Source organism: Uloborus diversus, chromosome 5 (assembly GCF_026930045.1).
Source record: "Uloborus diversus isolate 005 chromosome 5, Udiv.v.3.1, whole genome shotgun sequence".
NCBI lineage: Eukaryota > Metazoa > Arthropoda > Arachnida > Araneae > Uloboridae > Uloborus > Uloborus diversus.
Window position 1 is genome coordinate 136,953,451 of NC_072735.1, and position 116,937 is coordinate 137,070,387.

At 31.8% G+C, this 116,937-nt stretch overlaps 3 protein-coding genes across 4 annotated transcripts in view; 1 reads left to right on the plus strand and 2 right to left on the minus strand.

Annotated features, from left to right (window-relative positions):
• Window positions 1–462: 462 nt before the first annotated feature.
• Window positions 463–60,915, minus strand: LOC129221933 (SWI/SNF complex subunit SMARCC2-like). Its single transcript, XM_054856317.1, is given in 26 exon segments — window positions 463–935; window positions 5,896–5,997; window positions 11,349–12,123; window positions 13,194–13,328; window positions 15,817–16,098; window positions 18,329–18,429; window positions 22,020–22,172; window positions 29,259–29,381; window positions 29,848–30,055; window positions 33,050–33,190; window positions 35,714–35,870; window positions 36,968–37,081; window positions 37,819–37,832; window positions 37,834–37,891; window positions 43,598–43,752; window positions 44,630–44,721; window positions 45,887–46,020; window positions 47,044–47,141; window positions 50,490–50,531; window positions 50,639–50,722; window positions 50,823–50,895; window positions 51,336–51,405; window positions 52,960–53,207; window positions 55,478–55,563; window positions 56,286–56,405; window positions 60,700–60,915. Coding segments are annotated over 26 exon segments (3,762 nt in total). The 5' UTR covers window positions 60,814–60,915; the 3' UTR covers window positions 463–852.
• Window positions 60,916–60,997: 82 nt separating this feature from the next.
• LOC129221885 (coatomer subunit zeta-1-like) lies at window positions 60,998–82,953 on the plus strand. Of its 2 annotated transcripts, XM_054856255.1 has the most exons (8): window positions 60,998–61,269; window positions 66,940–67,026; window positions 70,238–70,306; window positions 71,856–71,937; window positions 72,760–72,851; window positions 77,432–77,565; window positions 80,173–80,263; window positions 82,807–82,953. In XM_054856255.1, the coding sequence occupies exons 1-8, from the start codon at window positions 61,252–61,254 to the stop codon at window positions 82,852–82,854; spliced, it is 621 nt and encodes a 206-aa protein (XP_054712230.1). In that variant the 5' UTR covers window positions 60,998–61,251; the 3' UTR covers window positions 82,855–82,953. The 2 variants fall into 2 exon arrangements, with proteins under 2 accessions (XP_054712230.1, XP_054712231.1); XM_054856256.1 differs by lacking the exon at window positions 66,940–67,026 and having other exon boundaries at window positions 61,002–61,269.
• Window positions 82,954–90,912: 7,959 nt separating this feature from the next.
• Window positions 90,913–116,937, minus strand: part of LOC129222360 (uncharacterized protein C1orf198 homolog) — a 34,219-nt gene continuing 8,194 nt past the window's right edge. The window contains exon 4 of the mRNA XM_054856856.1: window positions 90,913–92,145. Within this exon, the coding sequence (XP_054712831.1) occupies window positions 92,104–92,145 (42 nt within the window). The 3' untranslated portion in view covers window positions 90,913–92,103. The remainder of the gene's footprint in view (window positions 92,146–116,937) is intronic.

Here is a 116,937-nt window from a genome sequence, read left to right on the forward strand (position 1 = left end):
GTGGACCTAAAAGCAGGGTAAATATTTCACCATGCCCTACTATTTCACCTTGTCCCATGTTCCCCTAACTCCAGCATATGCATCAAAATAATCACACACTAAATTTATATTGCATATTTATCTAACACTACAGTGAAATCTATTTTCTTTCCCAAGTTAAAATGTATGAATTTTGATTTATGTAGCATTTTTCTGAAACGCAAAAGGTCAACAGTATGTAGCAAATTTTCTTTTTTTTTTCTTAAATAAAACAAATTTTCTATGAGATCATAACAAAAACTGTTTTAATATTCTAGAACATTTAAAATTTACTCATATATCAGATTAGATAATTTTCTTATTCAACACATTACTCTTTAAAACTAAACGAAACAAAATTAATAATTTCCAATGTTCATTATGTTCAATATGATATTCTATTACATAATTGAATTAGCAGATAGTAGGGCTTGAAATGTTGGCTTTGGTAGAACTTCAAATTTATTCTAATTGATCCATTACAAATTAGAATGATAGAAGAACATTTTCAATTTCTTACACCAAAATGATTACAAAAATGAAAAAGCATATTTTAAGAGATATTTAAAATACGTTTTATTACTAAAAAGATGAAATGAACTAATGAATGAGCCAGAATTCACTGCAGGTGTAGATTACATGTAATTGACCATAATGTCAGCACAAAAAAACTATTTCAGTAAATTTACATAATATATAATCCACCAAATGAGGCAAAGTGTAGCAGAAAGAAAATGAGACATCCAAAACTGAAAAGTGTATGCAATGCTCTTCGTCGTTGCCAGTCCTCAAAATGTTATATGAAGTTTTAAAGTCATTTCCCTGATGATCTTCTCAAGGTTGACTGGCAGCAGGAGGCATGTTCAGTGCTTCACTGCTATTGCTGTTACTTGAGTCGCTTACATCCGGTCCAGCAACTATTGAAAAATATTTCACAAAATTAAAAATGCAAAGCAATGTAAAAGTGATAAACTTAAATGCCTTTTCAAACCAGTGAAATGTTAAATTATTTCTAATTTAGGCAACAAGAAACAAAGGGGCAAAAGAAGATGATTTAAAGTTTTGAGTAAATGCGTTTAAAGTTCAGATCCTAGGAAGGTTTTTATTGATTTTTTTTTCTAAATCATGCTGTATAGCAGCACCTACCAGGGCTACAAGTACTATCTCTTGCCCCATCACAGAGAAGAGGTCCCCTTATCATTTGTACTGGTTATGTCCAAAATTGAAAATTTGCCCCTTACATCCCTTTGCTTCTTACTACTTCAATTGTTGTAGGATAAATAAAACAATTGGCGCATGAAATTTTGCTATAGAGTTGAGTCTCGAAAATCCAAGGTAATTAATTGGGGCTGACCTCACCTTGGATTACTGAAAACTCGGAATATCCGGAAAATTCCTCCAGATTTAAAATTTACACTATTCGGAAGACATAAGGAGGAGCACATTTTACTTTGTTGTTTTAAGACAAGGAACTGTTGTCTTTAGAAAAATTTATCACTCAAACTTTTGTATAAAATTCCTTTGAATTGCATCTAAACAAATGTTAACTTGATGTTTTCTCGATATTCGTACGCATTTATGTGTGCAAGGCAACCAAAACATAACCAACCTATCAGTGTGTTTTTATTATTAACTGTATGTAGTCAACAAAATTTACAGCAGAAAAAGATTTCTTTTTTCAGATTTTAGTGAAAATCAAATTTTGAGCTACTACAATGTATAACTTAAAATATAAATGAAGCACCTCAGATTAAGCGGAACCTCGAACTTCCAAGACTGATTTTCGAGACTTTGTACTTATAAAGTTAAAATTTTCTATACATAACCCAATATTGATTGTGCCTGTTTTTTTATTGTTGGGGTACACAAAGTACCACACACAAGTGATCTTGAGTTAATTCCATTCAATGATATTTCAGGGATTACAATATTGTTTCCTCCCAATACAGCCCCATAAACAACATAACTAGTAAACATTCAGTCTTAAATATATCAACTGAACAAATGCAAAAAAACATTAAAGGCTCTTTTTCAACACACAAAATGTTATGAGATAAGCTAAAAGTGGTGCATATATTGTGATAAATGACTGTAAGATATTAATGGTATTAATTGCAGAATAAGCTGTTTCTGAGGGTCTAAAATATGAACGAAAGCAAACATTTTTGCTATCTACTGTTACATAAAACAGTCAGCCTCATCGAAAAAGAAATGCAAATTCAGAATAGTAGATATCTAATAAGTTGAATTGAAAGCACTTGTAATAAAAACTCTATACTATTTTCAGCAAATACTGATATTAGGAAATTGCAAAATAACTTGAAATACAGGATTTTGGTATACCAGTATATTAGTATTGCAATCACTCAACATGGGTTTCAGTTGAGACCCTTTAAAAGGTTCGCTACAACTGAGGGATTGTTACATCCCAGGTTCGCTACAGTGGGGTTCAACTGAAAATTCCAAAAGCAGTTATGTATAGTAATAATAAAGTTAGCATAATATAAAATTATCTAGGTTTTTCTAAATAAATAACCAGCTTTAGCTATCCTGACCAATTTTTCGGTTGTACTACTTGTATTAACCACATCTTTCACATCAGTATTCAAAGGATGCATGGAACCAAAAAGCCTGAGAACCCTTGATTTAGATTTTGTTCAATTAAGTAAATCAACAAATTTATAAGGGTGATATTATTTCAAATACGTTTTCATTTCACAATTCAGTGCACTTAATTTTTTTTTTAACTTGATTTCCTCATTCATTTTACATTTCACATACATTCTGTAATGAGAAACTTCACTTAATCAGAGTTGACCATGATCCGAGCTAGTGCCAGTTTTGTTTCGCTAGTGCCAGTTTTGTTTCATTCGGATTATCAGGACTTAACTGTATTTATTCTTTAATAACAAAATACAAAAATGTAAAGCTAATCAGTTATCCTTTTTTTTTTCTTTAATTCAAATGTAACAAATTCTCTAAACAAGTTTTTTTTTTTTTTTTTTTTAAAGAAAATGTGAGAATATATTTGGAGCTATACTTAATGACATAAAAAATCACATCACCAGCAATAAAAACATTTCAAACTCTTTACTACATAACAGAAATTGCAAATAACTAGTACATACACAAGTTAATTTGCTTTGAGGTCAAAGGTCTTAATGAGTTACAATAGCAAAAAACCTACTTTGATTAAATTCAGATTTTAAAAAAAGAAGACATTTTTGAGACAAAAATATTACATTCAAATGAGTAGAATGGTTATGTTCAAGCTAGACATATATACATAACTATTAGAATTTACACAAAAATACTTAATAGGTGAGAAATATCCTTCTATAAAGAAGTCAACAAAAATCATAGAAAATAAATCTACCTTATAGGGCTGTCACTAATAATCTGTTCTACTATTTATTATTTTTTCTTTTTTTATGCTTCTCTTACGCGATTTTTTTTCTGCAAAGACAAATCAATTGTTTTTAGCACATTCACATAAAGAAAAGGAAAATAACAAAAATTACCTTGGCTCTCTGCAGTAGTGTGTAATAATACATACAGAGCCATTCTCAAGGTTCACCTATAAGTATTTTGAGGAAAAGAAACGAAAACTCATACTTACTGAGAAGATTGAATTAAAGAACAGTTTTACAGAAACATGCAGAACAATTGATAGATACAAAGCAGTGCATAAATATACTACAAATAAATATCAGGAAAGCACATCAGCAAAATTATATCTATTACTAAGCATAAAAGTATCACTGAAAGATTTTAACAAGTGCAAATTGTAAAGAAGTTCATGAAAAGAAAAAAAGCAATACACCTGGACTGTAGTGCAAAAAGCGTCTTTAAAAAGTTTTGTTTGATAAATTACTTGGAAATTTCCTCTACAAAGAAGGATAAAAATTCTTTTGCTAAAATGAGGCAAAAAAGAAAGTGTTTATGTAACTAACTAAAGGTTATTAAATGGAGAATAATTTTTATTTGCATCTCTGAAATAGATTTTTAAATTTTTTTTATTAAATTGGGAAAAAATCATTTTTTCTCTCAAACCATAAATCATTATAAAAAGTGAACTACTCAAAATAAATTATAGCTTAAAATGAACTTTCCTATTACTCTAGAATTAGAACTTTCAGCAAATAAGGTTGTTTAAATAACGAGTACTTGGAGAAGAACGCAGCTGATCGATTCAAATTTAATGCAGTTTCATAAGGGATAACTTAACGTATAAAGACATAATGGGAAATGTATTCGCACATTAATGCAGGGTGTGTGCTTGTTAAATCTGTGGGCCCAAAAAGTTTTGTGACCAGTCATTAAGCAGTTTAACAAGAGGATGGAGAAATTTCACCTCATATCTAAAGTGTGGAATTGGTGATGACTGGTAAAGGTATCTCTTGATTAAGCCTGTAATATGATTTATCTCAGAAAAAAATAAAGGGCTAACTATTTGGTGTCCCTTATAAATGACCACCTACCTTGTGATATTGAAAGGGCAAATGCCGAAACGGCTAAGCGCTTCCACATTTGGATTTAAAAAAAAATTGTCTTTATTTTTCAAGTACGTAATTCGTCATGACAGGACAGGGGGGCTTTAACAATTATGATATACATAAAGAGAAAAAATGACTTGATACAATGCTCATATAGTTGGAGAGGTTCTTCAAAATCTCATATGATGCTTTTATTCTGGATCATGTTTGTTAACTTCGATGATTTTTCAAAATTTTAACACCAAATGGTGTTAAATGGAAGAAGCAAAAGTTTTTCAGTCTGCTGCTAAAAAATAAAACTTAGTTGCATGTTGTGCATTAGGAGATACGAACAATCATCAATATCACCCAATATTAGTTATTGCTTGAATTCATTTCTACAGAATTTCTTATAACATATATAGATGTATTTAAAAAAAAAGAACAGAAAGTAAATCATGTAAAAAATTTAAAAAAATAAAGTAAAAGATAAATAGATCTTGCAAAACACTGAATTTTTGTTTAAGTCTGCATTGCTAAAAAATTAAAGTAAAATCAAGTTACTCCGCTAAGCAAGCAAGTCTGCAATTATCTTTAAATTGAAAGAGCAGGGCCATAGCTAGTCATGCTGCTATATTCAAATATAGCAATTAGCAGCTAAATCTAAAACTGCAAAACTTGCGATGAATCAAGTACCTTGTTGTTCCACTTAAATGTTGAGCTCTTTAATGGGTTAAAAAAAAAGCACTTGCTTAAATAGCAAAACTGAGTAATCGTTTATTGAAATAACTGCCATGACTTTAAAGGGAAAAAACTACTTTACCTGCCACCTGAAAGATAGCAAGACCTTCTCTGTAACATTGCTGGAAGGGAAGAAAATATGTCTCCTGAAATTGACATGCTAAGTGGAAAAGCATTTTCTGTGATATAGTATAGTTCCAAACTCAGAGGAAGAATAATTCAGTCTGGGAGGTAAGGTTCAATGATGAGTTTGGATGTAAATAGCAGAAAGCTTGGGTTACTGTTGGTTGACTTTTTGGATTTGTGTTCTATCTACCTCAAATCGAAACTTCCATTACTGTTAGAAACACTATTCTTTGTTTCTCAGAAGTCATCAATCAGCTCATAAAAAGTTAAAATTTCTGAAATATAATGGCTACGAGAAGCAAACATTCCTGTGAGTTAAAAGATTTGACTGCAATTCTTTTATGGTAATTAACTTTTAAAATAATTTTTTTAACTCATTATTTGTAACTTTATTACTATTTCTGCACTACCAGTCCAAAGAACATTAAAATTACAAGCTAGAAAGCATTTCATGCATTTTGTGTAAGAGTTTAACTCAAAGAAAAACATACTAAAAGAAAATCTACGGGAATGGTCAGTAGTAGTTAAAATGTACCTTGAGGCTGAGGAGGACCAACCATTTGACCTCCCATTGGAGGTTCATTTCCCATACTTTGAGGATGAGCTTGAGAAGGTTGTGAAGGCATAGGAGGCATGCCTATACAAGAAAGAAAAGTGAATTTTCAATGGACAACATCTTGTTATACCCAAAATTATAGAGCTGAATTATGAATACTCAATCTTTAATAATAATAACCATATAATTTTCCTTTTTTCTAACATTGATAGTACTGGCATCCTTCATATAACAAGATTAATTCGTTCTGTGTAGTATTGAAACCGTTCTATACGAACCATTTTTAAAAATAACTTTTCAACTTATTTTTACACTAATTAATCATGCACACAGGGTTGCAAACCTTGGAGAAACTATTTGAGGAGCATATGCCGCGATTTTGAGGAGCGATTGAAAATTTTTTGGAGCAATTTGGTATTTTGTATAAAAATCAATAAAAATAACTAAAACCACTTATCTAAAATTATTTTATAGCTTTAATAAATCATTTTAGGCATGAGTATAAAAATAATTACTTTAAAAATAATAGAACACTTTAAACACTATTTCAATCTTTGAGAAGAAGCATCTTTAGTTTCCCATGCTTACATGTTTGTTATGATAAAATAGAAAATTTAAGCTTGAAAACTTCCGGCTGGGAAACGCGGAGCAAAAGAACTTTTTTGCGGAGCCGCGGAGTTTTGCCTCTTTTGCGGGGTAACTCTGCAAAATACGGAGCAGTTGGCAACCCTGTGTACAGAGTAAAAATCATGTCAATATGTATCGTGTTGTATCGAAACAGCGTAATATGAGACTTAGAAATAATGTGAATCAAGGAATGTGTACTGTGTTGTATCGAAGTCAAGTTTCATAAAAACTAAGTAAAAACTTATTAGAGTTATTATCAAATATTAACAGAATGTATTAAACAAAAATGAAGTTCCATCTTTTTTAAACATAGCTTTCGAGTTATATCAAAACCATGGAGTATTAATATTAGATTAAAATTTTGTACCATGTAATATCGAAACTATATTGTACAAGTCCCGTGTTATATGAGGGACGCCTGTATACACTTTAACTTTTTAAAGAAATATTTGTAGTTCAAGGTGTTTTTTTAGTCCATATTTTTCCTTCTTATTTTTATTTATTCTCTTTTTTCTGAAAAAATTTATTCAATTATGTCTTGCATTTCAATGTGCATGGTATGCCAAAATATAATAACATTATGTGCGACAATTGTAAAATAACTGTGATAACTCTATTTTGTGCGCAAAAATTTCGAAATTATGACTGATAATCAGTTTAATTTATTTCATTTTTAAAAATATTTAAATAAAAATCCTCAGGCACTCACTTGCTCAGATTTATTTGGGCATTAAAAGCCAATAAACCAAGCAATTGGTAGGTGCGGGGGTCTCCGATGCTGTCAAATGTCAAATCGTACGCATAAAACTCACTAAACAACTCAATTTTCCTTAATCAATATTTATAACTTATTGAACCACAATCTCTACTATCTTTTAACACTAGAACGACGGAGTGGCCTATGTGGCCCCGCTCGCTTTTTGTTTCTCAATAACTCGAACAATAATTAACTTAACATACTGTCCCTTTCGGACTTTTCATAATTTGAGCCTTTCTTTGTGTATATGTAAGCATTTAAGTATCAGCCTCATAGGAGAGTAGATATTGAACCGCATACGTAGAACGACGAAAGGGGCCACAGTGGCCCCTATGGTATTTTGGAACAAAACGGAGAAATTCTAGCTTCTACTTACTTGCTACACGCATGAAAAGTGTCATTTATTGACCTTGACCTTCCTTTATTCAGAGGTGGTTGGAATTTTCCCACCCCTCACTCCCTATTGGGAGCAACTGGACGACTAACAATTGAGGTTGCTCTTCTATAGAGAAAAGAAATACACTTTACAATTTACCTTGCAGAGATAACGTCGTGGTATACTAGGTTTTGTTCCGTTTTTATTTAGCTATTAGAGAAAATGCGTCGCGCACGTGGACTCGCACAGGAGGAAATTTTGAGAGAATTGCAGCGCTTAGATGAGCTTGATTCCGGCGATAGTGAAAATAGTGATTTGGAAGGTCATGATGAGCTGGCCCCCACCAAAAGGAAAAACTCTGATGTTGAATCGAGCGATTCTGAAAGTAGTTTACAGTATGATAATGAATGCATTGAAACTTCAGATAATGAATTTCCAGAAGCTAATTTCCAAGAGTTTACGAATTCTGTGCAAAAACGTGGGCGTACCAGGGGTGAGCCTAGTGGTATTAGAGCAGTTAGTAATCTAACGTTGTAAAGCACAAAAATTGCAAAATTATTGCAGACACGTGTTTCGGTGTTACAAGGACTGAAACCGAACTACTACCGACACCGAAACACGTGTCTGCAATAATTTTGCAATTTTTGTGCTTCACAACGTTGGATTACTAACTGTTCTAATTTTCAGCACAAAGGTATTTATTCATTATCTAGTGGTATTAGTCGAAAACGTCGCTGAAAAAGTCCTGCTAGAAATATTTTACCCTCAGTTTGAATGGAAGACATTTCTAAAGATGGAACTGTATGGAAAATAATTCCACCTTCTGGTATCATAGGTCGAAGTGCAGCCCAAAATGTTGTAAAAGAAGCAAGAGGTCCTACATCATATGCTAAGAGAAATATTTCTGAAGAAAGTGTGCTTAGTCAGGGGTCAATCTAGACAGAAATTCGGTCCGTTTACGGACCCTTCACAAAATTCGGACCCCTATTCACAAAAATCCGTAACTAAAACCGGACCTTTCACAAAATCTATTTCGCAAAGCAGTCACTGAAAGTTGTTTCTACCTCAGATCAACTAGGCACTCCGAGCGGAATAAGTCGCGCGCACGTACGCTGATCGGATCGGATTGTATCGGAGGGAGGATGACGTGTGACGTGCGCCTCTCCGTGATTGAAGGAATTTCAAGTGTGCAGCGTGCTTATTGGTGGTTTTCGTTTTGAACTGCGAGCAGTGTGGCAACGAAATGGAAGTTGTTGGCGGATGCCTTGTTGCATGGTGTGTTTTATTTGGCTCGCCACGTTGGAACGTGGAGCTAGGAATGCAATCTTAATTTTGTTTAAAGCTTTTATTTTTGCTCTCAAATTTACTAAAAAATAAAAAATATGACTTTAAGTTGATTTTCGACATTTTTTTTTTTTACTTCACTAGTCGGAATGATCATGTTCTTGGCGGTTTTGAAACCTCCAGTTTGGTAACACTATGCAAACAACAAGTTCAAGTAGTAGAAAAAACGCACGGCGTGCAATTGAATTCTTAAACTTAAACTGTTCAAATAAATGAACTAAAAATGATTTTTAATTGAATTCTCATCTTTTTAAAACTATAACTAAGAGTTATTTAGGTTATAGTGATCTTATGATCTTTTTTTTTTTCACAAAATTCCATTTTAGTTTTCACAAAATTCCAAATTATTTTTCACAAAATTCTTAAAACAGGACCCTGACAAAAAAATCCTAGATTGACCCCTGTTAGTGCTTGGAGATTGATTTTTAGTAATCAAATGATTCAACACATAAAAGAATGTACTGAAGAAGAAGCTCGTCATCGTCTCAGCAAAAACACTTGAACTGTTTCTGCCAGTGAACTCGAAGCTGTTTTTTCAATTATGTACGCACGAGGAGTGTAAGGAGCGAAAAACTCTCCTTTGAGCACATTATGGTCCAGCGTCTGGGGTCCCCCCTATTTTTCACACCAGAGATCGTTTCAAGGAAATCATACGTTTCCTTCGTTTTGATCATAAAACTGAAAGATCAGAGCGTTTGAAGTCTGATAAATTTGCTCTGGCTTCCGATTTATGGTACCCTTTAATTGAAAACAGCGCATCATGCTACAAAACAGGAGTGAACCTTACTGTAGATGAGCAACTTCTTCCATCTAAAGCTAGATGTCCTTTTACCCAATATATTCGGAATAAACCGGATGAATTTGGAATAAAGTTTTGGCTTCTTTGGCTTTTGCGTGGATTCCAAATATGTTCTAAATGGATTTCCTTTTACTGGAGCAGATAGTGAGAGATCAAAAGACCAAGCTGTTTACGAGCATGTTGTTTTAAAACTGTCTAAACCATACTTGGGGAAAGGTAGAAACATAACTACCGACAATTATTTTACAAGCCTAAAACTAGGCGAAAATTTGAAGTCTCATTCAACAAGTCTGGTTGGAACACTTAGAAGAGATCGTAGAAAGGTGCCACCAATAGTCAAATTAGGGAAGCAAAATCTTCATTCCACTATGTTATTCAAAATGGATAAGGACATAACGTTAACTGCATACCAAGGCAAAAAAGCTAAAAATGTATTGATACTGAGCTCTCTTCATAGTACAGTAAGTATTGATGACAATGAGAAAAAGAAACCAGAAACTGTTACGTATTACAATGAAACGAAGTACGGTGTAGATATCGTAGATCAAATGATACGTCTATATAGTACAAAATCGGGAACTCGTCATTGGCCTATGCACATGTTTCACAATGTTTTGGATATATCTGCGATAAATGCTTGGATTCTTTATAAAGAGGTGACCGGAAAAAAACTTAGTCATAGAAATTTTATTTGGCAGCTATGTGAAGAGCTTTGTGCTCCATACGTAGAATTAAAAGTTCTACAAGCTACTGATTTAAAAAAACCGATTGATAAATGTAATAATCGAAAAAACAAAATTTTAGAAACAAGAGTCAAATGTAGGGTTAAAACATCCTGCAATGGAAATCATACATGGAACACATGTCCAGAATGCAAGAAGGCAGTCTGTGGGAAATGTGCTTCGAGAAAAGTGATTTGCATTAATTGTACAAAATGAAAATAAATAAGGTTAGTACATAAGTATTTTTAGTTTTATTAACTTTTGAAAGTAAATTAACTTTGTTATTACTGTTTATTACTATTATTAAGCGTATAAACATGAGTATCTAAAAAAGGAAAAAAAGAATACGATTGAAAATTTTTACATGTACATTTTCGTCTAAGATTTTAATTTTGTAAATATGCTAAAAGTTCCGCTAAATGTTACTAAATTAAATCTAGAATACACCTCTCAAATATATTTTATCTGATTTCTTGAATTTAAATGTATAAGCGCACTACACTCCAAAAATCTGAGAAGGGCCACACTGGCCCCTTCCGTCGTTCTAGGTATACGGGGGTTTTCTGTCTTTCTAGTGTTAAGATCAATAGTATTTTAATCCATTTTTTATGGCATGGTTTTTACATGAGAAAACACGGCATACATTTTTTTAAGCATAAAGAAATAGGCACTTTTTCTTAAATATATAATTAAGTTGTTACCTCTTCATTTTTAATGACAACATAAGATAATCAATTCAACATTATTCTTTAAAAATGGTCCTTATGATTAACTTACACAAGAATTATTACAAAAGTAAGGCCATACCATGTTGAGGACGAGGTACTCCACTTGGCATACCACCCGAAGCCATCATTCCAGGACCGGCAGGGCGAATTCCACCATGAGACATCATAGAACCGTTGGGGGGATAAGCTGCAGCAGGAGGATAATGGCCAGGACCTGGCATTGGAGGTGGTCTGCTATGGTGACTCATCATTTGTGGAGCCATATTCATATTCTGAGATGGTGGAGGTGGACCTGAAGGTGGATGCCCTGGCATGTAAGTGTGCTGTACAGGAGGAGGATGTTGCTGTTGCGTTGGTGGAGGATGTTGCTGCTGTCCAACGTAAGAATGCATTGGCATCGGCTGATTCGATGGAGGAATTTGAGGAGGTCCCGGAGAAGGAATAGGTGCTGGAGATGGATGAGGAGATGGCTGGGAAGGAGGATGTAAAGTAGGCGCAGCAGGGGATGGTGATGGTGGTACAGGACTAGGACTTGGCTGTGGAGTAGTCGACGCTACTGGAACCGGTACAGCATGGGGAGAAGTAACTGAAGGAGATGCGATGGATTGATGATTCAATGCTGTGGCACTTGCACCAGGTGATTTAGAATTGGGATAACTAGGTCGAGCTTGCTGAGGAGCACACTGACCTGGGAGAGAAACTGGGGAGTCACGACCCTGTTCACCGGAGCCTCCACTTGGTTGTGTCATCAGCATTGCATGAGCTTGTTGCCTGGCTCGAAATTCTGCTGCTCTCAGCTGTTCCATATGAAACTGCTGACGTTCCTGAATTAACTGTTGCCTTTGGTATTCAAGCTAAAATACATGAAAAAAAATTAGAAGAACATCAATAGAGGTTGGCTGGAACTTGAAATAATGGTTCATTGTTTGCATTCCATTTCAGTATACTATTGAGGAAAAATTGAAGGAGGAATATAAGAATCTCATAAAGCAAATGAATTGCACATTAACATGTCACTAATTATTTTTGTTACTATTCAATATAATATACCAAAGATTCTCAATCACTGGTACAGTAGCCAGTATCGAAAAAAGGAACAATTTAGCCTGTTTGCGAAGCTCTTCTCCTGTTTGAAGTGAAAAATTTTAAGTATTGAAAATAAATAATGATAACACTTATTTTTTAATGTTAACTTCATCGTTATTTTTTTATGTGAATTTTCTCAAAGATAATACTTTCAAATAATATTTACAATTATATATATTTATATATAAAAATATTACAAGTAAAATGATTTTAAAAACCTTACAATGAACTTGCATGAAAGTTATTAAATATTGATAAAAAGTATTTTTTATTAAAAAAAAAAAAAATAGCATCTGCAAAGTTTTTTAAATAAATTTTTGTCAATCTGCAGGTTAAAAGAAGTAGAGAAAAGGTGCTATACACAAGCTGCAAGTAACGTCAACTGATATTATATTCAAGCAAAGCATTACTTTATACATGGAATATAAGGAAACTCTGGTATTTCAATAAATAAATTCAAAAGAGCAGTTTAGTTTTTAAAAAAAATTTGAGTAATTGTAAATCATATCACACAAAGTGTTAAATTGCATTTTCATGCAAAATTTTACGAAGAAAATTGTCCATTACTAATGTAGCAGTTTAAATTCTTCCAAGGTTTTAATTAATAACATTTTTTAAATATTCTTAGTATCACAAGACAGCTATAAGCAAAATTAAGTTTACTGCATGTGCTTGAAACAACAAAATATTGTTCGGTTGGGTTTTATAAAACATTAAAATGTATTACTTTAAGATGTGTCATGCTAAAATTATACATATTTTTGTAAACAATAGTATACAAGCCAATAGTGAGGGGGTGGGATTCAGTAATAAATAAAAATATAACAGCATTACATACCGTTTCCCGCTCTCTGTCCATTATGGCTTCAAGTTCTTCAAAGTGGCGTAGTTTTATTTCTAGTTTTTTCATTTGTGTTTCAACTAATAATGCTACCAAAGATTTTATTTTTCGCTCCTCTACAGCAGCAAGATGCTAGTTAAAAAGACATTTTAAAAATGTATAAATTTGGAAACAATAATACATAAAAAGGTTTAATTTCATAAAATTTCAATGTCTAAAGAAATACATAATATGCTTTTATAATGCTAAGCCACAGATGAATCTTTATGAGACAGTGAGCCGCAGACTAAGATTAATCATGTTGAGGATCTCAGTTCAAAAGGGGCTGTACTTGGTGATTGGTATGCACAATGAGCTAACTTCTATTTCTAATTTTTCTAAACACTTCTGTTTATTTTTTTGGTCAAAAATACCTTTTGATGTTTTTTTTTTTTTTTTGATCAAAACAGTCCTCTTATATGTTTTAACTATTGTATTAGAATTCATATTTATGGTAAAACCAATGCCTCTGGTTAGGTGTTATCACCCCCCCCCCCCTCTCGCTGCACCACTGACACTGGGTGTAAGATTAGTCATTGCAAGATGAAAAACAGAATTAAAAATATATATATTATTCTGTTTCTAGTTTGGAATTTATTCAAAACTATGAAGGGCAAAGTTGTTCGCAGATGTAAGTACTGCCAAACATATTGCACAAGCAGTAGCATTCATTTTCAAAGTGAAATTATTCTGGCAAAGAATAAATACAGAAGCCAAACCAAGATTTTTACCTTGTTGTTACCTTTTAGGAAAATTTAATATCATACAGTAGAGAACCAATTATCCGGGAAGTTCGGGACCATAGCTATCCCGGATATCTGAATTTCCCGGTATTCTGGATTGCTAAAAAGAGCTTTTGGCCGATTGTTTATAATACTTAAATTACTATAATAAATAGTAACACGTATTAAAATAAGAAGAAAACAGTTCAGATACGCTTATCAATATCGAAACATTAAAAACTACTTCTTTGAGATTAATTTAAACACCAAAAACCTTAAGTTATTTAATAAGACCTGTGACCCTCACACTCATTTTGAAAAGGAAAGAAAAACACCAATTTTCGATGTTTTTAAATAAAAGAGAATGAAGGGAAGGGCACGAAACAAGTTTTTGAACGTAAATGAGCGATTCTTCTACTAAAGTGTATGAGGAGACTTTGTTTTCATGAACGCGTTTTTTTTTTTTTTTTGCCCTTTTTTGTAAAGGTTTGGCGTTAGCGATTATTGATAACTATTGCTTTTACATTAAGTTAATACCAATTGAAATTTAATTTATGAGTTCCTGCAGCCTTATTACAGTCTTGTGTTTAACGATTTATAGTTTCCACCATCAACTATCCGGAAAATTCGAGAATCGCGGCGTTTCACGCTGTTTTGCGACGTCACTTCTGCTCTAAACGGTTTTAATTAAAGGCCTTTCAATAAAATATTGCATTATAATGTGACAATATTCATTTCTTTAGTTTTTCAGTTGGAATAAAACACAAAAATTTCAGACTTACGTGTGTACTTTTTAGTTCAAGAAAATATTCCGGAAATTTCCCCCCTGCGTTAATGACAACCCTTTGAAGCTCATTTTTGTAAACATTTTCCCGAGTTATAGATGAGTAATATGGTATTTATTAAGAAACCGCTCATTTTCTTTTAGGTGGTATTTCAAAAAAATGCTTAGTTTTTCAAAAATTGCCAAAAATGCGTATTTTTAAAAAATGGCGGGAAAATCGGCAAAAGGTTGCCGGTATTCTGGTTTCCCGGTTTTTTGGTTCCCGGATAAAAGGTTCTGCACTGTATCAGCAAAAGAAAAGTTTAAACTGATATCCTAATTTTGTGAAAAGTTTTTTTTAATCAACATCTAGCATGTGAAGGAGAAAAAAAAACAATGCAATCAAATCTTAATTCTTAAAGTACAATGTTATCCAAAGTATGTTTTTAACCATGTTGTTTCAAAAAAAAAAAAAAATCTGTAATGCAAATTAAATTCTAAATAAATGGTCTAAAACATAGAGCAATAAAACAAATAATTAGCAAAAAAGAATAAAGGAATATTCAACAGAATTCAAGTTCACTGGCAAATTTTAAATAAAAATATAGGTTCCTTTTTGAAATGGGATTTATGTAGAAGGGATGAGAGGGGAGATACAAAACCAGCAGGACAAAAAAAAAACCTTGAAGCTCAATAGATTTACTTGACTGTGTACAATATATGAAAAATCCGAAAAATGGTAAACCAGCAATAAATGCTATAAGATTGTTTCACCTTCATCCCCCCAATTTCATGACAAACATTTTCTAGTTCAGAAAAGATTGAGAAATGAATTTGCAAAATATTTAGCACAGATTTTTGGCAGCATGCAGCATCCTGCTGCTATTTTAGTGCCCTAACTTCCAATTTGATTTGTTTCAGTGCCCTTCGAAACTGAAGTCGCTCTCTTTGGGATACAAGAGCTTTGCCCTTTCTCTTTCTAGGGAGATCTATGTTTCTCTCAATCTATTCATACAAATTTTCATGGATAAAAAATATATCTATAACAATGTAATAATTTTAGATTTAATTAAATATGCAGAAAAGTCAATAAAACCTTAGCTTTCACAGCGGCTGCACCTAGAGCTGCTGCTGCAGCCGTAGACAACTGAGCATCCTTCAAAACCCTATCTTGATCTGTTTCTGGAGGCTTTGCAGGAGCAGAATCAGCTGATTCTTGTTGACTATCACTTGTTGCTTTTTCTCCATCGACTTCACTGTTTTCAGCTTGTTGCTCAGTTGCTACTTCATTAGATTCTGCATTGGCATTTACAGGTTTGGCATCAGCAGGTACTTCGGGCTTCTCTGGAGCGGGCTGATCAACATCCATAGACTCAGGCTAAATAAAATAATACAGAGGATAATAATAAAATTTTTTTGAAAACATAGTTGCTTGAATGAAACACATTTAATATTTTTCTGAACATTTCAAGGGAAAGCGAATATACAATTGAAGCAGTGAAAAGCAAAGGGATGCAAGTGCCATTTTTTACGTCTTGAGAAAAACCCATCCAAAAATTCACACTTCAAGGTTCCCAATCACTTTGAGAAGTTGAATTCCCTGACTTTTCAATGACTTCTAAATCATGTGGTATAGTAGCACCTACTAGGGCTACTAGTACTATCTCTTGCCTCAAGACAGAGGAGAGGTTCACCTACCATTTGCAATGGTTATCCCAAAATTTTTAATTTTGCCACTTACATCCCTTTACTTCTCACTGCCTCATATGTTGCTGAGCATTGAACAATTGGTTGAAATTCTAATTGAATATACAGCCGAATACCAATATCCAGTTAAATGTTTCTAACTGCAATACGTTAACTTTATTTTACAACAGTTTAAAATAATTTATGGTTTTTGTGTCTTCTGTGAAATGTAAATGTATTTCCATTTAAATCCTAAATTTATCAACATTAAAAGTATAATTTATTATTAATTTGATATAAATAAAGAATAAATCATTCCAAAAAGAAAAGCAAATTAACACAGTGAGTGACTAATTTCATTCATGCAAATCTGAAATTCTGCATAAATGAATAATTGGTTTCTTTCCTAAAATGCAATGATTTGATAGCTGATAATCATGGTAACATGTTATATGATAAATAATCTTAGAAAACCCCTAATGTTCCTGCACTAAATTTTACGGCTATTGAAGTTGTAATATTAATTTAATTAAAAAGTATTACAACAATATTTAATTCTCATATGGTATGAAACTTCAGAAATTAAAATCCAAGTGTTTACTTTAAATATTATTATTAATTACCGTTTTAATAATTTGTGAAATGATGATCATTTTATTTTTTTCATTTCCATACATTTAAAAAAATTAGCATTTAACTATTTACAAACATATTTTAACATATTTACAAACACTTAATATTATAAAGTTTTTTTTTTTTGGTAACTGCTTTGTTTTTGAAAGTTAGTTACAGAGAGGTTGATGTTATGTCTAAAGATTCAAGAAGAATAGAAAAATAACCAAGTTTAAACTTATATTTTCTTACATTAAAATTAATTTGAATGTTGTATATTAGTTGTACTGTAGTACTATACTGCGACCTCATTTATTGCACAAAAAAAAAGTTTGTTTATGAATTGTCAAACTTCTGAATTTGTTTACCATTCGGTTTGTCTGCCGAATAAGCGGTGTACGGAATAACAACTGAATATTTGGTGCATCTCTAAATATAATCTCTAATCATAACAAACTTACTGCAGTTGTTTGTGACTTTCAAATTTTTTTTCTTCAGGTTTTTGAGAAAATTAATGATTTCCCTGACCTTTTTTGATCAAAATAAAATTCTCTGGTGATCCTAGGTTCTCCCTCGATGGTGGAAACATTGACCCTGAGGTAGAGCTTTTATTGAAATGTTTCTTTAAAATCAGCATCTACCAGGGCTAATAATTATATCTCTTGTCCCAAATCAGATAAAAATTTCTTCTACCATTTGCACTAGTTATCTCAAAAATTGTAATTTTAGGACTTTGTTTCTAGGTGCATCAACTATCAAATTTAACAGAAAACCGGAAAGTGGTGTATATTTCAAATACTAATTTTGTATTATTCTAAGTCCTCCTTACATGTCAGCATATTCAGATAACTCAATGACTTCTCCTTGGGTAGGGATGGGATAAAAGCACATCATTTATAAGACACACTCAAAGCATTAAAGCGATAGGGGAAAAAAAGAATTATATCCATAAGATACAAATAATGGTAAAAGAAAATGATAAATAAGATGAGCTTGATTTTTCCATAACCTAATAAAGTATTTTTAAGAATATAATTTAGTCCTTGAAATTATACAGTATTGAATTATTACAGCTACAATAACTCACAGAATACATTCCTTTGATGAAAAAATACCAAACTGTGCAGCATAAACACCATTCTTACAATAGAGAACAAAAAGAAGCATCTAGACTCCTTCACCATTTTTTCAACAGGTTTAAATAAAGAAAAATTTAGCAGGAAATTAAACTTAATCTGCATGCAATTTGTTTAAAACAAAAACTTCATCAACTGAAGTTAAATTTACAAAAGATAGATGTAAAAACTCACTTTTTCAATTCCATTTTCTACTTTGATTTCAACTGCTGGGGCAGCTGGCGTTGTTTGACTTGGTGGAGTACTTTCCTTCTTTTCCTTATCAGCTGATTCTTCTGCAAATATTTTTTTTAATGAAAAAAAAAAGTTCAAATTAGATCATTACAACATGTGTAGATTTTATTTTTAATTTCTACTTGAGAACTGCCACTATATAACTTGGTTTGTGATTCAGTTCAACCTCTCTGTGCACAGTCTTGCATAATATAGACATATGTGCGAACAGCATTCGCAGAAAATTTTTGGCTCTCCAGAAATTTTTTTCCAACTGCTAACGTTAATCTCCAAAAGCCTTTCAAAGCACATGTGTGAAAAAAATAATGGTTTAGGCAGTTTTCTTCAGTTGGTGAAAAATAAAAAAAACTATATGTTATTGGGGGAAAAAAAATTTAAATGATTTAAAGCACTTTTTTTTTTGTCTCTTTCATATTTAAATATAAATTTAATTCTTTATTCAAGGGTGAGTTAGGCAAAATTATTCGCAGAAAATTTTTCAGATAGGAATTGTGTTTGCAGAAAGCTTTTCTCTGTGCATTAAGTATAGATGACTAAATAGCCAAAAAAGGAAACGTTTATAATTACCCTTAATTTTACTGTACTTCTTATTAGAAGTCTAATAAAGTTCAATTATCAGCACTTCAGGATCAGACAGCTCTCAACTTTATGCCATTTTCAATTTAAAAAAATAAAAAGAAAGATGTAGCAAACACAATCAAAACTTGCATTCATGCTTCTCAAGTACTGCTGGGTAATGCTTTTGTGAAGTGATAATGCAAAATGTTTGACAATGTTTTTAAAGCGATATCTCAGCACCCTAAGTTTCTAAAACAATCCTATAATTCTTTAACTGAAAGTTAAGTCTGATAAAAAGTAAATTAATTTTCAAGTTACAAATAGCACAGAAAATACAACAAGCTTGATTTTTAAACTATGAACTAAAATCTGTGTATTACATCTGCAATAGAAGAAGTAGGCAAATATCATTCATCATTTTTTTTCTGAATTGGTGCTTTGGCAACATTCTTGGGTTTTTTTGGGGGGGGGGGCGGGGGGGGGATCGTATTGGAAAACAAGAGCAAATTGATTTCTTTTCAAATCAACCGATGTGATTAACAAAAAAATAAGTAGCCATCAGCAATTGACTAATGAAGCATTAGGGAAAGTTGCATTAGAAGACTGGGGGAAAGCTAAGGGAGGAGGACAAATGGAAAAGTAGGAAGAGAAAAAAAAGTTGAACCCCCACTACCCAAAGATTGTTTCGAACTCTACCGAGTCGGAAGTGGTAATTTTTCCGATAATGATCTTTCGATTATTCTAATTTCATTCTAAATAGAACTAAACTCGCAATTACTCGACTATTATACATATTACGGAGGAACGAAAAGTGTCTTTAAATGAAAAGTTGACAAAAAATAGATTTTTAGAAGAAATTAAGAACACAGATAAGTCACAGGTCCAATGGACAAACAACTTTAAAATTTGACTGATCTGTACACACTTTTAGTGGTCCATTATAAAGTCCCAGTTTTAAATGAAGGGAAATTAAAAAAAAAAAATAGACAAAACAAAATTAAATAATATGACAAATGGAGTCAATTAGAAGTTTTTAATAGACATGTCGGGGCAAATAAGAAAGAGGAGGATACAACAGGCATCTTTCTGCTCACCAATGCTGGTAAAGGAAATAAGGATTATTTATTCTTTAATTATATATAAACTAGCAAAAATACCCGGCGTTGCCTGGGTCAGTAATAATTGTGAGAAACAATAGCTTCTTTCATTCGTTTTCTGTTTTAACTGAAAGAACTCAAAACACCCTGCTTTGCTGTGATTCACCCATAAAAGTAAACTAGCAATAAGTATAAAGATCAAAATAGTATTCAGTTAGAAACGAAAGCATGTCATTTATGCAAAAAAATTTGAAGAATTCCAAAACATGAAATTTTACTTGTTTAAACAATTTATCAGTATTTTTTTTTTTTTCTTTTTTGAACATAGTCTAAAGCCTTTTCTATATGGCTATTGAAACACAAACAATTTTTAAAAATGTAGCCGCGTGTAATCCCACTATACTTGCTTTAGTTGTTTTACGAAATTTCAATTATTGTGGGTTCTTGGTGCGATTTAAAATGTTACCAAATTTGCGTTTTGGGATACCTTAGATAATGCTTTCCCTCCCTACTTTGTAAAACTGTCTGTTACTAATTTTCGTCAAAGAAATATTGTTGCCAAATACTGAGATATTTTTGGTGATCATAAAATGATGCTAAAACTTTTCTTTCAAAATAAGTAGCAGAACTTGGCCAGTGTTTGAAATTGTGAACAAAGACAAACTAATGGAAGTTTTTGTACTGTTTATAGATTTGCTTAATTTAGTTAGCGGAATATTTTACATTTTAACAAAAGTTTTAAAGATAATTTTAATTGTGATATTTTGGTTACATGGTGAAATGAAAGCCGAGAAACATTATTACGTAGTCTTTGGCTGCAAAAAACAGCGCCAGTTGAAAAGATTGCCTTCCGATATAATTGAATCGTTATGATTAATTATTACTATGTTCTTATTTCTATGAAATTAATATATATATGTAGCTATTGATTTCCAATTGTATTTTTTTTTGCATAAACTCGTTTGTAAGTGTAAGTAATAAACTTACTTATATTTTTAAAAGATTCTTTCTCTCAGAAAAGGAAAAAATAGGTTTTTCTGCCTATATGTTTAAAGCCCAATTGGTGAAAATATCTTCATTGATTGAGAAAAATGGATGTCATACTTGAAATCAGCGCATCCAGTAGAATAAAAGTCACTCAATACCATACAATCACTTTTTCCTGACCCAAATTTTGCAGGCCTGTGTAATTTTCGACAATAAACACTATTTTCCAACTGTTGCCAAAATCAATTGTCTTTTTACTTCGTTCCGTTATCGATTATTGGGATAGATGAGGATAAAAATCCTAAGAAAGCAATAAATTTTATGCTTGCACCAGAGAAGCCTTGATTCAAAATTTTTATTATGATAACTATTAATATTGCTGTTGCAAGACAACGAACTTTTGTAACAATGGGTTTTACATTTCTTCATTTAATAGGGAAATTAAATGAAATTTACTGCTTTCCATCATAACTTTTATAAACTAAGTTTTTTAGAAATAAATTCTAGCCTATGTTGCTTCCTGATAATGTAGCTATCTATGGTGAAAAAAAATGGTTAATATTGGGCCAGTAGTTTTGACGCTTACCCCGGACATACATACAGAAATAGCCATTTATGTATAAAGATGAGGATACAATTCCTAAGAAAGCAATAAACGTCATGATTGCTCCAGAAAAGCCTTGATTCAAAATTTTCATTATAATTACTATTCACATTGCTGTTGTAAGGCAAAGAATTTTTCTAACAATGGGTTTTATATTTATTTATTTAATAGGAAAATTACATGAAATTTACTGTTTTCCATCATAACGTTTTTTAAACTGAGTTTAAAAATAAATTATAGTCTATGTTGCTTCCTGATAATGTAGCTATCTATGATGAAAAGATTGTCAATATCGGTCCAGTAGTTTTGAAGCTTACCCCAGACATACATACAAAAATAGCCATTTATGTATAAAGATTCATTCTAGTAATGTTTAGGATTTTACCTGCTTCATCACGTTCTAATGTACCAGCAATACCAGTCATATCTAAACCAGATTTTGGATCAGTATTTCCATTAACTGCAGCTGCTTCAACATTCTTAATGTGAGCATCCAGTAAAGCAGATGGTACTTCATCTTTAATTTTGGCAAACTCCTCTGCAGAAATAGAGTAAGTAAATAAATAAACATAGACTTTGATTCTTCAAGTTCTTGAGAAATTATGAAAGAATTCGGATACATAATTATAAATTACAATATCAGATAAATGATCATGAAAACATTGAAGGAAAAATACTATGATAAAACTGCTCCCACTCTCTCCCCTCTTAAAGTGGAATACAGTTCTGTTCATTCACAAAACAAATAAAAAACTTCTCGCATTCACATAGTATCTGGTATTTTAGTACCTCCCATTTCAAATCTTTTATTTATCACTGTTTATAACATATGTTTTAATTCCATATAAAACCATTTAACATTTAGCACTTTTTCATTAATAAATGATATTTTAAAATGCTGACAGTTATGAATAACGTACGAAGTTGAGTAGGAAAATAAGTTCCCCCTGGCGACTGGGTGTGTGAAAGTCAAACAATATAATGAACCATGAAAAATAAGACAACTTTGTCTAAATAAGTACCAAGCATGTTGAAACATTTGTCATACCACTTAACAAGCTTCAAAAAGTTCCCTAGGAAAACATCAGAGCTTTGCATACGGATGATACCACACAGTACTGAGATACCCTGTTGAAATTGAAAGAGGCAGTTCAAAAAAAGCAACCTGGCTTTCTCAAATCTAGCTTTCTGATGTTGGTTGACAATGTAAGACCAGACTTTGATATGGCAACTTAAAACCATATTATAGCTCTTGGTTGTTAGCGCCTACACCATCCGCTTTACAGTCCTCCCTGTGGCAGAATTTTATTTTACTTTCCGAGACAAATTTTCTGGACCAAATTTCTTTCTGCAAGAATGCTCCATGAAGTGAAAAATGAACTCATGGACAAACTTGAGCGCAATTTATCACAAAAGTGAAAAATTTATTTATTTACTAAAAGAGTTTGCACAACTTTTTGGTTAAGTAAATTCATTTATACAAAAACAAAAAGCATTAAAGCTCAGTATCGGGGCTTCCAACAGATTTTCAGTTTCTGCAAGAGGAAAAAAAAGGGACCTTGAGCTAAATCTGTAGGGTTAAAAATATTAACATTATGGTAACAGCAATTGATACGTAGAGAAAAAAATCAAATCTACCCAAAAGCAATGTAAATTATTATGCTAATTTATGCAATGCTAATGTAAATTATTTTATTATAGCAGGGGGTAATTGCTTAAACAGAGATGCCACTCTCATATTAAGTTTTCATTCTTCATCTCTTAGCACTTATCTGTAGTTCTTGACCCATTCCTTGCACCGGCCGATACAGGATCGGCCGCGCAGTTTGTGTTAATATTGCCCCGGCCGATTCAGGCTCGTCGCAAGAAAATTGTTCTTAACTGCCTTCAACGAACCTGTGTCGTCACGGCGTTTCTAGCAGTTTTTGCTTCGGCCGAATATGTGTCGGCGATCCTTCCAGGGGCAGAACCCTGTTATTGCGCTTCTCTGTTGGGTTCTGGTGCTTTTAGGGGAGCGGTAATCAAGCTCTTTTTCTTAGACAAAAGGGATGTAATTTATAGTATTTCACGAAATTTGTTGTAATTTATTTTATTTTACTAAGATATTAACCTTTCAATTACTCTTAGATGGGACACGTATAATGCTTCAAATAATCAGGCATTATATTTTTATCTTTTCGTGGAAGCTTTGTTTCTTAGCATTCTGGCATTCAAACTCCTGATGAACAAGGGTGAAAATATTTCCTTACACATTTACCAATATTTCTATGCCTGAATAAAGCAAATAAACAGAGATATTTTTTTCTTGTTATCAAAAATCCACCTTCTGACACAAGCATCCTTCACTAAATTTTTCATTAACCTCAAATTTTATAATTTATTTTACACAACATTATTTTTTTAATTATCTTACACATCTTAATTTTTTACCAGTATGTTTTTTAAAAATTATAATGTGTTTACTACACTTTTTATTTATTTGTATACTCTTATTATTTTTTATTATTTATTTATTTTTAAATCATGATATTTTCAAACTTATAACTTTTTACATTCGCAGCACCCTTTGATGGATTTTAGTGATACAGTTTTGAATATTTTTAATTTCACAAACAAAAATTATGACGACCGCATTGACTATACTAATAGTTGACCATGCAAAACATAAAATATATACTGCAGTACAAATAAAATGATAATATCTTGAGTTCTTTTCGCTTTACTCAAACAAAACGAAACATTTCTTTTCTCCCTTTTTTTTTCAGACTTTATTTATTGTAAAATAGCTCCTATGTTTTAATTGCACCTTTTTTATGAGATTTTAAGAACAGAAATAAAATGTTTGGTTTCTTTTCAATAATCAAATTGCCTTAATTAGTAAATAATCCTATTAAACTAACTAAAATTTATCCAAGAATGTTTTAAAAAAAGAAAAACAATCCGACTTGATTTCAAGCAAGATTTTCTTTTTTTTTTCTTCTGAAGACATGTTTCCAAACACAAGCAGTAAAGCTTGCTTTGAAATTCCTTTCTGATTCAAACTGTTTTGTTGTACGAAAATAATGTGGAAGGGTTGACCACAAGACACCAAGGCAGACACCTCCTTAGGGAATCCACCCAGGCAGTCTGTTATTCTCCCTCAGCTGGGGGCTTTTAGTTGCATGCACAAAAGTATCCTTTAAGCCGCAAGTTTTGATCTTTTGTAATCATTTATCTTTAAAATACTTCCCACGCTTGAGCAACTGATGTCTGGACACTCAGAAAGGATTTAAAAGTCATTGAAATTACGATAAAAGAACCGACCAGTAAAGAGATATGTCTCTGTTTATTGGTCGTTTTGAAGGGTCACAATGTATCAAAAGGCACTGAAAAATACTTTTTGTCCTCTTAGAAAATCATTCCCACAGTTAAAGCATTTTTGTCCATTCAATTCCCTTGCTCACAGGTTAGATCGATCAGTCAATTGTTTAAATAATGTTTTGTTGAGCCCTTTTGCAAGATAGATCATCTTACATTTAACAGTTCTTAAGATTTCTTAAGTGTATAAAAAGAAAAAAAATGATATACTGAGATAAAAGCAAAAAGAAAAATAAATGAATAAAATAATTAGTGTTATAAAAATAATTGCTTTTCATCCTATCCTCTATTGTTTATTATTTTCGCGTTATGTTCTGTGTAAATTTAATGAATATTTCAGCAACCTTGTATTTTATTGCACTATTTAACTCAGTGCCAAAAAAACTAATAAAGCGAAGCGATTTTCGAATGCAAGCTGAACAGCAAAAACAACATTAAAATCCCGATAGCAAAATGGGGAGAAAAGTGATATTACAACGTAGTAAAAAGCAACTCCATTCGTTATCTGCGGCATGCGCATTAAGGGGTTTCAGGCTGGGCATGGAATGGGTTAATACCAGAAAAATACTGACAGGTCATTCTTCTAAAAGTGTAACTTTTCTGTCACATGCCTTTTACAGTAAAAACTTTAAGGAACAATTCATTTAGCAATGATTTTTAATTTCGTCAAAAATATCTCTCTTTAAAAAAGCCAACAATTTTTTAATACTAATTTTTTTTTTTAGTATATTTCTGGTTCACAACATGCGAATTCTCACCTCCGTGGCATGTCACACACCTTGTGTGATTGTTTATGTTGCTTAATAACTTGTTTAATTAGAAGTATATACTTATTTATTATTCCTTTCACAAGTGTCTGAAATACTAATTGTTTAAATATATTTAATTTTTTAACATTGTGTTTTAGTTCGTTTTAGAAGGACAAGGAGTCATGTCACAATATAAATTCTCACCTCTGTTACCTAAACACAAAATGCCATTCCTCATTAACACATGGCAGTAATGACATCAAATTTTATTTTCCACTAGCTGTACCCGACGCGCATTGCTGCGCCAACAAAAAAATACATCATTATACTGATTTTCATGACAATCGGTTGAACGGGGCAGAAGTTGCCAAACCGCAGTGCCACCTGGTGGCGAGTGGCTTCAATGAGCATATTATGCACCTTCTCCGTGGAAAAATACATATATATATAGCAATTTTCATAATAATCGGTCCAGGTATCAAGTGAAGCCGGGACTATACTCAAATTTTGTACTCACGCAGTTTGCAAGATCAATCAATCGCTAAAAATATCAAATAGAAAAAGTCCCCCGTTGCATGAAAAGCCATAAAACAATAAAGAAAGAATTTATTTGTTCAAACTCAAGAAAAATGGCAACAGCTAACTTCTTATCAATGAGATCTTTCACGCGAATTAATTTCTGCAGCCGATAATTTTATTCGTATTTATCCAATGGATTGTGACTTAAATTGGAATAAAAAAGGAACTATTGATCGTATTTTTTTTGAACTGGTCTATAAACATTCCCAGTACCAAAAATAACAAACGGTGAAAGTTTCAGCCAAATCTGCCGGGTAGTTTTTGAGTTCATGGATGACATACAGACAAACATTCATTTTTATATATATAGATGATACAAGGGAGCCCTTTTGTTTATTTTCAGCAATAGTTGAAGTTGCGAGATTTTTGTCGAAGAACAAGAAAATAGATATTGCTTTAAAAACTTAGTGTCGTTATTCTGACTTCTCACCTACCTGAACTTGAATTTCAGGGATATAAATTAAAGCAAAAAAAAGAAGTGAACATGTTTTCATATGCTTAACATGTGCAGATTGTAGCAACGAAGAAAAAAAATTTTCCATAAAAAATGTATCTATTAGGTCTATATTAATGGAGAGATTCCTCACCTCCGTGACAGATCTTATAAATGTCATTATTTCTGAGGTGAAAATAACTGATGGAGGGGAAATACATCAATAACAGGCATTCTACCAAAATTCTAAATTGCCGGTATATCCTCGAATTTGCTAAATACTTTTTTTAACATACATAATAATTAAGCAGCACTTTAACAAAGCTTAATATTATATTCCCACTAATCATTAAAATAGCTACTTGTTTGCACAATTAACAAAATTACTACTTTGATATTAAGTTGGCCTCAATTTTTAAATATCAAAAGTTTTTTATTATTATTATTATTTCTGTGAACAAGGCATTTTTTTATTATTTTAGTTATGAGTAAAATAATTGGAAATTAGCTGGAAATTGGTTTAGGGTTACTTCTAGTAGGTAACACTTTCGTGTAAGAATGAAAAAAGAAAGAAACAAAAAGTTTCGAAATTGAAAAGTATTTACATTCAAAAGTTATGTTTTCTGGAGAACGACCCTGATGCAACATCTATTCAATATTCAAAGAAATAAGATCCAAAGAAAAATAATTTTAAATTAAAATATGCATTACAGTTTAAAAAAAAAAAACTAAAACATGCATGTGACTTGGGGGGGGGGATGAATAAATAAAGGTCACCTTCCCATTAAAAAAAATAAAAATAATGTATGCAATACACAATATTATACACAAAGTATTCCCCTTCCCCCTAAAAGGAAAATAAATTTAATTAAAAAACACATTTTAGTCAGAACGAATCAAAAATTCAATCACCCCCCCCCCCCCAGAAGAAATAAGATTTTATTAAAATACTAAAGCAAAATTTATTGCAAAGTTTAAAGCATAATTAATGCATTTAAAGGAAAAAAGAAATCTCAACTCTGCCTTCTCCCTCATGTGAAAAAATATTTTAAATCAAGTACTGGAGCAAACAAAAGTTCCCTTTCCATACTAAGAAAAAATAATTTAATTAGAATAATCATTTTGGAAAAAATCCATTACTCCTCCAAAAAGAAAAGATTTTCATTCATATAAGCACCTCTATCTAAATAACTATTGGTCAGCCCAAAATACCACACAATTTATCATGTATTCCATCTGTTTCCTGTTGCTGCAACCTACGACACTGCAAATAAGCCATTTTTTAAGGGCTTAAATTAATTTTTCAACAGAGGTGAGAAAAAGCTCGAAAAGAAAATAAGTTGGCACAAGTCTTTCACACAAACAAACATGTGTGTTGGGAAGCAAATGCAAAACCACTCTTCTTTGATCAACACAAGGTTGCTTTAAAATCACTTTGGGAGAGGAGAAGTTCTGGTTGGAACTGGTTTTTATCCATGCCATACCTGCTGATCTCCGATGTTGCAGACTACCACAGTCAATGATCGCTCGATTTGGCGCTTATCAAAGTTTTTTTTTTTTTTGTAAAACGTAAATTCTTTTATTTTTCACAGGAAATCAGACCCTTTCCTTAATTCGTAGTCAAGTTGCATTTTTACCGTGAAACAGCTATCCTTTGGTATTGTTCTGCAGAATGGTTTTATTGCTGACTTTTTCCCCCCTTTCAATCCCCCCCCCCTAGTGAAATATCTTTCTGCACTCTCTCTTATTCTGCGACAATGTCGCCGTTTCGGCAGCTCTCTGCCACAGGGGCAGTCCTTACCTCCCACTAAGTGACTTCCATATGTTTCCGGTTTGGCAGAAGAATCTTGACAGAAGGTGCTTTGGAAGCAATACTGAAGTCAAAAAAGCCATTGAACACTTCTGTATGCAAAGCTTTGAATTTTATTTGGAGAGCTTTTGAAGCTTATCAAGCGTTATGACAAATATCACAATGTCCTTGTTTCGGTACTTCTATGGAAAAACTAAGTAGCCTTATCTTTATTGTCTCATTCTAACTTTTGACTTTCATGCACAACTCTGACCACAGTCTACAGGGGAGATTTTCTTTTCAACTGCGTTCAATGTACAATTTAAAATTCAATGCAGTATAAATATCAATCTGTTCACATTTCAAATTTTCTGCACACAGCTCTGCTGCACTTCTGTGCCGTTGACTATCCATCAGCTGATAGCCTACATGAATAAATTGTTGAGGAGGAAAACAAGCATATAAATTTTAGCAAGAATTTTATAATGAATCATATTAGAACACATTAATGTCAAACTTTCAAAACTCCAGTGAACTAAATACTTTGAATACATTCACACATTAGTTTTAAGTTTCCACTGTTACTGTCCCTTAAACAGAAGAAAATACATTGAGGTCCCAATTCAAAGAGATAGGGACCAGAAAATATGTCCCTTAAAGGACTTATTACTGCATAGTACTAATTTTTATAAATATAACTATTTTTGAAAAACATACCCATAGCAGCTTGAGCAGCTGCGGCAGCAATTCGAGGATCAACGACAGAAGCAAGAAATGACACTGTTGACATAATGGGATTTCCTGACTTAGAAAATGGAATAGGTTGGAATGCCAGTGGACCTGTAAAAAGAAAATTCAAAAAATTATACAAAGAAGAAACAATGCTGAAACTAACTAAACATACATCATATCTTTCAATTTTAACGAGTTTTAATTACATTTCATTCCAATTTTCTAAATGAGGGCATAACAAAAAAAAAGTTACTAAAATAAAAAAATAAAAAAATTAGATTAGACTCATTTCTGAAGTTTCAAGGAGATATCTTGATCTTCGCAACTACTAATATTCTAAGGTATTCCCTACGTTTTCCATTTTAAGATATGGAAATACTTATGGCACTTACATTATAATACGACTGGAATTTCAGTTTCACGAAATCTTCTTGACAAATAAAAAAAGAGCGTCCGTCTGTTTATAAGCAGGTTCAACACTGTTCGAATTTGACCCAAATCTAACTTAAAGAATTGGGGTGTTACAGCTAATATACGATGAAAATATTAATAAATATATAAATAAAAGCTATACCCAGAGCTCCACCTCCTGCGGCTGGGTCATCAAGGTATGGATCTTCAATAGGCAACCGCAAAAAGTGTAATATACATTCATCTTGAGTTCTACTGCCTACATGTTCACACACTTTGTTCCAGTCATCTTTATACATTTCCAATGCTTCTAGCAAAAGAAGAGTCTCCTGTTCAGTCCACTCTCTAGAAACAGTAGCAGCAGCTTTATTCTGAAAAGCAAAGGGTTAATTACAAAAATGAAGCTAACATATATATGTAAGGTTTCAATTAGATACATATTGATGCAAATATTCTACTTTCTTCTAAAAAATATTCACAAATAAGTTGTACATTGCATTTCACTGTATTCAAGCAGAGGCTAAAACTTGGGACAGGATAATGTGATTTCCGCTAAAAACAACTTCAACTGCTTTATCAAATGTAAACTCTGATCATTACATTAGTGCCATAAATATCCCAAATTAAACTTTTTCTGCGTTGAATTAATTTTGATTGCATTGCAAACACAGCTTATCATTTAAATTTTGCAGCAGTAAATCTTCAGAATAAATTACTATGCAAATTTTACGATTTCAATTATTTCTTCAACTTTCTAAGAAAATAAAACAAAAGGTTTCATTTTTTTTTACTCAAAAATTTAAACAGTATATACATTATAAAGATTTATTTTGTTTTGTTATGGTACTCAATACAGATATGACTTATTTTATACACAGAAAATTATATTCAATCCAGAAAATTTTAATAACTTATCTTTTTTATTGCAATTTCTAGCTTATAAATAGTTGAACGTTCTTAATTTTCTTTCTTGTGTTTTAATTTTTAATTATTTATACACCAACTGACATCTTATATGAGTGCACATTCTGCACAAAATTGGTAATATAATAACTACCTTTGTGGTTGTTGCACAAAATAATGTACTATCTTCTTGTGTATCATAGTTCTGTTTTAAAAAAGCATGGAGTTAACCCTAGCGTCAATGACCAAACTTTTCCCTTACTCTCAATAACCAGGTACCCATTTTGAATTTTGAAGATTTAGAGCAGGAAAATAATTTTTTTTCTGACACCTCTTCTATTTAGTTGGAGCTTTTTCTTAAACCCTTGTCTTGGGAAATGTGTGTATCCTGTTTTTACCAAAAAACGAAAAGGCTTATTGTTTTTCCAGCGTTTTATGTTCACATTTCAAGCTAAATAGTCTGTTAGAAAAATTGTGCTTCTTCAGTTGTTTTGTAATACTGAATGTATTAGGTTTTACGGTTTGGTATTTCATAGTGAATTCGTAGTATTTCATTCATTTATAACAGTGATGTTCAGCTTACGGCCTGCGGACCACATGGAAAAAAAAAAGATATACAATATGTTCCTACATCCTTATTCCTATCACTATCCTATTCCTATCACTTCTCCTTATATGTAATATTCTTTTTCACTTCACATCCTAACAAAAACACTCTGAAGCAACCAAAGTCACAACTATTTTGTTTTATAACAAAACAAAATCTGGTGGATTGATCAAATGCTTCGATAATTTCGAAGCATTTGATCGAATGATGGTAAACAATGGGTGTGGTGCCCTCTGAAATATAAATATACATTAATGTATATTATGAGTAAACTTAATTTCATTTAAAATCTTAATTATATCTGTAAATGTAATTTGAATAAATGTCAATAATACAGAAATTTTCTTTGCATTTAAGACCTTCAGTGTAAGTCGCATGTAATATGCAATGTTTTCAAATGTCCATTAATTTTCATTAATTTTAAGTGAAAAATTGTAAAACGAACCTTTATGAAAAAAAAAAATTGTTCGTGAGGATTTTTAGATTTTTTATAGGAGGGGGGGGGGTACTTGCTTGAGTGTCCCAACTTGGTAAAAATGTTCATGCTTTTGAACTATACACTTCTTTAACCCTTCAGAAGAACATTAATGGTGAATACAATGCTGTTTCCCCAATAAAATATAAATAATTGCCATGTAACTGCTGAAAACTGAATAAAATTAGGGGGAGTGATATCAAAGGGGAGAGGGAATGATGGGGGAAAATGGTTCTCATAATTTGATTCAAGCGCTCATTTTACATGAGAATCATCAAGAATGGTGTCAGAAGCACTTTGAAGGGGTATTTTTTTTGTGTGCAGTATAATGGGTACCCAGACCTGGGTACAGTGAAACCTGTGTAAGTTGACCACTCGCGGTGCAGTACTTTGGCGGTCAACTTAGACAGGTGGTCAACTTATAAAGGGCGGTAATGTTTTTTTTTTTTTTTTTTTTGTCATTTCTTGCACCATGTATTCATTTTTTGAGGAATTCACCCTTACTCTTTCTGTTCAGCTCCACTTTCATTGTTTAACATTATTGAAAGTGAAACAATAATTAAAAATACTATTCAAATACTTTTGTTATTTTTTCCTTGTTTTTAACTATATCAGACACTGTAGTTTTAGAAATTCCATATATGCCAGCTAATTTTCTCTGGCTTTCTCCATTTTCAATTAAAGGAGGAAATCCAAAAAAAAAAAAAAATACGTAAAAGGGATGATATCAAAAAAAAAAAGTGAAAGGGATAATATCCAAAAATCACATCAAAATAGAACCTGAAAGCTATGATATTCAAAAACTGAACAAAAAATGGCTAATTTACCACTTTTAAAGTTAATATGTATTTAATTAAGTATAAGTAATAATTTTGTACCATTTGCTGCATTATACCATTTTTTGCAAGAAATTTAGATTTATTCCTAAATAGATCTAAATTTTGAAAAAGAGGCAACAATTTCTAACCACTGAGTTCTTGAACAAATGTTGGGGGAGCCAGAGGTCAATCTTGGCTGCATCACAAAAGTGTCAACTTTTCATATTTTAGAGAAAAACACATTTTTTTCGTTAAAAACAATTGAGTTTATAGAGTTAAACGAATGAGAACATAAATTTTAAAATTAGGTCTGTTTGTAAAGTAAAAGTTTACAACAGAGAGAAAAAATCTAAAATTTCTTTATGTGGTAGAACATACTTTTCATAGTAAGAATTGAAAATAAATAAATATATATGAATATAAACAATCGGTTATCTTTTTCCTTGCATTGGAACCCAAAATTTGTTTTTAAAAACTTCCTAATATGATTTCACACATTCACACTTGTAAAGTTAAGCTCAAAATTGACAAATTTATTACAGTTTAATCAGTTCACATTTACCTTCAAGTATGCATTCTTTTTTGCATACTGATCTAAACGAAGTCCAAAGCTGTCATTGAGATTTGGTTTTGTTTCATCATTTTTAGGTTCAACATTTTCCTTTCCTTTATCCAAGTTCAACATTTGCTGAGCAGCAGAAGGCTGAAATAAATACAAATGCTTTAAAATGTGAAAACTAAATCTTAAAAACAAAAATTTAAATAATGAATTTAATGTATGATTAAAATGAAAAATTTAAAGACATATCTCTGGGTGTCTGTATACAGTCAAACCCTAATTAGCTCGAAAAAGAAATTTTCCCCTGCATTTCACATAAAATCTCTCAAGTATTTTTCATAGTTATCTCTGAATTTATTTTTTGAATCCAGGGTTCGTACTCAATTTCAGAAATAAAATGAAGGAGTTTTGAAAGAGTAAAATAAGACTTTGAAGAAGTATTTTTGGGCTGTCTAATGTCTATAAATATCACTTTTTTTAAACATATTTGACTTCTTTCCCCTTTGTCACAAAGTGTCACACTATAACTTACTCCTCCCCTTGTCACATGTCATATTTTTCATAAACATACTGTTATAAAAACTGTGTGTCACTTTTTATCACCCTCTCTATTCCCCTTGTCAAAATTTCATGAACCAGTCTACCCTCAAGGCAAAACATCTTTTATCACCTCCTTTACCATGATCCCTTTTACCATGCACTTCAAATTCACCAATTATATACCCTTTTTTATTTTCAGAGAGTAGTTTTACGAGCAGTTTCCTTTTCATTTTTAACGTTAAAACAATTTTATGAAAGATGCTTCTACAGCGATCTCCAAACATCGGAAAAATTTTAAAATCCAGAATCATTGTGGTATCGCCGATTTTAGATATTTGAGGTTCAATATTCTGCTTAATAATTTTGAGACATTTTACCGCATATCAGTAAAGCATAAAAAATTTAGAAAAACACAAAAGGAACCAAATACAGTCTTTCAAAATCCGCATAAGTACCAGAGGTGGCACTAAAACGGAGCAAGTGAGAAAACTTATTAAAAGAAGTCATATCAAAGGTATATTATATGAATTAACGCTATCGCTCATTCAAGCAACAAGAATTCCTTCTGTTATTTTTTTTCAAACTCATTCAAAGTTTTTTTATTTTATTTTTTATCTAGCTAAATGCAGCAACTCTATCTAAACTTCTTGTAGAGTGTGCACCCCCCACCCCTGTAAATGAAAAAAAAGTGGCAAATGCAATCAAGAGGTGTGAAAATTTTTTTGTTCTGGTGATTATCCCCCTATTCAATTCACATCGTCCCTTCTTTCTTTAATAACATTTGTTGAATGTCATGAATTCCTCGAAGATGTTATGAAAAAACTTAAAGTTGTCTTTCTGTTTTGTAACTGAGATTTATCTTTAATAATTCTATTTTAACTTCTATAACAGAAGATTCTTACGCGAATTTCAGAAAAGTTTGTCAACTATTGCATTATATTCTTTCTTTTCCTGCTTTTTGCAACAAGCCGTTAAATCTTGTAGTTTTTCGAGTCGATAAATGGTCTTTCATACTGCCATCTGATAATACGTTATCAAGCGGCAGAATTTTTTTTATAAAACATGATGAATGAAATATATGAACACTTAATTATGGATAAAAATTATCTTCTTTTCTCATATGCAAAAAATGAGTCTGTATCTCCACATTTAATGTGTTTATTTTTCTTTCTCGACTGCGAGTGACTCGGCTCCTCTCCCCTCACCCTTTCGCCCTTGTGAAGAAGTTAACAGGTTGTCGATCAAAGTATTTTAAATGACTGTCATAGAGGAAAATTATGTAGTCTTGAACGAAAAAAGAAGGACTTTTGAAAGAGTTAAAACCAAATGAAGAAGTTTGAAGGGTCCTTCAAAAAAAATTTCTTAAATGAAGGAGTATTGGAGGAGTTTTGAAGGAGCGTACAAACCCTGGAATTCCTTAATTTTTCCAAGAAAATTCAGTGATTTTTAAATCCTATCACCATTTTAATGTCCTTTTTTCAGACCAATTTTATATTTTAAAAACTTCATAAGTTTAAGATTAACATTGATTGGTAAAAATTAATGTTATTTTTTACAACAGGTACTGACTTAAATCATTTTAGATGTAAATAGATTAACATTTTCAAGTGGGTGCAACAAAGTCAATTCTAGATATTACTGGAAATAAGTTTATTAACTCAAAATGTAATGTAAATTAAAATGTTTCATTAATACATGAAAAAGAACTAGGCAAAACATATCTAATTCTGAATTTATTGCCATTTTCACTTTCTTTTCAGTTTCAGTCATAGCCTCCTTGGGATGGGAATGCGATATTATTTTACAACTCAGATTAAATTGCTGTTCCCACCAAAATACATCAGTTTTTCTTGCCCAGCCGATGACAGACTGCAACATTTTGTCCATTAAAAACTTGTGGCAGAAATTCATTCAAAAACATGAAAGCCTGCACACATAGTGTAATCTTGTAATAAGACTGATACTAATTCAAATTTAGCACAAGCAAACCTATTCATGAAAATCATTTTAAAACTGGACTGATCAATTTGTTACATTCTCAACATGAAAATTTCTATAAAATAAAAATGAATCAATGGAACATGATTAGCATCAATTGGTTTTGAAAAAAAAAAACACATGAATTACTTGTTGTGTACGTGGTGGATTTAGAGGTTGCAAGCCAGATGGAGTATCAGCAAGAACATGAAAATGAGAGGTTGATGGTGGACCCATAGGAGTAGGCCTACTATCTGCATCAACTTGGTAATTGACAAGACCCCATTGCTCTAAAAACGCATGCACCCTAAACAAAAAAAAAATGTAATGAATTATATTGATCATTATAATACAATATATAATATATGTTACAGGGCTCCCAACAGATTTTTAGTTGGCCCCTAGGAAGAAAAGAGGACCTATATTCTAAAACAAGGGGGGGGGGGCAAGAGAGACCTTAATCATAACTTCTGCAGGTTAAAATAAGGGATGCATTGATTAATTGATTATCTGCCACTTTTTGAATTTAGAATTGGACAATTTTAACCAATGGATGGGCTGAAAAATTATTTTTTTACTAAAAGTATTTCTCTTCAACAAGAAACTTGTTGAATGGGTGTTATGGGGGGGGGGGGGGTGTTATGTTAGGGACTTGAAACCACAAAAGAGATTTATAGGGGGAAAGGAACCAGTTGGGAGCTCCAATATTATGTATGCCTTAAAAGTTGCATGTACACAGTTCAAAAAGCACAGGTATTATTGTACAACAAAAAATGTGACTAACAAGCAACTTAAGGGCTTTGCTAGAATCATTTTTAAAATATTCTTACAAAAAGGAACCATAATTTTAAATAATAAAAATCAATTTACTTTAGTTTTCAATAAATTAAAAATGTTTAGTACAAACACCAACAAAATGAAGAATAGCAATTGACTGCTGGTGAAGAGAAATTATAGGGGCGCTTCAGTTACAGAATGACAAAAAAATCATCAGCGAAAATTACTGAGGATATGTTAACATTTAATATTGCATTTTATAGCTTATTCAATCTGATTTAATATCAATATATAAAACAATTTGCTTGAAAATAAAGAGTTCTCTTTCATACAGTAGCAAGTTTTCATTCATCTAGTTGCAATTAAAGTATGCTAAAACCTGAGACATGACATTCATAAGCTGAGAAAAGAACTTCTTTATGGGGTTTATTGTAATTAATATCTTGCACAAAAACTTCAAAGTAAGCTTATGAGTCATTATTTAATGTACATAAATTAAGAGAAACTTAAATTTGGAAAAGAAATACGTTTAAATTTTAAAGCAGTGTGACAAAAAGAATCAGAGCAACAACTTTTCAAATAAATTCATAAAACAGAATCACAACTTAAACTCATATTGAAATTTACCTCATTATTGCACAAACATCACCAGCAAGATTTCGTCGACAAGCAGTAACGGTCAAATATTCTGTAGGATTCAACCGATATGTATCGATCATGAAATTTCTGTATGCAATGTAGCTGAAAATAAAGAGGAAATACGTAATATGTGACAATAAACAAGCAATTTTTACACACATTTGGTCCTTTATTGCAGAAAAAATTTCTTTCAAGGTCACTTATTGTTTTTTTAGTGCATGCTTAACCAACTACAAGACAGTATTACACTTGTGGCCTGTAACAACCTCTCCATTCCCTCAAGCCAAATGTTGGACTCATGAGCAGGAATAATGATTATAATTAAAAATTAGTATAATGAAACAATGATTTAGTTACAGTTCCTATAACCTAGTGGCAACACATGAGCACTTTTCTTTCTTCGTATGAACCTGCACTTAAAAGCACATGAGTTGCAACAAGGATACATTGGAAATGCTTATATATGTGTGTGTGTGTGTGATATGAATTTACTAAATACTTTTAATATAAATTTTGCTGTTTGTGATAAATGCAACTTGTTTTTCAAATTTCTATTTGTTACACATTTTTAAATTTTAGTTCACTCCTTCAGACAGAAAGCCTGGTTCAACATTTTTAAATTTTAGTTTAAAAAAAGCTTGGTTCATCAATTTTTTTAAAATGACAATATTTGCAGAAGTCATTTTAAGTCATATTATTCATTGAAGAGTTATTAATTTTAGTATCTCATTTAAAAAAGACAAGTTAAGATATAAAATTGTGAACCAGATATTTATTCTTGAGTTGATTTATTTTTTAGCCACAAAAAATAAATAAATAAAATTATTTTCAATACTTACACTTCTGGAGTTTTTTGATTTATTTTTCAAATTAAAAAACTCTGGAAGTCCTCTTCTTTCGATAGCATGAACACTGTAAAGAAATTTTTTGTAAAGTTAGAAAAATCAGGTTACAAACATAAGTTAATGATAAATATAATTTAAAAAATGCCATAAAAACCATGAAAAAGCAGTTTTTTATTAATAGGATAAAAGAATTTTACATTAAAGTTCATCTGAAGAATTCATCAATAGAAATATTTGCAAAAGCATTGAATAGTTTTATAAAAATGTAGGAAGAAGATTTTCGCCAAATAATCTCTTCATCAGTGTCTTGATATGTCCGACACCCCTATATTATTAAAGGTACAATTCCAACGGGGGAGGGAATGATATGTTTTATGGCTAAATTTCTGAAAAATTAATAATGGAAATATAGTTTAATGTTGTTAAAACAAACTATGGACCATTATAATCAATTTTATCTTATCTAAAAAGCAATAAAAAAAACAAACAATTAGATGGGGATCGGAAATGCAGTTTGCCTTAACAATAGTTTGTTTTTAAGAGTGTTTGAATAACTAAGGTTAAACTGTATTTGCAATAACCAATAAGAGAAAAAGGTGTGGGGGGGGAGAGTTTATTCAAGGTACATTTGAACTTATTCAAGGTACTTAATAACAAAACTAAAAACACTTGCTTTTTCTCTTATACCTGTAGGAAATTGATTGACGATGATGTCGTGTCTATGATAATGTGCATTTATATGGCTCCGAAGCTGTCGTAGACAGCCTTTGCAACTTCGACAGCCTTATCTGTATAGAGTAGGTCCACTGGGTCTTCTAAGCCGATGTTGAAAAGTTTGGCCCCAAAGTATTGCTGGACAGCTGAAGATGTGTTGACGAGACAGTGGGATTTCATCTGGGCAATGAGGACAAAAGTTGGTGTAACTACACTGTCCGACCGCAGAAATCCTCATTCCCTTTAAGTGGTTTGTCCTAAGTCTGGTTATAATAGTCGATATGGCTCTGTCACAGTTCAAATCCTGAATGGAGTTTCTTTTCGCTTGTTGATCGATTAGTCTTCGGCCAGCAACAGCATTGGCGTCAACGAGAATTAGGGAGTTGGATGGTTGAGGAGCATTACGGGATGCCTTTGCGTGCTCATCGGCCTTCTCGTTACCAAAAATGTTTACATGAGCCGGTATCCATTGCAAAATGCAGGATCTTTTTGCCGCAATGATTTTGTATGTGAGCTCAATGATCTGATGGCTAAGTTGACATTTGCCCTTCTGGATCGCCTGCAGTGCTGATCTGCAATCAGAGAAAATGATGATGCCTCTGGAACTCTGGTCCTCCCTAGAAAGATAAATCTCCAGAACGCTTTTAATGCGACAAGTTCACATGTGTAGTTCGAGGGGATTTTCCTAACAGGAATACCGTGACATTCCTGCGCTCCGTCTGGTCCGATGAAAAAGACTCCTGTTCCTCCTCTATCCAGATTAGAGTTGGAAGAGTTATCTGCGTAGGCAATCGTCAGATCTTAAATTGAGGTCGTGAGTTTTTTAATGGTATGGTGGCCTTTTTCTTTGATTACTGCTGTGGGTTCTTTCTTGGTGCAAGGCCATAAGAGACTTAAATATATTTTGGTTTGGGGAAGAGGGCACAGGATGTTGTAAGGCTCTTTACAAATTTTGAAAGTCTCATATTTGAGGTTGATATCATTTCTTATATCATGATCAAATTGGAGGGTCGAGGATCTCTTCAGCCTGCACTTTCCACTCCACGCATCAAAGGTTTTACTTGAGATATGGCGATCAGCAAGGATTTGGATTTTGTTGGTAAATTTAATGGTTGTTAATTTTTTTCTGCTGTCTAAGGGGGCAAGGCCGCATTCCTTTTCAATTTTTATGTTATTCGTTGAACAGCTCCAGTGATGATTTTAGAGGCTCTGTATTGAACAAAGTCGATCATTTCTTTAACAGTAGGCCTTGATGATGCCCATATGGGTGCTGCGTATTCGAGAACAGGCCTGACGATAGAAGTGTAGGTATTTCTGAGAGTTTTTGGACTTGACCCCCAGGAAGCACCGCAAAGTCTTTTAGGATGTTTAGCTTTTTCAGTGCTCTGTTTGAAACGTTTTCAAAGTGTTTTAGAGAATCTTAACTCTGCATCTAGAGTTAGTCCAAGATACTTGGGGTTAGAAGTTCGTCTAATTTCGGAACCTAATAGCTTTAAAATAGGAGGGAACGAGCTTCGATTTTTCCTGTCTGTTGAGAAAACACAAAAGTTTGTTTTGTCTAGATTAATTTTAAGCTTAAGATGTTTGGACCAGATTTCAATGCCCTTCATACAGATATTAAGAGCTCTTTGTGAGACTTCCGAGATTTGAGTGGGTGTGCCAGACTGCAATATCATCGGCATAACAGGCAACGTTTATTTTTTTACTGATGTGGAGGTCTATCGTATTCATGTACAGAAGAAAAAAAGAGGGCTAAGTAGAGAGCCTTAAGGAACTCCAGCCCAGGTATGGTGAATGGTGGAGAAATCGCCATTAACCCTAACTTTAAAGCTTCTTTTCCTGAGAAAATCATTGATCCAGATTAGAGCATTTGAAGTAATGCCTGTTTTGTGTAGGATGTTGATCAGTTTCTGACTCCAGACTCTGTCGAAAGCAGCAGAGAGATCAAGAAGAACCATAATAGTTTTCTTATGGCGTTTGTTCTGGAAGCCGTCAATAATCGATTGGCAAAGATAGAAAAGCTGATCAAGGGTGCTGTGATTGGCTCTATATACGGTCTGGTATGAGTGCAAAATATTGTTCTCAGTGATCCAATTCATCAGTCTAGAATGAATGATGCGCTCCATAAGTTTGCACAGAATACAGGTGAGCGAGATAGGTCTGTAATTTGCGCAGTTACTTGCAGATTTTCCATGTTTTAGGATGGGAACTATTAGGGTTCTTCCAAGACCTGGGTAACTTACCAGAGCGCCATGAGGTATTACAGATATACAGCAAATCTCTTTTAGCATTTACACCAAAATGCGTGATCATTTGTCCGAAAATGAGATCAGGGCCAGAGGATTTCTTTTGATCCAGGCGATTGATTGCAGATTCCAGCTCCTCGGGACTTAAGTCAGAAGTGAAGATGCTGTTATCGGTCCTATTCCTGCTTCTTTTATAGCATATTTGTATTTTTTATTGACATTTTTGTCTTCGGTAGAATATTGTAGTTTACTAGAAACCTCGTAGTGCTTAGCAAGTAGGTTTGCTGTCTCTCTGTTTGTTCTGGCATTTAAGCCATTTGTGGCGATCACATTTGACTGAGGTTTGACCTGTGTATTGGCTACTGGACTGCTTGAGTTATTTAGAGCCCTAATCAAGTTCTAATATTGGGACAAGCCTCTTCTTGGGTCAAGTTTTTCGCAGAGCTCTGCCCATTTATCTTGTTTGCTGGCTGAGATGGCTTCTACCACCTTATGACTTACTTCTATAAAGTTTGCGTCTTAATTCCTCACTGTTGTTACTTTGGAGTTCCTTACAGGTTTAGTCTCTTTCCTTTATTCGTGCATCAATGTTGTAATCCTTCCAAAAAGGAATCCAATTGTCCTTACCCTTTCCTCTAGGGATGTGATGCTTTGCTGCAATTTGGATGCGGCTAGTGAAAAGAGAGAGAAGATTCTCAAGGTTACTACAGACTGTTGGGTCAGAGCATAGGTTCTCAAGTTCTTGGGTAAACCCAGGCGAGTCTGCTTTTCGGAAGTTCCATGAGCGCTTGAGTTGCGAAGGACGTTCTCGGTCAATTGAGAAGGTTGTGAGGACTGGGTAATGGTCACTGATGGCAGAATTTAGAACTCTCCAGCGTGTTTTGTCTGCGGAAAGGTGGCTGATGGCGGTGATGTCAAGTGCAGATGCTGTACCATTTGTTTTAGAGGTGTAGGTATTTTCACCCGTGTTGAGGATGGTTAAATTCAAGTCGTCTGCTAGGTCCTCAACCTGGGTTCCTTTAGAATCCAGCAGATTGCTTCCCCAAGAGGGGCTCTTGGCATTGAGGTCTCCTAAAATTATTTTTGTCTCTGAGTTTGAAGACGCCAGATCCTGAAGGAGGTCTGTATCAATAGGAGGGTGATAGAGGGGTCAAGGTGATAAACATTAATCACAGTGATAGTGTGGTCCGGAAGAAGAACATTTATTGCAGGAGCTTCCGTGCTGGTGTCAAACAGGAAGGTCGAAAGGACTTCAATGTATTTAATTTCTGGTGTCTTTATAAGGAAAGTTATTCCTCCTTCACTGCTGTTTGACCTGTTCTTTCTGATTGCAGTGTACACTTTAATCTTAAGACTAAGTTTTGTTTCCTGCAGGCAGGCAACATGAATATTGTTGGAAAACAAAATGTCTGAAAGTTCAGCCAATTTTCTCTGGGTGCCATTAATATTGAGCTGTAAGAAATTCAGTCCTCGTAGCTGATTTCTCGACACGACCCCGGACTGCAGGTTGCGTCACATCGGCTGCCCCGGACGCGGTAGCATGGTGACTAGATGACATTGCACAATTCATAGAAGAGGGGATTGATAGAGCCTCGAGAAGTTGGAATTCTGCCTGTTGGTCCGCAGGTGATATTTTATTTCCCTCCTACCACCCAAAAGAAAACTTATGGAGGCATTTCCCTATCTGCCACCTGGGGACGCGCTCTCCAAGGATTACAGGCTCCCCCGGGAGAAGAAATTGATTAACTGACAAAGATAAATCCTTACTACTGTTCACTTAAACCCAATGTACTATCTATCACCAATATAATTATCTCACCTTTCACATATCAATGTTTCAAAACATAAGACATTTTAGAAATATTACGTACACAATAATAATAATAATTAATAAATAAGTAAAATCTGTAGTAAAAGAGGAAGTAAATCAGGAGTAGTTTTTACAGTTTCAGTCTTTTGAGACCAAATAGCCAGACTGAAAAGTATTTAAGTAACATAACATTAAAAGCAGATTAAATGTCAAAACAAGACCTTTTTTAAAATAAATAAATAATAAATACAGTAACCTCCAGATTATCTGCGGAATAGGGTGGCATGGAAACCGCAGAAAACCGAATTTGTGGATAATTTGCATAGTAAGTAAAAATGATACTAATGTATTCAATAGCTTTAGAAAGATTAATAATGCTCGCATTCCTTTTAACTGCAACTAAAATAATAACAAGGTATAAAAAATGTAAGAAAAAAGCTAAAAAAGATTGCACATTATTGCAAATGTATTACACAAATACGGGATTAGATGGTGCAAGCAGATTAACTGAAACAGATCAAGCAAGAATCATGCAAACCAAAAATGCATAGGGAAGAGAGGAAACTTTTTGAACAAGATTTAATTCGGTCGCTCGATTATGCAGGTAAGTTGTGCTGATCTGAAAATTAGTTAAGTAGTGTGTAGATTTAAAAATCAAGTTTTAAATAGTCTGGTTTGATGTCATTGTCATTAGAAGGGATGAGAAAGAAAAAAATAAGAATGTCTAGAAATAGATTTTGCAATTGTGAAGTTAATTGTGTGCACTTTGCTGCATTTAATTAATAATCGGCGCATCAGATTTTTTTTTTTTTTCTTGAACATGTGAAAGGCTGCAGATAATCCGCCCCGCAGATAATCGGGAGTTTACTGTAGCTGGGTTTCTTTTCTTTTAATTACTTTTTCTTGCAAAATGCAAACTTGGGGCATACTGTTGCTGTAAATATGGATCAGAAAAATCATGTTTCTTTAATTTTACACTTAATAATAACAATTAGAGACTAACCTGTTATAATCAAACCATGCTGCATAACTGGGGATGATAATATGATTAGCCTGCTCAGTCACATTGTCATCTTGGTTATCTTCAGCAGGTTTATCTCGACTCTGACTGTTAGGAGAACCAGGATGAGAAGTTTTAATTTTCTCCTCCTTATCGCCCTGCAACAAGCACACAAGTTTTCACTCTAAACATTTTTTATTCATATGCACTAGAACAAATGATAGCTATAAATGTCACAGAATGAGGTTGACTACCTATAGTAAATACATAAGACATATAGTTTAAAATTGCAAAATTAAAAGCATATTTATAATTAAAATTTTCAAAATGAATGAAAAGTACACTATTGAACTTTTCTCTTTGAAACATAAATACACACAAAATGTCACTGATGGACAAGACCAGCATAATGAGTAAATAGCAAAGATCATGTGACAATGTTTAAAAATAAAAATAATAATAATCAAAGAAGCAAATGTTACCAAATATTAAGAACAAGAAAGAACAATGATAAAAGCAACAATACATAAATGAAATACGCCAGTACTATAAATAAATTCTCATTGTGCTAACTAGTTTAAGACCAACAATTAATGGCACACTACAAGAAATGGTTTAAGTGTGCAAGAAAGTCATTAATGAATTATTTGATTTAGGACAAGTAATTACAGGGATTTATGATAATAAAAAAATGAAATACTTTAACTTCATTTTTACGCTTTAGAACATACATTTAAAGAAATGGGACATCAAAGATTAAGAAAGAAATTAATTTAAAAAAATCAAATAACTTGATGCAGAAATTTTGCTGGAATTCAATGTAGAGCAAATTTTATCAGTATTTGATGACATCTGATTCTTTTGAGAACCTTTCAAACAGATTCTTAAAAGAGCACACTGCTTTTCTGTATTATCCATAAAAAAGGGTTAACAAAGAATTTCTCAATTCTGAAGAGTGAAGCTTGCGTATTTTTGTTAATTTGCAGGAAAATCACATGTATGGTTAAAGCAGTCCTCAAAAGGATGTTGTTTTACCTTGTCATCAGTTTCATTTCCATCAAGTTCTAACAATGTTCCGCCTTTTAACGGTTGAGATTCATTATCTTTGCTACTTCTTGGGTTGTTTGCTACAAAAGAAATACTGTTAAATACAGAAATATGCATAGTAAAGTATTAGAAATATCAACTTCTTACAAAAAGAAAAAAAAATGGCATTGCACTTTTTGGTATATTTGGTTTAGTGATTTTATCTTAAAATACTATCAGAGGTATTTAGTGCCTAAACAAGTAGATTTAATGCATAGAAAATCAAACATAAGGCACAAAAGTTTTAGTAAAGCTCATTTCAGGCATGAAAGTGCCATTTGGAAAATAAGAGGAATCCATGTGGATCAAAATAACTGCATTAAGAACAAGCATAGTTAAATAAAATAAACCAATGGTTTTAATGATAAAATATACTTTAACTTGCATCATGAAACGAATTAATAAGACATATGACTTAATAACAGAGAAAAAATAATTAAATAATTGATTACTGTCACTATTAAAATGAGAACGTCAGAAAAGTAGCATGTGCTAAAATAACTTTCCACTTTCAGGAAAAATGAAATGATTATTTAAATCTCAAACTTTGATGTTGGTATAAAACCAAAACAAATTCAATATTCACTTATTAAGTGTTTTGAATAACAAAAATGTATTCATACTATAAGTAACCTTAAGCCTCCTCCCCTCTCCACATTTTCGGTCACAATTTCTCAGTGGATTTAGATCGATTTCAAAAGTTGCTATAAAGCTTTTTAAAAAAGCAGATTTCCGTGAAAACACAGAAAATTTTTATGCCTGTTATTTTCAAGCTTAGTATTTTAAATTAAATTTTAATATTGTGGAAAACGGAGAGGGTGGAGAAATTAAAACTTTATATGCTAAATTTTAATGTATTTTTAATTTTTTTTATTTAAAAAATCAAATTTCCTTAAAGGTTTAAAAAATCAAAATAATACACATATTTTCCATCTTCGTCATCTCCTATAAAGAGAGCATTTTTTTTCTTATTAAAAGGAATTGATCAGTTATAGTCTTTACTATTTTTGCACACTAACTCCTCCAAAATGAATTCCACTTTTCTGAAAAACGTCAAGGAGTATTTGGACCCCCTAGAAAACTCTAGCAACATTTTTGTAAACTACATATTAAGGAATATATTGTATGCACATGCAATCAATGTGAATGCGAGTTGAAATGTATATAAAATGCTTTAACTATTTTGTAAATTAAAAATGAACTTACTATTTTTTGGAATGTGAACTTCTTGAACATTTGGTTCTGGTGATGGCTCCTCCATATCTTTAGTTAAATCATCAGATTCATCGTCACCACGCAATGATTTCTTCTTTGTTACAACAGCAGGGCCTCTAGTACTTCTAAATAAATTCATGAATATTTATTTAATGTTTACACAATACAAAGTTTAGCATTAAAATATTCCCAAGAATTATTTTTTAAAATGTCACCTGAGATGAAGCTCCCACTCTCCCTCCCCCCCCAGTAGTGACACAACTGACACTATTACTGATTAATTAACAGAAGACTAGACTATTATCTAAATAGCAAACATGTCCCTGACATACATAATAGAATAATTATATCAAATTACTAGCACATGCATAACTAACTGTGATTATTACATATTATTAATATGGCAAGTGAACAGGAAATTCGTCAAACATAGCACACGACATTAAATATAGGTTATTTAGACGACATGATACGTTTTTTTTTTTTTTGTTTTTTTTAATTAAACCAGGCAATTCCACTTTGACATGAATCAATTCTTGCATGTAATACCATTCAAAGATTCCAAACATGTTATATCCATTGCATGAACTATGTAAACAATATTGACTCTACTTCTATATGATGCAATTAAATTTTAAATATTTTTCCAAAACATATTTAAAAAACATTTTTTGACTCACTATAGGAGGAATCTTATGAGATCAGGACTATTGGATAGCAGTCAAAAACTAAGTTCGTCAATTAGCCTCATTTCTCGCTAATAATGTGCTGCAGTACAGCTCTTTACAAGTTTTGAAAATCAACTTCGTTGGAAGCAGGACTGTTTAAATTGTAATTCAAGAAAAAAAAATCATTGGGAAGGATTTTAGAGGGAAATAAAAATAGTGGAGTTTTTTCCTTGTGATTTTATCGTTGTCCGTCAATAATTCAAAACTATTTTAATTAAATTTAACAAGTGTCAAAACATTAATTCATTAATTAAATCCATAATTTTACTATAAAATATTTTAATTATGTGCATTAAACCTGTTACAGTTTGATGTCCCTCCAATTATGTTGAGGCTTTAAAGACAGTCTAAGGGTACTGTGATAACATGGTTCAACTATACATATAAAAAAAATTTAAAAGTAAACACATAAGTTCATACCCCTTCCTTTTTCTTTTTTCTGATACAGGAGAGGGTGAACGTTTTCTTTTCTTTAAACCCTTCTTGTCTTTTTTATCAGCATCAACTCCTGCCAGTAACTAATAAATAAATAAAAAGAAATATGTTTTAAAACAGCAATGTTTCACAATTGTATAATGACAAAACAAATCTCATACACACATAAATCAAAAATAAATAAATAAAAATACAAAAAAGTTTGATTATTGAAAGAAACCTATTTTAGATTCTCATTTAAACACCAGTAAAATGTTGGAATGTGATGCCTTTTCCCTGCTTTATTTTCAACTAAAACTGAATAAGCGAGTTTGCACAAGAAAGCTTAAGTAAAGAAGATGACTTATTGAAAGAAAGCCAGTAAGGGTTTTAAAAAATAACCTATTAACTGTTCAAATTATGACAAAATAATGAAATTTGAATGAGCAGTTAAATACTTAATTTCCGTACTTAACACTAGAAAGACGGCGTTTTGCGTATACCTAGAAAGACTAGCAGCGGTCACTTTGACCGCCATACTTAAAAGATTGGAAATTTCCTCCTTTCGGGATTTTTAACCATAGAAAAGATTTGTTTCAACATGTCAGAGTTTAATTTAACAATTTAATCGTAATATAGTCTGCAAATAAGTCTCAGATAGCGTTTTTTTTATTTTATGTTCGATCAAGTGAAATACACATGCTTTACACAATTGGCATTGAGAAAGAGCAAATTTGTACAAAAAAGAGGAAATTTTCTTAGCATGTAATAACTAGCAAGTACTATAATCAACCATGCATGTGTTTGGCTTAAAACATATCTAAATATCGCAAGATACCGTACATTACTATCTTTTACTGTATTTCGAAATACTTATGTTATCACGTCACCTGTATATTAGCCATTAACATTTTTTTTTTTTTTTTGGCAATCAGAACAAATGCTCGTAGATTAATTTCCGCATAGTTTAATTTCACACTATTTTAATCTTTTTCCTGAGGTATATACTTATTTATATGTAGCAAAATTGATCAGTGGAGGTGACTTGGAGGAAAATGGGGAATTAGGAGTTCTGTTTTTGAAATGTTCCCTTTTTTTTTCCGGCGTCGGACCCTTTTCCCTTTTTCTTTCACTGCTTTCTGATTCTAACTCAGAAGAACAATCCTTTTCTGCAAATCTAGGCTCCGAAAAATATTAGCAATAATCTCATGAAAGCAAACTATTCTCATCGCTAGGAATACATTTGTCTTGAGATAAGTCAGACTGTTCATTCGAACCATAATCTGTTTTAGAAAAATCTGCAACAGTTTCAGGAATTAATGTTCCTATAAGTTTTGCTTGTCAACGTTCTTATCGACATCATGAAGATAATTATGTGACTGAGCACTTCATTATCATCGAAGAAAATAAAAGTGAATGCTTCAAGCAAAGCACATGTTTTGGTGCACAAAAGAATTCCAGCAAACATTTTTGGAATTTACCTGTTTATATTTACTTCTTTTTAGACCCAAAGTAATTTCACGTGTCCAGTCACATGCTTTTCAAAATTACCTTTCTCAACTTTGCCCTCTGTGCAGATAGCAGAAAACTGAAACCATGCAACCAGCAGGTGTTTCGCATTTTCCTAACAATTCAAAGAATTAAACCTGACCAGCAGGTACTACTCAAGCTCAAAAGACCATTACCCATCCTGAAAACTAACAATAGTCCATAGTACACACAACTGATAAGAGAAAAAAGAAGAAAACGGATGCATAAAGAAAGGTCCTTAGCGGTCAAAATGACCGTAGTCAGTCTTTCTAGGTATAAACATTTATAGCGACTATAATAATAATGCTAAAGAAAAAAAATCACTGTTGTAAGATCTTAATAAATAGTTAGGAAAAGTCAATGAAGGAAAAAGAGTTTGAAAATTAAACGCAGCAAATATGAGCATTTGAAAATCGTCTGCGGTCAAAATGACCGCTTCCGTCTTTCTAGTGTTAAAGGTAAAAAATGTTGGCTGTCTCAGCTTTATGTATCGAAATGCGTAAATTTTACACTAATGAGCAAAAGTTGGTATGTATGTATTGGTAAACTAAAAATAAGAGGCTAATAAAAAAAGGTGTGTCCCCCCCCCCCCCCAAACCTTTCATAGCTATATAACACAGTTCTAATGTTTTGATCTTTTTTGTTTAAACATTTACACAGAAATTCAAACTGTTTACAGAGGAAAAAGACAAAAATTAAGTGCACAAAAATAAATGCTGTAAATAAATATGAAATTCCATTGCCTCCTGCCAAGCAGACCTAAAGATTAGCTTGGCTACCCGAGGCTTGGTATACCAATGGTACAATTTTGAGCTACAGTAGTAGTAGAAAACGTCCCAGAATATCATTCTGTTACAGTAAATTAAAATTCTATACAGGGTAACTACCAATGATTCATTTGGTTTTGAAATGCTATATACCCTTTTTATTGCTTGTACAACAACGAGGAAAACATTAAAGCAATCACAAATTCATCAGGATTTGGAATTATGTTAACCACGTGGTGCAATATTTTTTAAATTGCTACGAAACATGATCTACTAATTTGTGTGAGTGTGTGATTTAATGTGTATGATGATTATCTATTCTTGAAGTATTTTGGGGGCTCATTAATATCTTTATGTACCCTCACTACCAAAAGCGTTAGAAGAACTTGATCTATGCAGCAGTGATGAGCAATGCGTAGAATAACTCGACCCACACAATTTGTAGTGTCATCCAAGAAATGGCCAACACTGCCACATAAATGCGGTCCTCGAGTTCTTATAACGCTTTTGGTGATGGGGACGGGGGGATTACATAAACATGGTCATTAATGTTCTCCAAAGCTCTGCAAGAACAGATGAACATTACACAAACTAATACACACAAAAAAAAATGCTTTTCTTGCTTTGTCACCATTTTAAAACTACTGCACTCGTATTACCACCTGGTTAACACAATTATAAATCTTAATAAATTTATGGCTATTTTCACATATATTTCTCATCATCGTACGTGCTATACTTTTGAATGTAGTGTTTTGAAATAAATGAATCATTTGTAGTTCACAAATAATAAAAGATGAATAATTGAGAGGTCCATCACTCTGTTTTCACATGAAAAATGTCAATCCCTAGCAAGGTAGACTTTTAAATCCACATAAGTTTCATGGTATATTATTCTATTCACTTAACTGCAATTACCTAAAGGAGTATGGGTATTTTAATGCTAAAAAGTTAAAATGTCTAGTCAATTATTTGCAGTTCTTTGAAACATGGGAGACATGGCAGTTTTTACTCAAACAGTTTGACTAAAGCTAAAGCCACTTTCCTGAATAAATCTGAACAAATAAAATTAGTTTTAAAGTTTTTAATAAAAATTAGTGCTTTTTTAAACTTATATATTTATTTATTAATTAATGAATACAAAAGTATTAATACCTCTTCTATTGTATACTTTCCACGAGGTGACCTTCTTCTGCCCTGTAACAATTACAAAAGAGTCATTTACAATCAATAATTTTTGGATTATTATACTTAAGATTAAGGGTTTTTTTTTGAAACAAAAAAAAAAAAAAAAAAAAACATACCAGCGCATCCATTTCTACTTCATAGTCATCAACATTCATCCATTCATTGTACTCATCTAAATCCAACAACCACCGAGCATTTACCTAATTGAAAGATTTTGAAATATTTTTTTAAATCACACCTAATTGTTTAAACATGAAAAAGGGAAGTACAAATTTGTTATTAGAAAAAGAAGTTGCAAACCTCATATGGGACTTCCGATTCTGCAGTTTCAGGCTCTTGGTCAATATCTGTACCAGTAACCCATGTGTCATAACTGTATGAAATAAGTACAACAACGATTCATTAGTGATTCTGCTGTGTAAAAGTATCATAAAATTTTAAAAAAGTTTCAAAAGCTATAATAAATACTGAAAAAAATATGTCTTTATTCATTTCAGTACTGCAAATCTGCAACAGAAAAGGACCATCAGATCTCTACCCTCCCTCCCAAATTAGCTTCGACATATTATAACCAAGACACCACTAACATAAAACTGAAGTAACAAAACCCAGAATTAGGTTGAATTTAATATTATTGCGCAACTTAAGAGTACTTTCATGCAATAAATAACTGCCGATATTACCTTTGAAAAATTAGCATTAAACATATAATCGCAAACAAATATACATTAAAGAGAAGAAATTCACGGTTTCTTAAACTCACAAGCTGAGTAACAGCTTAAAAATGAAATTCATATGGAACAATTCACTTACCTATCTGGATAAAACCACCAATGCAACATAACATTTTTATCCCTTCTAAAAACCACACGCACCCAGTCCTCTGAAATATACAAAAGTATATGTAACACAATGCAGTAATAACAACACAACGGAATCCCCCCCCTCCTCCTTATAAAGATAACCATTCTAGCAGAAAGATTATCAAAATAAATTTACCTAATAGATTTATTTGAATTTTCAGAATTTTTAAATTGCCATTCCAAGTTAACTGCTAACAAAATTAACAGCCTTAAAATTGATTGCACAAATAGCAATAGGACCTGCAGACATGTTTCGGAGGTACATTGAACACGTGTCTGCAATTGTTATTGCTATTTATGCAGTTTTAACACTTTGTCATATTTTAAACTTATTGTAGAAAAGGTAATTTTTAATTAAAAAGTAATCTTTGTCTAAGCTAATTTGCCACATAAATATATACAATGGAATCCGCTAATCTAAACCAAGTGGTGTTCTGTCGTGCTAAGCACAAAAGTTGTATCTGCAGCAAAGCAGAGAATGAGCAGGTTTTTATTTTTAAGTCCACATTTTTTGACAAATAGAAAAACTTAAGTATAACAGATTAAAGCACCAGAGGACCGTTGATGTGCCATTGGCATCGCAGTTTTATAGCGGTTCTCTTATTTTGCAGAAATTAGGGGAACTCAGAATGTTTACACCAAGGAGGTGGCTGGCTGCATTCTAACTCCACAATTCCCCCATCCAACCACTCAAATATAGGCCTTCTTTTTTTTTTGTAATATAGAAATTTTACTTTATTTTGGGGACATATTAATTTTTGGGACGTCGATGTTGTGCATATTAAGTAGTCATGACTTGTTGCTCCATAAACAGATGAAGTAGCTTCTATCACTAATCAAACCACTCTTTTGACCACTTATGTATGCCATGGTTAATTACACAACCAACTTTCAATAACATCACTGTTTTTGGCAAGTTTCCAAAAATCTACATTGGGTATAGCTTTGGTCAGTGGAGCCATTTGATGAGTCTCCTCCTCCTAATGAGCCTCCAATTCTAGAGAGAGGTTGAATGACAAAATCACGAGTTTCATTGGCCTTCAGAAGCCTCTGTAGCCAAATTTCCTCAGAGTTATATGTCATTGATCATGGCAATCAGCAGGTTTTCTGGATAACCATAAAAACCATTTATTGTATAGGTCAACTGCTAATTTTAGATCCTTGCTAAGAAATCTCAGTAGTGGACAACTTCCTAAAGATTCTGTGCACCAGCTGTGCATGAAAGTTCTGTTTTAGTGAGAAACCAAAATGTTTATTACACTTTTACAACATATTCAACAATAGTCTTGATTTCATGTGATGGCTCTCTTTTGCACCAATATATTAACGAAGTACTCTGTAAGCTGTTGTAAACCATCTTGTATAAAATAGCTTATCTGGTGATCTGGTACATAATGAAAATTTAGCAAGTCCTTAATAAGATAGAATCCTTATTAAGACAAAAGGTTGATTTGGATCACTGAGACTGATATAAGACTTTTAAATGGTATATAAAATACAATGCAAAACAAATTAATATCTTAATTATAATCAACTAACTACAGCAATTATTTAAAATTCCATAAAATATTTACCTGGCCCATCAGTTGTTGGCAAAGGAGGATGTACTAAATGAGATGCATCATCTGGATTTTCAGCAATTGTACCTTGATGCCTTTTAATAATATCCTTCAACCGTGGAACAAGCTGCTTTTCAACTTCAGGCATGATAAATATATGAGGTAATGATAAACACTTGTTCTGAACTAGAGTTTTTTCGATGGTCATAAACATCTCAACATTGCGATCCATACGGGATGGGGACTGAAAATCAAAACGTCTCCTACAAAGAATTTAAAAAATATGTGTTGAAATAAATTATTTTAATTTAAGGAAAAAGAGCAACAACTATTAGAATGTGAATGAATATATACATGAACATCGAAGAACTTCAAACACCTCAAAAACACGGTGTATTTTATGAGCAGTAACACATCAAAAATTTAAAGTAGAGGTCTTCAACCTTTTACCACCAAAGACCACATCGAAAAATTTATAAAGATGGTGAACCACACATTTATCAGATAAATAACATAGGCAGAAACTTAAAAGATGGGGTGGATATAAATATTATGATTGGTTCCTGAAAAGCAGGTTTTGTCCAGTTGTGTTACAGCATTTTAATTTCAAAGGGAAAATGTGGGTTTACAATTTTCAAAATTGTTCAAAGCTTTATGCATAAAAAATTAAACTCAGAGAAATTTGCGCCGTTGATAGAACTTTGTACATTTATTTTTAAATATTGAAATGGAATGAGCGCCATGCTTCATAACTGTAGGTCTGACCGAAGCAGTTCAGACCACGAAATAATGAAGCAGAGTTGCACATGTGAAAAAAAAAAAATTACATTCCAAATAGGTCCGAAGAAATATCCAAGTATTTTTATTTTTTAGAGCTTGAAGAAAAGCTATTTAAATCAATGCATTGACATTGAATCCAGTGCAACAGGAACAATAAAAGGCAATCAATGAAGATTTACTTTAAAAAACAACATCATCTTCTAGTTGTATGGCTGAATGCACCAAGATTTACTGGAAATGTATTTTTACTAAATAATTTTAAAAACTATGCCATTTACTTAATCAATGAACTGGGCGGACACACAACGACATACATTTAGAGACGAGAAAGAGTATGAGTAAGATTGAGTTCTTAAAACCGAGACATTATATACCAAAAACACACATGGTGTAACATTTGAAGACTCTAAAAATCGATCATTCATGCAAAATAAAAACTGCTACCACAAACGAAGACTTTAGAAAAACGACTCCTGCGGTTATCACAAAACTTGCTAAAACCCTGTCCAGTTAAAAAAGTGAATGGATTAAAGGACATCATTACTGACGTGAGGTTGTTTTTTTACATTTGGAACGATCGTGTTCAATCCAATCTGCATGGGGCAAAAACTTATTTTAATTGAAGAAATAACATCAGGTTACTTTTTCTTTTTAATTATTTTTGCCTTACAGAAAACTTAACTAAAATGTTAACAATAACGAGGCTGCAAAACTTATCCATAATAAAATTAATTTTAAAAATCCACATTACTGGAGGGACATAAGCTCCTTCATTTTTAATTTGAAACTTAGCATTTTTTTCTCGAAAAAAACATTTTTTCTTCAACTTCTCTTACTATCACTGCTCGGCATTGTGCACTCAATGGAAGAATAAACAATTCTGATTTCTAAATCTGCAGCAGGTTTATAAAATAAAAAAAAAAAAAAACAAGTACACCAATGCCTAGCTCAAATCAACTATACAAAACCTGCTTATCAGTAACCAATTATGATATTTATATTCACTTATTTTGTACTGAATATATTCCAACATTAGGTTAACACAAATTAGTTCATTTCTTTCCTTCCCCTCTACCTTTTTTAAAGAGAAGTATATCAAATTCTTTATCTTTATTTTGCTTTCCCCTACCGCAGGCATTGAATTTTTTCAAATATCTGCTTAAAGGAATTTTATGAACAAATTTTGCTTGTTTTCTTTCTTTCTTTCTTTTTTTTTTTTTTTCATTTTTGAAGTTTTGATTTTATTTTGTTGAAAACGCTTTCCAGGCAATTGAAATATTATTAGAAGGTCACTGGTGACCTGTGTAAAATCGGCTGAGGACATCTAATTTAAAGTCAACTTTCTTTAACTTTTCCAATCACTTTGGATAGGACCCTTGCTGATTAGTCCTGCACATATAACAGGATTTGGCCTAAATAGCAGGCTAAATATTTCACCTCAGTTGTATATTTGTTGCATTATGCGGCATTATAAACAAAAATCTTACAAAACATAGAAGTTTCATATAAAGAAACCCATATAGGTAATATAGTATAAGTGATAGTTTTATACAAATGAACAGGTAAGGACAAAACCTTGGTAGAAACATAAGAGGGGGATTTATGTCTTCTTTAGGCTTCAAAATTTTAGAATAAATCTGCAAGTGTTATCTCAGACATTCAACAAAAGATCAAAAATCAAATGTGACCATGATTTTAAGGCTATAAACAGTAGTTTAAATTTAGAAGAAAAATAAAAAAGAAATATATATACCATCCTTGTTCACATTTGAATTTATATACAGCAGCCAAAATATGACATAATCCTCCAGAAGGTCGAAAGTCTAAAAAACATTTCATCTGAAAGAGTGAAACACATCTTAAGTTTAGAATTTCATTATCGATATTAACTTATTAATAAACTTGTAACTATTTAAAAGAAGCAGTCAAAATCTTTGTACAGTAAAATCCCTCTAATGCCGACACTAACGGGACAAATTTTTTTGTCCGCAGTAAAGGAGTATCCGCAGGACAGGGGTATAATTATGTTATTTGCCTTGGAATCGGGGAATTAAAAATTGTCCGCGTAAGAGGAGTGTCCTTTAGGAGGGGTTTTACTGAAAAATGGAATAGAGTAAAAATATCACAATGTGTGTATGTGTACAAACAAAAGCATTTAAAAAGTTTTAGAACTCGGCAAACAGCTGTTTCGGTTTATAAAATCAAATCCCTTCTTCAGTGCATAAAAAGAGATGGAACAACCAAGTCTGAGAAAACGGACAAGTGAACCTTGGTTGAACCCACAAACATACAAAATACTGTAGAAATTTTATCAGCTGTTCTTAGGAAAACTGGTTAAACAGTATTTAAAAATCCAGAATTACAGTATGTATAATTATATATTGATCTTGAATATAGTAATACCTGATACTATCCTTCCTTGAAAAATACACCTGATATTTCTTCATTTTATCGCAAAAACAAAAGGCTTAGTTCATTAAAGATAAAAAATTATATGAGGAAATATCATTTACAAAAAACATTTGAACTTATTAAACAATTAAAAAAAAAAAAAAACTTACAGGTAATCTTGTAAGTGGAGGCTTACTAACAGTTCTTCCAAATGCATCTTCTTGAAATTGAATCAATTGGTTTACCAAAGATGCGAGGCCTTTTGCTGTGGGTGGATCTGCTTGAATATACTGCAAGTGAAAAAATAAAACATTGAAGTGCAACATTACAAACAACATTACAACATTAGTGCAACATTACAACATTACAAACATGATCAAAGTTAATGATTCTCGATTTCTTTTTAAAAGTTTTTGACGGAAGGGTTTACTTTAGTTTGTAGTATTGGAGTTTCATTTGATCTTCAAGAGAGGGGTCCAGCCGGACCCAAAGGCCACCTTTCCTAATATCCCAGTGGCTAGAGGTGCAGATTAGCAGTCGCCACTCGCCAATTGGCGACCAAAAATTTTCAATGGCTACCAAAGATTTCAGCGCCGATTGCCACAGGGTGACCAAAGGGGGGAAAAAATTCCCCCAAGTTGAAGTTATCGATTGCACTGTGCTTTTGGATCCAGTTTTTCATGCTGTGGTAGTCACTCGTCTAGACGCGACGTCACTTACTGACTTTCAAGAAAAGTTGAAATGTTGCCCCTCTCCTCGCTGATTCGTTGACCACTTCCCGTTTGCTACACCTACACTGCGTTCGGGGCTTAGAGCATTGTTCGGGGAGAGGGGGTGAAAAAGGAGAATTTATTTACCTCTTAACAAAGCGTACTAAACATCAAAAATTCGAAAAATTTGGTTTTCAAAGCGGATGCAAAGAGATCGCAATTCTTAAAGTGAAGACTCCAAAAGTATAAAAACGGCTCATAAAAGAATTAATTTTTTTTTAAAAATTTTAAAATTGCATATTAGAAGCCTGTGAGAAACCGAACATTAATATCTATAGACACAGTTGCAGCAAAACTAAAATTAAACCATCTATTCAGCATTTAAGTTTTTGACTCATAAACAAAAACAGAATTTCGTTTTAAGATCTGAAAATGATGTTTTTAATAGACTTTTCATTTATTTGCCTCCATATAAAGCAAAGTTAGGTTGAAAAAAAAGAGTAAAATTTCGATTCTCATTTCGGATGCACTCAGATTACATTTTTCAAAATGAAAGAAAGCACTAAAAGTATAAAAACTGTAAATAAAAAAGTTTATTAAAATAAAATAATTTTAGAATTACCATTTAACAGGGGTGCATATTGAATTTTATTAAAATCGCCGACATATTCACCGGAAATTCGGAGTCGTGAAAAAAAAAAAAGGATGAGTAAAGGTTTAACACCAGACACTAAATGTGAATAATTTTAAAGCTGGTGATCGTATTTGAAGGGATCGTATTTCAATGCGCTGATAAAGGATTTTTTTTTTTTTTAAGTTTAAGTTTTTTTTTTTTAAGTTTTTTTAGCGGGAAGAAAAAGTTTTTACACTGCATTTTTAGAGAACTTTTTAACAATACCACTGCTAATGATATGAGAAAACAAACAAACAAGCAAAATTATTCACTATGTTAGTTATGTATTGCTTGCATCACATAAATGTGCTGATTTTTTTTTTGTACACAGAAATTTTGATTTCAGATTTGCTTTTTCAGTAAACAATTTGAAAAAGATCATTTTGTTTTGGTTTATAAGTTGTTTTGTTTTGGTTTATAAGTGCGGGCAGGCAATCCTGCAGGCAATCGATGCGAACAAGAACAATCCAATCATGTGTGCGATAGAGATGAGACGGGCTCAGCCCGGGCTCTAGAATCGAAAATAGGTTTCGGGCTCAAGCACAGATATTTAATCGCCAATCTCCATAAAAATTGAAAGCAAAGAAACATTTTCCTACTGTGAGAAAATGAAAGGAACATTTAAATCAGTTCAATCAATGTCAAATTTACCCCTCTCCCCCCCCCCCCCCCAAAGAAATTAATTAACGCTTATTTATAGTGTTCTTTTGCGATTACTATTACAATATGTCATACAGTAATGCATTTGAAGTGGAGCATTTTAAGAAAATTTAGAAACTTCTGTTAATGAAGAACATTTTTCATTAACAGAGAGATCATGTCAGACTGTAGAAGGCTCAGTTTTTGATACAAGAAAGTTTCCTTCGGGTTCGGGCGGGCTCGGATTTGGTCCGAGACAATATCACTCGGGCGGGCTTGGTTACAATATTTCGGGCTCGGGCGGGCCTGGGCTCTTAAAAATGTGCCCGAACTCATCTCTAGTGTGCAATCATCCTCTCCCTGCGCCAGCAGTTCATTATGTCCGACAGCTGCGGACAACTCCCCCTCCCCCCCCCACTATGGACCATTTTTTTTTGCGGACTTTTATTTATTTTAGCGTGGACAGAACTGTCCGCAAGAGGATTTCGGTGCCTGCAACATCGTCGCCGTGTCGCAGCGGCGTTTCTGCCACTGGGCCTAATAGAATGCTCTAGAATGCTCAAGTACTTCTCAAAAATCAAAAACTTATGATTTCCGCCAGATCTCAATTGCCCTTGACCAATGGTGTGGAGAAGAGCAGAATTTCCCCTAAGAGAGTCTTTTCCCCTTAGTAAACTTTTAATAATACATGAACAGTGAGCAGTTACAAATTTGCTATGAGGGTGGAAAGAAACTGATGCAAACATAAAATTAACACAGTAGAACCCTTATTTTACGTTGTCCGTTTCATATGTTATTCCGCTTCTGATACCATTTTCTGCTGGTCTCTGAAAAACGTTATACTGATAAAGTTTAAGTACTCTTGATGTTATGCAACTAAACTCTTAACCAGAAAGTTCCTTTAATATATTTTTCAAAAAACAGATCAAAATAATTTTTCACCTACCAGACTCACACAAACTTTTTTTTAGATTTTTACTCCCCCCCCCCTCCAAAGATAAATTTGTTTTATAGCTGTTTGATGCCGCTCTGGCATTCTTTTTGTTCGGTCAAATTGCCCTTTGTCTGTGAGAGAGATTTTCTCTGATCGTCCTTCATGACAATTGAAACAGTGAGAAGCAAAGGGATGTAAGACGCAAAATTAAAATTTTGGAAATAACTAGTACAAATAGTAGAACATCTCTTCTGCTTTGGGGTTTGTACTAGTTCTCCTGGTAGGTGCTGCTGTATAGCATGATTTAGAAAAAAAATTAAATGAAAGTCTACCTAGGACATTATCATTAAACATGTTTTACTCAAAACTTGGAAATGTCCACTTACATCCCTTTGCTGCTCACTGCCTCAATTGAAGACTAGACATACTGAAAATGAAGTTTTCCAGAAGTTGGAGGTGCATGTATTGTCTCATCACATCAAAAATTCCTGCAATATTAGATTTACTACCCCACTTTCGATGACAATGATGAAAATGAAGAAATAGAGAGCATCTCCACAGCTGATCAATTAGAATTCAAACCATTTAATAAATTTCACAATATTGGTGAAAACTTACAAAAAAGACAACATTTTTTAGTATAAAAGTAAGATGAACTCTGAAATAAATATTTTCCCTTGTCTCAACACTAGAAAAAAAACATTTCATGCATGGTTTTTCTCCCCTTGGTATTTCCTTTTTTCCTAACTCTCCTACAAAGTGTAGGTCACTCTAAACAGTGAAAATACAGTGAAGAACTATTTATACGTTTCTGAAGGGACTGTATGAAAAAAAAACATATGATAGATATACGTTAATGCATATTAAACTCTGCAGGGACCAAATTCAAAAATGTATAATTGATAAAAACGTATAAAAGAGAAACATATAAACGGTAATTCTCTGTAAAATGAAAGTTGACAAACAGCCACAACTTCAATCAATCAATTACTGTGATAGTAAAACACAACCAAAATGTAGCACAAGATTAAATAAGATCTTTAAAGAAACTAATTCGCAAATTTTTAGATTTTAGAAAACTGTACAAATATTCAATTTATTATGCGTTTAGTTATAATTCAATAAATGCTGTGATAAAAAAAATTGTAAAAATTTGAAAAAAAAAAATCAATTAATCGACCAAAATTAACAGACAGAGATGTTAACAATAAACATTAGAAATCAGTCCGCGATTAAAAAATGTTCGGAATGTTAAAGTTCACACTTAAAAAAAAAAAAAATACTTGAAATTGTAGATCTAAATTATTGATTTTTATATATAAAAAAAAGACAACACAATCCTTATGTACAATAACATGTGAAATAATATCACTGTATAACAATTCCAAACACATGGTTTAATAATAATACCCTTTCAATCAAGTGACTCCATCATCGGCATAGCACGACATTGAGCAACAAGAGTGAATGTCTACGTAATTTTATCTTAACAATAAAAACATTGATCTTTAATGACTATAGATTTCTTCGAGGCTAACATGTCGGAATGATCAATCATGCCAATAATAATCATCTTCCGTTTTGAAAAATAAGTTTCATGTTTGAAAAATTAATAAAGCTGTTTTTACCTTTTTGCAGTTTTTTTGAAGCCATTGTCGAACATTGTCAAACTGAGCTATGGTATCAGGAGATTCATAGAATTTGACATTCGGCCCACCATCCTTTTTCCGATAGCACGTCATTGTGAAAAATTAGCTACAACTCTGGACATTTAAATGATACACAGCAATACTTTACATAGACGTACATCGGTAAGCAATTTTCGCCTTTATAGCGAAAGCATACCATTTGCTACGAAAACCGCTTTCCCCAAATAACAGCATGTACTTCACTTCACTTCAATCGCTGCTCTATTGACTTTTTCAGTGGAGGTATCTTCAGAATTTCAAATATCAAAAGAAACTTTAAGATATCCTTAAACATATTTACTTGAGGCCAAAAAAAAGTGAAATATCCTTTTCTGTACTAAGTTTTGCTTCTTCAAACGCATTTTCCATTCTGGGAGATAGAAAAAGCTGTCAAGCTCATGTCTGGTTGACTGGTGACACGACACGCAACTTGCATTTCATTTGTTTACAAGTTGTCGGTAAAAGCTGAAGTGTTGAAAAGAATATTTCGAGATGGAGTCTGGATTAATGGTACCATATAAATTTCATTTGTATACATTAATATGTGCTTGTGTCTAAGAGTGTAGAAATGTAGTGTTTTCAAACTTTTGAAAGTATTGAATCAAACCTTTGTTTACTATTAACATCTTGCATTAGTGGTCAGCCGTGGGATAATTTATTTATTGTAAAATTTTTAACTTAAAAATGTGCATTTGTCCCTAAGGAATGCTTTCTTCTAAGCAGGATGTTAATCATGTTATTATTTGATGTGTAAATGACCATTGTACCTAAATCAAAGCGTTATTGAAAACTGTTGCGATGGATAGGACAGGAGAGTTTCAGTGCTTACCCGAGAAAATAATTGAATTTATTTAGGTAACGAATTATATTTAACAATGTCACTTAATGTTGGAAAAGTACCTCTTTTGTTTTTTCAATAGTCTTCCTAGTATGTAATCTTGAAATCGTTAATTTCGTTTGAAATCGTGTATATTCTGTGCTCCCAGAACTGCCAACGTTGTCATTATTAAAATTAGGAAATGAGATTTATATTGAATTATCAATTATGCGTTTGTCATACTGGGAATATTTCGATAATTGGGAATCCGGCGATCTTTCTTCATTGGCGTCAATTTTTGACTCCAGCGCCTGCGCGAGAAGTATTTTTCTTTGCAAATCAAAACAAAGAGATCGGAAACATCTATTCACATAGGGTTACTATAAAACAGCAGGGTTACCAAAACAAAATTTTTTATGCCAAAAATGAGATGAGCACGCCAGATTCCCAATTATCGAAATATCCCCGTCATACTAATTGAGAACATGCTTCTGTATTTGACAAAAAAGTTGTAATTGTTATAAATTAAATAAATCGGGCCTATTAACAGCACAGGACGATTCCACCGTAATGTGTGATATTTTTATATAGTGTCTTTTCTTTTCAAAGTTCTTTTTCATTAACTCAGCATCAAAAAAATCAAACATTGGTTTACATTCTCTTATTTTGCAGACTATTATAAAGCAACTATATACACAGTTATAATTCTTCTCATTTTTTTTTTTTTGTAATCTTATATAATTAAAAACTGAGCGTGTGTAGCTATGAATCTACGTATGTATGTCCAAGTTACTTCTCCCGAACAGCAGTGAACTGATCATCGAACCAGGTATTGATGAATTCGTAATCTTCCTCTCTTCATGTTTGGCTAATTAACATAATCCTCTGATAATAATTAGTGGAGATATCAATTAAAAACTATTAATTAAGACACTTAGATTTTGACATAAAATCTTTATTTTTCGAAGACTTTCCTCCAGAGTTGGCAAGGATTTGGACAATACGAAAAATACCATGGTTTTTACCGTCCTGTCCGAAAGTGTCCAAAACTACTTTTTAGAGAATCTGTATTTTGTGAGAAAATATTAAAAACAGAACAAAATGTGTCAAAGTTATGTTTTGCATTGAATATTTATTCAGTGTGAACACTCCAGTATAAATATGTGTGTAACTTATTAATACAACTGATTCTAATCTAGTTACATAGAAATTGAATTCTTCATTAAAAATTTCGATTTTTTTTTTTTTTTGGCATAATAGTAACCAAATTTTTTGACTGTGCATGTGTGCAAATGAAAGTGTTCAAAATATAGTGCAATAATTATCTTAAATGCAATAAATGCCAATTTTTGAACTAAAGGAAAAAATCTTTTTTTTTTTTTTTTTTAAATCTGTTACAGTTTTGAAAATAATCTTCTGTTGACTAAGGTGCCACTTTATGATCTAAAACTAAATTACCACCTAACTACTTTAGGAAAATTTGCTTCTAAAAATATTACGTAGCAGTTTTGTTCATTGTAGTAACAGAATGTATTGTATTAAAAATATTAATTTAAAAAAGAAATTGCACAAGTTTTAACACATAGGTGCATGTATTTAATCATCACTTTATTGTTCTTAATGGGTCAATCCATTAGAAATCATCCAGGCCGTGTTGCTTGTCATTTTTGGTTTTCTTAATTTTTTTACCTGTTATTTTCCACTACTAAGTGAGTTCAAAAGTGTTGAAAGAAAATTTTTTAGGCTCATACTTTTTTTCACGTGCCATTTTTAAGTTTGCCTAGTAGCAGTTTTTGGCCCAGAAACAAGTTTTAGGTAAATGCATCTAACTCAGTTAATTTTACAGCTATCAAGACAAAATAAAATCCTACATCATCAGAATGATATCCTAGATATGATTTGCTTGCAAAATATTATTTAAATGGTGAGAAAGGTAAAAAAAAAACTACACAACTACAAACTGAAAATTAGCATGAAATATATGAAATATGAGTTCTAGTGTTGCAAAATTAGTAAAAGAAGGAGAGTCTCAGCTCTATTTTTTTTTTCTTTTCTTGTGTAGATATAATATAGGACTACTTGTTGTAGAAATTTTAAGCCCAATAACTTTTTTTTAAATTTATTTACAATTTTTCAAAAATGGTAAAATTTGCATTTTGACAAAGTTTAAAGTAAAATATCTCAAAAGGAACTGAGTGAAAAATTATGAAATCGATACATGTAACACCTTTTCATGACATGAAAATATGATAGCAATTTGATAACTGAGAGTCAACTGGTACTAGAGCTATAATGCGTTAAAGTTGGCCAAATATTGCATTTATACATACATAACCTTTAGCATCATTAAGGGTAATAATGCATACTTTAACTTAATATCACTGGCTCTGAGTGTGCTACAAAAATATAGTATGTGTTTATTCAATCAGTCAATATGTTTAATTTATAATTTTCTCAAAGTACTGAAAATGTTGAAATTTCAGTGCTCAGTTTTTCTTTTAATTTTGTGCTTTCTATCACGAAAACATTCTTAGTCATTAAGAAATTATCTCGATTATAACTTAACTTATATTGATTGAGTGACATTTTGCCAAGGATGGATACAAGGGAGGGGCAATGGGGGCGATCGCCCCTCCCTTGAGGGACCTTGCACAGGCAATTTTTCCAAATTAAATTCCTAAAACGCAAAATTAGGTCTTTTTTGAAGACGATAAATAAAGGAGTGGAGTTCCAATCTCCCTCTCGGAAACTTTTCGACATTGAAATTACAAAAAGGCAATTTAAGATTTTCTTTCATGATGTTAGGGGGAAAGGTTTTTGAAGTATTTCAACGGAAATAAAACAAAATTGAAGTTCTAAAACACAATTTTGGAATACCTCTTTCAGCGGAAAATTAAAGAAATAGGTTCAGAAACCTCCTTGGCTAAATTTCAATATTTCAGTTGCTTCTGGTGAAAATTCTGTGGCAGTCCCTTTTTCCCTCAAAGCACAAGTTAAAAATTTTACCGACCCCCCCCCCCCCCCCCCCTTGAAACATTTCTAGATCCGCTCTTGCTGTTTGCAGTAAAAATATTAAAATACGTTTTGAAATAAAAAGTTGATAAATATACTGGATGTAAAACTTTATACACAACACTGCCATTTGTATACTCAGAAAGGAACTAACATCTACTGAGACCAATTTTAAATTGAAATACACAAAACTCAAATTAACAGTAACTCACAACCCCAAAAAACAAATGATGCTACTTGTATTAATTTCATTATTTTTCACTCAGTCCCTTTTGAAATATTTCACTCTAAACTTTGCAAAAATACAATATTGGGCCAACTTTAATGCAGTTGTGTCTCAGTCATCAAATTGCTATTATATTTTCATGTCATGAAAAGGTGTTACCTGTATCGATTTCATAATTTTTCACTCAGTCCCTTTTGAGATATTTTACTTTAAACTTTGCCAAAATGCGATTTTTGCCTTTTTTGTAAAATTGTACAAAAAAAAAGGACAAAGTTCTCAAGCTTAAGATTTCTACAAGTAGTCCTATATTTTATCTACACAAGAAAAAAAATAGAGCTGAGACTCTCCTCCTTTTACTAATTTTCAGTTTGTAATTATGAATTTGTTTCTTCACCTTTCTCACCGTTTCAATAATATTTTGCAAGTAAATCATATCTAAGGCATCATTCTGATGATGTAGGATTTTATTTTGTCTTGATAGATGTAAAATTAACCGAGTTAGATGCATTTACATAAAACTTGTTTTTGGTCCAAAAACGGCTACTAAGCAAACTTAAAATTTCGCATTAAAAAAAAATTGAGCCTAAAAAATTTTCTTTCAACACTTTTGAACTCACTTATTAGTGGAAATAACTGGTAAAAAAGATTAGGAAAAAATCAAAAATGTCGAGCAACAAATTTTATTCTTTTTAGGTGATTTCAAATGGATTGACCCTAATCTATAATTAAAAAAAAGGATTTTCATTAAAATATCATGCAAAACTTGTATGCAAAAATCATTTTAAAAATTCAACTTTTTTTTCCTGCACCTAAATATTGCACATTTAATAACATTCCTTTGGGTTATGAATGGAACTGAAATAAGTTTTCTTTTTTGGTAGTGTTGTGAATTTCCTTTCATAACTCTACCAATTGTTACATGAACAAGGTTTCATGTAATAAAGTTATTGGCAATTTTTTTAAGTAAAATATTTTTTAATGAATATTTCAGAGAAAAATATTATCAAATACTCATTAAAGCTTAATTATACATTTATGTTTCTACATTAAGAATATTGCAGTAAATACGAATTGATTAGTTTACACTCTCTTAGCGTCAGCATAATTTTGGGCAGTTTAAGACACTTTTGACGATAAAACCATTTGTCCTGTCCTAAACCAATTTTGAACAGTCCAAAACCCAACTCTGCTTTCCTCCATTCAAATTATTATTCAGTGCTTCATCTCAACTTTCCACAACAATGCTTTCATTAAAATTTGTAGCGTGAAGAAAATCATTGAGAAGAAAAATCTGTTGCCATTTTTTTCTCGAATATGAACAAAAAAACTCAGGGTTTTGTTTTAAAGGCTTTCCTGTAATCGGGGAATTTAAAATGTTTATTTTTGGTTACTTTTCTGCAATCTGCCACAGATTTTTAATGATTTTTTTCTTTTTTTGTTCCAGCCTGATTTTTAAACATGCATCACTTTACATAACGTCATTTTCAAGGTAGATAAAGCCGAGCAATGCAGCTCATTAATTATTAGTTTCATAAAACTTGTAATGTGTGACAACTGAAATCCAAAATTGTCACACATTGATTGCAAGATTTGACATTAATCACAATTGTTGCAAGTTTTATAAAATTAATAATCAATGATTTAAAAATGAGAATAATTACATGTAATTATTTTACACAAGTATATAAACAAGATAGTATTAACTGATGTTTGATTTTTTGATGCTGAGCTAGCTAATGAAAAAGAACTTTGAAAAGTTGTGTAAAAATATTGCATGTTACGGTGGAATGGTCTTGCAGTAGGAGAGGCTGGGGACTAGATCCCCACTTAAGTTTTTAATTTTTTTTTCTCTACTGCAAATTATCAAAAAAAAAGAATGTGTGAACAATGGTAATTTTTTCCTATATCTGACAGCATTTTTTTATTTGAAATTAAACAGATAGTTTGGTAAAATAATTGTTTTCAATATTTTTATTAAGAGATCATGTATTCCTACGATCAAGGGATACTTGATCCCACTGAGAAAATACATAGACTTTTCATTAGATCAGCAATTTACTTATCGATTTTAATTTTCTACATAATGTTTCTAAAAAATGACAGTATTTCTAATTTTCTTTATTAGATTACTAGCCGCCTTCGGCGACCAGCTGGTCCGCCTTTTTACGCCAGGGTTGCCGCCTTCGGCGGCTGCATAGACAATTTAGCGACGGTATTAATCAATGTTTTTCTCTATATATCAATATTATCATCTGCCTTTTTACGCCAATGTTGCCACCTTCGGCGGCTGCTTAAATTAGTTTCGTGGCGGTATCAATCGATCTATATCTATATCATTATTAATTTAAATAAAATATTTTCTAGATCTATCTCCAGTTCTGTCGTTTGGAATATTTTTAAAGGAGGGGGAGGGGAGACACTAACTGCTTGCACTTCATGCAAATTTTGTCGAAAAATAACAAAAAACACTTTCACTTTTACTTGAAAACATTGTTTTTTCAAAGTCATGGTATGTGTGTGGGGGGGGGGCATTGACACCCCGTTGAAGTTCCTTAAATAACGGGCATGTCTCTTTCTTACTCTCCATCTACTATATCGACCTCTGCATTTGTCTATCTATCTATCTATCTATACGATCTATGCGTATCTACCTCTGACAGTAATTAACAATGTTTTCAAATCGCAGCAGTGCCCCCCCCCCCAACCCCCGTTGTTCTTTAAATAACGGGGTCTTGTCTATCTCTCACTGTACATCGACCTGTAGATTTATCTTTCTCTAGATCCATGGAAATTTACCTCTGATAGTAATTAACAATCTTTTTTCAAAGAAAAAAAAGTATTAATTCGAGAACAAAATTAAAAAAAAAAAAAAAACATTTTTTGTACACTCAATGTATATCTATCTACCTATTCGATCCATCTCTAAATTTTCTCATCTATCTCTATTTATTTTGATCTAACCTCCAATCTTATTCCCTAACAAAAAGAAAATCATGCAAAAAAAAGCGCGCTTACTTATTTATTAAAATGCACAAAAAATTGATGTCTTTGTGGTTTGCCAAAGTATAAAAAATCATTGTTTTTATTGAAATTCAAAAAAAAAAGTGACTGGGACCAAAACGATCCGATGTGGTCCATCTGATTAACCGAAATCGAATGTTTAGCAAAACATCCGGGGGAGGGGGGTGGAGAAACAAATGAAATACCTGGAATGAAAAAAAAGCGAATGAATCCTTCGAAAGGAAGAAAAGAAAAAAGCAAGTTACACACTTCAGTTAGATCACGTGGTTGCGTTACGTCATATTCGCAGCGGTCAGCGGACAGCAGATCTTCGGTGAAGCGAATCTTCGTTCTGCCTTTAAAAAATTGTAAAAAAAAAAACCTTTGAACATTTTTGAAAACTTTTTGTTTCTGTAGAGGGCGAAATGTTCTGGCTACTACATAGTAAAATTGTAGAAAAGCGGTTATTATATTTTTCACAGGATGCGTTTAGAAAAAAATTAAACCCAGAAAAAAATGCAAAATAAAGGTTTTTTCAAAAATTCATAAAAAATACAAAAATTGCTCTATCTTCAAAAATTTTTCATTCATCATATTTAAAATTAAATTTTCTACACTATAGTACAAAAAATATTTGTGTGGTGCGATTGGTTCGGGGTCTGTGAAGTAAAAAGTTCTAAAAAGTGCAAAAATACACATAAAACATTAAATAACTCTTTTTCTAATTAAAATATCAAAAATCGAAGCCCGAGGTGCACATCTTCGCCAAGAACTGCACCTGTATACCAAATTTCACCTTTCTAGGCCTTACCGTTTTCCCGGGAAGCGCGCCACACACACACACACACACACACACACACACAAACATCTTATTTTATTATATGTATAGATAATGATGTGAATACAAAATAACATTGTTTTAAATTCCACTAGAGAATTTGTAAGAAAAATGTACACAACTTTAATGAACTTATGATGCTTTTGATCAGTTACTTATTCTCTGATACAGTTGTGAACAAGATATTTTATAAATAAACCTAACTTTTTAAAGTTATGATTGATGATTTATTTTTCTCATTTTTTATGCTTTTTTTAACATTTAAAATTTTTTTCAAATTCTATAAGTCAATCTTATGGAAGTCAAACTCGCTTATAACCAGCGTGAATTGACAGTGATATTTGCTCTTTATAACCAAGTTGTCATAAAAAACGAGTTTATGAAAAAATATATAAAAAAGTCACACATACTCAGTGGCGTAGCTAGACCCGACTTTCGGGGGGGGTTACTTCTTTTATATATATATATATATATATATATATATATATATATATATATATATATATATATATATATATATATATATATATATATATATATATATATATGTATGTATAATCGCTTGGAATTTTTTCCTTTTCTTCTTTTTTTTCTTTCACTTCTCTCTTCTTTTTCTCTTTTTTTTGAGACTAACTTTTCGGGGGGGGTTTTGTCCCCAAAACCCCCCCCTTAGCTACGCCCCTGCACATACTGCTTACTTTTTGTTTTTTCACATTACCAAAGTAGTTGTGGAATCATCTTTGGCCTATCTTTGTCTCTTTCTTGCGTGGTCTTTTTTTTTTTTTTTCCTGAGGAATACTTATGACTTGAAAAAGATAGTCCTTTGGACCCTGGCCTCGAAAACATTTTGAATTTTTTCTGCATGTCCAAAGCCATGGAGTATGTTGAGGTTGTCTAGCTTCGAATTCTTCACGCTAATAGTTATAGCTTTCATTACTTTTTTTTACATCTCAGTAATACCTAGAATTTTAGCTGCAATACAAAATGTGCCAAATTCAGTTCCTTGCTACATCTTGCATCAAAAAGGTGAAAATCATCAATTATGTTTCTGTAACATATTGCAAATTGTTTCAACTCGCATGTTTCATATCTTGCTAGTTATTTTGTCTCAAAATCAGTATTTTGGAAGTTATTTTTTCATTTCACAAACCCCGAAAAATTGAAGACCCTCATTTAAAGAGGGGTGAGTAAATCACTTTCCTGATACCCTCTTCCTCCAAGATCAATTCAACACAAGAGAGCGGGCAGCATCAAAAATACATATATGTATATATATAATAACAATAATGGAAAAAATATTGTTCTATGTATCAGAAGAAAAGGCACTCAAGGGGGGGGGTAATAAATTTGAGCTTTACTTTAAAATGTAGCGGCCAACATAGAAGTTTTTCAAACAAAAAAGGATCCTCATGAGATAGCTTAGGGCCCCCTTAAATCTAAATCTGACCCCGGGTGCATCTTTAGTAGGAGCCAATGTTTTCAGAAGAAATAACTGTTTGTTTCCTTAAATCTTTGCTCAATGATGTTTTTAATGAATTATTCAATTAAGTAATTTATTAATTTAAAGTTTTTATATTTTTTCTAGGAACCCACCTTATATTCTGTAGAGGCAATTGCAATTTTAGACAATGATGGGAACAGGATACTTGCTAAAGTAATTTTATTTGTATTGCGTTATTGTTTACATAGTGTGTTATCATATGCTTCATTTTATTTGAAAATTAAATTTTCTCTTTTCATGTTATGTTTCAAGTTTTAGTATCATGTAGCCAACAGAATAATTGTATCATATCAAAAGCTCCATTGACATGGTGCTTTAACATCATTATTGATTATATGTCCTTCTCTAATAAAACTTGTTACAGCCTCAAAAAGCGATAAATGACCACAATACTCTGCTTTCATTTTAATGTTCCACTTTAATTTTTTATAAATAATGACACAAGAAAAGTATAAAACATACTTTTTAAGTCTATTCTCCTTTCCTTTAACACATGTATCAATCATTTTTCAATTTATTGTAAATTTTGAACTTTGAAAAGTGGAAGGCCTCTTTACTTTTGGAAGTGAGAGGGCAGTTGCCCTCTTTGCTCCCTGCATGAGCCACTTTGATCTTCAAGTAGCCCTGTTAAACCGTTGCTTCTAGGTGCCTTTTAAGATGCCATAGTCATTGATTGTTTCTGCATAGCTCACTCATTTTGTTCCTCGTGGTGTGTTTCTAATCGAGTTGGGTATTGTTTTCTCACCAATTGCTGACCACGTCTATTCCTCTTAGGCTGATGCAGGGCCTGACTTGCAAGTTTTAATGCCAGACTACTTTCAAATTTTCCTGACCACTTTGAATGATCAATTAATATTAAATTGTATATTGGCCTTATAACTTGAAAATTCCTTAATCTCAAGAGTTTTCATTGGGTGTCAAACTTCGCGTTGAGAAGGCTGCCAGAACTTCCTGTAACTCAAAATACCGATTAATCAAACCTTTTAGCCATCCTTAATGTTAAAAACTTTTGATTTCATTAAATATGCTCAAAATAGCTAAATGCAAAAAACAGTATTTTCTATACAAGTTCTTTATCAAGAGCTTTTTCCAACAAAATTTGTTTGGGTTGAATATTGACCTAAAATTTCCCTCTAGGTGCTGTTAAGTTTTTTTGAACGGTTCAAATTTAATGAAAAATTAAATATGGGAATTGAGGTGTCCTTTCTAAGGTCTTTTAAACAAAAATAAAAGTTGTTCTAATCCGACTATTGACTCAAAAAATATTGTGAGGTGGGGGGTGGGACTGACAAATATAGCCATTGACACACATTTTCTCCATCTCAAAACCCTATTTTTCAATTTTTTTGTTTTTAGCGATTTTTTTAGGATGTATTAAGCCTTCTTTCTTTTGCTTTTACAGGATAGGGGGCTAAAATAGATAAGATAACAAATAATGAGCAAGCAATATTTCATTTAATCTCAGTTAATTTATTTATTTATTCCTGCATTTTGATCAGAAATTTTAAAGATGGGTATTCAACTGAGAGAGAGAGATTCATCAACCATTTCTCATTCATGCAACTGTCATTTGAAAGTAACATTTCTTTTGAAAATATTTTGAATAGTTTCTGATAGGAGAAAAAATTATTTTATGAATAAAACAATGTTATGAAGTAGTACTTAGTATATTTTAAGAAATAATATTTAATTTCTTTTTTAGTACTATGGGAAAACTTTCCCAACAGCAAAAGAACAGAAAGTATTTGAGAAAAACTTATACAAAAAGACTCACAGAGCTAATGGTAAGTATTAATCAAAACGTTTTAGTGAAAATTTAGATATTTTTTTTAATTTAACTGTTTATTGTTGCTTAGTGATTATTCGATATGTTGTTTATGTTTATAGTGTAATATTTGCAGTAATACTCACTTCATTCTTAATTATTTCCAGTGTTTTGTTGGGAAAAAAATACTTTCAGCAGTTTTTTTTTTTTTTTTTTTTTTGAAATAATATTGTTTGCTGCTTTCTTCAACGATGTATGATGTTCTCATTTTGTGTTAATCATTGTAGTGGTTGTACTGGATTCCACAGCAAATGCTTTTGGCACACAATAACATAAAAACATTATTTTCTTTAATTTATGTAATTTAATGAAAGGTGAAGTTTTTCCCTTTATATAAAAACTTGAAGAAAGGTGGGTAAGAGCGGTAGTTTCTAGTTTTTGCCACGGCTCAGAAAAATTACAGATTTGCCACTGCCAGCATGTTTATGGTGTTTACTTCCATCATTTTTTTCTTGTATGATCAACAATTATGGGATGTGGGAAAAAATATAATTCAAACATTGAAATGAAATTATTATAGGAGTATTTTACAGGTGTCATTTGGCACACTTCCTACTGATGTTGGTCATTTATCTATTTTATAAATGTTTTTACAATTGTAAATTGTATTTCCTAATTAGGCTGAGCACTTTTTAATAATCAATGTAGTACTCTACTAATTTGTAAGTTCTTATGAAGCTTTTTTTAATAACATTAAAAGTCAACGCTATGACAAAAAAAACTGTAATATTATTATTTATATCTTGTCTTATTTATAAAAATATTTTTTCCTGAAACGTAGCGGAAGTTATTATGCTTGATGGATTAACCGTTGTGTACAGAAGCAATGTGGACTTGTTTTTCTATGTGATGGGAAGTTGCCATGAAAACGAAGTATAAAAGTTTTATCTATTTTGTTTGTATGGTCTGTTTTTAAACACATTATCTGTGATGTTTAGGAATATTATTGTTTATGTTATTATGATTTATGTATATTTTATATCAAAGTTGGGTTTTGGACTATCCAAAACTTGTTTAGGACAGGGCAGGTGTTTTTTACCGTCCAAAACTGTTCGAAACTGTCTTAAACTGCCAAAAACTATGCTAAAGCTAAAGGGGTGTAATCTAATTAATTTGTATTTACTGCAATATTTGAAATGCATAAATATAGATATTAATGAGGTTTAATTAATGAGTGTTTGATAATATTTTTCCCCAAAAATTTCATTTAAAAAATTTTACTTAAAGAAATTGCCAAACTATTACATAAAAACTCCTTTATGTAACAGCTGGTAGAGTTATGATAGGAAATTCACAACATTTCCAAGGCAACTAATTTCAGTTCCATTTATACTCAAAGGAATGTCATTAAATGTGCAATATTTAGGTGCAAAAAAAAAGCTTAATTTTTAAAATGGTTTTTGTAAATAAGTTTTACATGATGTTTTAACGAAAATTATTGTTTAAATCATAGATTAAAGAACAAGAAATTGATGATTAAACACTTATATTATAAAACTTGTGCTATATTTTTTTTAGTTCATATTTTTAATATGATACATTCTGTAACTGCAAAAAATTGTAATTTATTGCATTTAAGTCAATTATTACACTATATTCTAAACACATTCTTTTGCACACATGCATAAATGTTGAAAAGTTGGTTGATGAAAAAAAAAACTCCTGCATACAAATTGAAATTTTTAATGAAGAATTTAATTTTTAGGTAACTAGATTAAAATCAGCTGCATAAATAAATTACATATATATTTATACTTGAATGTTCACATTGAATAAATATATTAAATAATCAGAAAAATAATTTTGATACGTTTTGTTCTGTTTTTGATGTTTTCTCACAAAATATAGTTTCTCAAAAAATAGTTTCGGACACGAGTTTTGAACAGGATGATAAAAACCTTGGCAGTCCTGCTTTCATTTTCACACACGCATAAAAATAGGAAAATTTAGTGACTATTATCAAAAATAAAATAAAAAATCAAATTATCTCATGGATACAGATTGAAATTTAAATCAAGAATTCAACTTCTATGTAACTAGATTAAAATCAGCTGCATAAATAAGTTGAATGTTCTCATTGAATAAACGTTCAATATAAAACATTACTTTGACATATTTTATTCTGTTTTTAATGTTTTCTCACATAATACAATTTTTCTAAATATACAGTTTTGGACAGGATGGTAAAAAACCAGGACTTTAACCGTGGTTTTTAACGTAGTGTCCAAAACCTTGCCAACCCTGTTTTATATATTTTTTCAAAGTTCACTTTAAAAAAATAAAAAAAAAGAAAAAACTTGAAGGATGGTTTACCCCTATGAAAGTTTTCAGAAAAACCCTGAAAGACGTCCACTTTAATTTGTTTAGTTTTTTCAGATTTTCAATCATTACATGAATTTTTGTAATTAAAACTTAAAATAAGAGAATATATTCTATTGACTAACATCCCAATTATCCAATATTTAGGGGTGAATTTCACCCTGTAAGCAGTGTTCATTTCTGACTGTAAAAAATGTGTGTTCAATATTTCAAAGTGTTCTATTGATGTGTTTCATTCAAATCAGCATGTGGCACTTGAGTAGGGTTACTTGTAAGTGAAAGGAATATTATTGTTTATCAAACTGAAATACATAAGTTAACTTATTTTATATTATTAATGATGTTACTGAAAATGTTAATAAAATTTAACTATTAATATAAAATTTTTGATGTTGTGAAATATTGTTTTTTTTGAACACTCAAATTATGTTGGTTGAACGTAACTACATTGCTTTTACAATTTCATGGTCTCACCGTTTGCATATTTTGCTAGAAATAAAAAATACAAGAAAGAAACAAAAACATGAGACACTCTATTTTAGTAAATGGGTAATTTGCTATTACACTAGAATGAAAATATTGAAAGTGCCAAATTCAACTTGTAGCACATCGACTCAAAAAGTCCATCTCTAAGTCTTTTCTTATATTTTGTTATCAAAGGTTTTTTGCATAGGTGCATCGAAAAGTGAAGGATCAAGAGAAATGTAGGGGATAGGGAGCGTGGCCCCTGAAGCTGTTTTTTTTTTTTTAATTGGGCTATATTAATGGCTTTTGATACAGTAAACTCTCGATTATCGGCGAGTCAATCAACAACCTGTGTTTTCACAGCAAAAATCAAACACCAATGGCTGTTTTTTGTCGAAAAATTGCAAATTTGAACTTCGATGTTTTTGTCTTATACATTTATTTCCTTATTTATTTATGTTTTGTGCTTTCTTCATTGTACATCTGCCTGTTCTTTATTGATGTTAAGTTCTGTTGTGTGAAAATGGAAAACATTTTTACTGCACTGTATATATTTTCACTATTTGTAGAAAAACGTAGTATTATGCATTAATCATGGATGTAGGAATAGCAGGATGGAGCACAGGGGGAATTTCTGGAAGCGATAACCGTAACCGGCCACCATCTTGCATGTATGAGGAAACTGTCTGCAATATTTAAGATACAGAAATTGTCGAATTTCAAACAGATTTCGACTTTATGGCATTCTTTCATCTGTGTAAAAATTATAAATTAAAATACTACAAAATTTAAAATCCAAGTGCTTTACTTAAAAAAAAAAAAAAAAAAGTTGGATATTTTATACTTGGAGGTTACTACATCCATGATTTTAAGTAAAAAAATTAGCAGTTGATGTAAACTAGTGATAAATTAATGTTTTACATTTATTGCTAACTAACATTACGGATTTTTCTGGTTATTGTGTCATATTTGTTTACAATAGTAAAGCTAATGTAAAGTGTAGAAGGTTTAATAAACATTGAAAAGCAACAAAATTTAAATTTAAGGTCTGAGCCTTTTTTCAAACATAAAAATTAATTTAGATGTGATAATATTAATAAGTAAAAATTTTAATTAATATTGTGACATGGTACAATTATACTGATACTTTCATTCATTGCATAAAAAAATATGTTTCTTTGGGAATTTTTGAAGTTCTAAATTTTTTTACTATTTGGTTGCCGAATATTGAAGTACTCTGCCAAACCAAATATTTGGTTTGTCTTCCGATATGCAGTATACCAAATACCAACCAAGTATTCCATGCATCTCTAAAAAATAAAGAAAGAAAGAATGAATCATCAAAAATCAAAGAACCGGATGGGTAGGTTTTCAAGAAGTTGTTTAGAATTTTATGCTATTTAACATTTATTTACATGGGATTCCTTTTAAAAAAACTATCTTAATTTTGTTAGTTTTATTTTAGTTTTATCCTCATTCTGGCAACTTTATCAAAATTAGTTTTTCATTTATGTTATTCCTTTATTTTTCATTGTTGATATCTAGCTCCTTTTTTCAATTGTGCCGTATTCAAATTTTATAATCTGGACATAGGTTGCAAAGTTTTGATAATTCTGTAGTATTCTTATCTAAGGTAGAGTCATTGTGTTATTAATAAAAATAGTATTTTAAAACCAATTGACCATTCATTTATCACTAAATTAATTTTAATTAAATAAAGACGCTAATTATGCAACTAGTTTATTCTTTGTAAATTTAAATCTTAAAATATGAATGTGTTGGGCATTATTTTTTATTTCTTAGGCAGGCAAAAAATACTTTCATTATCAATTAGAGGGAGAAAAGTAAAACACGAGAAATTTTCGCCCAAGTAATATGAATCTTTTCCCCCTTTCTCATCACCCAACACGGCCGCGGCTCTCTCACAGTTACTTCAAACAGGACAATGGGAGTAGATACGGCACGTTCCCTCCTTTACTCCTACCTCCATGGCATTAATACAGCCAAGTTTTTGAGAAAGAGCAATTTTTACTTTATTAGTCTCTCATTTTAGCATTTATTATCCGCGGCACTTGTGCCAACCAACTTATGCACATAATCGGAAGTTTACTGTATTACTGATTTAATAACTTCTGAAATGGTAGAATATGGCGTCAAAAATCAGGACGGATCGCCACCGCAGACTTTCTCCTTCCATTTTAAAGTTCCATTGTTATGAAAAAGTTAATTTGGAATTTTTAGTTTTTACTTTTGGTGAAAAATCAATCCTCCCTATAAAAAATCATTTTTCAATCAATCATTATTTTTTTTAATCTGAAATGTGAGGAGGCAAGACCCCTGTACTTTTGAAATGAGCCATCTACTGATAAAATTCAGAATTGACCCTAAATGGACAAATTATTTCATTTTGTTTCTTTGGCTCAAGCAATTCTTTGACCACTGAACAGGGGCATCAGAAGGAAAGATGTTGCTTTAGTTAAAGTATTCAAGAACAAATATACTTAATGAAAATTCAGAATCAGATGGTTTGAGCTTAGATAGAAAACCAAATGTTTGTCATGAGCAAATTGTATATTCATTTATCTCTGATATAACTATGTTGCTAAATTCTTTTTTTTTTTTTTTTTAAATTTTTTTTTTATATATCATTGATTTTTCCCTCCTTTTAGTTAATCCTAGTCAGTGTTTTGAACTGTTTATATGATGCTGTTAATCAAATTCTACGAAAAAATGTTGAAAAACGTACACTTTTGGAAAACCTTGATGTAATTTTATTAGCAATTGATGAAATATGTGATGGAGGGTAAGTTATCACTTTTCTTTAATATACTTTTAAAATCAAAAAAGTGCATTTGAAATTACGTTCTGAATGAAATAAAGTGTTGCTTTATTTGAAGAGCATTCATTTTGTTTGAAATATTTTGAAAATAATCCTTTCCCTACCTAATATATCAAGTTTAACAGTGGTTCTCTCAGCCTTTTTCATGTGAATCTTTTTTAAAACCTGAAAATGTCTTGTGAATTCCCTGCGCAGTCACAAGTAACAACAAAGGACAACATTTAATAGCTGTTAAAATTTCTTACCATTTTGCATAGTAAGTTGTGAGAAGAAACTAAAGCATGATCATTAAGTATATTTACATTAACATTTGTAAAACTAAAATGATAGTTTGTCCCACTGAAAATGAATAGGAAATGAATTTAATAAAGGAGATCAACAAAAATTTAACAGGCTCTACACCTTGCTTCCAATAATCTCTTGGGATTACTACTTGATTTTGAATATTTCTACTACAAGATATAAACAAGTGCCTTCTGCATTATAAAAAAAAAATATGTACTCAAATAACTAGATATTGTTAAACGCCACCCATGGAAAACTTATTTTGTCACGCATGCGACACTTTATATATTTCATTAAAAATAGTAATTTAAAATGGTATTGAACAAAATTTTGTTGCTTATTCCCTTTTAAAATAATTACTTTTTAATGAAATATATGAACTGTTATGTGCAGGACAAAATGGCTACATGTTTGAAAATACGGGTAAGCAGAATAACATTTTCCCCAAACAGCAAAGACTGATTAAAAAGCTTAGTAGAATGCTGTTGGGACCCAAATAAGTGAATGAATCTGCAGAAATTGGTTTTAAAGTTTTGTTTTGCTTTTCATAACAAATGAATATTCTTTATATTTACTGAGGACTAGACACTTTAAGGGAATGGAGATAGGGACTGACGGAAGCAAGACCTATACTGCAAACAGAATTTACTTAGGGAGAGAACTCAGTTCGGATCACATGTTCTCATGCCCTGTTATTTTGGCTGCACTGCAGCAAATTACTGACTCCCCCAAAGAAGATCTTTATTCAAAACATTGCCTCAAACAATAGCTGAGGTAGCTATCTTTGTGCATGGAACAATTTGAAGGAAGTCCATGAACATGTCAGCCAACCATTCTTTATGTTTGACAGTTTTTAAATAGCATTAATTGACTGCTTTAGTGGTTGAAAATTTTTGTAAAAATAAAGATTTTTGGCCTGATGAACATTTCAGGCATATTATTATATCCTTTAAATGTGCAGTTTATTTTTCTTCCTTGCTAGTCCTTTGGATATGGCTTATTTTCTTCTTAGCATCACATATATTTATGACATTGACAGAAAATCCCTTTGTGCCTATTTAATATAACAAAGAAATTTCAAGTTTCATTTAATACTGAAAGTGTGATACCTACATCAGGTTCTGCATTAAATATGTTTCTATATTTACCCATCTTTCAGGTAAGTAGATGTTGAGCCATTTGTTTTAAGTTGGCACATCAGTCACATGGTCACAGTCATATAGTCACAGTTAAGCTTTATTGTAGCTGTTACCCGAGTCCTTAAAATTACAGAATAAGCATATGCAATGTATTTTATAGTTTATGCACCAAACATTTAAGTTTATACCTACTATAGTTTGAGATTTGACCAAATAATAGGTACATAAGATAAAAAAATACCTTTGTGCTGAAAAGTAAAGTAAGAAATAACAACGTCCAAAAACACCAATTGCAGATTATTTCAGACAGGTGTTTTGGCGTTACAAGGAAGGCCTTTTTCAATGCAAAAGAAATGAGCCTATGGATGAAATTGTCAGATTGATGCTTTTGTCGGATGTCTTTTTATCCATATGCTCATTTCTTTTGCATTGAAAAAGGCATTCCTTATAACGCTGAAATACATATCTGCAATAATCTGCAATTTGTGCTTTTTGACATTGCTACTTCTTATTTTACTTTAATAGGTACATAATCTGATAATCTTTACTAATAATAAAGCTGAAAGTTTCTCTGTCTGGATCTCTGTGACGCGCCTAGCGCCTAGACCATTTGGCCGATTTTCATGAAATTAGGTACAAAGTTAGTTTGTATCATAAGGGTGTGCACCTCGAAGCGATTTTTCAAAAATTCGATTTTGTTCTTTTTTTACTTAAATTTTAAGAACATTTTTCCAACCAAAATTATCATAAGGTGGACGAGTAAATTACCAAGTTATCACAACGTGGAACCGTAACATGGGCAAGCCAATTGGCGAGAAATTCACCATACATTATTTGTAAATATACAGGCGAACCAAAAGACCTTTTAATTTTCCACTATGAGCAAAGCCATGCGCTTAGTTCATCCCAAGCCCCCCAGCAAAGCCAAAGCGAATGCACTAGTTCATAATAAACCAAAAAATGGTTAGAAAAAAAAAAGATTTAAATTATCATTCAATCTTTAGTTAATTTCCTACACTACTGTAAGCTATTGTGAATGTTTGACAAACATGAATTATATCTTTGCTTTTATCTGTATCTCACCACTTAAAAACTTAGTATGTATTTATTCTATTTCATTAATTTTGCAATGTATCAAAACTTGTAGCATTGTCCTTGAAGCCGATTCCACTTCTGTTGTGCAGAGAGTAGCTGTTCGATCTGATGACATTCCACTTGGAGAACAAACAGTTGCTCAGGTGAGGTTAAAGGATCCTTTTATCTCAGTTAGAGCTTTCAACACTCCTTTTAGCCAAAAAATGAACTCCCTTGCAATTTTGAAGAGGAAAAATTGGGTTTAAAATTATTTTCTTTTCACCATACTTAGAAAATTTTCAAATACAAAATTAACAGCCAATCAATATCAGTCTTCTATGATGATGTGGGCAATCATTCCCCTTTTCATTTAATTTTTAAGTTAATGGCATTTTTATAAAACTGCAATATTTTAGTTCAAGATGTCAGACACCCATCAAAAAGAAAAATAGAAAAATTTACCGCAAAATTCAAGTAAAAGATGTAGTATAAAACCTTTCTTTTCTATATCATGGTGTTTCTTTTTTTTTTTTTTTGAGAAAGGACATTTTTTAAACCTTTGACATGTAAAAATCTCTGAGGGCCGGCTAATATTTTTTGCGGATCAGTGCCGGTCTGCCGGTCTACTGGTTGAGAATTGCTGCCATAGCAGATGCGAAAAGATCACGATTTTCAAAATAAAGACTATTAAAGTATAAAAATGGCATTAAAAAAATGTTTTAAGTAAAATAATTTTAGAATTTCATTTTAAAGCTGTGCAACAAATATATTAATAAAAATTATTGATATAATTGAAACCGAGTAAAATTAAGCCAGCAATTCAGCATTTAACTTTTTGAGGCTCATAAAGAATACAGAATTTTATTTGAAAATGTTTAATTCTTGATTTTAATAAAAATAAAAAAAAGTTTCACATACTCTCCTTCCAACATATATACTAAGCATCAAAAATGAGAAAAAATTCAATTCTTATATCTGATACAAAGATATTGCATTTAGCAAATTGAGAGCTACTAAAGTTTTAAAATGGTAAATAAATGGAGTCATAAAAGTAAAATTTCAGAATGGCATTTTAGCATGTCTACACAATGAGTATTAATAACTACCAACATATAATCCCCAAACATTTCCAGTAAGGAAAAATATTTCTGAGGTGGGAAATAAGAGCATAACTGGTAATAGTGAATTCCAAGTATTAACACATGAAAAAAAAACAAAGTTTTTGTATATAACCAGAACACAATCACTCCTGTGTAAGAAATCACAATCAGTATTTTAAAATCATATGGTTAAGCATTTTTAGTTTTATATACTGACTTTATAGTGTTATACATATATCAATTAGTTAAAGATAATAATTAGATTACTTAAGCACTTAAAAAAAAAAAAAAAATGTTGAAAGTTTAGATCTAAACAACTTTTGCAGTTAAGATTGAAACTTTATTGTGAATTTTTACCATCCTTGTATATATCTTTACAGTAGTTTGCAATCTAGTAACAGAGATGTGTTATTTTTATGTACATATTTGCACCTGATTTTTTTTTTTTTTTTACTTTTAATTTCCATATATTTGAACATAAAGATCCATTATGCAAAAATAATACACAGTATCAACTTTCTAAAAAGTCACTTAGCTCTTAAAAAATTAATACAAACCTTTTTTGGAAAGTTGATAATTTATGTTATGATACATATAGTTCCTTACATTCAAATCTATGTGTATAAAATGGATATATGTAGGTGGGTGTGTATGTTCTTGATACAAATTCCATTTAAGTTGGCTATTTTCCCAAATTTGGCACAGAGGTCTTTTGATGCTTAGAAATTCACATAAGGCAGATTTCCTTATACAAATCCACACTTTACATTGAATCTTTGCCAAATTCTGCACAGAGGTCCTTATAATGCTCAAGAACTCACCTAGGGAGGTTGCCAAACAATCCATGCTACAGGATGTTTGTACTTTTTGGTTACTATGACTGAATTTCAGGGGTTTAAAAAACATTTAAATTGTTAAAAATTTTAATTTTGTGTTGATAAAATTGCTTTTTTCTACACGTTGGCAGGAAGTTGTACAGTTTTTTTTTTTTTTTTTTTTTGAGCTATCACGGTTGCTAATTGTTTTCATTTGACCGTCCATGACATTATTCCTTTTTCAACTGCCTCTGCAGGTACGGCTCCTCTGATGCTCCCAGAATCAGATTTACTGGACGGTCCATGTCCTACACACACCCACACGTGCCTTTACACAACACTCGCGTATGTGCACATACACAGGTCTATGCACACGCAAAATCCTACACCCACGCACACACGTAACTGCCCGGGAGGAAGGGCAGGCTTGAGGGGACAGGAGCCGTTTCAAGAAACATTTTAGGGTCCTGTTGCAACTTATGATTGCAAAACACGTATATTGAATTCAAAACGTCAGAACTCAAATTTGTATTATATTTTTAGTCTGATTGTTATACATGTGTCGCCGGACACAACTTTTACTTTCATGGTAGACCATGCAATGTCGGGCATTGCAGTTAGTGTATGAAAAGGCAGCAAAAATTTTTGTTATAAAAATTAAAAGCTAAAGTGAAAATTCTGGGGGGAAAGTGCAAATACATATGTAAATATATTGCATCTGTTCAAATGAATTAAGCAAATTACTTATTGTAATTCATGCAAAAAATTAATTAATTTTATTTTTATTTATAGGTTCTACAATCAGCCAAAGAGCAGATTAAGTGGTCCTTATTGAAATAGATTTATCATAGTTAATTTTCTTTTATTGTTATTTTTCATACAAATATATCATATGCTTACAAAATAAACTTTTTGTCATACTTTTTTTTATCTTTTGCATTCTAAACACCAATGTACAGGATGATACAAATTAACCTGGACAGCATTTAGAGAACACTAGCCATTATAAATATTCCCTTATTTTGTATAAAATAAATCCCTTGCACATAATGTGCAAGGGTTTTATTTTATCAATGCAGTTATATCAACTTAAGAGTTGTGTATAATATAACATTATACACTAGCCTTAAGCAGACCCTGAAGAGTTCCTATTTTTCCTACTTTTTCCTATTTTTTAGAGCTCGCTCCTTATTTTCCTACTTTTTCCTTTTTTTTCCTACTTTTTCTTTCTTTAGTATAGCACTCCTAATTGTGCATTGATTCTTATTTTTACAATGCCGCACCGATAATTTTCTGCATGTTTCAATTTTGAAAAGCAACAGAAACAATCGGATCCTGAACTTTTCATTGACTGACTACAGTAATTTCTGGAAGGAACGCCGCGGCATCTGCGTGTTTAAAAGTTAAATTTACGTGACTTTTTTACCGTTGCTGCGTTTATTATCGACTTTTCTTTTTTCGCCCCGACTTCAGTCCTACAGTTTTAACAAAACATTTAAAAAATGGATACTGGCACATTCTGGTGCAATTATATATTATTTATCCGTCAATTAGAAGCTTTAATTAAAGTAAACGTCCGACTGTTCAAAAAGTGCGGGAAACGCCAAATTTCCTATTCACAAATTTTTCGTATAGATGATTACAAGGGAAATGGAGCTCTATTTAAACAGAAAGGCAATGTAAAAGGAACCTAAGGAAGCAGAAAAATGAAAAACCTGTACGTTGTACATATTTAATTGATGTTAGTACAAAATAAAAGCGACATATAACAGAAATTCGCAAAAACGGAACACTTCAAAAATAATAGCAGAAACTAACTTTTTTCATACATAAGCATGATTATTGTTCATTCTAAATAGGAAATATGATTATAAAACTTATAAAATTTCAGTTTCGTTCCTTGCAAAGAGTGTATTTGCGAAAAAAAACTTGGCAAACCCTAGATAGGCAAAAATGTTCCCGATTTTCGGAGAAAAATTGAAAACCAATTTAAATGTGAGATTCCATTTTTATTTCTTCACATTTTTAAAAGTTGAGGGGGGGGGTGGATAGAGCCACAAGCAAATATGTTCTGTATTTCTTTTTAATGGGTATTTTCTAATCTGACATATCATAAATATAGAGGAGTTGCTCCCCCCCCCCCCCCCCCCTCACTCTCAATCTCGTGAACAGTTTCCGAATGAATATTTTTGTTGTATGGTGAGGATTGAGAGAAACTACATGCTTTCTCTTTTATGCACAGATAATCATTAGTAACTGATATTTTTCTTTGATAAAAATGTTATGTTTACCATGCATTGATTTTTCCTTTTTTTTTCCGTGAAAAAATTTTTGGAAGAAGGAGGTAAAAAATCTTCAAACCCTTAAAACAATATTCGTTTTTATTTCTTGATTCAAATTAAAACTGGCCCGTCATTTTGATTTTCCTCCCCAGGGGGGGGGGGGGGGGGGCTAGCGAAGGATGTATACTGAATGCAAATTTTGTCTGAAAACAAACAAAAACCGCACAAACTTGTATAGTTAAGCATTAATTTTCTAAAACCAGGGAGGGGAGAAATTGACTCCACTGACTCCCCTCTAAATGAATGCTAAAAATATATAACATAATACAAACCCTTTAATTTACTTATTTCGTTATTTATTTAGTTTAATAATTTTATTATAAATTTTATGTCCCATATTTAAGAACAAATTTTTTTTAGTTCTGCAATTTAAGTCTTTTTCCTTTTTTTTTTTTTCAAATTCAAACATCTGCCCCTGTTTATGCAAGAAAGCATGTCAGCTGCTGATTATTTTTCACTAAAACTAAATTAATATTTACTTTTCTTTTTGTATCGCAGTTTATGACAACAGGAGCTGAAAGTGTTAGTATTTTCAAATGATAAATGGATGCTCTCGAAGGAATGTTTCCGTTTTTGACAAAACAAATCTTTTACAAAAATGGTTGTTTTGCACCAAAATATGAGTTTTATTATTATTTTGCAATCGCTATATATTGCATTTTATTCTTTCACACTTAAAATTTTTATTACTGTATTGTTGAAAGGTGTTTCTTTGTTTGAATTTTGTTTTCATATTTTTGTATTTAATATCTTTGTTTCCACCAGTTTATTTTTCATGCTGAAAATTGTCAGCTTGTTTCTTTTGTTTTGTTTTTATGACTCGGTCTTTCATTAGATCCCTTTAATACTTCAAAAGTACTGTTAGTTTATTTTTGGGACAGTTTTAAATCAAAAATACTGTTAGTTTATTTTACATTAGAAATATAGTTTACGCTAAATTTGTTTCCTCTTGACGTGTGTTCCTATTTTTTCCTACTTTTTTAAGTGATTTTTTTTCTTACTTTTCCTACTTTTTAAATTTTTGATTCCTTATTTCCTACTCCCCCCCCCCCAAAAAAAAACCACTTCGGGATTTGCTTAAGCATTAGCGCCCATAGAAAAAATTTTAAGGGGGGGCTCAAATATTTTCCCCATGTTTTAGCAGAATATTTTCCCCGTGGAAACCTTATGGTCTTAAGTTGTTTAAAAAATGTGATGTTTTTTATTATTTCATCTTTGAGACTAAAATAGTTATAAATTGAATAAAAATGTTGAAAAAAAATAGAGAAATCATGTGATTTAGACGCATACTTGAAGTTTTTGTGTTTAAAAAAATTAATTTGTAAGAATTTGGTTATTAAAGTAAAATCAAGTATCGAAACTCAGCACACGAATTCTGCCTCGGCATATTTTCGATACTGAAGTTCCAGAAACGTAATTTTAGGCGATCTTCAATAATGTTTCGAAAAAGAGGGCTCTCCTTCGAAATTTTTTCAGAATTGTAGTTTTTAAAATGCAATTGTAGCACATTTCTTAATTCACTTGATCGTTAGTTTTGGACATTGTGAACCATTTCTTTTATGCAACCATGGAGAGGCTTGTTTTTAACTGCCTCAAAACAGCAGTTAGTTGAGTTTTTAACTCCTTTTAATGCTTTTATTTGTACTGGTATCCACGTTGTCGTATTTTACTCATCTCTTAAAACTTTACTAACATTGATCCGAAATAAGTGCAGAAAGTTTTTTGAAGTTCCCAAGACTCAATTTTAGACAATCTTAGATGGGATTCGGGGGCTCCCCCCCCCCCCCCAGAAAGTAAAAAAAGCATTTATAGGACACCTTTGATGACGTTAAGGTAAGATATAGGGTTCAGTACACAATACATTTCTCCAGATTTTTTTATAAATAGAAGTTATAAAAATAAAAAATTTGAGATGATCTTCCATGACATTAGGGGGCAGAGGATTTGGAATTTATAAAAAGGTAAACATCTGAAATGAATCGCCCCCTCCTTGAGCACTCTTGGGATCCACCCTTGTTGAGCACTCACATTCTCATGTGCACTTATAGAGGAACCACCACTGTTAAAAAAACTCATTTCAGAAATCTTCTGATCCCTTGATTACAGAAGTGTTTTCAGGGGTGCCCACAGGGGCATATTTTAATTCATTTATAATTTATTTTATTTTATTCAGTTTATATTTTATTTCATTTATTTATTTAGTTTGTGCGTGTGTGTCATTAAAAGTCTGAACTTTGTAATAAAATAATAATAATAATTAAAAATAAATATATATTAATATTTTTAAAAAATAAATAAAATAAAAAAGGTAAGAGGGTTATGGGAGAAAAAAGGGGGGGAGTAGCGCCATTTAACTTGGGGGAGGGGATGGGCACCCCTGAGTGTTTTTAAAGCTGATCATGGAGCTATTAACAGAACTATGCACTACTTCACAGAGAAAAAGGTATTCTAGTATTCTTCAAACCCCCCAAAGCAGAATACTACTAAATTTGCGACGTACGTCGCAGAAAAATGCCTGAGCTACAGTACAATTCTGTTCAAATATGAGAGGAAAATTCAGACGAATTTTCTGCAGAAATTCTAGATTTCTGCAGAAACTGCAGATTTTCTGCAAATATCTTCCAACTCAAGACAGAATTTAAGACAAAAATTCTGCAGATTTCTTTAAATTAGCAGAACATCTAAAATTCTCGGAAATTACGATAATTCGGCGGAAAGCTCGCATAAAATGTTGAATTTGATTAGTCATCTGCAGAAACTTTAGATTTACTTTAAATTTAAAGAAATCTGCAGAATTTTGCGCAAAATTCTACCTTGAGTTGGAATATATTTGTAGAAAATCGGCAGTTTCTGCAGATTTTCTGCAGAAATTTCATATTCTAAATGTGAGAAGATTTGGTTTTTCTTGCGTTTTTGGTTCCCCTTTTAAAATTTTTACCCAATCGATGTTCATATACTGCAATTTCCTCCATAAACGTATGTTTTAGAAATATGCCAACATTGAAACACGTCCATCGCCGAAAATTGCGTGTCTTGTTTGAAATTTCAGTCCTTTTGAATCCTAAAAATATGTCAACTATTTAGAAAGTTTTGAAGTGTTTTATTGTATGCTACCCTAACTCGACTCTCATTTTATTCATTACTTTATTAACTTTATTTTAATTGCTTCTTCACGCCATGTAAAATTAACCAAAAAAAAAAAAAACCTGGTTTGACACCTAGGTTCGGATTTTTGTAAAATTATTTCTATGCATTTTAGAAAGCAAAAAAATATTTTTGGAGAATCTCAATCGGCATAGGTTTTACAGAAATGCATAGCAACAGTGAAATTTTAAAAACTTAAAAAAGAAAAGAAAAAAAAGGAAACCTCCTGTATGAAATGATTTTGATTTAGGGCTCCCGATTTGTGGAAAAATTCAAGTTGGTTGCTTGTGTATACAATGCTTGAAGTAGTTGCAAAACAATTTTGGTTAAATGATTTTACGTTGCAGAACATCGTCAAGTATTCTGCTTTGGGATTCAAACCAGATTTTAATTTTTTTACCACAGAAGAAATCTAAATCATTTAGTAGAAAAATATTTATATGAAACCTAATAAAAGTTAGTGCTCTCTTATCTCAAAAATATACAAGCAGACAAATAAAGAATGGGAAAAAAAATATGACAGAATCATAGTCCATTGCAGAAAGTGCTTGAAAACTATTTTAAAACCAAATATGATAACTTCAGAAGAGTTATAAGCTTTTTTCCCCCCTCTTCCTTTGGCTTTTAATTTTTAGAGAAGCATTAAATTCATATAATGAAATATTAGTCCCTTCCCCTCTTACAAAATTATTTCTAGTTACTGTAGAGAGAAAGGAAAAACAAATATTTGTTCAGCTGTACTTTATTAATTGCAGATATGCATAAATCATCAGCTTTATAAAATTATAAAAGTACAAACTTATTAAAATGCATCTTACATATATGTACAATAAATTATATTATAATTACAAAATGTGTTTGCACACATTTGATTTATGAATTATGGAATAATTTTTAAAAAAACTTCTGCTAAATTTTAGACAAAGCAGATCTTACTGACGACCATAATTCTGCATCATTTTGAATAAACCATATGGAGAACAATATACTCATTCAACATACATCTTTCTTAGAATTATTCAGAATAGATCCATTCATAACCCAAGCTTTGTTCTGCGTTCTGTACCCACCTTTTAAGGAATGAAATTCTCCGACTTTTCTAGACTTGATTTTCGAATTTGCAGCTTTCTGAATGAATAAAAAAGTTTCCTTTGAAACAAAAGCAAAATAAAACTTTTAAGCAACAAAATAAAACTTATAGTATCAAAACTTGAATTTTCATTCTAGTAAAAATTTTACGACTTTTTGGATCGAAATAATTTTTTCTGACAATTACAGGTTTTCCCTGACCCATGGGAACCCTGTTTGTTACTTGCTACACCTTCCTAGTTGACGGAACTTTGTTATCCTGATTTATTAAAACACCCACAGCAACAACATTTTTGGCATCCTAATGACTGATCTTCGAAATAATAACCTGTACACTTATTTATTTTTATTTATCAATGACATGATTAAAAAGTAGTACTTTTTATTATTAATTAAGTACCTTAATCATTTTAAACTATTTTTATTGATTTGAATACTTAAGCATTTCCTACATTAAAGCTCACATTACTCCTTGTATAACAGAAGAAATAAACTGATATTATTTCGATGAAATGATGTTGGATTACTATAGAATTCTGAAATATTTTTTAAATATATATTATTGCATAAATTCACAAAAATATATTTGTAAAAAACGCAAACCAAAGTCTTTAGGAAACTAAGGATTTTTTTTTCCGAATTCGATGTACAAAATGGCCCAACATCATCTTTCATTGGATCATGTTGGGTTCAGAAAATGATGGCAATGAAAAACCATCGATTAAGAGCCATTGTCTGTAAGAATCGGGCAGTTTACGGCATTTGTGATTGTTGACATTTTTAATTTTTCTTATTTTCACATATGTTGTTCCTTATCAGGAATGTAATGTTTGTGCAAAATATGAGCTTTGTCTGCCTTACCATTTTTGAGGAATTAAAGTTTTAAATTTAGGGGGCGTGGCACATTTTTGCGTGTTTTTCAAATTTACAGATTTTAAAGTTCTTATTGCTTTATGCGCCCCTATAATAATTTGGATTTTTAAATTCTATACTATTATATGGTCTTCTTAGATACTATTACAGCTGTCAAATCGGTGTCACTACGAGAGCGACGGCCAAGAACTCCGTTTAAAAATGACCGAAAATGAATTTTTTTACTACATTCAATGCCAATTTTCTCAAAGCGCCTTCATGATGACACCAACGTTTTTACATAAATTCCTAGCTACACTTGCATACATCAAAAATATGTAACAAAATTGGTGTCACTATTAGGGCGCCAGAGGATATTGGAACTTTTATGTGATAAATTTCATAAAAATGCAAATGTTTAAAACTTAACTACTACTCTCTCCCTCATAGCAGAGAATTGAAACTAATTAAGTTTGATAACCAACATGTTCGTCTAACATATGAACTAAAAAAAACGGTGTCACTCCTATTACTTTCGAAAATATAATCATTCGAAATTAGTATGTTATGGAGTTATTTAAAAAAAGACTTTTCTAGTTCGAATGGCTTTTTGCACGGTTTGTTTTAAACTTTAATATACAATTATAGTAGTGACACCTAAAATAATATGTTTCTAATGCTTTTTATAAAAAAAGGTTATGAAAAGCATCAGAAACACAGTAAATCGATATAGGTACAGATGAACGTATTGTGTAAAATGTGCATCATAAGCTAAAATAGTCGTACTATAATATTCATATTTTTCAACCATACTAATTTTTTATGTTATTTATTTTTAAAATGCAACTATTTATAACATAATATCTTAAATAGTTATAAACATAATGTATTACATAGCAAGTATTCAGAATCTGAAACATAATTTGATTATGACGTAGACTAAAACAAAGAAAACATAAAAAATCAAACCATCCAGTTTTAGAAAGACGGTCAACTCTTATTGATATCTGGTAATTTTGTAGCAACAACTCCATACGAATCCCAACAAATCGTACGAATTTTGAATGATTATATTTTCGAAAGTAATAGGAGTGGCACCGTTTTTTTTATTTCATATGTTAGACGAACATGTTGGTTATCAAACTTAATTAGTTTTAGATCTCTGCTATGAGGGCGAGAGTAGTAGTTAGGTTTTAAACATTTGCATTTTTGTAAAATTTATCACATAAAAGTTCCAATATCTTCTGGCGCCCTTATAGTGACACCGATTTTGATACATATTTTTGATGTATGTAAGTGTGGCTAGAAAATGATCTAAAAATTGGCCTTGAATATAGAAAAAAATTCATTTTCGGTCATTTTTAAACAGAGTTTGTGGGCGTCGCCCTCGTAGTGTCACCGATTTGACAGCTGTAACAGTATCTAACAAGACCATATAGTAATATGGAATTAAAAAATCCATGTCATTATAGGGGCGCTTAAAGCAACAAGAACTTTAAAATCTGCAAATTTGAAAAACACACAAAAATGTGCCACGCCCCCTAAATTAAAAAATTTAATTTCCCAAAAACGGTAAGGCAGACAAAGCTCATATTTTGCACAAACATTACATTCATGATAAAGAACAACATTTGCACAAATAAAGAAAATTAAAAATGTCATCAATCACAACCTGCCTGATCCTTACAGACAATGGCTCTTAATGCTGAACTAAAAGGGGAAAGTATTTCGTTTTAACAAGCATGTAGAGTTCCAGGTGGGGAAAAGATTAACTAAAAACTGGCTGATTCATCCCCCCCCCCTATTTTCCAGGCCTATAATTTAGGGGGCTGTGGTAGAACATTAGCAGCTAAACACTGTAACTTCTATGTTTCTGCATTCTTCAGATTTTTAGCTTTGGACACATTAAAAGTCAATTTCAAAACTAGTGAGTCCATTTCATAGCAATTTTAAATCATCTCTCTGCATCATTTATAATTGTTATTGCAGAAAAGATTTATTAAGATGTAAACAAGCCTACTTTCATGCATATTAAATATGATTTTATGCCATTAAGTTATTGTCTTTCTGTCATTTCATGTGGCTTTCATCTTCAGTAAAATAGTTGTTTGAATACAAAATGAAGCTTTTGTTTAAAAATAACAGCTGCTGTTAAAATGATTTCGATATCATTCATTCAATGTGTGAAGCATCATATCCTTATAAGTATTAATTAACAAAAAAGGAATAAAGTTGACATTTTTAACATTAAACACAATATTTCAGTGTATATATATGTGTGTCTGCAAGTTTAAAAATATAAAACAGACCTAAAAGAATGTATAAAATTTTGTACTGCAACAAAAATTTCACTAACGAAAAAATAAAGAAGTTGAAGAAATAAATAAATCATAATTTAATTCACTTACTGGCATTTCAGTCCTACTGTCACGTTTTAGAAGCAATAACTGATAAATTAAATTGTTCTTAATTCACAATATGAAAAATTCTTTTACTTGTGAATCATTGCAAAAACTTAAATATATATTTAATTATAATAATAATAACAATAAGAATAAAGTAAAAGCTCTTTTTGAACATTACACAAAAACCGAAGTTATTTCATGCCAAAATAAGGAAACATGATGAATACACCATATTTTTCGAAATAAAAATTCACATTTCACCAGTTGTCTAGAAAATCAAATCCAGTTTTTGGAATACCCTGCAATGAAAAAAGAAAATAATAAAAATTACAATTTGAACAAACACATAGATGCTGGCATCTAAAATACAACTTTAAACAGCTAAGTAGAAGATAATGTATTATTTTCTTTGGTTAAACTTTTTATAGAATTTTAAAGTTTAAAAAAATAAAAGAATAGCTCTAAAAAGAACTAGCTCTAACCTAAGTAATATATCCCACAATTAAATGTAATTAAAGTTTGGGTCAGTGTTTGCACAAGATTGTGGGATTCCCACAAATTTTTCTAAAATCCTACTCAATACAACTTTCATTGTGGGCTACTTCTGCTGTTTAATTAGTTGACATACATTTAAAAGATTGAAATTTCTCATCTTATATTAAAAAAAAAAATCCTTCATATTTTTTTAAGAACCCTAAAGGCTGATGATAACCATCAACTGCTATCTTATTATCAATGAAGATTAGTCACAAAGAAACAAGAATAAAAGATAGAGAATAACTTTATTCTTTGGGCTTGCTGAATGCTCAGGGCTGGATTTAAGGGAGGGCAGTTGGGGCCCCCACAGTAAAATTTTTACAAACTATCCTAACTTTCATGCGTTGAAAATATTGGATATATACATATATATCAAAATATTCGGATACATATCAAAGTATCAGATATTTTCAAAAATATGATGATCTTTTCGAACTCTGATTAGGGGCCTTCACTTCTTTGTTGCCCCGGGGCCTCCACACTTCCAAATCCGGCCCTGTGAATGCTCAAACATCTTTTGGAGCTTGGAGTTTATCTTTTGCTCCTAGTAGCACCAAACAAACATATTTTTTAACCCATTTTGTGTCAAAGCTGCACCATAATGCTTTTGTCAGCAAAATCACCATTTTTGGACCTTTTTAATCATTTTGAGGCATTGATACCTTTTTAATCTTTTTGAGGCATGATCAATTTTTTTATAACAATTGAAAGTATTTTATTAGCACACCATTTAGTCAGGGCTGGATTTGGAAGTGTGGAGGCCCCGGGGCAACGAAGGAGTGGAGGCCCCTAATAAGGTTTCGAAAAGATCATAATATTTTCGAAAATATCTGATACTTTGATATATATCCGAATATTTTGATATATATGTATATATCCGATATTTTTGATTTTTTTGACCCGTGAAAGTTAGGATATTTTGTAAAAATTATATTGTGGGGGCCCCTTTGTTGTGGAGGCCCAGGGGCAGTAGCCCCGCCTGCCCTCCCCTAAATCTGGCCCTGCATTTAGTAAATGACTAGCTGTGTTGCCCCGGCTTTGCATGGTCTACCTTGAAAATAAAAGTTATGCCAAGTGATGCATGTTCAACAATCAGGCTTTAAAAAAATCTAAAATTTTGTGTCAGATTGTGGAAAAATAACCAAAAAGTAAACATTTTAAATCCCCCGATTACAGGAAAAGCCTCAGAACAAAAACCAGAATTTTATTTATTCATATTTGAGAAAAAAAACGAGCTGATGTGTGCCTCACATGACTTCCTTTTACTCCAATTTATTGTCATTTTCCCATTATTGCTGATTCAATAGTTTACTTTCTAAACATCACCAACAGTGGCCAAATTGAAACCAGACTTTAAAAATAAAAATAAAAAATGCCAAATTTGTCGCCAAGTTGGTGAAAAAACTTGGCGCCCAAAAGACTGGCCATATACTGCCAAGTGTCCGCCAAATTGTAACACCACTTGAGTTTACATCGAAATTAACAATCATTCCCTCCCAAAAAAGGGGTAAAAGACCCCCTTAAAAACACCCGAATGCAACCAAAAGGGGAGGTGCACAACTAGACCCCACTAAGAAAATTTTGTACCAAAATTCAACTTTCTAGCACATACCGTTCTTGAGTTTTGCAACATACATACGCACATACACACATCCCCACATACTTACATACAGACGTCACGAGAAAACTCATTGTAACTAACTCGGGAATCGTCAAAATGGATATTTCGAGTGTCTATACGTTCTAAGGCACTTATCCATGTGTGGTTGAGTCGAAAAAAAAACTCAACATTCATTCGGGGGTGAGCAAAATGGAAATTAAGGTCGATTTTTGAGTCAAAATTTTTTCGCGAATACAATACTTCCTTTTTTGTAAAAGGAAGTAAAAATGGCAGCAGATTGATCTTTTCAATGATTTTCTTCGTGCTACAAATTTCAATAAAAGCATTGCTACGTAAAGTTGAGATGAAGCACTGAATAATAATTTGTGAATGGAGGAAAGCCTTCAAAAAATAGGGATTTTATGTTGAAATCTAAGTGTCATAATTAATAGTTTTTAATTGCTATCTGCACTAATTCTTATCGGAGGATTATATTAAATAGCCAAATATAAAGACGGGAAGATTATGAATCCACAGATATCTGGTTTGATGGTCAGTTCACTGTCGTTTGGGAGAAGTAACTTAGACATAGATACATATGCTCAGTTTTTATTAACCCATTCCATAATCAGCCCGAAACCCCTTAACGCGCATGCCGCAGATAACAAACGGAGTTGCTTTTTGCTACGTTGTAATAGCGCTTTTCTCCCCATTTTGCTATCTGGATTTTAATGTTGTTTTTGCTGTTCAGCTTGCATTCGAAAATCGCTTCGCTTTATTAGTTTTTTGGCACTGAATTAAATAGTGCAATAAAATACAAGGTTACTAATATGGGCTGAAATATTCATTAAATTCACACAGTACATAACGGGAAAATAATAAACAATAGAGGATAGTACGAAAAGCAATTATTTTCATAACACTAATTATTTTATTGATTTATTTTTCTTTTTGCTTTTATCTCGGTATATCATTTTTTTCTTTTTATACGCTTAAGAAATCAAAACTGTTAAATGTAAGATGATCTATCTTTCAAAAGGGCTCAACAAAACATTCTTCAAACAATTGACTGATCGATGCAACCTGTGAGCAAGGGTGAATGGACAAAACGCTGGTGAGAATGGACAAAAACGCTTAAGTGTGGGAAGGATTTTCTAAGAGGATAAAAAGTATTCTTCGATGCCTTTTGATACATTGTGACTCTTCAAAACGACCAATAAACACAGAGACATCTCTTTGCTTTTCGGTTCTTTTATCGTAATTGCGATGACTTTTAAATCCCTTCTGAGTGTCCAGATATCAGTTGCTCAAGCGTGGGAAGTATTTTAAAGATAAATGATTACAAAAGATCAAAACTTGTGGCTAATCCCCTATTTCCCTAAAGGATGCTTTGATGCATGCAACTAAAAGCCCCCATCTGAGAGAGGAATAACAGAGACTGCCTGGGTGCAGTGGCGTAGCGAGAAAAAATCCTTGGAGGGGGTTAATTTTTTCTGAAGTTTAAAGTAAAGCTATGCCCTCAAGTTTACACACACACACACACATATATATATATATATATATATATATATATATATATATATATATATATATATATATATATATATATATATATATATATATATATATATATATATATATATATATATATATATGTATAATGTATGTATATACAGTGAAGCACCGTTTATACGTTTTTGAAGGGACTGCATGAAAAAACTTATAATTGGTATAGGTTACTGAGTATTAGACTATGCAGGAACCGATTTGAAAAACATATAATTGATAAAAACGTACAAAAGAAACGTATAAACGGTGCTTCACTGTATATATATATATATATATATATAATTTTTTGGGGCTCATGGGGGGTTAACCCCCTATCACCCCCCCCCCCATGGCTACGCCACTGCCTGGGTGGATTCCCTAAGGAGGTGTCCTCCTTGGTGTCTTGCGGTCAACCCTTCCACATTATTTTCTTACAACAAAACAGTTTGAATCAGAAAGGAATTTCAAAGCAAGCTTTACTGCTTGTATTTGAGAACATGTCTTCAGAAGAAAAAAAAAAGAAAATCTTGCTTGAAATCGAGTCGGATTGTTTTTCTTTTTTTAAAACATATTTGGATAAATTTTAGTTAGTTTCATAGGATTATTTACTAATTAAGGCAACTTGATTATTGAAAAGAAACCAAATATTTTATTTCTATTTTTAAAATATCATAAAAGAAGATGCAATTGAAACACTGGAGCTATTTTAAAACAATAAATAAAATCTGAAAAAGAAAGGGAGAAAAGGAATGTTTCGTCTTGCATGAGTAAAGCGAAAAGAACTCAAGATATTATCATTTCATTTGTACTGTAGTATATATTTTATGTTTTGCATGGTCAACTATTATGTATAATCAATGCGGTCGTCATATAATTTTTGTTTGTGAAATTAAAAATATTCAAAACTGTATCACTAAAAATCTATCAAAGGATGCCGCGAATATAAAAAGTTAAAATTTAAGTTTGAAAATATCACAGTTTAAAAATAAATAAATAATAAAAAATAATAATAGTATACAAATAAATAAAAAGCGTAGTAAACATGTTATAGTTTTAAAAAAACATACTCGTACAAAATTAAGATGCATAAGATAATTAAAAAAAATATTGTGTAAAATAAATTATAAAATTTGAGTATTATGAACAACTAGTCTCCTGTACATGCGCGATAACTCGGTGTTCTTCGAAGAGATGTAGTACATGCAAGACGTAAAATTGTTCATGCACATAATTTTCCTCTTGTGACTGTAGCTGTATAAACTCTTAGGAGGAAAATAACTCCATACGCAAAAACAGGATAAATGAATTCAGTGATTCTGGCGATGATACTTTGGAATGAAGAGTTTGCTTCTTGAAAAAAACTATTTTTTGATGTACATACATAATGTTTTTAACGTACATGCATAATATTTTAAATGTACATGTATAATATTTTTTATGTATTTAAAATTTGTCTGCCTCTTGCTTGTCAGTTTCACTCCTTTTCATGTATCTTTAATGGTCCGTAAAAAAATTATGAGACACTATTTTTTTATGAACATTGGTTTTTTTTTCATCTGTAGACACTAAGGATTCAGAAAAATATCACTTTTTGTCAGGGGCGCCGACTTGCAAAAATTATTGGGGGGGCCGGACATTACCGGGGGTTTAGGGTGTTATGTAATCCCTCGGAGGTCCCCCACCCCAAATAAAGGTCAGATTTTTGTACCTTGAAAATGCCATATTTTCTAGTGCGTATAATTTTAACAAATAAACAGTATGTGACACGGCGTTTTCGAAGTAAAAGAATCTAAAAATTGGTTTCTAAATTTTCTGGTTCAACTTTTAAATCATATCACTTGTCTTAGTAAGAGATTTTTTTGTTCTATTTTATGGGGAGCCGTGCAGTGCCGTAGCTAAGCATTGATATTATAAGGTAGGAAGGACACTTGACTTGAATGGAAAGGCATTCCCAGAGACGCAGACTTTTTAAAAAATGGGGGGGGAGGGGTAACCGGGGGAAAATTTCTAAATTTGAGATGAAAAATAGTGAGTTTTAAAGTTTTTTTAAAGCATTTTAAAGTCATATAATCAACATTAGAAACCCCAAAACTGGACAAGCCTGACACATATTTTTTGGCTTTGAAAAAAAGGAAAAAATAAATACAAACACGCACAGTATTTTCGTAAAAAGGTAATTTAATTTACGCATGTTTTTTTTTTTAAGACCAGTTTTTTCATTAGTTATACCGGCTAACATATTCAAGTGTAAACGCACTCTCTCAATATCTAGGTTATTTTAGAAAACTCAATTGATTTTTTCAAAATTTGTTTCACCTCTGTTTAATAAAAGCAAGCACTCTTGTTCAACTGCAATGATCTGTGCGAGTCAAGTTGATGTAAACCGCCCAATAATGCAAGATTTCACCATTTCACAAACCTCAATGTAAAGTGCCTTTGGGATTTTGAAAGCATGCAGTGAGCTGGCTTCGTTGTTTTCATACTTTGGTATACGTCGATTCCGAGGAAGCGAAGGATCATCATTTTGTGAAGATTTTTCTTTTAAATACAATTCCCAAAAGTACTCAAAACTATCACGCCTCCCATTTTATATACAAATCAAACCCTCATATAATTTTTCCAGATCAGCAACACTTAGATGAGCTCGCCGCAGCGCTGCCCACCGGCAACGGATTTGACCCGTAAGTTCGCGCAGTGGGACAAATTTTAAGTGTGCTTGCAGCACTATAACACCATCATTATTCACACTACTCCTTTTCAGTTAACCTGCTTACTACCGTAATAATTATTTGTTTTAACTCTTTACTGAATGTATTTTACAAGGTAAACTATCTTCAAGCAAGGAAAATAAAAGATAAATTTATGAGTTTAGAAAACATAATATAACTAATACTTTTCTTGATTTATTGGGGGGGCTCTGCCCCCTCAAAAATAATTTTGAGGGGGCTCGGGCCCCCTCAGGCCCCATGGAGTCGGCGCCACTGCTTTTTGTAGTCCCCCGAAGTTGGCAAACGAAACCATGTTTTTAAGCATCTTTTATGCCTTCGTCCCACTGCCTATTGCCTCAAAGTTGCATTAAAATGGAAAATAATCAACCAAATCCATATATTATTTGCCAATCTTGTGTAAAAATCTTACTTTAAGATTTGACTTGAGAAAAGCCTTGAACAGTCACGAAAAGCAAAGATAGTCAACAATACAACAATAGTCGCTATCGACAGGGAGTTGAGATGATACACTAAATATTGTATTGAGTTGAGAAAAGCCTTCGAACTTGGAACTAAAAAGCTCATCAATCGTTTTTCATTCTACTTAGAAATTTCGAACAGGTGCCATCTTCAGCAGAAAAATCAGAGCTTTCCATGGACATATAATGTTAATATGTGCAAGTATTTTTTCATCCCCATATTAGAGAATTTATACGAAAATTGTGTTTTATTGCCCCCCTAAGAGGGTTTTGCCCCCCCCCCCCATAATGGAACAAAAACTACCCTATGTGTTATTCTGATGCATGAGCTATATTATTGTAAAGTTTCATCAAAATCCATTCAGTAGTTTTTGGTGAAAGAGTAACAAACATCCATACATCCATGCAAACAAACTTTCGCATATATAATAGGGTGGAACGAAAAAAACAAAGTTTTTATTTTCGAATCGTAATAGTGCGGAAAAGTTGCGATTGGTGAAGACTTACAAAACAAAACAAAGATTTTTAAAATCGGATAATATCTTCCCGATCCCGCAACGAGCCTGAATATTTGAAAAAATGGAAAATTTCGTGTTTTCTTAGTGATTTTTCAAAAATTTTGTTTTATGTTTCTTTTTAAAGCTCTAAGATGAAAAGTTACGATTGGTAAAACCTTCAGAAATTAAAAAAAAATTGAAATCGAATAATACCTTCTGATCCAGAACCAAGCCTAAAAAATCGAAAAAGTTGAGAATTTCAGGATTTTTCCGAATTTTTAACATTTTTGGATCAATGTACTTTTTCAGGCTACAGAACGGAGAAGTTACGTTTAGTGAAGACTTCAAAGTGAAAAAAAATATCTTTTTGAAATAAAACAATATCTTCCGATCGCGCAACGAACCTACATGTTTGAAAAAATGTAAACTTTAAGCCCTTTTTTCAGCTTTTTTTTTTCTTTTAGTTTAACGATCCTCATAAGTTCGGTATGAAATACTAATGGAAGAACGTTTGTTTATAAAACAAATGTGATATTTCAGTACTAGAGCCTGCCTGTAAGTTGTCCACATGGCCCTTTAATCCCGCGATTCTTATATTTGTTTATGCCGCTTAGTACAGTGTATGCATCTAATACGCCCCATTAGCGAAATAAAGAACCGCAAAAATTTCACAGATGATGCCATTCATGGTTTCTGAACAATTCAAATCTGTCGATACTTACCTGACAATCTAAAACAAGTTGTTTGCCCTGTCATTGAAAGAAACTCTTTCTTTGCGCATCCCGAAAACTTATTAATGGCAATGGTGTTTAATGAAAGGGGGCACATAAGAGAACTAGCATTTAAAAACGTCTTAAAAGCCAGAGAATCTGTTTCTAAAGGCAAAAGCATTAGAAACTTTGTCATTCCATCTCTAAATTTCGAAGCAGAAGGTTACACAGAGATTATTAATTGGAACACGACAAAGCTATCTTCTCCACCTTTTCTTCGAAAAGTTCCTAACAAAGACATTGAAAATTTTATTGTAACAGGCACAATACCCGACTGGGATATAAAACTATTCCTCTGCCATACGCAAGCTGTCGAAAGATGTGTGAAGCTAATGACGGAAGCTTCACTCAAAGTGTGTGGATTTAAATCAAAAGATGGCTACATAAGAGCAACATTGAAATCCAGATCAATTATGCCCGAATTTTCCAAAAAAATCTGATTATAAATTAGCTTCAACAACTAACACTTAAAACAATAAGACTTGTATACTGGATTGTAAATTTGGTAAATATTTTATAACTTTCTATTATTTGAAAATGTTTCATTGTTGTAAAGAATGGTAGTTTTGCTTGTTTCGAATATACCTTAAAAGTCAAGAAATAAATTAATGTTTATGTGTAATATAGGGTTTTTTTTTTAAGGCTTTTCCCTGTAACACCGGGGAAAAAAACAACAAGAACAATTTTATTTTTAATCACTAAGAAAAGATGAAATTCTCAATTTTTTTACTTTTCATGCTTGTTCCTGGATCAGAAGGTATTATTTGATTTCAAAATGTTTTTTTAAATTTCTGAAGGCTTCACCATCGTAACTTTTCCGTCTTAGAGCATTAAAAAGAAACGTTGGAGCAACATTTTTAAAAAATCTCTAAGAACACATGAAATTTTCCATTTTTTTTTTTCAAATTTTTAGGCTCGTTGCGGGATCGGAAGATATTTAAAAATTTTTGTTTTGTTTTGTAAGTCTTCACCAATCGCAACTTTTCTGCACTATTACAATTCAAAAATAAAAACTTTGTTTTTTTCGTTCCACCCTAGTAAACAACTTGTTTTAGATTCTCAGGTAAATATCGACAGGTTTGAATTGTTCTGTGAACATGAATGGCACCGTCTGTGAAATTTTTGCGGTTCTTTATTTCGCTAATGGGGCATATTAGATGCATACACTGTACTAAGCGGCATAAACAAATATGAGTATCGCGGGATTAAAGGGCCATGTGAACAATTTACAGGCAGGCTCTAGTACTAAAATATCACATTTGTTTTATAAACAAACGTTCTTCTATTAGTATTTTATACCGAACTTATGAGGATCGTTAAACTAAAAGAAAAAAAAAAGCTGAGAAAAGGGCTTAAAGTTTACATTTTTTTCAAACGTGTAGGTTCGTTGCGCGATCGGAAGATATTGTTTTATTTCAAAAAGATATATTTTTTTTCACTTTGAAGTCTTCACTAAACGTAACTTCTCCGTTCTGTAGCCTGAAAAAGTACATTGATCCAAAAATGTTAAAAATTCGGAAAAATCCTGAAATTCTCAACTTTTTCGATTTTTTAGGATTGGTTCTAGATCTGAAGGTATCATTCGATTTCAAATTTTTTTTTTATTTCTGAAGGTTTCACTAATCGTAACTTTTCCATCTTAGAGCTTTAAAAAGAAACATAAAACAAAATTTTTGAAAAATCACTATGAAAACACGAAATTTTCCATTTTTTCAAATATTCAGGCTCGTTGCGGGATCGGAAGATATTATCCGATTTTAAAAATCTTTGTTTTGTTTTGTAAGTCTTCACCAATCGCCACTTTTCCGCACTATTACGATTCGAAAATAAAAACTTCGTTTTTTTCGTTCCACCCTAGTGTCTATACGTTCTTAGGCACTTATCCACGTGTGGTCGAGACGAAAAAAAAAAAAAAAAAAAACTCAATTTTCATTCGGGGGTGAGCAAAATGGAAATTAAGGCTGATTTTGAAGTGAAATTTTTTCGCAAATACGATACTTCCTTTTTTGTAAAAGGTAGTAAAGAAAAAGCAACTATGATGAATTTTTATGATTTTTTCACCAATTCGTATTATACTCGCTTATAACTAGCAAATGTCGCGGTCCCCTTGCGCTCGTTATAAGCAAGTTCGACTGTATACATTTTCTATGTACATTGAAATATCTATACAAATTATGAAAATAATTTTTATGTTTATCCCTTTTAGTTTTGGGAGAGCAAAATTTTTCGAATTATTTTTATTGCTTACTCGTGCAAACTAAAACGAATTCATTAAAACGAAAATTAAAATTAGACAATATTCTAAGTGTTAAAACTATTTTAAATGTATTCTTCTTAATTAATATTATGATGCTCTTTCAGTGGGGCTCTCTTTCTATGGGTGCATTCATTATGGAACAATTTCAATCATTTTTTCAGTTTATACGCGTGACAGTAAACATTTAAATATTAAAGAATTTATTTGTTCTCATGTGGACAGAATGTTTTGTAATTTTTTTTCTTTCAATAAAATAAAAAATAACAAAATCGAACTCATAAAAATTGCTATGAAGTGCATTTTACCAAGTGCAGAGCAAAGATTTTAATCATTTGTCTCAGCGCCATATTAAATACAGTCTAACAACAATACTTTTGATATTTTTATTAACAAAAGAGGATCACGTTTACTAAACAGCTGAATGTTGAGAAAAAAGAAATAACTATCTAATTATTTAATTTACATTCAATACACTGTATACATTTTACCCATTCAATAATGCATATTCGAGAACTTCTACTGCGATATAAATCAGGTTATGTTTCACGAGAGGTGCTTTTTATTAGGAGAACGGGATTCGGAATATTTCACAGCGCCTATTAATTGCCTAATGCATATTTAAATAGGTCTCTCTGAGTTTAATTATTCAAATTAGTAAAGTATAATAAAATTGGTTTTCACGTGTCAGCGAAGTAATTTCCGAATCGAAAGTATTTTGCGTTGTGGGGAATCTTTATTACAGTGAAAGCAATCCAAAGCTAATAAAAATTTTCAATGAAAGAATAGAAAAATGGTAACTTGCAAATAAACAATTTGTATTTCGAACTGTCAAATTAATTATATAATGAATCAATAGAGGTATTCATAAATAGAATTTATAAATATACATTTTCGCGGATAGCAAACTCGGGAAAAAGTGAACTATGAATTTTCTTCCGGATTCGGCTTTTTTTTGTTACAAAATAAAATTGCGTAGTTACTGCGTTGAGTTAAGATTTTTATTCAATCATTAGTGGCACTCGCACGGATTTGCCCGTAGTAGAAAATTAAAAGATCATTTGGATCGCCTGTATATATACAAATAATGGATGATGAATTTCTCGCCAATGTGCTATGTTTATTTGCTCAACCATGGTCATGTTCCATTTATGATAATTTGGTAATTTACTCGTCCATGTTATGATAATTTGCTCGGTAAAATGTTCTTAAAATTGGAATAGAAAAGGAATCAAATCGAATTTTCGAAAATTCGCTTTGAGGTGCACACCCCCACGCTACAAACTAATTCTGTGCCAAATATCATGAAAATCGACCGAACGGTCTAGGCACTATGTGCGTCACAGAGATCTGGACAGAGAGAGATTCAGACATCCAGACCGACAGAGATCCAGACATCCAGATAGAGAGACTTTCAGCTTTACTATTAGTAAAGATTTTATGCATTAGAGGAGAGTAATACATTTTATGAAATCGCATTTTCCAACTTATCAACAACCAACTGATTTCTCAAACGCTCTTCGGCTGCCATATAAATAACGTCTCTCTCAAACTTTTTTTCTCTCTCAACACTTAATCTTACACTCTTCCCTCCACTTGTCACGTGTCACGATAAATTACATACACATATCGTAACGAAAACTGTCTTGATTTCGGTCACGTTTCTGGTTACCCCCTCTCTCCCCTTGTAACAAACTGTCACAATTTCACGAACACTCCTCCACCCCCTTGCCCAAGAGTAATATTATTTTGGGGCAACCCCTCATTAAAAAATGTTAATTTATACTAGATATTTTCCTGAACATTACTGCTTATTATTATTCGTATTTATACAGAAAATTTTAAAACATGAAATATGTGAAATTTTAGTCCTATAAACTGTGAGTAAAAATGGTTGATTGTTCTTATGTACGCGCAATAGAAATTGTACTTTTTAAGTTCATAATTTAACGATTTTTTAAAATTTTTCAATGAATTTTAAGCGCTTTCCTAGGTTTTCAATTTAAAGAAATTAATGTTTCTGTTGTCGTTTCAAATCTGAAATTACAATAGCAATAACTTAATCGAACTGTAAAAGAAACAAAAGTAAAAGGGAAAAGTGAGGAAAGAAACATTTTAAGGACCTTTAGTTCGAACGTTGTTGCGAACCAATGCAGGAAAGATAGGTTTACAACGATAGTTGGCCGAAAGCTTCCCAGTGGTATAATATGGATTTCTACGAAAAACTCTTCTCAGTTAATGCTAAACTGGCACTACATTTTCCAGCTCATTTTAGCCGCCAAATTTGAAAGGATATCTCCAACTACTGCCAAAATTATGACGTCACTGCCATATACATTCTCCAGTACATCCGTTTCATGTTGAATTTTTACTCTTATCGCCCCCTCCCCCCGCTCCCTAAAAATGTATAACTTAGAAAATCCTCCTGCTTGTATTTTATAGGCTTAAAAATTGACCTTGAAGCTATTTACTTTCGGGAAAAACAAAAGGATATCTTCTAGTCGCATCTCCGGTGACTCCACTATCCATATTGTGCGTCACAAACAAGGCTAACGAAACCATTCTTTAACTTTCCATGCACATTCTATCTATTATAATTTATCACTTTTCACATGTTTAATTTTGCAATAAACTAAAAAACTTTTTACTGTATCGGAAATTTAAAAAAAAAAAAAAAAAAAAAAAAACAATCTGGCGATTTTTTTTAACTTTAATTGCTACAAATCAAATGATCCGCATACATAATGCAACCACATTTTGCATCCTACGAAGTAGATAAATATTGATGCGTAACTTTAGAAAGCGTTTTATCACGCGTTGTATACAACGTGTTCAATTTCCTTTTCGCTAAAAAGATAGGACACTGACCCATTAACACTCAAGATCGTAAAAGGTGTCAATCACATGGCTAAGTTTTATTATATAGCGGCCTTTTTCAAACACAACTTTTCCTGAACAAGTTCTTGCTACGAAAGTCATGTATTTACTTATTCAAATCAAGATATTGAAAAAAAGGTTGTAATAAACTTATTTTTAGCTGCTTGTGGTTTTCGCACAAGCAACAAGTCAACGTAGTGTTGGTCAAAGGAGACATACCCACTTTAGTATGCAAATAGCACGTCGTATCTTGTTAAAATGCATGAGTGACTGAAGTAAACTGTTCATAAACGTGCTTTGAGGAGTGTTGGTGATAAAACAGTCATTAAATGAGTTAAACTCTGTTGCTAACTGGGAAAAATGGTCTTAATTGTATACGGTTGAAACTCTTGCTTTTTTTTCTCTCGCCAATTTGGAAAGTATATTTGGATAAAACATGCATATGACTATAATATGCAGTTGCGCTTTCTTCAGGTTATATTTTTGCCTTGCTACGAACTTTATTCACTATAGGTGATAAAAAGCAATCTTAATAAAATTGAAAATAAAGATATCAAATTTTCTGGTACATCTCTTGCCCCAAAACAGAGTAGAGTTTCTTCTACTACTTGTACTGGTTCTCGCAAATTTTTATATTTTGGCTCCTTTTGCTGCTAGCTACTTCAAATGAAAAGTATAATTTCTTGGAAATTTTTGTTTGATGAACAAAAGAAATTAGTATGCACGGGAGCTCACTGGAGCTTAACTCCTTTATTTTTTCAATTCGGCGAAGTTCAGATTATTTATACATTAAAACCTATTCTGAAGATTAGAGCTCCCATACTTCTTTTGTAGATATTAAGCATTGATTGGAAATCAAAGGCATTTATAGATTGGATTGTCCTAATGGAAAATCACCTGTATTGGACCACTGCCTAAATTGGACCCCAATCGTTAAACCAACACAAAGTCTTGTGCTGCCTTTTATCAGTGAAAAAGCAAAGATTTTGGTCTGCAGGTTCCGAAGGTAATTACTTTTAAAATCTCATTTCGAATTCTTCTATCGAATTGCATAATAATGCAAAGACATGAACTGAAGGATGTGTTTCATTATTTTTATTCTTATTGTTCTTTTTTTTTACCGTGCAGTGAAATAAGTAATGCATCATTTTAGCCTTCCACAAATTATTTTCCCAACTTTTGAAAATCCATCTAAATACAAAAGAAAAAATAAAGAAAAAACCCCGTTATGTCTGAAGTAATTTACCACCCTCAAAGTTCGAGCAGGTACGTTCCCACGATTCATAGTCAGTTCATCTTTGCAGAATTCCAAGACACGTCTGGTTTCTACAAAAACACCAAAAAACATATCATTCTGAAGATTTTTTCCCCCTTTATCGAAATCCTTTTTGTAATTGCCAAACCACGCAAATTACGGAAGATATTTTTTTTCCTCTTTTCTCTTTGTTGAATCTGCGAATAAACAATTATACGACTATAAGAAGAAAGAACTTGGAATTCACGCTTAAGTGATGTAAAAGACGTAAGAGGGCGTAAGTGAGAGCGAGATATCTGTTGGGCAAATGCCCCTCCCACCTGTTTCTAAGAATTAAAAATAAGTTTAAGTCGTGTTTTCATCAACGACGTAATTTAAATAACAGAATTTAAAAAAAATACTAGGCACTTTTCATATTGCGCTCAAAAGGATAAAATAACTTTTCTCGGTCAGAAAGGACAGTTTCAGTATTCCTGTAGTTTTCAACTATTCCAAGAAAATGACAACTCAAACGAAGAAAAGTGCGGCTCAAGTCATGTAGAGAATTTCTCATTATCCAGCTTTTAATCATAAATTTGAGTGCTGAAACATGCATATTTTTTTTAACGGAAAAGTTTGGTTTGAAATGATTTGAGCCGCACTTTTCTTCGTTTGTGGTGTCATTTTCTTGGAATAATTGAAAATTACATGAATACTGAAACGATCCTTTCTGACCGAGAAAATTTATTTTATCCTTTTGAGTGCATTATGAAAAGTGCTTAGTATTTTTTTTTTTAATTCTGTTATTTTATTCTTTTTAGTGTAAATGTATTTCAGAAGTAGAAAAATGTTACCTTCACGAAACGTTACCCTAAGTTTTTATGTAAATGCTCCATACTAAAAGAAAACGAATCCTACATACAAGACTGAAACTTTAAGCAATTGCGCCAAAAAATGTATCCTTGTTCCTCTCTAAGATATATTTGTGTGCTAAATTATTAGAATCATTTGTATATGAAAAGGTTTCCAAAACTATTTTATGATTCACAGCAAACAAGTTATTCGCGATTAAGATCTTAATATATCTCTTTCCTTAGCCCCGTCATCGTTATCGATTATGGGCATAGATGAGGATAAAAATCCTAAGAAAGCAATGATATTGAATACATTTCATGCTTGCTTCGGAGAAGCCTTGATTCAAAATTTACATTATGATTGCTATTAACATTGCTATTGCAAGGCAAAAAAATTGTAACAATGGGTTTTATATTTAAACATTAACCGAAATAATAATTTTATTTTAGAATTTTAATTTTTCAGCGTTAAGTTGTATCTTAGAATGAAGCAAATCATTTAGTGAAGTCCCGAAGTCTCTAAGTGATCTAGATGTTGAGATAAAAGCAAAATCAGGCCTCAGATTACTCCGTGACAATCAGGCCAAGCATGATAAAAGTGCTTAAAAAACCACGATCATTTCAGATCGTTCAATATACATGACGAAGCTTTGTTGCACTTGGAAATTGTTTTGAACATTATAGTACACAAATAAAGAGTAATGTTAGAGTATGATGAAACGTGTGTTAAAAATTTATTTTTATTTTCGGCAGTAAATTTGTACCTTCAAAAAAAAGTGAAAAAGTTTCGCTTTTTGTAGCGACAAATAAAATGTTTTTCTAATGAAATAATTTTTATTGGATTATTAAAAATCTTTTTTCTCGAATGAATAAATAAATAAGCGAGCATTGAATAAATAATGAACATTAAAGGAATAAATCAATAAATTATTATATGAGAAAAACTAACTGAGGGTATAAAACAGTGAATTAATAAGAAAATAAACGAATGAAAGAATAAATAAGAAAGTGAATTAATAACTGAAGGAATGTAAATGTTAAGTTAATGAATGAATACGTAAATGATAAAATAAATGAATGAAGAAGTAAACGAAATTATCTTTGCCCCACTTTGTTTTAAACAATTTTGTTGTTGAAAGTAGGAAAATTCTTTGATATTGCAACTATATTTTTTCAAGTTGATGAAATTGGTTTTTACACTGCTCAAAAATCCCAAAAGGAGTTTAATCGAACATCTGATGCTCTTATAAAAAACATTCAATAGGATCCACGATTCAATATCAAATAAAAGACTTTGGGCAAATTTTATAAATAGGCTGGGGAAAAGAAAAAGAAGCTTTAGAAAGGAAGTTTGGCCTGTGAATAGGCATGTGTTTCATTTCAGTGACTTTTTTTTGTTGGTTAAAAATGATTTGATGCAAGAAATATCACCAGTTAGTTCATCAATACTGTGCTAAAGAAGAACCAAATCGAAAGATCACTTGCGAATCGTGTAAAATAACTATCGAGTTTAATCATTAAATTTGCTGACATTTACCTTGTTGGTACAATTTAAGATGCGCATGGTCCATTTTAAGGACAGGAGTATATTCCTAATTTGGATTTAACATTGTTAAAAAATACTTTATTAAAATACTATTTTCGTTTTTAAAGCAATCATGTCTATTTGAGACTATTCTATATAAATGTTTCTTATGATGGCCGATTTTTTTCTTTTTGTTTTGCATAATCCATAATAACACAGGCCTCTTGTGCCTAGCGGGTCCAATGTAGGTGGTCTTCCCCTAAGATTTTTTTTTTTTTTGTGTCGTTTTCTGCCAATAATGATTAAAACTATTTATAGATGATTGGAGCAGTTAAAAATAGAGAAACTGTGGTTCAAAGTCCTCTTGACAAAGAGTTTAAAGCTTAAATCACGTTTCGTTATTCTATTCCCTCGCTATCGGCATGCTTTAATTTTTGAAATGCAAAAAATCGTCAGCAGCCATGAAGTGCTAAAGATTATTTAATTGCCTATTTGGCTCTGACACTCCTGGTCAAGGTGAATTCCTCGAGCAATTCCCCATCGTAATAGCCCAGGTAGCATCTGGTACTAAACTGGGCGTCAAAACTCTCGGTACTATTGACATCCGCGACTTAGTAGCGATGGCACATGAAAGACTGGATGCCATTACGGAACATCGCACTAGGTCTTCAGGAGGCAAAAAGCTTCTTACGTAGTCCCATTTCAAAGAAAAAGAAATCGCTATGCTTCAGTTTAAGGATGATAGATACGGGAATCTCATCCCCATTGATGTGTTTCGGTAATTAGCCCGACGTAAATCTCAGCTGAGGGAGGGTTGGGCATTCGCATAGATTAAAGTCACTCCATCTAGGTTTTAATCAGGATCTCCTACGCTAGAAACGTCACGTGCAATAGGGATCAACGCTCTGCAACAAAACCACCTCAAGGACAACGGCCTATATAAACGGAGACGGAATAACAAAATGTCGGCTGCCTTGATGGGTGTTTGAAAGAGGGGTGGAAGGAATCGTGGTTTTCATTAAATGGGACAGATTTCTGCTTTTTTCCCGTAATGATATGTTTCGTGTTATCAACAACAATTGTGAAATTTGGAAGTGGATTAAAAATTCTAATTCAATCCTTAACACAAAATTGTGTGTATGGTTTTTGGAAAAAATACATTTTGGATAATTTGGATACACGGGGCACCGAGTGCTCCATCAAATAAAACGCGTTTAACCAACCACACAAAAATTTATTTGCTGATTAAAATGTATTTTAAACAAAGACAGTATGTAAAGTTATTATTATTACTGTAGTCGAGCCCGCTTTATATGGAATAGCTAATTTGTCGCGAAAAATAATTCTAATAAGCGGGATATTCCATTATCCGGAATCAAAACAATGAATTACAACGGTTGGCACATTAAAAGTATATTACATTAAGAGGAATATTCCATTAACCGGGATTCTTATAAGTGGGCTCGACTGTTTTCTTCTTATTACAGTGAAATCTCTCCAAACGGCCATCTGTCTTAGTCTTAAGCGACCACCCCTCTTAACGGCCACTTTTTTGCTGCACAGATTTTTCAGCCCATAGACTTAATTTTAAAAATACCCCTAGCAACGGCCACCCAACCCTTCTGAACGGCCGCCAAGTGGATGAGTCCATTCCATTTTTCAGGAAAATCTATTCACTTTCTGTTTCTAATCTGCAGCTTTTCAGTTCAAAGAGGAGAATTCTTATTGATCTTTAACGAATTCCAATAATTTTGAAGGAAAACTCATTCATGTTTATTTTATGAGTTGGTCAGTTTTTACGTGTAATCTGGGTTGAAAACAACACTGTCGGAGATCATTTTATGAATCTCGAATTACGTATTGAAACTCTGAGCAATATGAACGCAAAAAATCGCCAAGAGAACTAATAGAGTATGATTCCGAATTCTTTCCAGCACGAAACAGCAATGGAGGTCTTTGATAATTACACTGTCGACTGAGAGAAACATTTTCTGGTTAACGAGTCAGCGAAAATAAGTGTTTTTCAATCAAATCTAATGTTAGTTTCGGATTGGTTTAAATTAACTAATCAATTCGCTGTGTGTAACTATCGTCTTTTGAGTAAATACATTTTTATACCTTTCAGGCACTAATTCGGCCTCTGACAATTAATTTGCGTTTGTAATCATGAGCAGACTAAACTTTCAACTGAAGTGATTTTGAGGATAATAAATAAAGTCATCGGAAATTCAGATGCAATGACAAATAAATTGGTTAAATTAATTTATTTAACCTTTTGAATTGAAAAAAAACATTTTGGATTGCAACAAGCAACATTTTGAATTCGGTTTTAAAAGCAATTGTAGGAAAAGATGAAAAACCTAAATCACAAAATGTATCCTTTCTTCGAAAAATGTAAACAATAATTAAATAACATAATATTTTCCTTTTAGAACAGGCTCAAACTTCATTCTATGCTGCTGTTATTATTGTTATTATTATTATTATAAATACTATTATTATTGCTATTGTTATCATTATTACTGTTTTTTGTTGTGGTTTTTTTTGTTGTTGTTACTATTATTATTAATATTATTGCTAAAAAAAATCTTGGAAGGGTGCCCTGTATACCCTTTGTAAGCACTGCCGTGTTAACAGGAGACGAGTCTTACCAGAGTTGGACGTTGACATTCGAACATTTTGTAATATTGTTTTTAAGTGTAAGTATGACACTTACGGTAATGCTCCAGTTGTATTAATGACAATAAATAGTACAAAATCACTAGAAATTTAATGCTAATTTGCTTAAGCAAAAACATACTTTTGGAGTTATATACAACCTATCTCATCACTTATGCTGCAAAAAAAGAAAAAAAAAAACATCTCACCAATTATAAAATATTGTTTCGTTAATACAATAATCAAATCGTTTAAAACGAGCAATGAAAGTTTGCAAAATATTTTACATAACTGTAGTGGCAGTTAAAAAGTACTCTCCTTGAAATATTATTTTTATAACTACATATTTTTACATTAGTAAACTATTTAAATGGGTTTTAATTTCTGAATCGTCCAAAGCATATTTCATTATTTGATAAATTATGTGAAATACTCATTAAAGGATGCAGTAGCGAATTATGTGTTTTTTAACTTCTTATTTCAGTTACATAATTTTAGGAAGATATTAAACATGTTTAGAATGATTAAAATCACTGTTAGAAAGATTTATAACTTTTATATGATTTACCTTTTTAGGTTTTATTTTCTGTTGTGAAACAAATTCTTATCTGTTCAGAATTCATTTAACTTTTGAAAACTAAGTTTAACGTTTTCATTTCACTTTCATCATGCTTTTTTCTGGACCAGAAATGCAATTACTTTTAAATTAAGCTTTGATGAAGTATTTAAATCAGTGCTTAAATTGTTTTGAAGCGTTCTCCTTTTCTTTTAAGAGTGAACTTTTACCTGCGGGGAAAAAAAATATTTAAAAGGCATTTTCAGATTTCCAACTATTGTAGAAATAGGTCATCATTCTGCAAACACAATGATAGCGAAACCAAAAGAAAAATATGTCTTCACAAAGCTAGCCAAGTTTCAACAAAAATATTTTATAATTATGCGCATATCAAAATGACAGCTTTCACTCTTTTTCTTCTAAACTTTCAAAGACCTCGTTTTCTTTTAAAACAGTTTAAAATTGCATTTTCGAAAAGGCTTTTAATCTTAAGAATAATTTCAAATGAAATTCATTGCAGAATTGCTATAGACATTGAAACGTAGAGAAAGCTGACCTCTGCTCGAAGTCCAGTTGCATAGAAATACGCGGGTGAAAGTGTGTGTGTGGTGCTTCAAGTCATTTGTGCTTCTTTTGCAAATTTCATTCAAAATATTCTTTCATTCAAAAGCCCTCAACAGAAAAGAATTTTAAACTGTTTCAAAAGGAGGACTCTAAAAGTTTAGACGAATATCAGCATTAGCTGAGAAATAAATATATTTCTGAAACTTGTTTGTTGTATGAAAACATATTTGCTTTCTGGTATCACAACTTTTGAGTTTCATAATGATGCTCCAGTTCGACAACCAATAGCCAAAAGTCTGCTTTCATATATATATATATATATTATATATATATATATATATATATATATATATATATATATCATCGAGGAATTATTTTCCAAACATATTACGTAATAACTTTACAGGGGGGGGGAGAAATTTTCGACAGACACATAGCAAGACATTTACTAAACTTGAAGAATTCAAAATAGAAAATTTTGCTAAGCGTGAAAAAAAAAAAAAACTAAAGAATTTGAAACATTTCAACGGCATTCTAGACAGGAGAAAATGAAGCATGGAAACCTATAATAAGTAGGTAAATAAATCATACGAAGGCAACTTGGACATATATGTAGAATTCAGATATATATTGTATAAAAAAGCGTGGTAAAACTGAAAAGAATATCAAAAGGATCTAAAGGATACCAAGAAAAACAGAACCCGTAGAAAGAGTATTTGAATGGGAATTATTTTCTCCTTCTGTATCTTGAAAGATGACAAAGTGTTTTTAAGGAGTGTGAACAGGGTTCGATTGAAAATTTAAAAAAAAAATGACTGTTATATAAAAAGAAGGATTAGCTGTTATTTGCTATTCACTGCACACTTTAACAATAATCTTATTACAAAATTAGATACAGTAAAGAACACAACAAGAAATTATTCAATGTTTTTTAGCACAAATAAACAGATGATTGAATACACTTGTTTCGGGGTTAGCAAGAACCCCTTTTTTAATTCAAAGTGTGAGCTTGTGTGCGTTAAGACACATTTATTTACTTTTTACAGTAAATAACACTTTTTCTTTTAAATACATTTAGAAACATTAAGAGTTATTTCTTTTCAACAAGTCATAAGAATGTGCTGTAATATTTTTCAGTTTTATTAACGATTAAGATTTTTCCATTCTCTGGAATTTTATTTTCAACATTCGATGGCAAAAAAGAAGCTTTTACACTTCGAAGGCAGAAAATCCTTCAATGATCTCTTCTTAGGCTAACAATGTCCTTCCTCCAAAGAACAACTTTTCTTCTCTACAAAAATCCTTTCCCGTCTTTGTGAAACTTATTTGTACCTCACGAACTTACAAAATGAAATCGGCAGCAATCTTTATTCAATTTGTTAAGAAGATTACCGTAATGTCGGTAGTTTCGCTAATCCTCCCCCTGCGTGATGCTTCACTTGTGCAGACGTTGTGGAGTTATTGTTAGAATTTCTATAAAAGAAGCCGCTTTTATCATTTGCACTATCCATGACAGTAGGAAAGATTAAAGCTGTGATCGCTAATGCCTGCTTTTTGAAGTTGCAATTCGACGCGTGAAAGTGAAAAGCATTAGCGATTCCATTCATACAATGGGTTCTATTTTGGCTTAAGTGGATGAGATTTGCTTTCAGTTTTCAATGAAATGCAAAGTTTTTTTTTAATGCTTAAGTTTTTCACTACAGTTCCGTGCACATTGAGAACACGTTCGGAGCACTTTTGTTCAGAAAAGTGCTTTAATTGCCTCAATCCGTACTAGAATGAGCTCCTTTAAAAAGGAAGCGTACTGAAATATCTTCCGAATGGGCTCCGTTAAAAAGAGATTGTATTAATATGTGTTCTGAAAATGCACCGAATGTGTCCTGCTTGGGATATTTGTTACAGTTAAGCTAAAGGTCATATTTGAGAACAGATTAGCAACATATTTGGGCACACTTTTGAAATCGTCGCTTTATTTTTGTCCAAGCTAAAATTTAACAGTTTTCTTTAATTATTAGTCGCTTGAATCCCTCAATATGATACTACTAGAAATTTTGTTACAATGAATCTTCACTGCTTCTTTTCGCGAATGGACCCCTAAAAGATGCCCCTTCCCTGATCACAGACCGTCCATTGCCCGGCTTCTGAGAACTGCCGAGGCAGACGTAAAATTAGCACCAAAAACTTCTGTAAAATATTTAAGGGATTTGGGAAAAGATAAGGATTCCATAAAAGTCTAAACAAAGTCCTAAAAAAGTGCGCTAAAAAGTGCTCTAATAAAGGTGTCATGTTTTGGTGTTTATATATTTTACAAAAAGGGTTCGAAAATTGTGCTAAACCAAATAAGTGGTCTCAAATAGGTAATTCTCAGAAGAGCTCTTTTATTTTAAGTGTTCCAAAAAGTGTGCTTCAAGTGTTCTAAAAAAAAGAGACAAGTGTCCGTACACAACATGCGTTCAAAAAGTGTTTTAAGATTTGCAGTGTATTCTATTTGAACATAAATAATAAAACCTAATCCAATAAATAAAGAGGAATTTATAAAAATGTTTTTAGGACGGAGGAGTATTTTTTTTTTTTTTTTGAGTTTTATTTTTTCTTTAACATTTTTAATAATGATTTTGAAAAGGACTCTTTTTGATCCAGATATTTTTATTAAAAATGTTTTTTTTTCCAGTGGGCGTTTAAAAAAATCATTGACTGATTACTTATTTTGCACTATTGTACCATGATTGAGGTGCTATAGCTTAAATATATTTTGCTTTCTACTGATTCAAAATAAGTAGCTACATACAGTTACTTAACTGAAAAGTTAAATACAGTCTAACATCAAGTATTACAAACTCTATATCTTCTAAACAAATACGGCTAGAAATAAAAATAGTCGGAAGAGAAATGGGTAAAATTTACCAAAGTAAAATAGTAAGTGAAAGGTTCCAATTAAAACACCAATGAGAAAAGATTATTCTTTTATAGCTCCACTTAAGAAAGTTGTACATGTTAAGCAGAAACATATCTATTTTTTATGAAAATAAAATAATTTTTCATTATCTATGCTAACCGTTTTCAGATTAAATTGTCATTGAAAATAAATGAAAGAAATGGGACTCTTCATCCCACTTCTTCTGGCTAATCAAATGGAAAAATCTTTCCACCTTTTCACTCATTCCATTTCGATAATATCTATTCATAATTGCTTAAGAAACATTTTAAGTGTCCAAAATACCACTAGTATAATATTTGTATGTAATCTTATAGGAAAATCTTAAGCACCTTTCATTCACACTATTTTGATAATATTTGTTTTTAACTCTTTAAGTAACAATTTATGGTGTCAAAAAAAAAAAAAAAAAAAACCGTTATAACATTTTTTATGTAATCATGAGAAAATCTTAACCACTATGCCAGCCATTCTATTTCGATACTTTTCATTCATAACTGTTAAAAGTAAGATTCTAGGGTGTCAAAGGGAAAAAAAACAATACTGTAATATTTTTATGTTATAATACGGGAAAATCTTAACGACCTTTTCACTCATTCCGTTTTGATAATATTTGTTATATTTGATAATATTTGTTGTTGTTGTATATAACTGTTTAAGTATGATTTTAGAGTGTCCAAAAAAAAAAAAAAAAAACTATAACAATTATTATATGTAATCGTATGAGAAAATCCTTTTCCACCGTTTCAGTTATTTCATTTCGGCAATATTTATTCGTAACTGTTTAAAAAACATTTTAGAGTATCTAAAAACGCCATCGCAATATTGATTTAAAAAAAGATATTAGAAAAACTCTTTAGTTAATACTTGCAGGATGAAAAGAAAAAATACCTAGGTACGCAACTTCAGCGTTTGAAAAAATCGGCTACAAGCGCTTCCTCAACAAATACTTGAACATTCTGAATTCCCTCTTTTTTGTAACAAACGGTCTTCCAAGCAAAAGTGATTCCATTAGCACTATTACGGTCAATTAATGGTACATTTTATTGATCGCAATAATTGAAAGGTTTCGATGTCTGATTCTATTTCAATGATAACATCAGGCATTCAGAAACGATTGTCTGGTCCATTGATCCATATCCAACGAAAGGGAAGTCTTCGGCTCCAGTTAATATAGATGAAGCGATTGGTTAATGAGCTTAGACGGTTTTCATGCTTGCATTTCCTTACAAGGAAGCACTAAACTTACATAGATGAGTGCAATGTCCAAACGCATCGCTTTTACTTTCGTGAGATGCATAATTGATTCTCCGAGATCTTGCATGTGCAAGTGAGTTTTAAGGGATGTAACAGTTACTATCTCCACTCCCACTTTACTTATAGGAAATGTGAAAATGGCTATTCTTTACTGTTGACAACTGTGTGTATCACTTTACAAAATGTTTTATCCTTTTGTATGAAAAAAAGGTAGTTGTTTTTCGCTACTAGAAAATCA

What these genes read in the sequence shown, in the direction of transcription:
- LOC129221885 (XM_054856255.1), top strand. An exon ending in GATGAAATATGTGATGGAGG is followed by an intron (nt 77,566 to 80,172) that starts GTAAGTTATCAC and finishes CAAAACTTGTAG; the next exon opens with CATTGTCCTTGAAGCCGATT. An exon ending in GAGAACAAACAGTTGCTCAG is followed by an intron (nt 80,264 to 82,806) that starts GTGAGGTTAAAG and finishes TTTTATTTATAG; the next exon opens with GTTCTACAATCAGCCAAAGA.